At 62.1% G+C, this 136,509-nt stretch overlaps 3 protein-coding genes and 1 long non-coding RNA gene across 5 annotated transcripts; 1 reads left to right on the top strand and 3 right to left on the bottom strand.

The window, feature by feature from the left end:
* Positions 1–766: 766 nt before the first annotated feature.
* SH2D7 (SH2 domain containing 7) lies at positions 767–9,467 on the bottom strand. The gene is made up of 7 exons (XM_032836905.1): positions 9,384–9,467; positions 8,115–8,299; positions 6,835–6,924; positions 4,125–4,290; positions 3,703–3,912; positions 1,879–2,562; positions 767–817 (listed from the first exon to the last, which is right to left on the bottom strand). Exons 1-7 carry the CDS (start codon positions 9,465–9,467, stop codon positions 767–769), a joined length of 1,470 nt encoding a protein of 489 aa, XP_032692796.1.
* A 7,516-nt stretch (positions 9,468–16,983) lies between these two features.
* TBC1D2B (TBC1 domain family member 2B) lies at positions 16,984–73,326 on the top strand. 2 transcript variants are annotated; one of them, XM_032836851.1, is made up of 13 exons: positions 16,984–17,279; positions 31,226–31,379; positions 37,623–37,788; positions 52,366–52,529; positions 55,017–55,246; positions 55,742–56,131; positions 59,631–59,741; positions 60,600–60,793; positions 62,968–63,462; positions 63,991–64,108; positions 69,227–69,412; positions 69,594–69,715; positions 73,036–73,326. In XM_032836851.1, exons 1-13 carry the CDS (start codon positions 16,989–16,991, stop codon positions 73,226–73,228), a joined length of 2,814 nt encoding a protein of 937 aa, XP_032692742.1. In that variant the 5' UTR covers positions 16,984–16,988; the 3' UTR covers positions 73,229–73,326. The 2 variants fall into 2 exon arrangements, with proteins under 2 accessions (XP_032692742.1, XP_032692741.1); XM_032836850.1 differs by having other exon boundaries at positions 16,984–17,312.
* A 3,961-nt stretch (positions 73,327–77,287) lies between these two features.
* On the bottom strand, positions 77,288–117,496 carry ADAMTS7 (ADAM metallopeptidase with thrombospondin type 1 motif 7). Its single transcript, XM_032836875.1, has 24 exons — positions 117,181–117,496; positions 110,042–110,397; positions 108,342–108,507; positions 107,188–107,387; positions 103,206–103,289; positions 102,802–102,926; positions 102,011–102,160; positions 100,669–100,812; positions 91,240–91,384; positions 90,373–90,465; positions 90,021–90,166; positions 88,728–88,897; positions 88,413–88,546; positions 87,414–87,534; positions 86,190–86,434; positions 85,848–85,989; positions 84,144–84,270; positions 83,669–83,882; positions 81,989–83,347; positions 81,008–81,160; positions 80,540–80,713; positions 80,303–80,449; positions 79,635–79,797; positions 77,288–77,628 (listed from the first exon to the last, which is right to left on the bottom strand). The coding sequence occupies exons 1-24, from the start codon at positions 117,305–117,307 to the stop codon at positions 77,471–77,473; spliced, it is 5,043 nt and encodes a 1,680-aa protein (XP_032692766.1). The 5' UTR covers positions 117,308–117,496; the 3' UTR covers positions 77,288–77,470.
* A 7,842-nt stretch (positions 117,497–125,338) lies between these two features.
* LOC116854738 lies at positions 125,339–126,885 on the bottom strand. Its single transcript, XR_004380213.1, has 2 exons — positions 126,845–126,885; positions 125,339–125,447 (listed from the first exon to the last, which is right to left on the bottom strand). It is a non-coding gene; the product is annotated as an uncharacterized LOC116854738 (long non-coding RNA).
* Between the last annotated feature and the right edge of the window lie 9,624 nt (positions 126,886–136,509).

Raw genomic sequence — 136,509 nt, 5'->3', positions numbered from 1 at the left:
TGTGGGCTGTGGGCGGGGAGCAGAAGACAAGCTACTCACCCTTACACAGGTGGGGATGTGGGGGACAAGGGGAAGTGGGACAAAGCAGGAAGGACCCTGGGGGATGGGGAGCCAGGAGTTCCTGTATCCAGAGCTGTTGTGTGGGCCTCCTGGTATGAGAGCCACCCCTTGGGGCCAGGACTGGTGAGAGCCAGAGGGCAGGGGAGGGTGACCTTGTCGAACAGATGGGCAGTCCACACCCGACTGGCTCCAGAAATGCACAGGACCGTGTCTCAGGTGGACCCTGGGCAGGCAGGCTTGGGGTGTGTGCTGAGGGGCTAACCAGAACCTCGGGCAGCTTACTCCCCCTCTGCAGGCCTTGGTTTCTCCCTCTGCAGCACAGAGGGGTTCGTGAGGGCCTGGGGGGACCGTGTGGCAGGGCTACAATAAGGCAGGGGGCAGAGAAGGGCCAAGGGAGCCGCTGCTGGGAGCCCAGCGCCTTCGGGCCAGAACTCTTGCCTCAGTGGCCTCTGAACCCTGCTGCTGGGAGGACCCCCAGCACGGGAGCTGGCTTGGGTCTCAGAACGGCCACCCCAGCCCAGGGCCGGCCTGGGCTCAGTAAGTGGTCAGGGAGCCCAGGCCTCAGTTCATCTTGGAGATGGGGCTGCTGCCCCTGCCTGTGGTCAGCGCCCCTGCCTCTCTGGCCCTAACCACCCCCCACTCCTCTCGGGGGAGAGTGAGGGGCCGGGGAAGCCCACTGGTGAGCTGCTAGAAGGAAGCTCGGTGCTCAGGACTTATGCTTCTTGTCGGTGAAGAAGAGCCTCCAGAGCTTGTCGGGCTGCAAAGATGGAGGAGACACTGGGGCCTGGAGGCCCTGGGCGGAGAGAGGCGTGGCACCGGTCAGTCGCTGGGGCCCAAGCCCAAGAAAGGCCTGCTGGGAGGATTGCCAGAAATTGCACAGCCAGCCCCAGCCCCCTCCCCCCGCCCCGTTCTGGGTGAAGGACCTATGTCTTCTGAGAAGGCTAGGGGAGGAGGGGGTGTGGGCTTTGCAGTGACGGGGCGGTGGGCGGGGGGAGACTGCCATGGGATGTGGCTTCAGGGTTCCTTGAGCGCCTGCCTGCAGGCAGGGCCTGTGGTCCCAGCAGAGTCAGGACCTCCGTGGTGCCCCGCCCCGCACTGGGTGAACATGCCGCCCAGGGGTGTGTGGGAAGGCCTTTCAGCAAGGACCTTGGGTTTCACTGCCCAGACCTCGAGGATCTGCGTGAGACGAGGTCCAGAGCCGTCCCCGTGAGGAGTGGACCCTCCCTGCCCACTGGCTCGGGGTGCAGGTAGAATGTGCTGGGGCCCGAGGGTGCCCGGGCCCCGTGGGAGCCCCTGCCCTCTACTTCCCCCGCCGGCCCTCAGATCAGAAACCCTCCATTTGACAGCTCTGCCCGACTGTCTCTGGGCTGTGTCCTGAGCAGGCGAGTATGTCTAGCCTTACCCTGGGGCAGACAGTTGTACACAGGAAGAGAGGGAGGTCCTGGGTCGGGTTGCTGAAGGAAAGCGAGCAGTAATCGCAGTGTTTGGGACACAGTCTTAGGAAGGTCCGCCTGGGAAGTTGCCTTGCCCGGAGCCACGTGGCTGGGGGCGGCTGAGCCACAGTGAGGGCACAAGTGGCTTGGAGGGCGCCGGGAAACTTGGGCTGCAGAGAAAGCCCTCTGAAGGGCCTTTAGAAGACCACACCTTGCATTCAAGCTGAGCAACAGCCCCTCCCACCACCTCCGAGCATATGTTACTTCTAGAAACTCCTGGGCCCCTCGGAGCAGTAGCAGTGACCCGACCTGCTCGTGCATGAAGGCCACGGATCCCTCTTACCAGCAGGGGCTGGCAGCCACCCCATCCCCCTGTGGAGCCCACCTTGTGTGTCTGTCCAGTGTCCTTGCTCCTGGCTGCTGGGATTTGTTCATAGGTGTTCCCGGGCTCAGGGAGCTCTGGGGCCCCTGAGAGCCTCTTGTAGCCATGGTCTGTGGATCCTGGTGGCCTGCTAGTTGGAGGACTGGTCCCGGGACACGGGGGCCTGGGTGAGCCCCCCCAGCGCACTGGGACCTGCGCATAGGCACTGCCTTCTTGGTCTGGCTTGTCCCCGGGCTCTGACAGGGGACCTTCTGTCTGCAGGAGCTGGTAAGTGTCTGCAGAAGTGCCCTGGGAGCCCGGCTGAGCCCTGTGGCTCAGCTTTGGAGATGCCTGGCTCCAGGGGGTGGCGGAGGATCCCAGGGCCTCAGAAGCGGGGGGCAGGTGGCCCCGGGCTGTGGGAGGCCCTGTGGGACCCTGCTCAGGGCTCACCCCAGAGAAGGCAGGCCCCAGGCCATCAGGCCTGTTCTGACCTCCAGCTGAGAGTCTCTTCAGGGACTCCTTGCCTGGGGAGCTGGGCTGGCTGCCCCCTGAAGCTGGCCTGGGTCTGCCGGATGCCTCTGGGCCCAGGCCTAGCTGTGCCTGGTTCATCTTCCTCAGGTCTGAGTAGATACTGTTGTTGGGGCTTCCAAAGGACTCATCCAGAAGGGAGGCACTCCTCTCAGGGAGGGGAGGCACCCTCCCGGGGACCTGGGGAGACAGAAACAGAACCCCTGGAACGCTCTCCCATGGCTAAGATGCCCTCAGGTGAACGTGAGCTCTCGGCCAGCCGCAGCCCCTGTCCTGGCTCAGTTTACCTCACTGTCCTGTCCCTGTCAGCCCCCACACTCCGAGTCTAGTCTTCCCTTGGCATTGGAAGCCAGCAGGCTCCACCCCAGCTCATCCTGCCCTGTCCTCCCTCCCAAGTGCTCCACTGGCCCCTCAGAGCCCCTGAGCCCCTCCACTCACTGCTTCCCCCCTCCTTCAGAATAGACTGTCACCCCCAAGGCTGTCATTTGTGTGTTTATTCCCTAAATGCCCGCTGGGCACCAGCTCTGTGCCAGACACAGTTCCAGGTGCCAAGGACTTGATGGGCAGCAAGGCCAGCTCTGAAGTCTGCCTTCTACGTTGGGAGAAAGACAGCAGACCAGTCTGTTACATGGTTTCATGTGCCTGACACATAGGATAGCCTGTCACAAGACAATCCGGTCGCAATTGGTCCCATGAATGGGATAGACAGAATGACAGGTGGGAAGGGGCCTTTCCTGCAGTCTTGGCCCTTCTGGAGAGATGACATGCAAGCAGAGAAAGGAGGGCAAGCAGCTATCTGGGAGGGAGAGCATTGCCGCAAAGGTACAGCAAGTGCAAAGGCCGTGGGGTGGGAGTAAGATTGGCGTGTTCTGGGAAGATGCCAGAGAGGTCGGAGAAGAGGGTGCAGAGGGGAGGTAGAAGGACCCCTGGTGAGGCCCCCCCGTGGACCCTGGGAAAGGCCTCATCTTGTTTCCAAACGTTAGGAGAGGCCTGGGGCATGCTGTGGTCTGCTGCACAGGAGGAAAAGCTCTCTGAGCCCCTCCCAGGGACGCTGTGGGGGAGAATGTCCTCTCATAGACACCACCTCCCACCTCGTTCCCCTATAGTTTAGAGGAATTTCAGGCCATTTCCTGCCCATTTTCTCATTCAAGCCTCAGAAGAACTGTAGGAATGGTAAGCTGAGGCAGCCCCAGCAGGCCAGAGACGGCCCAGGGGTGGGTGAGCCCACACCTCTGAGCCTGGAGCTCAAGCCCCAAAGCTCTAGGCCAGACCTGTGGGCCTGGTGCATGCCGGACCCGCTGGGCTCCCTATGCTGCTTACCGCCACGGCCCCCTGCTCCGAGAAGCTGCAGGAACTCGCATCCCGGCTCTTGGTTTGGAGGAAGGAGACCTGTGGCTTGGGGCAGGGGCAGGGGCTGGCAGCCTCGTCCAGGACCACTGCCGGCGAAGCTGTGACGGCTGGGTTGTCTGGGCCCCCATGGGTGTGGTGGAGCCCCAGGGTGATAGCATCATACAGATCATTGTCCTCCGGCTGGGCAGTGGGAGCACAGAGGGAGCGTGGTCACACACTCCCTGCCGACCTCCCACCGCCTGCCACAGAGGGACCGACACAGGCTCCCCAGGGCCCTGACCTCAGGGAAGGTGCTGCCTCAGCCCGCCCTCCTCAAACGCGACCACGACTCTGCACTGAGTGCCTGGGGGCACCCCACCCCACCCGTGCACACCCCGGGTAGGGGTGCCTACCCGCGGGCAGGCAGCAGACAGGGTCTCCCCAAAGGGCTCCAGCTGCACCTCCTGGTAATGGCGTACGAGGTCGGCCAGGGTGCCGTGGCTGTGCGTGTCCCCCGAGACCAGGTAGCGCCGGTCCCGCAGCTGGTTGATGACGAAGTGCCGACAGCGGTCGCTGCCCCTGTAAGGCAAGCAGGTGTGGCCAAGGGCGGTCCAACCTCGGCGCGCCAGCACCCGCCGGCCGCGCAGCCCTCCGTGTGTCCCTCCGTAGCGGGGCCTGGAGTCCCGGAGCCCAGCCTCGCGGGTGGCCCTGCGGGGTGGGGAGCCCGGGAGTGGCTTCCAAACCACGGGCCCCAGGTGGCAGGGAAGCCCCCAGGCCCGCCCGGTGGGGCGAGGGCGGCACCCAGCGGGGCGCCACAGTGCCCGGCAAGGCGATGTTTTAGCGAATCAAAGTCCATGATGAACAAAACACCGAAATCTTCGACCTGCGCTTCCTGGGCGTGCCCCAAACCCCTGGACTGCCGGCCCCGCCCCCAGGTGCGGGTCCACGGCCGCCCTCCCCGGGGCACGTCCTCCCGGCGGGACCGACCGCGGCTGCAGCGAGGCGCCCGCGTCCGCAGTGCGCACAGCGACGGTTCCCGCACCGGAGCGCCCCGCCCGCCCCTCCTGAAGTCCCGGGACCTCGCTCTCCCGCCCGGCTCCTTGCCCCAACCCTCCGTCTCAGACCGACCGGGTCCGCGCCCAGTGAGCGCCCCGCCCCGATGCCGCGAGGTCCCCTGCGGGCAAACACGCGCGTCCGCTCGTTTGCAGACTCGGCGGGGCTAGGAGCGCAGCCGCCGCGGGCATCCTCGTGCGCGCCTCTGGACGCGCAGGGGCGGCTCCCGAGCAGACTGCAGCGCGGGCTGGCTGGGCGCTGCTGTGCCGCTCGGCGGCTTGGGGCGGACGTTCTCCGAAGCCCCTGCGAGCCCTGCGGGAGCCGAGCGGCGGAGCGCACCCTGGCCAGACCCTCGCGGCTCCTCCTCCCGCCGTGCGCTCGCTTGGGCTGCGTTTGTATTTCCGGGAGAGGACCGCTGCCGGTCGCCAGGCCCGTTGCCCTCCGGACAGCCCCGTCTGCGAAGCGCCATGCCAGCCTTTCCCCCTTGTGTACCGCGTCGTCTCTGTCCCAGTGCTTCTCCGCCGCTCCTTGCGTGTTCTGCCCTCGATAGACACGCGCACTACGATACGTAACGTCTCCCAAGACTTTGGTTTGTCCTTTTACTCACTTGGCATCTTCTGAAGAGCAGAAAGTTTTAATTTTAAAGAAACCCCCGTGTCCACCTTCTCTTTCATGGTTAGTGGGTGTGGTCTTAAGGAATCTTTGTCTTTCTCGAAGTCTTGAAAAATTTTCCTGTCTTCTTTTAGAAATGTCTTGCTCTGGGGCGCCTGGGTGGCTCAGTGGGTTAAAGCCTCTGCCTTTGGTTCACGTCATGATCCAGGGTCCTGGGATCCAGCCCCGCATCGGGCTCTCTGCTCAGCGGGGAGCCTGCTTCCCTCCTCTCTCTCTCTGCCTGCCTCTCTGCCTACTTGTGATCTCTGTCTGTCAAATAAATTTTTAAAAAATCTTAAAAAAAACCTGTTAGTTTAAAAAAAAAAAAAGTCCTGCTTTGTTTTTCTCACTCAGGGCTGTGATCCTGCTAGAATTAGTTGACTTCTGTGTATGGCGTGAGGTGGGGGTCATTGTTTTCCATCTGGATATCTGACTGCTCCCGAGCTCCTTGCTGGAAAGACCTGCCTTTCCCCACAGAACTGCTGGGAAGCAGGTGACCACAAGCGCTGGACTGTTTCTGGACCCCAGGGTGCCCACGGGTCCATCTACCCATCATGGACCTCTGAGCAATTGTATAAGTTGGCATCCCACCCGAGCCATGTTCAGGAAAAGGAGCCCTGATGCTGGAAAGACATTAGGAAGCGGCCGAGCTCACGTATTTCAAAGTGCTTAGCTTGGTACCTGGCACACAGAATAACAATTACCATTTGGGTAGTGACTGACGTTTGTTTGGTCATTACGACGTTCAGCCCCTGTGCCAAGCGTGTTTCAATGTGTAAACCCGTCCTACCCATTCAGCTATCCTGCGACGTCCCTACTACAATGTTCCTACCCTACAGATGGAGAGACAGAGGCACAGGGATGCCCGCGCGCAAGGTCAGGATTGGGGCGGTCTGAGCAGGAGGTAACTTTGAATCTGATCTGAGGCCTTTGAGGTGCACGGGAACCCTGGCCTCGCTTCCTCATGGGGAGGAGGATTCTTCCTTCCTCCAGCTCTGCCTTCCCATACCCAAACTCCTCTCCAACCCAGGCCTGATGTCACCACCTCCCTCAGCTTCGTGCTGGTCATCCTGCCCTCTGTTCTGTACCGTAGCCTCATCCTTTCAAGGGTTCCCACGGGCCTCACCCATCCAGGCTCTGTCTTTAGGTCCTCCATCCACAGCAGGACCCTGACCAAACGGCCCTGCCCTCCTGTGCAAGCCCTCCTCCCCAGGAACCCGCTGCCCCCAGCCCCTTGTGGCTCCCCTAATGCCCCCTGCCCACTTCCTCCGAAGGCTGCTGCCTCCCATCCCATGGCCAGTGCTGCTCAGTGACGGAGGCAGTGGGGGGTGGGGGAGCCAGGGCCCAGGGAAAGCCAGGCAGTGCAGGCTGTGGGGGCAAGGCGGGCTCAGGGGCCTCGCCGACAGCTCCCTCTCCTACCTGTAGGACAAGATGTAGCCAGTGGCCCGGTCGCTGAGGCGGATGAGGAAGGAGCCGAGAGCTTTGTCCCCAAGCAGCTGCTCCGTCTGCCTGGGCAGAGGATGGGCAATTAACAGGGGCCCGTGCCCGTGTGGCAGCAGGAGCGGTCGGACTCAGCCTGCCCCAGAGTCCCTGCTGGCTGCTCCCTTGGGTACAGATCTCCAGCTCTCCACAGGGGACTCTCAGACCGGCAGCTGCTACTGTGGTCTGTGCGTGCTTGAGCGTCCGGCGAACTCAAGACTCAGGGTTGGGCTGGGCCGGAGTGCTGAGGCCCCCGTGCGACACCCTCCCCTGCAGCCTCACCAGCAGGTACAACAGCCACTGACCCTGGCTGCCCACTCTCCACCTGAATGTCTCTGTAGTAAGAATGAATCTCTATCACCAGAGATTTTTAGGTCTGGGGGCCTCCCTGCCTCAGGACCACTGTACGGTTGTGCAGGCTGTGCACAGCACGTTTCCACCAGGAGAAGGGGCTGTTATGCCCAGAGCTTGATCGCAAGGGCAGTTACTAGACTCTCATCTCCCTACATGTCCCTTCCAGCCCGAGGCAGCCACAGCCATTTCTGAATGGCGCCAAGTATTCTGGAGAGGTGGTGGAAAGTTCCAGCTCTCTTCTGGTTTGGCAGTCCACGGACCACCTGCTCACTCAGTGCTTACCAAGTGGCTGGCTCCATGCAGGGCCCACACCAGAGTTTGCAGGCCCAGCACTAAATGAAAGTGCCGAGCCCCTCACTTGAACATCGAGCCTCTCGAGACGGGGACAGCAGAGCCACACACCAAGCATGGCCAGCTCTGGTTGACGGCCCGCGCTGAGCCGGGAGCGCCGGAGGGAACCTGCCACTCCTCTGTCTCGTGCTCAGGCCGCTGGCAGGGGCCGCGCAACCCGAACGCCGGCCCCACGTTGCCTCCTCCACAGTGGGGCAGTGCACGTCCAGGCTGGCCCAGGTCGGCCCCCACTCAAGACAGCGCTCATCCTCCCTGACGAGTGTCCAGCTTGCATGACAGAGGAGATGACAGCCCTCCAGTCCTTGGTTCTCCGGGGCTAGTCCCAACGCACCCTGCCCCTGCCCCCGTCCCTCTGCCAGACCAGCACTCAGAGTGGCCCAGCACTCGCCTGCCCTGCCCACATGGCGCCCCTCGTCTGCTCCCTGCCTGGCCCAGGGAGGCAGCAGAGGCCCGTCTTCTCCCGGGGTGGGGGGGCCCAACCAGCTCTCTCACGGCGGAGGACAGGGCAGCCTTACTTGCGGGTGATGAATCCGTGAAACCAGGGGGGCAGGGCTCCGTCCTGCAGGATGAGGGGTGCCTGTGTCTCCGTGAACCATGTCAGGGCCAGTTCCTGCAGCTTGGCGAGGGCCTGGCTGTCCCCCACCTCCCGGGGCCCCCTCGGCAGGCACGGCTGCTTCGGGCTGCCCTCCATTCTGGCCAGCTAAGTGGAAGCAGCGGGCAGACCACCCACAGGCCTCTATATCTGTGGGTGCCCCGCTCATTTGCCTGAGTCCTTGCCCGCCCCAACGCCCAGCCACCCCCACACACAGGAGCCCTATTGTCACTGCTCCTTCCTGACTCTGGGGCGGACACCTTGTGTGGCTGGAGACACTGGGGGGAGCATCCTATGAGCAGTGAGGTTGGGGGGTCTGGATCGCAGGGGAGACCTCGGACTTCTTGACCCCTCGCCCCCCAGCCCCCAGCCTCTGCCTCTGCTGAAGCCAGGCCTTGGCTAAGGTCCTCAGCCTAGCAGCTCTTAGTAAAGCAGGGGCTTCAATTCCCTCTGTCCTCGTGGATGCCACTTGTATTTTGGTGAAGTTCTGTGCTGAAGACTCTCTTTCCTCTCAAGATGCATCGAGTGCCTGCCGTGCGCCGCGTGCCCCGGGCCGTGGGAATTGGGTCATACAGCGGAGAGCATCTCTCCCTCGTGGCGTGAACATAGACCGTTGATAAGTCCACGTACAGAACACGGTGTCCAGTGTGATGGACACCCCAACAGAAAGGGGGGGAAGAGGGCGTGGCTCCCGACCCTAAGGGGTTGGGTCAGGGGTCAGGGGTCAAGTGGGGGTCTGGCCAGGAGCAGGCAGGTGCCTGGGGAGGGGGGAAGAGAGGCTGCTCACCTGCGGGGGATGGGAGGGCCTTTGCTGGAGGTCTGGGAGAACAGCCCAGACCTGGTGGAGCTGACGGAGACAGACCTCGCGTCACGAGCATTTTGAGAGAGCCCTGTTCCAGTGTGGCTGATTTCCGCCGGGACGCCGTGTGTTCTGTTATGTGCATTTAAAAACGCAATTCTGAGAAGTCCAGGGGCGTCGCCAGACCCCGAAGGGGAAGCTGGGGGAGCTGGGGTCTGACGCAGAGGCGGTCTGCTGCTAAACTGAGGTCTGGCACGCATTCAAATGCAAAGAAATGCGCTTTTATGATTTTCCATAAAGCACTCTCTCCCCACCTCCCTTTCAGGAGCTGCTGTCCTGGGCAGAACCTGGTCATTTGCATAGGAAGACAAAGGCGTTTTGTGCCCTACTGACCAGGGTGAGGATCCCCAGTGGGGCCAACAGGCCAAAGTCTGTATCTGTGCTCAGATGACAGGCGAGGCCCAGGTCTGGGGCCATCGGGGCCTCTGTGAAGGACTGTGGGAGTGTGGTCTCTGACAGCGGTGCAGACCCTGCTGCTCAGTCCCCACCATGGTCACCTGGGGGGACACGGGTGTGGCCGTGCCCCTTTAATTCTACTCCCTGGGGTGCCAGGAGGGGCTTGGCCTGGGACCCTGGTCCCCGCTGGCTGGCTCTGCAGCTCTGAGGTCAGTCCTAAACCTCACCACCTCTCAGTATATATAAATGGAGGGGAGAAAACGCCCTGGTAGGGTTTGGGGCATCAGAAGCCTGTGCATGCAGGCTGGTGGCTGGAAGGGACACATGTGGACCAGAAACGTCAGCCCCTGCTCCAGGTGTCTGTCGGATTGACACCTCCTGGTGCTGGGTTCTCCTCCCAAGGTCACGCTCCTCCTGGGGGACCCATACCGGGCAGCAGTCCACCCCAAAGGGGATCCTGCCTGAAGGCGCCCAGTCTGGCCTGCCCTCCTAGAGGCCACCCCCGAGGTTTGTCCAGCTGTCCTGACTGGACTCCCAGCTCCAGCCCCGCACACCTCCTTTCCTGAGCCTGTGCGGTGGTGGTGGGAGCCCAGCATGGCCTCCTGAGTGAGTTCCAGCGTTCGTTGTTTGTGGACATAACGTCTTTATGCCCTTAGTTATTCCGTTAGTGGGCGTGGATTTGCTCCCCGACACGAGGGCGTGGAGCACGAGCGAGCGATTCTCTTCTCTCCATCGTCTGCTCCATTCTCTAGTTGGTTCTGTGCCTGGGACAGGGCTTAGCACAGTTGCATACCCAACAGGCACATTTCATTTAACTTAAATTCTTCACTTAGGTTTCACTTAAATTCTAGTTAGTCAAGATACAGCTGTGGGGGTAGAATTTAGTGACATCACTCGCGTGTAACACCCAACGCTCATCCAATAGGCATGTTTTAAATGATTCTCCAGGCACAGGGTACACCCACATGGCATTTAAAAATAAAAAAATATAAGAAGGTATCTGTACCGGCGCTTTCCACCCAAGCATTAAAATCCATGCCCCCAGGTCCTTCTCCCTCCCACGGGGACCCAGGGCCGCTCCCCGCCAACGTCGTTCCTGGGTTTCCCTGTGCACAGCCGCCTCCATCCGCACATTCTTATTCGAAGGGCAGATGCCAGGCGGTGTTCGGTGCGCGCATGGTGTTTCGCTTTATGAAATAATCTGGGCCCCGTCCTGGAGCCCTGCCCGTAGGGGGATGCCCGGGTGCCATGCGGGCTGCGGCCGTGGGACATTCCTGCTGCGGCTGCACCATACGCTTCTCGCTTGATCGCTTCTAACCTTCCTCTATTTCCAACGTCGCGGCAGTGGAAGGCCTCATGCACACTCGACGTGCACAAGCGTGAGAACACCCACAGAACACAGTCTCCCGGGGGGCCCCTCCACTCAAAGGGGGCTTGCTCTGTGGTTTTGACAGATGTTGCCAAATTGCCTTCTTTCGGGGTTGTATCCACCTGTGCTCAGTAGAAGTTGGAGGAGCGGGCAGATGCGTGGATAATATTTTCAAGCTCTGTCATTTTGGGCCTCCCGCTTGCAAGGAACACCAGGGGAGGGGCTGATGCTGGTCGGAGAGGTCCCCAGTTTCACTAGGACTGTTTGGCCCCTTGATGCCGCTGAGCAGCTTTGTTTCTGCACAGCCGCAGGTGTGGAGGGGCCCGAGCGATGACCTTGGGGCCCCCCCTCCCACCCAATGCACTTTGCAGCCATAGGAGGATGGCCAGGTCCTAGGAATGCAACAAGGGCCAGTAAAAATGTCTGGGACCCGAGCGAGGAAACACCCCCCAGCCCGCACCAGTGTTGGCTCCAAAATCCAGAAAGAGAAAACCTTAAAATCACAATGAGTAAGTGTGTATACAAATGTCTGTACAGTGCAGAATTGCATCAGCTTTATTCAGGGTTCATGAAGGAGTCATCCCACCCGAAACGGTTTGGAGGTCAGATGGTCCCCCCCAGAGCCCCCAAGTGTGCAGGAAAACTGACAAGAAGTGATCACCAGCACCAAATAAATGAATTCTCAAAGCCAAATCATTCCAGAACAAAATCATGAAAATAGTATTTTCCCAAAAGTTCAAAGCAAAAATACACACACACACACACACACACACACACACACACACATTTTTAAAATAATGTAAAATGGGACTGTCATTTCAGAATCATATGTCTATATCTGCTAGGAAGTGAAACAGAGTCTCCACAGACTGTCTTGGACCGAGCACCCCTGCTCTGGCCTTCAGGCGTGCCATGGAAGAAAGGGAGACCGTCCCCTTGCGCCAGTGGCCTCCCCATGCGCCACCTCTCGGTCTTAGTGTCAAGAACGAGTGAACTTCTTTCTCCGCAGATGATCTGTCTCAGCAGTGAGGTCTGAGTCCAGGCAAAGCTGAAACCCTGCAGACTGTGAGGCCTGGAGGAGGGGTAGCCACGTGGAGGTCCATCTCAGTGAACTGGGAAGATCGGGGTCAAAGACTGAATGTTAAGAACCCTGTTCTACAGCTTCTCAGAGGCCAGGTGGCAGCTACGGCCCTGGCGTCCCCCGCAGCCTGCCCCATGGCCCTGGGATCCCCCCCTCCGACAGCCTGCCCCGCGGCCCTGGGGTGCCCCCCACCCCTGACAGCTGGGAGCATGGAGCCCCACCATGGCAGGTCCACGATGATGTGCCAGGCACTTCAAATACACCCCGTTTCCTCCCCTCCCTGTCCCAGGCTCGGTGACCGCAGAGGTGTGAAACAGACCCAGGACCGGGAAGGCCTGGCCTGGTCCGGACTGAGCAGGACACAGTGCCAGGCCTCCTCTGCCCGCCCCTCTCCCCGCACCTGTCAGCAGAACTGCGGCTTTGCCTCTGCCCTTCCCCCGTGGGGGGCGCCTTTCCCTGCCTCGCCAGTTCTGTACCTTATCTTCCAAACGCACTCCAAAACAGACCCCAAGTGGGCCCTTGCTGGGTGTCCTTCTGTCCCTACCCCTCCCTCGGGAACCCCCCAGCCCTGCTCCCCTCATTGCTCGGCCTAAGTCAGGACCTCTTACCCCTTTTGGAGACCCCTTCGCCCAACCAGGAGGCCCTCTCCCCCCACCTCCCTTATGGGCCTCGAAGGGGGGCTGTGAAGGGGTAAGCCTGCAGACAGGGGGCCTGGGGTGGGGGGAGCCCTGAAGGCAGGTGGGCTGTTGTCCTGGGCACAGAGCCAGGCTGAGAAACAGGACAGGGAACAGAGAGGACCCGGGGCCTCTGGCCCTGCAGTCCCACTGCCCGCCCCAGGGCCCAGGCCTCAACTGCTCCTGGGCTGCGGGGCTCCCCTCACTCTGGTGCAGGCCTCCTCTGCCCACCCTGTGCCCTCCATCAGCTCCCTGGGGCAGCCAGGCCTCTGCCAGTCGGAGCCCTGGAGCCCTGGCCCCTGGGGCTAGGAAAGTGGCCAGCATCTCGGGGACCTCCCTCTAGGAAAGGCAATCACAAGGTGTAGAGATTTGCCTGCCCATTTGGTAGGGAAACTAGGCTTTCTGGAAGCCAGAGTCTCGCCTGGGCCGAGAGAGGGTCCGTGGGGCCGGGGTGGGGGAGGGGTTTTGGGTTCCTCTCCGCAGCCGCCCCCGCCTGCCGAGCACACTTCCTGCAGCAGGCGGCACAGCCAGAGTCACACAGCCCCTCTTCCTTCCCTCCCACCACCCTGCAGGGCAGGAGGCACGGTGCAGGGCTGTGTGGACGTGCACGTGGACGGCCGTCTCCCCAGAGCCCGTGGTGAGGCCTCCCCGTGGGGCTGCTCCCTGGGCCCTGCAGCCGGCCCTGCTCCCTCGGTTCCCTCTCCAGCACTGGGCCCTGAACTGCAATCCCCTCCCTCCCAGGCCAGCTTCCTCCGCACATGCTCTGGGGTCAGCAAGGTCCTCCTGAGATCCCCGAGATCCCCCTGTGCCTGACCTCAGGATCCCGTGCTCTCTGCTTCAGGCACAGGAGGGCTCCATCCCCGCCAACTCTCCGGGCGGTGGGGGGGGGGTGGCGGGGGGGAGCTGTGGTTAGGGCCCAGGGAACACGCAGACCTGTGACCCCCCGGGGTAATGCTTACACTGACCACAGTGCAGGATGGAAGAGATCCCAGAAGGGAGGGATCGGTTGGCTGTGATGCCTGAAACACTCAAGAAGCTGGAAAGAAGAGTGTCCACTGGTCCCAGGAGCTGCAGGACGAAGGCCCACGGGCCCACTGGGCTCAGCTGGCCACCCAGCCCCTGGCAGTACAGGTGGGAAACGGCAGCCCAGAGAGGGCACAGACAAGTCTGAGAACACACAGCACAGCAGGCAGTGAGGTCTCTCCTCTCTGGACTCCCCGCAGAACTGTGGGGCTCCTGCTGTGTCAAGAACAGTGACCTGGCAGGCTTGTCCCCCGGGGTCTGAGAGGCACAGGGGCTGCGCGTGGCCAGGCTTCTCACCCCATTCCTCTTGAGGGAAACTGGCCCGGGATGAGTCACTGGCTCTGTGTCCCTGGGGCTTGCCCAGAGGCTGGCCATGTGGGAGCACGCTCACTGCCTAAATTTCCCCTTTTGGGTAAACAGCAGCCACTTCCTCCTGGGTTGGCCACTTCCTTCTGGTCACTGGGCTCCAAGAGGCTAGAGGGGGCAGACCCTGCGGCCCCAAGCAGGCCTGTCCTAGACATGGGGAGGGGGGACTACACAGGCTGGACCCTGGCCACAGGACGCGGACGTTCAGCTAAGAGACTTGGGGACCTGAGCCACGGAGGAAGGGCCACGAGGGAGGACCCAGGAGCCGACAGAGTTCCCGTGTACGACAGCCTTGAGCAGGGGACCTGCCTGGAAAGGACGGGAACTGAAGTTGCGTTTGTTCAGCATTTTACATAAACTGACTGAACTTGCCCAAACAGAGGGTGGGGGAAGGGCAGCAGGCGCTGAGATAAGGGCTGTCCTATAGCCCCTTCGGGCATGGCGACCCCGGTGTGACACAATGCAGGGTTTGTTTCAGGAAAAAAGCGTCTTGGTTGAGGGAATGGACAGGGCTGGTGGCCTGGGAGAGGTCTGGGGGTCAGGAAGGGGTCAGGTGGGCCCTGAATTCTCGGCCACTTCTACTTGGCTGGGCTGCAGGGACAGGGACTTTGCTGAGAGGTTGTGGCCACTTTGTCCGGCTTGCTGGGGTCCCAGGAGGGCGGGGGCCACATTCCCGGCCGGGTCAGGATGGTCTGTTTTGTAGATTCTGTAGGCCTGGTGCCCTCGGCCAGCTCTCAAGGGGCCGACAAAATGTCTGTAGCCTAAAACAGATAAACTGGGGCTCCAAGAGAAAAGCAAAATCCATATTAATACTCATTGAATCAAATGTCTACAAAAGGTACCGTTATGTCAATGTCACAGTAATCCTAAAAACGTCAGTCCTGTTAGGGGTCAGCAGTGTGCGACTCCTGACCTTGGGGTCGTGAATTGGAGCCCCACGTGGGGCGTACAGGTCACTCAGAAATAAATAAACTTCAAAAAGAAACGTCACTCCCTTTGAAAACAATGCGTGGGCTGGATTTCTCTCACTCAGCCAGGGTGCCCACACAGACATGATGATTGCCAAGAAACTGTCAACCAGACATAAATTAAAATGAATTCCTCACAGTCAGAAAATACTGGCATCATGATTATACAAATGCCTTCAAATTTTTAGATCAATGTTTACCGTAGAATGTGGGACATTTTAATGCGTTGGATACGATTTGGGAAGTGGCCCGGCCCAAGGAAGCCGGGGGCAGAGGCAGCCTCCTCCCTTGCCAGGGGTGGCTGGAAGAGACAGAGGGCTCTGGTGCAGGATGGTCAGGCTGGGGGCCCAGCTTGTCCGCTGAGAAGCACAGACAGCAGCTGCTGAGGAACGGTAGTGGTCCCTTGTCCAGTCCCATCTGCCCAGGCTGGGGGCTCAGCTCTGTGTCTTCCTGACACTTAGCAGACCTCAGTCTCTGCAAGGTATATCCGGGCTCAGTTCTGTCCTCTGGGACCACAGGCCACGGCCACCCCCACTTTTGCACACCTGGCTCACAGAGCTGAGGACTGTGGCTGTCCCCCCTCCTCCCTGGCCTCCTGTGCACAGAGCTGCAGCTACACAGATCCAGTGCTCCCAGCCGGTCCCCTTTCCATGGGATTTCCCGGTCACATCCCACCCCGGTTGCCTCACCCTGCAAGCTAGTCAGTCACTGCCCCTCTCACCCACAGGGCACAGCGCAGATCCAGCTTGGTTTCCTCTCTCTGGAGGGCAGCCCGCCCCAATCCTGCAGGGTGCTCTCGGTCCTCCCCGTGTGGGGGCTGGGCCACTGCTGGATTCAGCCCCCCCCCACCAAAGCTACCTGCTGAGGACATCTGTGTTAACTGTACAGAACGTCGGAGAGACGAGCACTGCACCTGTAAACCTCACAGGAACAAAAGTATGAGCTGTATGATCTCATTCTACAGATGAAGAGGCTGAGACTCAGGGAGGTCAAATGACCTACCCAAGGTCACAGCTCTGGAGAGTGGCAGAGCTCCCAGATGAATCCTATTTGCCCGACTCCAGAGCCCACCCTCCACACCCTGTGTTTGGTGCTCAAAGAGCACCCGGGACATGAAGGTGGGGTAGCCGTGCTGTGGCCACCTGCGAGACTGCTGATGGCCCCAGGCAAGGGGTGTCCGAGGGTCAGCGGACCCCGCGCTCATGTGTGGCTGGCTGGGCCGGAGGGGGGGGGCTCACTCGGCCCGCGTGTCTGAGTGGGCGACTCGTTCGGTGTCCTGTCCGTCTCAGAAAACGAGGCCTTCCAGCTTCCCTGGTGTCCTGTCACGCGTCCGGTGAGGACACACAGAAGGAAGAGGGGTGTTTGCTTTGATCTGGCCCTTGAAGCGAAGCCAGAACCTTCACTCCGTCCTTCCGCGGAGCCGCAGTCCGCACTCGGCGTCCCATCAGGTCCAGGGGCCGGACGCAGGGGTCGGCGGGGCGGCTGCCCAGCAGGTCCCGCTCGGAGCTGCACCTGCTCCGCGGACCCCCGCGCCGCGCCCCTGCAGGCCCGGACCTTCCGCCGTCGGCCAGGGCGCGCCTCTTCCCCGCCCCGAAGCTCCGGCTTCCGCTGTGTTGCTGCGTCTGCCTTCCCGATCCCCCGCACCGGTGAAACCGTGCGCGGTCCGGGTCCCCCCGCGCGTTCCTCTCCGCGCCGCGGCCCTGGGCCCACGTGGTCGCGGCGGGCTCGGCCCGTCCTTTCTCGTGCTTCCTCTTTCAGACTACGGCCACTTTCGCGCGGTCGTGGCCGCTGCCGGGCCGTCCGCTGCGCGTCCCTCGCGTCCCTCCCGGAAGGGCGCGCGGCACAGGTGCTGCGGGCCTCGGGCGGCAGGTGCGCGGAGCCCGAGCGCCCCCAGGGTCGCGCCTTGACGGCGGGACTACAAGTCCCAGGCTGCCTTGCGCGGCCGCGGGCCGTGCGCAGCGGCGGGGCGGGGCGGGGCGGCGCGGGGCGGGGTGGGGAGCGCGGGGGCGGCGCGGGGGCGCGGGCGGCGCGGGGGCGCGCAGGGCAGGGGCGGCGGCGGCGATGCCGGGGCCCGGGGCGCGGGCCGACGAGGAGGAGCGGGAGGGCGCGGCGGGGGCGCGGGAGCCGGCGCGGCTGTGCGGGTACCTGCAGAAGCTGTCGGGCAAGGGCCCGCTGCGCGGCTACCGCAGCCGCTGGTTCGTGTTCGACGCGCGCCGCTGCTACCTCTACTACTTCAAGAGCCCGCAGGACGCGCTGCCGCTCGGCCACCTGGACATCGCGGACGCCTGCTTCAGCTACCAGGGCCCCGACGAGGCGGCGGAGCCCGGCGCCGAGCCGCCCGCGCACTTCCAGGTGCACAGCGCGGGCGCCGTCACGGTGCTCAAGGTGGGAGCGGAGCCCGCGCCCGGCGCCCCTCGCCCCGGCGCCCCCCTCCCCGCTTCTCCCCGGCGCGCTCCGGCCCCCGCGCCCGCCCCTCACCTGGGCTCCCCCACGCGCGACGCGGACGCCCCGCGCGGCCCCTCGCGCCCGGGGGCTTCTGGCCCTGCCGAGCGCCCGGCCCCTTGGTGCTTCCGCTGCCGCTTCGGGCCGGGGGAGGGGCGGGCTGACCCTGGACCGGTGGCGGGGTGAGCTTCAGGGCCCCCACCGGTGGTCGCCTGCAGTGCGCGCCCCGCGGGGCAGGGGCGTCGGTGACGGTCGCGCAGCCTGGAAGCGGCCGAGCCTGTTCTGCTCCTTGCTTTGCTGGGGGACGTGGGAGGGGGCTGCTCCCGCCAGGTCTGCCTGGCCCGTTCGAGGCGTCCTCCGCCCTGTCGCACAGAAACCCCGCGTGAGACATCCGGCGGAGGGGCCGGGACTAGAGTCACCAGTCGTGGTCCTGGTGCCCTGCGCCTCCCCTGGCCTTGGGGCCCCCCTGGCGCTGGAGCTCACACCTCTCTTCTGGCCTCACTCCCTGCCTGGCTGCTGGGCGCCCCCACCCGGGTCCTCAGGCTGGGCTCTCTCCCCAGCGGGGGGGCTAGGCTGGGCTGGGCTGCCACGCTCCAGGCCAAGTGCAGAGCACAGTGGGTGCGCCTACTTCCCTCAGTCCTCTGAGCCCTGCACGGTCTCTCGGACCTCCCCGAGCACGGTCACTCTTACAGCCTGGCCAGCTCAGCCGCTGCCACTCAGGCCCACTGTGATTCCCGGGTCCTTTCCCGCCCCTCCGTGCTCTCTCTGGGTGGGTGCAGACAGCCTGCTTCTGCAGGGTGCACTAGGACTCTGGCTGACTTGGAAACAGTTGGTGTAAACTTGGGAATGACTCCAGGGAGCGCACAGGGACTCCTGCCAGAGAAAGGCTTGTCCTCACTGTGCGTGCAGGCCCTGTGTGTCAGATGGATTTCCTGTGGAATTGTTTGTTAAAAGAGAAAATGGAGCGTCCTGTTTCAGGTTCTCTCAGCCGACTTTGGAGCCGTCTGTCCGTCGTCTCATGGGCAGAAATGTGAGTTGTGGAGGCATGACCCCACACGGGGCCTGGAGGATCGGGCGGGGACGGTGGCGGAGAGCCCCGTGGGCCTGAGCTCGCCTGGGTCTGCCAGCTCCCACCCCTGTGTGTCCCAGCGCCCTCTGGTCTAGGGGGACGCTCGCCTTCCTTGTTAGGGGGTTGTGAGCAGTCTGGAAGTGCGGGACTGTCTGGCACAGTGTAGGCCCTTGTGCGAAATGACCAGGAGCATCTGTGGCCCAGTACGTGGCACAGCCGAGTAATGGAGTGTTTATACAGCCGAGAGCCTGAAGGGATGACAGCTGGCGCTGTCCACACGCCAGACACGCATAACACGGGGCAAGGAGACGGGACAGGGGGATTGCCTGTGGACGGCACCAAGGACGGAAGTGTTGAGAGGGTCCCGCCATGGTCTGTGCCGTGTGGTGAGTGGGGAGTCGCGTGGAGTGATGAGCCCTGGATTTAGGATGGACGTGCCGCGTAGGAAGACGGGCAGCAGGAGTGGGTCCTGCGGGTGTCCGGTGTGTTTGAAGTGTTTATTTCTAGGACTGGGTGGTGGGTGCCCCAGGGCGCTTTCTAGCATTCCGTCCATCTACTTGTAGGTTCAGAATATTTTTTAAAAAGGAAATCCGTGTTCGTGTGGAGTCCTGAGTGACGAACACGGGAAGTTGAGTGTCACGCGGTAACACGGGATGCCCGAGGCTGAGGGTCTGCTTTGCAGAAACACTGGGAATGGGAGCGCCGGCAGAGCTTTTCGGAAGAAGGGAGCTGAGGAGACAGCGGGGTCCAGAGCAGGGGCACACTCTGAGAGGATGCATTTTGGTGTAGGGCGTCCCTTTTGAGCCGCGGGAGTAAGACCTGCGTGGTGGTAGAGGTGCGGGTCAGCCGTTTACCTTCCTTGTCACCTGTCAGGTCCTGTAAGCGTTAATGCTTGGCTCAAGGGCTCCTCGGCCAGGGGGGCCCCTGATTTGCAGCAGGGTCTTAGCGTAGCGAGGGACTAGGCCCAGCTCAGGCTTCAGCTGGTCGCACATCATTTTACAGATACCACATCCCTGGGCAGATGACTTATAAAGAAAAGAAAAACCAGCCGTTTCCTTCTTGCGTTATCATGTGTTTCTTGTTTTGAAGCGTCTCCCGGCCGCCTCTGGCACAGCTGTGGTTTCGCTGGGCTTTTTCGAAATGTTTTACGACTTGAGTCTTAATGAAAGCTGATATTGGAATTTCTTGCTAAGCTTCTCTGTTGCTGAGCTCGGGGATCTGGTCCAGCACCGTGTTTTGCAGACGAGGGGACGGAGGCCAGAGAGGGGCTGGGATGTGCCTGAGGTCTGGAAGCCAGAACAAGACCCCCTCTGAAGGTTGGGACTCCGGGCATAGCGAGTGCCCTAGGTGCGGGGTTGGTACCGGTGTGGGAACGTCCGTGGTTTGGGATGAGAGAAGGTTTGGTGCTTTTCCCTTCACTGCATTTGATTTCTGTCCTTTCCACGCAGTAAACAAGCATCAGAACACTCAGAAGCCACCAGGGTGGTCAGGCCGAGGCCAGCGCCGCCTGAACGGGGGTGGGGAGGCGGCCCACTGGGCGATCCAGGGGTGTGAGGAGCAGGGGACGGTTCTGGAGTGAGGCTGGCGCGTGACTGCTGGGGTTGGGGGGGGAGCGTGAGCGGGAACCCGCCTCCCCTGCTGGGCCTCTGCAGCCCCGGGACAGCCAGCTGATGAACTCCCCGCCCTCCACCCCTTCCCTGGGGCCGTTCGTTGCTCAGATGGACGTGGGGCGGCTTCTGAGCCGCGTAACTACCCAGTCACGCACCCTCAGTCTTGGCCCAGTTCTGTGGGAAGGGTGCACATTCTCTGCTGTTGAAACTGCTCCCAGCTTAATGACAAACATTTCTTAGCTTGGGTAATCGTCGCGTGTCCCCCACAGAAGAGGGCGGGGAGCTCTGCCTGCCAGCGCCGGGGTCCTGCCCAGCGCTTCCACCCGAAGGCTCCCACTTCGGTCCTCTGAGAAGTCCTCCCACCCGTTCTGACTCCGCTCCTCGTGGGTCTGTTGGGCGTTCCATCCCGAAAGTGTCCTTCATGCGCACTCCCAGCGGCTTGCCCGGTCCTGCTGCCTGGCCCGGAGCGCCTTTTGCCGAGGCCTGCACCCTACTTCCTGGAGTTCGATCCCCAGCTTCCAAGCAGTTTCTGCACAGTCTGGAGGGCGCAGACGGGGGCCGCCCGGTAAGCACGGGCTTTGACCCTCTGGGACGGTGAGCCAGACCCTCCAGTGTATCCGGGGACCCTTTCCCCTCGGGGCACGCGCGAGCGCCCACTGAGCCCAGCAGGCATCAGCTCTGCAGGGAGGGCGCGGCCCACCCGGAGCACAGAGGGTCCTGATCTTCCGGCTGTGCTGGGTCGTGCCCTGGCTGGACGCCGAGACCCTGGTGTAGCTGCGGTGAGGGTTGGACGTCAGCGCCCTGAGGGAGGTACTCCGGGTCTCGCCATCGCACCGCCTCCGACTGCTCTGCTGTCACAGTCCAGGAGCTGCCGCGCGGTGAGCGTAGCAGTGTTTCCGAAACTGGAATTTCACGTGATTTTCACATGGCGCAAAACACTGTTCTTTCCATTTTTTTCCAACCACTTAACAGCGTAAAAACCGTTCCTGGCGTGTGGGCACGTTGACAGGCAGTGACAGGCAGTGGGCTGGGTGTGGGTCAAGGACCCGCATGTTTCGGGGGGGCCTGCGGCCCTTCTCACTCTCAGCCTGAGCTGAGGCCCTGGGCCTACAGGCGGACCGACGTGAGCCAGTTCCTGCCTGGCGAGGCTCTCTGCCGCATGGGGAGACAGATGTGGGTCACAGCGATGGACGCCTTGCAGCGTGGGAGGAACGAGGTGCAAGCATGTGTGACGGGACCGGATCCTTCACAGGGAGGGTGGGAAGACTTGCTGAGGTGTGAGGGCTGGGCTGGTGTTGACCGCAGCGGGGAGGGGGAGGGGGCATGGCAGGACCAGAGGTGCGTGGGTAGGAGTGCTGATGGCGGGGCTCAGGGATTTGGGGGGCAGCCGGGGACAAGGGGGCACAGCCTTTAGAGGGGGAGGTGTTTGGGGCCAGAGCTGCAGGAATCAGCAAAGAGTTCTACGCGGGGGTTGAGAGTTTTTTCCCAAACCGAGGCAGGTCCCGCCCGGCACTCTCGTGTCCCCGCGGAGCACCGTCGGGTCTGGGTGGGAAGAGCTGCCGTGCAGATGACAGACTGGCAGAAAGGCCCCAGAGGACTTGGATGTGAGAGTGGAACTGCCGTGGCCCCTCGCTCCTTAGGCACTGCAGGGGGAGCGGGGTCTGGGGGGCCGCTCAGGGGGCTCGCGTGCCCTGGGCCTGCCCTGCAGGGTGGACTGCCCGCCCCAGAGCGGCCCTCGTGACCACCCTCAGCAAATGCCCGCCGCCCCCACCCGCGTCGGGCTCGTGCACGGCGCCAGCTTCCTTCCCGTGTGGGGGCAGCTGTTTCTTGAGAAACAGGGAGGGGCCCCGCACGTTCAGGCTTGAGGCCTAGACACCAGCTGCCACCGCCCTGAGGTTCCCGAGGGCTGGACAGGTGTCCTCGCCCGGGAGCTTTACCCACAGCCTTCCTGTGTGGTCAGCACGGCATTCAGACGTTAGCCTCCCCCCAAGGACAGGAAAGACCCCGTTAGTGTAGAGATGACTCTCTGGGTGGGGGTAGTCACGTCGCGGAGAGCTGTGTAGTCGGGTATGAACGACGGCGGAGAGGCCGTTTGCCTGCCTGCCGTCGGCCCGGGCTACCGTGGGGCTTGGCCGCCGGCCCGGAGTGAGCGCCGTGGGAGGTCATGAGTTTGGGGGCTGCGGGACTCCTGATGGCCCACCCGCCGCACACCTACCTACCTGCAGAACCCCGTGACTGGGACACTCTGGCAGCGCAGGAGGAGACGCCCCCGGGGAGCCTGTGGGCCCCACAGTTGCCCCATAAGATGCGGCTTATCAGGCTGCGCAGGAAACCCCAGGGGCACACGCTGCCCCGAGGTGGGTCCAGTCCTGTCCAGGTATCTGGGCACGATGCCGCCCCAGGACAGGGATTGACTGCGGCTCCGCACTGTGTCCCGGGTGTGTAGGGGGAGGTCAGGCAGGCCGTCAGCACTCAGGCCACTCCGGCCAGCTGAGCGGGTTCCCACGAACCTGGGAGGTTCGCAGGGTCTGTCCGTTGGCTCCTGCCACCGGGTAAGTGGAAAGCCTTTCTCTCTTCCCGCAGACAGGGCAGCCGTCTTCCCGTGCGCCACGGACACGATAGTGCGGGGACTTTGCACACACGCCGGCACCTGACGGCCTTGCGGGGAGGTGTATTTGTCGTCCTCGTTCGCGTGGGGCGTAACGGTCCGAGGCTCCCCGTGTCCTGACCCGGGGGGGCGTGTGGCGTCTTCCCAGAGGGATGAAGAGGAGGGAGTCCCGTATGTCAGGGACTGGCTTGGATATGGCCCAGGGCCAGACGGCTGTGGTCTCTGTGAGCATTTCTGTGGGCACTGCAGAGCTAGGGAGGCCTGGGCAGTGGCTGTCGGGAGTGCTCCCTGGAGAAGGGGGCTGGGAGCCGGGAGGTTTGGGTAGAACTCGAACACTTAGAGCCTCTCGCGCCCGCGGACGTGTCCCCAGCCCGGTGGGAGTCTGTGTCGTCATTCACTGGCCTTTCTCAGGTTGACCGCATGGGGAACTGGAGCCTGGTGGGGAGGGGTCCAGAGCTGCGTCCTTGGGACCATCCCCCGAGTCCTCGTGCCCCTCGGTGGAGAACTTGTCTGAGTGTCGGAGGGCAGGCCTGGCGGTGGACGGGGTGGGTGGGTCCTGCCCCCAGAGGTATCGATCTTGGATTAGAGGGATTATTTGTTTCCCTTCCAGCTCTGTGATGTCCAGCTCTGTGTGTGGCCGACAAGCTGGCCTGACTGTCCCGGGGCACTGTGGCCAGTCAGCGCGGCACCTGGCGGGGTCTGCGGTACGAGGCCCTGGCAGGAGTCAGCCGTGGCCTCTGGCCTCGGGGGGTATACCCGGCCTGCTCCGGGCTGTGACCAGGGTGGTGGTGTTAAGTGGCTCGGTGACTTGGAGGAAGTCCGTGCGCACTCTAGCTCTGGGGTCACTGTCCCCGAGTCAGAGCTGAAGGGGCCGTGACCCGAGGCGCCAGCACAAGGGAGCAAGCCCTCAGTGGGGTGGTGGCAGCTCTGACACTGGGGCCGTCCCAGGACGCGCGAACCCAGCAGCTCCGCGAACCTAGTCCACGTCATGTTTCCGCCCTTGGCTGTGATCGGCAGGCTCATGCAGGGCAGGGCCCCCAGACTGACCGTCCGCCCGTCTCCTCCTGCGGCGTGGCTTCAAGATGCAGAGTCCCGTGGGGGCCGGACGCCAGCGGTGCAGGCGGAGCGCTTCCGGGAGGCATCGACTTAGCGGGAAGTGCGGGTCACGTCGGGAGCCCTCCCTCGGGCGGCTCGTGTCGGCGGGGACAGGCCCCAGCGGCTGGGCTGTCCTGTGGCTGCCTGTGAGCTGTGCCCACCTGCCTGGCCACAGGGTTTGCACCGCGCCCCCCGCTTCCTGGCCCGCGGGCGGCGTGCTGGCGAGCGCTCTCGCGGCTGGCATCTGCAGGAAGCACGTTGCTCAGGACCGCGGTTCTCAAACAGGGAGAGGCCTGCGGAGAACGCACACGGCGGGCTTGCCCCAGAGACCCCGGTGCGGCTGTTGGGCCAGGGTGCGCCCCGGGAACCCACAGCTTAGGATGCCCGACCCTCCCGCCAGCCTGCGCGCCTGTCTCTGGGGACCGCTGCCGTCCTGGACCACGGGTGGCCACGCCCTCCCCCGCCAAGAACCGAGGGGCCCCGTGTGGTCACGGTTCCCCGTGCGGACTGGAGCTGGCAAGGCCGCGTGGGCGAGGCCGGTGAGGCGTGAGCCCGTACGCTCGGGTGAACGCTCTGTGGTTTCTGTCTGCACGTCTACTTTGCATTCCGAGTTTCTACCAGCAGCGGTTTGGGGCCCCCAATCCCCCGAGGCCCTGAGGTCTGGGTCCCCTGCGCCGGCCGCTAGGGGCCTGGGCTGCCCCGAGTGCGGGCGCTCCTCCGGGGGCGTTCGGAGAGTGTTACCCCGCGTAGCTGGTGAGGACTGCCAGAGCCCCCAGGCTTCACCCAGCAAAGGGAGAGAGACAGGATGACATCGCGGAGCCACCCAACCCTTTCCTGAGACACGGCTCAGCCCAAAAGACCGTTAGAGACCAGCGTGCCTCCCAGACACCCCGCAGACTAGCCTGAAGGGCTGTGGATCTCGGCTGCCACGCTCTCCTGCTCCCCAGGTCTCTGGCGGGTGGAGCTTGGCACCCCAGTTCCTAAATCTTCATGGTGCGTGGAAACCATCCCAGGCAGGGGTGCTGCAGGCGGTCCCGCAGGCTGCTGGCTTTTTTCATTCTCTGAGCTCGCAGAGCCCTGGCTGTCCCCAGCTGTGACAGCAGAGCTGTCGGGGCCATGGGGATGCAGCCCCGTGGTCTGGGGGGGGCCACATGCCCCTGTCCTGCTGCTGGGAGAGCGGAGCGGCTCGAGTCTGTCCCCTGGCCCAGCCCCCATCCCCGGCCCTTGTCTTTGGGGCCCCTTTCCTGCAAACGTGCTTCACCTTGTTCCGTGTCTGGGTCCCCTGCTCCCTGTCCCTGTCCTTGCCTCTGCTCGCTCATCTCTGTGAGGCCCCCGGACGCCGGGAAGGCGCCAGGACGGAGAGCTGGGTAGGCTGATTTGTTTGTCCAAAGAAGGGGCCGGAGTGGTAACGGGGAGCCCACTGACTTCCGCCTCCCAAGTGGGTGGCAGGGTGGGCACCACTCCAGGGGTCTGGCTTCTTGCTCAGCCTTTGAGACGGGTCTAGGTCCCAGTCGTGTAACTGCTTTGGTAGAGAATGTGAAAACGCCGACGAGAAGGTCATGTGACGAGGTAAGAGGTACGAGGGCGCAGCCGCCGGAGGAACAGAGGGCCGTGGGACGCAGGCGCAGCAGCCGCCGCTCTCCACTGTCCGGGGTAGAGGTCCCAGCTGGGTCCCCTTCCTGGCGTCCGCCACCGGCTCACGTGCAAGGCTTCACGTCCGTTTCGTTTGAAATCTTTCCAGGCCCGTGACTTTGAAACATTCAAAGGAAAGTTTAGAGCCTAAAGTTATTAACCAGACGTGGCTATAGTCTGTGTTTCATGTCATCGGGCTGCTGACGGTTTCTCATTGCTTACATGTGTCCTGGGGCGCAGGCGTCCGTCTTCGGGGTTAGGAAACAGAATTCCCTCCCTGTAAGCAGCCACCGTGTCCTCTCACGCGACACGCTGAGGTGGGCATGCGAGCCCACCCCGTGCGCACCCTCCTCTCCGTGGCTCTGCTGGGAGCCCAGAGTCTGCACCCCACGTGGATGACAGGGTGCTGTGTCCTCACACTCTGCAGGACTGGTTCTGGGGGTCGTTTGGGCCGGGTGTTGAGGAGCGAGTAGGAGTTCGCAGGCCGTCGCTGGAGCCTGGGCTGTGGGAGCTGAGCCAGCTTCTGGGGGGTGGGGGCAGGCCGCTGTGGGCGGAGAGGGGCGCGGGGTGGGGCGTGGCACATGGACACCGTCGGGGAGTCTGGAGGCACGGGGCCCACGTGACTTCGCCAGGTCTGGGCGGGATGCTGAGGACAGCTCGCTGCCGCGGGGCGAGGTGCACCCGTCAGGAGAGCGCAGGGAGCAGGCGTGGTGGGATGGACGGTCGTCACCCTGCAGGGCCTCTGGGCTGGAGCATGGCTTCTGCACGCGGTCCAGCGTGCTCCTGTCACCCCCTGCGGTCTGTGTGCGGGATCCTGGGACCGTGGGGACCCACAGCCGCATTCGCCTTGACCCCGTGCGGCCGTGCCGACCCCGGTCCGTGTCCGGGCAGAGCCAGCGTCCTTGCCCAGAGCCCAGCATGCTCGGCCCTCGAGGACAGCTGTGCAGCTGTGGGTCCTGCTGGGGTGCCGGGAAGATGGGTGCAGTCTTGGGCGTGCACTCCCTCTTCTTCCTCATGAGACCGCAAGGACCCCAGACCCCGGCTGGATGTTCACGGAGCCACCCACCCACCAGGAGGTTGTGGAGGACGGTGGAGATGGGAGAGCAGGTGCGGCTGGCGTGCTGTCGCCGGTCCTGGCTGGCCGCACATGGGCTGCATGGCCCTCGGAGCCGCAGGGGGGCGAGTACGTTCCTGCCCTCACTCGCGTCCGCCCCAGGGGGCATCTGGGCCCCGTCGCTCTTGGCACGCGGGCTGTGAGCCCAGATGTCAGGTGCCCGGCCCTGGTGCTGACACTGGGGTTCGTGGACCGTGCTGTCTGACGGCTGTACGCATCGCATGACCGTGTGTGCCGCGTTCAGTCCGACACGCGGCCCGTGGCGATGGTGTCCTTGATGGTGTCTGATGCTGTCGCCAGTGTGGGACGCACGTCACAGTCTGTCGTGCTCGGTTGTGTGAAGGAAACCGGGCTGGGGGACAGGAGGGCATCGGGAAGGAGTCACGGCAAAGGGCGGATGCCATCCCGTCTGGTGAAGGGCTGGCGTCCCGTGCTCTTTCTCCTGCGTCCTCAGAGTTGCACAGCAAACCTGGGTCGTTACTGTTGTTTGAAATAAAAGTCTACAATGTGCTGTGGGTTTTTTTTTTTTAAGGTTTTATTTATTTATTTGAGAGACAGAGAGCACAAGCAGAGGGAGTGGCAGAGGGAGAGGCAGGCTCCCCGCTGAGCGGGAGCCCAATGCGGGACTCGGTCCTAGGACTCCAGGATGATGACCTCAGCGGAAGGCAGACGCCCAACCGATTGAGCCCCCGGCCCTCTGTTGTGTTTGTTAACGAGAGTGAGCGGGAGCTCCCAGGCAGACAGGAATCCTGGCCGTGGGCTCCCTCAAGGGCGGCCGCGCCCACCTCCAGCTCCTGCAGGCTGTTGGCTCTCTGTCTCCATTTGTCGTTTCTCTTCTACTTCTGGATGTGTTGTTTGGGACAGACAGTTTTCTCTGTGCCTTCCTTTCTGGGAGTAGAAAGGTCTTTACATTCCAAGAGACTAAGACTGTTGCAGTAGTAACTCCCCTTTGTTTCTGGGGAAAATAATCAGCCCGGTGGGACTCGCGCCTCCTGCCTGGAGCCGACTCCTGGGCCAGGCCGCGTGCAGGAAGCAGCCCTCAAAGGCCTGTCCCTGGGCCTTCTGTCTGGGGCTTAGCCTCGGGGAGCGGTGGTCCTTCCCAGGTGCATGCGGTCCCTGTGGTGGCTGCCCACGGTGCTTGACTGAAGCCGCCCTCCGCTCTGCTGGGAGCTTTCGCATGGATTACGGTGGGCCAGAGTCAGACCCCCAGGCCCCCCTTCGAAATTCTGCGGAAATCTGCTTGGCTACTGTCGCTGGATGCAAAAAAGAGACAGAAACTTGATCATGTAGGCATTTTCTTTGTGTGATTTAATGACCTTTACTGTACACTCAAATCTGGAACCAAATTTGACTTCGTTTTCTTTCTTTGCAAATTTCTAACCAGCTGTCCTGATTGCCATCGTTGAATCGTGAGTCTTTCTCCTGATTTTGTTTGGAAGCCTGCGTTCCGTACCAGCTCAGCTCTGTGTCGGACTCGGGGCTCACCCGCTGGGCCCTGCTGTGCCTTCCTCACAGGCTTCCGTGCCTGGAAGGGCAGAGCCCCACGCCCCCCTGGTTTTGTCCAGGGTCACTTAGGGGTGAACTTCAGATGAGTTTGTGGTCTCCTTGCTGCGTCTTGACGAGCTCCTCTAGAACGCGGACCGGGATTTTGGGAAGTTTCCGTCCCATAGGAGGGTTTCTGTCTCCGAGGCCAGGCCTTTCGTGTTCCGGCTGTGGTGGGGAGTACGCTTCTAGCTGTTGATCGCTGTTGTGAAGGAAGCCGTGGCTCCCTGGGTGTGGCCGAGGCAGGAATCCGCCAGTCCCACCCAGGTCTGCGTCCCCGGCCGGGACCGGCACTCGGTCCAAGTCAGGCACTCGGTACATATTTGCTGAGCAGATGAACCGATGTTTTTGTGTACACGGCATATTTCCCTTTTCCTTCTTTTGGATTCCTTTCGATAGAGGCCCAGGAATGATGCGGGTCAAAGGGGATGAGCTTTGTGTGGCTGAGTTCTTTCCCACAGGGCTGGAGACCCCGGGGTGCAGAGCTCGGCCCAGGGGTGGTGTGCTGGCGGTGTGGGTGCAGGGCACCCTGCTCCCGTGACTGCAGGGTCGCTGCACCAGCCCCTCCTGTAGGAACACGCCTGCCAGGAGTGGTGGCCAGATGACCTTATGATAGGACTTCTCTGCGCCCTGGGGAGAGAGCCAGGCTTGGGGGGAGTGTCCAGGGGAAGGGACAGGGGGCTGGGGCCTGCTCCCCACATGTGGGCTTCTGGGTTTGCAGGCCTGGGGACTGAATCTGGGGGAGCAGCTGGAGCACCGTGTGGTTCTCGGCCACGTCAGGCTGGATGTGGGTGGCCTGGTTTTCATCCTCTTACCTGATGTGACACGGCCCCTCCATGCCGCAGGCGCCTCAGATCAGGGCTGCGCCTGCCCAGTCCAAGTCTGGCCCCTGGCCCCTGAGGCCCTCGCACGTACAGCTGTCCAAGGTGTCCTGTCCTGTGTTGTTCGTGCTGGGACTGGTGCCCTGTCTGGCTGGGATTAGCAGCCTTGGCGCGTTAGGAGCAGCCGGACATGAGAAAGTCGGATATCCGAGTGCGTCAGGCATCGTCGACCATGTTGAGAGCAACAGGTCTGACCTCCGGCTTCAGGGAACTCAGGCCGATGAGGGACACACGAGGAGTGCGCCTGTGTCTGTGGGAAGCTTACCTGGGTTACGTGGTGTGGTGAGATTCCATTGAGAGGATGGAGAGAACATGCAGGCTCAGCTCAGGAAAACGTCCTCTGGAGGTAACATTTGCATTGGGCTTTGCGGGATGTATAGGAGTTGGACAGACTGGTATTCTCAGAGACTTAGGATATGGCCCTGGTGAGTCTTCAGATGGCAGACGCTGGCACCTGGCCTCCTGCTGGACGCTGGTGTCCCACGGGCACCTGCTGTGTCTCAGCTGAGCTTTGGCTCTGCCCCTTCCAGCATGACTGGGAGTTCCATCTGGCTGTCCAGAATTTGGGATTGGAGCCCTGTAAATGGGGGGCCGGGGGCAGATCCCCTCTCCCAGTCCTGCTCCCCATCCCTGTGGCAGGTGGGTGCTGGGCAGATACAGTGTGGTGGTGATAGGCTTTAGCGCAGACTGGCTTGTGTCCCCAGCTGAGCTGGGCCTCACTGGGGGGCACTCCTGGTGATGGGCTCGTGGAGGTGTTTGTGACGTCAGATTGTTGAGGGTCCTACTTACCCCACTGGAGAAGGGCAGAGGAGGCACAGAAATGTGAGCCGTCAGCCGGACGAGCCAGACCCATTGTTGGTCCCTAAACAGTGTTGGCATCTTTGTGGTTAAAGATCGGAGACGACATCTGGAATTCTACAGCCCTATGCAGGGGCGCAGTGGGGTCGCTCCAGGAACCTGATGCCCTTGGCCTTCATTTCAGTCCCCAAGGCTGCGTCCCGCCCCCTGGCCTTCCAACCAGCCTCGCTCCCAGAGTGGACTGCATTTCCCATCACGGTCCCGCGCAGCTGGAGTGAGCAGCACGCAGTGGGAGCGTGACAGGCAGGCTTTCGGTTTTCAAGTACGGGTGACACAGTCTGAGGCCTCCAGAGGGTTCCGTCCTGTGGTACCCACCGCATTTCCCGTGCTCTGTGGCCGCATGTGTCCGGGGGCCGCTGCGCTGGGCGGGTCTGGAGATGAACTTCCGTGGTGAAGCCAGACTGAACCCGGGGTGACCGAGAGCTTGTTAGTGATCGTGATCTAATCAGGTCGGGGCAAGGTCGGCCCTCCACTCCGCCCTCCCTCCGTGCAGAGACGCCGAGTGGACACACGGTGCCGGCGGCTGGACTTCCGCGGACAGGCCGCCTGGTGCGGTGGGTGCCGCCCAGCCTTGCAGCCTCTGCCGGTCTGTCCAGAGCTCTGGGCGCCTGATGGCAGGGTCTCCCTGGCCTTCCCGCCTCCCCGCAGACCATGCCAGCCCCGGAGCCTTCCACCCTCTGCTCGGGATCGAGGTCGAGATGCCCTCGGAGCTTTCCAGATTTTAAAAAGGGAAGGAACCCCAGTTAATCATCGCCTCGAGGCGGTTTTCCCTGCCGTACTGATCAGACTTCTGTAACACGAACAATGGGTCAGACCTTGAAAGCATGTGACGTTCATGTTTGTTTCTGCCCTGGGGAATTTGGTGAGAGAGCATCACGAGGTCTCTAACTGTTCCCCAGCCTGGTTTTTCCCTTTCAACCGAGGATTCTCCTACAAGCACATCTGCCCTGGTGCCCGCTGTGCAGGGCCCGTGGGGGCGGTCGTGAACGGGCCCATGGCCCGGCACCCCTCCTGCCACTTGATCTCATCAATGGAAAAAGTCGTGGCCATCAGACTCGCCCAAGTCCAGCCTGCAGTGCCCGTGGACACCCTCCCAGAGGCTCACGGGTGGAAATAGGGTTATTTGACGTGGTGCGCCCAGGACAGCTCCCCAGACTACACGAGGTGTGAGCTCTTGATGGGCTTTATGCCTGTGCCACGTGCAAGGGCCGTGAGGCTGGCCAGCCGTCCTGAAACCGCCTGTGGACGGTGTTTCATGGTCCTAGACTTCCAGGTCCCGCACATGGGAGGATCTCTCCCCGGGCCTGAGCTCCCACTGTCCATACTGGGTGCTCCACCGGCTCCTCCCGACCACGGATTCTCTGACCCGTGCTTCCCACCACCACGGTCCACGGGCAGAGTGCGTCTGCCCGTCCCGCCGTAACGCTCTCCCCTTCCGTCTTTGCAGGCTCCTAACCGTCAGCTCATGACCTACTGGCTGCAGGAGCTCCAGCAGAAGCGGTGGGAGTACTGCAGCGGTCTGGACATGGTGAAGGGGGACAGCAGGGCCTCCCCGACCCCCGGGGATTTCTCTAAGGGTCTCGTAGCCAGAGATAACCCAGGTAAGTCACGGGAGGGGGATCTGTTGGCCGTGGCGGGACAGCCTGATGCAAGTTCCCACCCAAAGTAGCGACCATCCTTTCCCATGGCGGCGTTCCGTCGCTTCCGGGTGCTTCCCCGGACGGAGTCCTACTCCAGCCTGAGGACGGCCTTGGGGGACTCCCCATGCAGTCGAGAGGTGAGGGTGACCCGGTCCTGCCTGCGTGTGCCCACTAAGGTGAGGCGCCCCCACCACGTGTTCACAATCACTTGTACACGCTTCGTCCTCAAAGCCTGTGCTCCCGTCGTCCGCCCGAGGGAGATTTTAATCGATTCCATTTCAGTCTAGATTTGTGGCTTGTGCACGACTCTTGGTAACTTGCAGACGGTCTCAGTGTGGAGATGAGGAGCTTCTTACTGCAGGATCGACAGTGACACGCCCTGACGTCCTCGTGACTGTGGAGCAGCACGTGCCCGCTGACCGTCGGGCGGGGGCCGGGGCGGGCCGGCGTCTGGCTCCTGGCTTCCTCAGGGAGAGGGCAGGCCGCGGAGGCCTGAAGCCAGGCGTGGGGGGTGCACAAGCCAGAGTCCGGGGGAGGGGTGAGGTCTGCCCTTCCTGACGCCCGCGCGGCCCTCTGCTCCACGGAGCACAGTCTCCATCGAGTTCCCCGCAAGCCTGGGGACAGCTGCCTGCAGAGCCCCTCCCCTGCAGGCCCCCTCGCCCACGGGCCCCTGCTGCCCTGCCCCCCCAAGTGCTTGCCAGGTCCTGTGGCCTGACCCTGTGGTCAGTGACATGGTACTGAACACACGTCACGCCTGTCCCCATGCACAGTGATGTGGTGCTGGACGCGCGTCACGCCTGTCCCCACGTGGTCCCGTGAGGCCTTCAGCTCATTCTCGGGGGCGTCCACGCTGATGACACGGAGCCGAGGTGCTCCATCACGGTTCCACTGCGGGTTTGAAAGCCGCTGTCCTAGGGGTTCGGACCAGAAGCAGCCTGTGACTCGGTCTCGACCTTGAGACTGACTGAGCACATTCGTGACGCCCCTGGTCCCTCGGGGTTGGGGGCACCCGTCGGTCCTCTTCCTTTGTTCTTCAGTTGTAGGTATTTATAATCTCCATGCCCAGCGTGGGGCCTGGACTCACGACCTCGAGGGCCAGAGGTCCAGGCTGTAGCGACCGAGCCAGCGCGCCGCCCTGGCTCCTTTACTCGGAGGACGGGTGCGTCCGGCAGACCCAGGGCGCTAGAGCGAATGTGTTTAGAACTCTGATTTGCATTAAAAATAATCTTCCCGCCCTCCGTCCTCACCGCCCCTGTTGGGACATTCTCATTTTCCCCCCTGCGGTCCCACCCGTGCCCCCGGCCCCTGACGTCGCTGTGGGGGAGGCTCGCGGGAATGACAGCTCCGGGGGCAGGCGGCTGTGCATCTCGGGAGGCTGGGCCCACGAGCGGAACGTGCTTCATGCCACCAGGCCGCCGGGAGGGCTGCTGAGCCCCACCGCACCGCGCCCGGCGTTTCTGTCTGAGCCTGTTTGCTCATCGGCGGGGACGGTCCGGCCAGTGTGCTGCGCACCTGGGCTCTAAGGACCGAGAAGTCACAGTCTGTGTCCTTGAGGACTGTGTGGCCGGGTGAGGGGCCCGGGCCGGTCGGACCGCCGTGAGAGGCGGTGAGCCCGGGGCGGCCTCGGGATGCAGAAGGAGCAGCCGATTCTGGTGTCTGGCTCCGTGCGAGGCCAGCGAAGCTGGGTATGTGGTCCGGGCCCAGACCCAGAGGGGCATCACAGACAAGCGAGAGCAGGGTGAGCGACGGGTCGGACGTGCCGAGTGCGGGGGATGGGACCGGTGGGCAGAACGGGGCTGGGGTCCAGCTCGAAGCCATGGTGGCTTGCAGCCCTGGCAGGGGGCGGGGCCGGGGGTGCTGGAAGGGTTGGAGGGTTTGGAGGTGGGTCAGAAGGGAGGGAGGAGGCCCAGGGCAGGGGCTGGAATGGGAATGGGCTGCCTACCCCTCACGCTGGTGCCGTGATGGGCGGAGGGCAGACCCGTTACCTGTGGAAGTGTCATTCTGAGTCAGAGAGGGTTACCTTGGGGTCGTCTGTGGGGAGCCTCACTCACAGGGCTATGTCTGTCTTGGGAAGCGCTGTCCGTGGCTGGCCGAGCCGTTTCTGTTTGCGGGCCTCATGGGGCAGCTCTCTGTGCCTGCTGCGGTGCCGCGGGGGGGGCGGACAGCAGGCGGCTCTGCCGGGGTCCCTGGCCTCCTCCTCCTCACTGGCCAGTGCGGCATGGCTGTCCCCAGCCTGGAGGGAGCGGGAGAGCCAGGCTCTGAGCTGAGCCCATGGCCACGTCCCCATCAGCGTATGTGAGGAAGGAAGGGATGTGGGGAGCCCTGAGCAGCACGTCACCCACTGGCCTCCAGAACATTCCTTCTCCAGAGTTCAGTGTTCTGTGTCTCGTGCCTGCAGCTGATGTTCGCAAGGCTGCACAGGACTGGTGGCTTGGCTGTGTCCGTCTCCTCCACCTGCCGGCAGCCCGGCCCCCGCGGGATCGCCGCGCTGCACACATGGACTCCGCACGTCTGGGCACTGGGGTGGTGAAGACCTAGTTTCCACACAAAGGAGTACTTGGCAAGGACGAAAGGCAGCGTTCAAAGCCCTTCCCAGCTGCTGGGCACGAGGCAGCCAGACCCGTAGGAAGCCAGCGCAGGAGGCTGAGGGCCCGGTTCCAGGAGCCGCACAGAGCTCCTTCTGTCGCGCTCACTTCCCACGTGGACTGATGGCGAACTGCAGGGGTGACAACACCTTGTCACTTGAGGCTCCGGCAAGTCCGGGCCCACGGGGGCACACCAGCGCCCAGACACCTGGCTGAGCGCGGCGTGCTTCCTGAAGAAAACGACAGCACGGACGGTTTGAGGGGAGACCACACACTTCCTTCTCGGGGCCAGCGGGGCCAGGGGCAGTCTGTGCAGGGATTGTGGGGACAGAGGGAAGTCCCACGTGGGGCAGGATGCAGACCTGTCACCCCGTGAGCTGATCAGAGAGGCTGTCCTCTCTGTGACCTGCTTGGAAGTGTAAGTCACAGTGACTCTTGCGTGGTGCCCGAGAGGCTGCCAATCCCAGTGGGGAGGACTCACAGGATGTGGGCACGTAGCCCATCTGTGAACAGATGTCGTCTGGCCTCACATCAGGCCAGGAAAGGGAGTGCATGTGTAGGGGAATGGCTTCCAGTTGTACCTGGAAGGGGCCTCCTTGGAGCCTGGTGATGGATAGAGGGGGCGGGGGTGCGAGCGAGCTGGGTCGGGGGTGCCGTGGGCGGAGGGGTGCGGGCAAGCTGGGTCGGGGGTGCCGTGGGCGGAGGGGTGCGGACCAGCTGGGTTGGACTGGTGCCGAGGCTGGGGTCTGAGCACAAGGTGGGGAGTGGCACAGGCAGGAGAGGAAAGTTGTCTGCCAGATGTGGTCCCCACCTGGACTCTGGGGTCTCTCAAAGGGAGGTGACATGAGAGGCAGGTTAGAAGGGAGACACGTGGGCTTTCTGGGGAGGTACAGGGCCTCCCACCCTGGTCCCTCGTCACTCCATCTTGTATTCGTCTGTGGTCCAGGTCCCCAGTGCGTGGGAGCCCCTGTTTTCTGCTGGTCACAAGGCTTATGCCTGGGGTGGAACCAGCCAGGCCGGATGCATGAACCAGCCCGCTGGGGGCCCAGGGAGCCCCTCCTTTTTGGCGCTTGAGGACGCACACTGCCCTCACTTAGATATCTTTTCTGCCTCTGACCACAGCTCTGACCACTGCTTTGCGATCCGGGTTAAAACTCACTCTGATAAAGGGGAAAGAAGCATTTTCCTGTCCAGCCCGTGCTGTCCTCCAGCTCCCAGAGAGACCCCTCTTCTGCCGTGTTCTGTGCCACCTGTGGGAGTGGCCTTCTCCCGTGGCCTTCCCCCTTGTGTGGACGACCCAGCGTCCTGGCTGCGTCGAAGCAGTGGTGAGGAGGGGGAGCCCCGCGGTCAGGACGCGTCCGAGTTGCCAGGTTTGCAGATGTTGGAAAAGAGCAGAGAACAGAGGCCGGAAGCCTTCAGCGCGGCTCCCGCGACCAGAGCTGGGGGATCCGGTGGCTGCCAGCTGGACTCCGGGGAAACCCCGCCGTGACCTAGTTTACGTCCCCTCTTGGCGGCTCCTGAATGCTGGTGCGCGGACGCTGTGGGTGGAGGGCAAGCCTGCCGCTGTCCTTGATTAAGGAAATCTCACACACTCATGCAAAAACCGAAGATGAGGCAAATGACAGTCGTACCCAAACTGGGAAATTGCTTCTTTTTCACGTGGAATTACTCTCAGAGACGGTGTGTTCCGCCGGCATCGTCCCGGGCCTCCCGGCCCTTGTCTGCAGCTGGCCCCTGTGGCTCGTGCTCCTTCGGAAGCGTTTCCGGTGTGTGTGTGTGGGGGGAGAGGGTCCCAGGGCCTGGGGTTCTCTGGGCAGGAGGTGCTTTCCAGGAAGGTTGGGAGCCTGCGCCCACAGCAGGGCCGCTGCTCACTCGCCCCCGGCCACGCAGAAGGAGAGGCTGGCCCGGCTGCAGACGGGAGCCCGGGCGCCGCGTCCAGGTCCCGGCCCGGCCTGTGGGTCTTCGCTGCGAGCTCTGCGAAGACCAGCCCTCGGCCTCCTGAGCTCGGCTGAACGGGGGTGCCCCTTGTGGGCCTCCGCCAGTGCAGTCCCCTACCCTGGGCGGTACGGTCATGGCACCTGCCGTGCGGGGTTTGTCTCCTGAGGGCCAGGGGGCTGGACCTGGTTCCCAGTGTCTGACCTCGTCGTTTTGTGTGTACTGGAGCTCTTCGCAGGTGAGACCTCGGGGGCTGCTGCCTAAAGGAGTGAAGAGAAGCTGCTGTGGTTGGAGGCGCCGGCGGGGTCCCCCCTCCGCTCCCTCGAGGTCCCTGCGACGCCTTCCAGAACCCCAGGCTCCGGGTGCCAGGGGGTTCCTGCTCCTGCGTGACCTTCTGTTCTCTCGTGTGTCCTTCCCAGACGTGTTCTTGTTGGCCGTGCAGCGAGCACGCCGTGCTCACCGGCGGTGGTGACTCGAACTGAGAATCGGGAAACTGTGCTGAGGCGTGATTCAGGCCTCCGTCACTGAGTCTTACAACCCGCTGCCCATCCCCCGTTCTTCTGTCCCCAGCGCCCCTCCTGCTTGTCCCCCTCAGGAGCCTGCTCTGGGGCTGCAGCCGAGTCCTCCCGACGGAAACACGGCCCCCACGTCCTCCCGCCCTGTCCTTTCCTGCGGGTTCTCTGAGCCCTTCCCACGCTACCCAGTCGCTTAGTGTCGCACCTGTGCGGCGGGCGCCCATGGTTGGCGTCGGTCTCCCTGCCAGCACCCGGGGCCCTCCGCGGATGCCCTCCTGAGCCGCTCAGATCCGGCTCCTCCCGCGAGAAGCGGCGTCTAACTCGGTGTCTGTGCTCAGGCCGCTCCTGGTTTTGCCTCCGAGCGAGTGAGGGTCGCTGCTGCTGGAGTAGAGGCTCTTTGTGATGGGGAGGGGGACTGGACGGGGACAGGGAGTGCAGGCTGTCCTCTGTCTACAAACATCCGTGCCCTCGGGGAGAGGAGGGCACCACCGAGGAGAACGCAGAGTATTTGCAGTTGGGGACGTTTTTCAAAACATTGAAAGAAGTTCTACTCGGGGGAGTTTTATGCAAAGAGAACCTGTAACATTGCCCCACATTTCCTGGGTGACTCCCAGAATTCCTGCTTCATGGGCCCTTCTGGTTTCCCTGGACACCCCGACCCACTTTCTGGTATTTTGAAGCAAATCCTACACACCAGCCGTTTCAGTCTTCGGTATTTCAGAAGCTTACGTTTAAAGCCCTTCTGAGATTTGATCGCCCCTTAGAGCCCGTGTTCCTGTGACCTTTCTGAGCCATTGCTCTGGGACGTGCCAGATTGCTTCCTTGGGTCGCCACCGCCAGTATTAGCGAGTGTGTGCAGGACACTCCCCTCCGCCCGTTTTCTTAGAGGCACTTTGCGTTTCTGCGTCATGGCGGATCCCGGGAGTCGGCCCTCATCGGCTCAGGCGAGTGGACCTTGGTCACAGTTTCCTGCCGCTGTGCTTATCTGTGAGACAGCACAGGGGACCTGGTCCCTTCCAGCCGCGTCACAGACATGGAAGGGCCTTAGGTGACTGAAGCCACCACAGTTTCTGTCCCGTGGCCGATGGCGCACGGGTCCGTGTCTCACGAGGGACGTGGAGCTCCGCGAGGAAGGGTGGAGGACTGACCTCTGTTTGCCTGTCTTTCAGATGTCATTTGCACACATCCGGATGCTTCTGCAGAGAAAGCCAGAAACGTCCTCGCTGTGGAAGCCACCCCTGGAGAGCTGGTAGGAGAAGCAGCAGCTCACCAGCCGGCCCCCGGGCACCCAAATTCCATTAATTTCTCTTTCAAACAGTGGGGCACTGAGCTCAAGTGAGTCTTTGGAAAGCGGCGTCTGAAACTGAACGTGGGTTGTGTCTGATAACATGTCATGATTCTGCACGTAGATTGTGAAAGCGCCGTGCACCTTCCGCTGGCCCGGTCCCCTCGGGCACGGGGGCATTTCCTCCGCATGTGCAGAGGGTGTGCTGCCCGGCTCGTCCTGTGCCAGACGTGCTCACGCGGGGTTGGTTTTCACTCGCTCGGCCCTGTGAGCCGGGTCGCGCGGTCCACAGGCTGCAGACACAGAAACCGGCCCGGAAGAGCTTGTCAGAGGTCACGAGGCCCCCAGGCCGCTGAGTCGGCGCATCTTCCCCGGGGGCCAGCCCCCTTCCCCGGCCCCGGGGCTGCTCTGGCCGGCGCTGCAGACATCTGCCCTCAGGGGGTGTGCGAGCGGGGGTGGGGGGTGGCGCAAGGGCTGGTGTGTGTGTGAGTGTGAGCGTGTAAGACTTTGTTGAGATAAAATTCATGTACATGCCGTTCGCCCATTTAAAATGTGCGGTTCGGTGCTTTTTAGTACTCGTGGCAGAGTGGCCATCGCTGCCACCAATTTTAGGACACTTTCATCCCGACCTGACCCCAACAGAAACCCTCGTACCCGCTAGCAACCTCTTTCCACTTCCCAGCCGCCCTCGGTGACCGCCGATGGCCTCTGTCTCCGCGGGTCTGCCCGTCCTGTGCGTCCCCTCGCAGACAGGTGCCCGGCTCCGTCCCCCAACCCTGTGCTCGTGGGCCTGACCCTGCGCCAGCGGCTGCATGCGCCCCGGGGCCAGTACGGCGGAGTGAGACTCTGTTCTGTGTGCAGAGCACACTGTGTGTGTGTGTCCTGCCATGGATGGGTGTACTGTGGCTTCCATGTCGTGGCTGTCGGGAATGGTGCGGCTGCCAACACTGGGATGGGCTCTGTGGGGACGTGTTTCCGTTTCTCCTGGGTCCGTGCTCAGGGTGACCCTACCGGGCTGGGCGGTGAGTCTGCGTGACGTTCGGGGACCTGCCTGCCATTCTGGAGGCAGCGCATGAGGTGTCCCCACCAGCGTGGCTGGAGGTTAAGGGCCCCCCCCACACCCTCCCTGGGGCTGGCAGTCCCCTGTCTTCCCGGCCTTCGCCATCCGCACTGGGGAACGGGACTCTCGCGGTCGGGATTTGCGTTCCCTAGTGACTCACGATCCTGAGCGACTTCTTGTGTGCGGACAGCCATTTGTAGCTCCTTGGGGAGACCCTCCCTTAGATCCTTTGTCTGCTTCTTAATATCTTGAAGGTATTCACATGCTGACATGCGTGGAACTACTTTGTTCTTTAATTTTTTATTTTTATTCTTTGTGGGGGAGAGAGGGGCGCTGGCGGGGAGCAGCAGAGGGAGAGGGAGACTGTCAAGCAGACTCCATGCCCAGTGCAGAGTCTCACATGGGGCTCGATCCCACGACCCTGAGATCATGACTTGAGCCAAAGTCGAGTCGGATGCTTAACTGGCTGAGCCACCCAGGCGCCCCCCCAATTTTTTTTCCTAATACTCCCTTTTTTAGAGCAGTTTCGGGGTTACGCTGAGTTGAGGGGGTGATAGAGAGTTTTCACACATCCCTCTCCCCACACGTGTGTCCTCACGCCCGTGGTCACCAGAGTGCGTATGTTTTACCAAGGACGAGCCTGCGCTGACGCGTCGTACTGACCCAGAGTCCATCGCGCGCGTCAGGGTCACGCTTGCCGTCCTGCGCCCCGTGGATCCGGACACGGGTGTGCCGACGTGTGTCTGTCTATCACAGTATCACGCGGAGGATTTTCTCGGCCCCAGAACCCTTCTGCTCGCTCGTCTCTCTCCCACCCCGGCCCCGCCGCGGCCCGTTGCTCATCCGTTCGTTGTCTCCATAGGTTTGCTTTTTCCAGAAGGTCCGTTTTGTTGGAATGCTGGAACGCTGGCCTTTTCGCATCCGTTTCTTCCACTTGGCGACACGCACTTGAGGTTCCTCCCTGTCTTTCCGGCGTGAGAGCTCATCTGTCTTTCGTGCTGAATGGTCCATCGTCGAGATGTGGGGGCCCGTTAGTCTGGTCACCCTCCGAAGGGCGTCCTTGGTGCTCCCAAGTTTGGCAGTTACAGGGCCTCCGGGGACGTCCACGTGCGGGTTTTCATGTGGCAGAAGTCCTCGGCTCCTCGGGTAGATGCCAAGGCGCGTGGCCGCTGGGCGGCATGTGAGAGCGTGTGAGCTGCTGTCAGAAACCGCCCAGCTGTCTGGCAAAGTGCCCAGCGGGGTTGCGTTCCGCCGTCCGTGGGGGAGGGTCTCAGCGCCCTGTTTCCTTGCCCGCACGTGGTTCCTGGCGTTCCGGGTTCTGGCTGTTCTGCAAGGCGTGTGGCGGGGGTCCCTGATGTCTTCATCTGCGTTTCCTCGAGGGCCTGTGACACGAGCATCTTTCTCTTACTGACGTCCTGTGTCTTTTCTGGAGGGTGCCTGTTAAGGTCTTTGGACCACTTTTTTTTTCTTTTTAATTTCTTTCTTTAAATTCAATGAATTTACTTATAAATTAAGTTAATTTGCCTATATAGTCAAATAATTTACAGTTAGAGTTTCAGAGGGGGAGGTCCGTGACTCCTCTGTCCAGTGGAACACCAGTCTGTGGCCCGCGTGGTGACTGGGTTGGGTTCTCACTGAGTTGTAAGAGCTCTTCGTATATCTTGGATGATGGTCCTTTGTCAGGTGTGCCTTTTGCAAGTATTTGCTCCCAGTCTGTGGTTTGTCATCCAATTCTCTCGACACGGTCTTTCCAGAGCAGAACGTTTTAGTTGCCGTGAAGTCCCGTAGATCGTTATTTCTTCCATTAACTGTGTCTTCGGTGTCGGATCTAAAAAGGCATCACGACGCTCAAGACCGTCTAGGTCTTCTCCTGTATGAACTTCTGGAGTTTCAGTTTCACATTTTACATTTCGGTCTGTGACGCCTTTGAGGGGGTCGTTGTGAAGACTGGAAGGCCTGGTTCTCGACTCCGACGTGGCGTGTGCGCGTCTGGCTGTTCTAGTGACATCTGCGGAAGAGGCTGCCTCTGCCCCTTTGTCCAGGATCAGTGGACCGTGCTGACCGGGCTGTGTCTCTGAGCTCTCTCTTCCGTCCTGTGCGTGCATTAGCTGTTTCTCTGCCATCACGCTGTCTCGAGGACGGTAGGTTTACCCTCAGTCTTGAGGTCCGCAGCGTCGCCCTCCGGCTTTGCTCCTCTCCGTCGACATCGTGTTGGCTGTCCGGGGTCTCCTGCCTCCCCGTGTAGAGGAGGAATTGGTTTGTCGACATGCACAGGACACCCAGCTGGGATTCCGACTGTGATGCTGTGGAATCTGGGATCTGTTTTGGAAGAACTGGTATCTTGACGATGTTAAGTCTTCCCACGAACGTGGAGTGTCTGTCCATTACTTTGTTGTTCTTTGACTCCAGTCGTCAGTTCCGTGGCATTCCTCACGTGGATCTCACACATGCGTGCACACACGCGCACACGCACACACACACAGCCCGATACTCCTGAGTGTTCTGCTCAGGTTTGCTCAGGTAAGTCATACTGTTTTTAATTTCAAATTCCACCTGTTTGCTGTTGGTCTGTAGGAGAACGTAGGCTTTGTGTATGAACGTCGTATCCTACCACGTTGCTGTAATTGCTTATTAATTCAGGAGTTTTTGTTTATTCTTTCAGAGTTTTTATACAGATGACCATGTCATCTTAAACAAAGATAGTTGTGTCCTTCTTCCCTATTTGTATACCTTTAATTTCTTCTTCTGGTCTTGTTACGTGAGCACGGGTTTCCAGCACAGTGTTGGGCGGGAGCGGTAAGAGGGGACGTCCTGGCACTGGAGCTCATCTTTGTGGGACAGCATTGAGTTTCTCACCATGAACTAGGATGTTGGCTGTAGGGTTTTTGTAGATAGTCCTTATCACATGGACAAAGTTCCCGCTATTCCTGGTTTAACGGGAGTTTTTATCACGGGCGGGAGCTGCGTTTTGTCATGCTTTTTCTGCATCTATTGGTATGAACCTATTCTGTGATTTATTTTTAGTCCTTAGTTACATTAATGAGTTTTCAAATGTTGAGCGAGTCTTGCATGGCTGGGATGAGTCGGCCCGGGTGTGGGTGTCATTCTTTTTATATGTTGTTGGATTTGATTTGCTCGAGGATTTTTGCATCTGTGTTCATGACAGGCATTAGCCTGTGGTTTTCTTTTAATGTCTTTTTGTGATTTTGGTATCCAGGGAATCCTGGCCTCGCACAGTGAGTTAGGAGGTATCCTTTCTGCTTCCGTCCTCTGGCAGGGAGTGGACAGCATGGGTGTAATTTCTTCCTTAAATGGTGGGTAGAACTCACCCGCAGACCCATCTGGGCCTGGTGTCTCCTGTCAGAAGGTTATTATTGAGTCCGTATTTGTAACAGATACAGGACCACTCAGATCGTTTTTTCCTTGTGTGAATTTTGGCAGATTGTGTCTTTCAAGAAACTGGTCCATTTCATCTAAGTTATCACATTCGTGTTATAGAATTTCTGTTTTTATGTTTCTGTGGGATCTGTAACCAAGTTCCCCGTGTTATATCTGATCTTGGTACTTTGTGTTTTCTCTCTCTTTTCCCAGCCTGACGAGAGGCTTCTTGAACTGATGCATATTTTCAAAGGACCAGCTTTCGTTTCGTTGATTTTTTTTTTTCTATTTCGTGTTGACAATTTCATTGGTTTCTGCTCTAATTATTATTTCTTTTCCTTCTTATTTTTGGATTTGATTTGTCCCCTAAAAAAAAAGTTTCTTGAGGTGGAAACATAGATTATTGACTTTAGGGGCACCAGGGTGGCTCAGTCATTAAATGTCTGCCTTCAGCTCAGGTCGTGATCACAGGGTCCCGGGATCGAGCCCTGCATCAGGCTCTCTGCTCAGCGGGGAGCCTGCTTCCTCCTCTCCAGCTCCCCCTGCTTGTGTTCCCTCTTTCGCTGTCTCTCTCTGTCAAAAATAAACAAAATCTTTAAAAAAATATATTGCTTTCAGATCTTTCTTCCTTTCTACTGTGTGTACTCAGGGCTATACACATCCCTCTGAGCACTGCTTTGGCTGTGTCCCACCACCTCTGATAAATTGTATTCTCGGTTTCATTTAGTTTAAAACATTTTAAAATGTATCTTGAGATTTCTTCTTTGACCTGTGTGTTTTTTTTTTTTTTAGAAGTGTGTTGTTTATTCATGTATTTTGGGATTTTCATTAATGTTTCTGTTACTGATTTCTAGTTCAGTCCCACTGTGGTCTGAAGACAGGCATAGGGTTTCTGTTCTGTGAAATTTGTTGGGCTGTGTTTTGTGGCCCAGAACGTGGTCTGTCGTGGTGAGCGTTCCCCATGAGCTCAAGAGGAGTGTGCATTCCGTCATCTCACAAAGTTGGCTGCATGTCAGTGATATCCAGCCGGTGGATGGCTGTTGGCGTCCGCGAGGGCCGTACTGATTTTCTGCCTGCTGGGTCCTTTCCTTTCTGACTGAGGGTGTTGAAGGCTCAAACTACGGTTCTCTTGGTCCTGCGGTTTTACCAGCACTGTGCTGGTAGGGTGTGTGCACTGAGAGGCGCGGTGTCCTTGGAGGGTTGACCTTTGCTCATTGTGAAATGCCTTCTTCATCCCTCCCGACTTCCCTCACTTTGAAGTCTGCCCTAGGACGCGTACAGCTGCTCCTGCCTTCGTTTGATCCGTGTCATTAGGACGCCGTGTTTCTCTCCCTTTGCGTCTCATCCGTCCGTGCGCGTATGTGAAGTGGTTCCTGGAGACGGCACACCCCCTGGTCCCGACCACCTCTGTCTTAACTGGTGCACGTGGGCCTCTGACGTGCGGGTGATTCTTGGAGTGGTTAGATTAACGTGTCACTGTTTTCTGTTTGTTGCCCTTTTCTTTGTTCCTGGTTTATGTCTCCCACTCGTCCTGCCTCTTGTGGTTTTATTTTATTTTTAAGTAACCTCCATGCGCAGCACGGGGCTCGAAGCTAGACCCTGTGATTGAGAGTCACGTGCTGAGCGTCAGAGCCGCGGGGCGTCCTTGCCTCTTGAGGTTTTCATCGGGCATTTTATATGGTTTCGTTTTCTCTCCTTCCTTAGCATGTCCCTTATACTTCCTTTTTAGCTGTTTCATTTTTGGTTTTTGTTTTTTTTTAAGCGGTTGCTCTGGAGTTTGCAACACGCATTTCCTGCTAATCCAATTCACTTTAAAATCACCCTGTGCTGCTCCACAGGTGGGTGCCTCGTAATAGCACGGCGGTCCCAGCCGCTGCCACCATCCCGGGGTCGCTGCCGTGGTGTGTGTCGTGGGCGCGGGGGGGCGCGGGGGCGCACGCACACACAGAAGCCAGCGCATCGATGGCGTTATTATCTAGAACAAGCTGTTGCTGGTTAGAGCAGTTGGAACGGAATAGAGGTCTGTGTTTTACTCTCTCCGTCCCATCTTCCCGGCTCCTCCTCTCCTCTTTCTTGCTCCGTCCGAGTCTCTCGTCTGTATGGCGTCTTTCTCTCTGCGGAGGGCAGCGGGTGTTGGCAGGTCTGCTAGCCACAAGCTCCCTCCCTGTTTGTCCGAGGAAGCCCATTTCTCCTGGACTCTCGGAGTCCGGTTTCACGGAGTAAGGAGTTCTAGCACGGTGGAACACGGCGGTTTTTCTCTCCCTCCGCTCACATCTTCCTCGCCTGCCGGCTGAGAGGGGGATGATGGTCTTACCTTTGCTGGTCATGTGTTTTCTTGGCCTTCTCGCTGGATTTCTTCTAAATCTGTGATCTTCTCTCATTTGGGCAGGGCGTGCCGGGGTGAGGGGGTTTTGACAAACTCTGTTTCTCTTGGTGCTCCCCGAGCTTCGTGGAGCTGTGGTTGATGCCTGACAGTCATTTGGGGAAGTAACCCCCAGATTCAAGTATTTATCGTGCTGCCTCTGGAGGACTGTCAGGTCTGTGCTCTCCAGAGTCTTTGCTCAGCCTGTCCAATCACCGATGGGCCCAGCAGACGCTTCTCATTTGTCTTAGGTGTTTTTTTTTTTTAATCTGTCATTTTTTTTTCGGTTCTTTCTTGGGGTCTCCGTCTCTGTTTATGTCGCGCATCTGACCTTGCGAGCTGACGCTTGACCCCTTAGGGCCCGGAGCACGCGAGTCGGGATTGTTTGACGTTCCTGTCCTGAGGTTCCCGCATCCCCGCCTCGTCTGGTTCTGCCGCCGCTCGTGCTCTCTCCACGTCATGTTGGTTTGCGTCGTCTCTTTCCTCGAGGGCTGGACAGGATGCACTGGGAGAAGGAAAGGCCGCAGACGGGCCTCCGGAGCAGGGGTGGGGAGGTGGGGAGGGAGGGGTGATTTGTTCTGTGACGGGGTTGTCTGTGCCCCCGCAAGGGTTTCTCTGTCTTTTCCCTCCCTCGTAGGCCGCCAGGATGGAAGAGGGGCCAGAGCTGGGGGCTCCTGGGCCCAGGTCAGTGAGGCTCTGACTAACAGGGTCTCCCGAGGGCAGGCCTTGTTAAGAGCAGGGGGCGCTGGAGAATTTACAGCTACTTCCTTCCCGTCTCCTTGCCGGAATCCCGAGGGGACTTTTCCCCACATTCTCGGGGAGAACCTGGTTGAGCTCCTGGAGGTTAACCTCACAGCACCTTGGGGGCCTCTGGGATCTGGTGATCCGGGGCTGCTGCCCTCGGGGGGGCTCTGCCCGAGCCTCTGGTGACCGCCCATTACAGCTTGGGATCCCAACCCGCGCTGGCATGCTTCTGAGTCCCCTGCAGGAAGCCGGGCCCCCGCACTGTCCCGCCTGGCTCTCCCGTCCTGGGGACAGCAGTTTGCCCCATGTCCCTGTCCGCTGTGGATCCGAGGGGAGGTGTTGGCTTTGCAGTTCAGCTTGCTGCTTGCCGCTGGGCTGTAGCAGCCACTCCCACCCCCCTCACGCAGGACGGGAACCGGAGCGCCCCGCTGGCTTCTCACGGCTGAGCTGGGGAGTTTTCCGAATCGCCGTGTTTCTGCTCGAGACAACCATGGTGGTGGCTGCGGAGCCCCGGGCACTCGGCTCGGCGTGGTGGGTGCTGTGGGGGCGCGGCTGAGGCTCCCTGCTTCGCCGCGGGCCGCCAGCTGGGTACAGTGGGCCAGCCGCTCCCACGGGGTTTTGGGGTGGGGGCGGCCACGGGAACTGCGCGCGTGCGGGGACACATTCTTTCCCACGGCAGCCCCGTTCTCCCTTTACCTTATGGTCGGGTTCAGTAAACAAAGAAACTCATTCTTGTGGGTGACAAAAACACGGCCGCTGTGTGCAGGGAAGCCGAGTGGGGTGTGGGGGGCACCCCGCCCACTGCAGACTCGCCCCTGCTCGTCCGGCCGTCCACTCTCCACGTCCTGTTCTTCTCTGCCGGTGCCCCCCCCCCAACGTCGGAAGCATCACTGGTCCCCTCCGCCTGCAGGCGTCTCCTTGTCTGACGACAGTCTGTCCCCATATTCTGACCCCGGAGGCCCTGTGTGCAGCCACGGGACCCTTGCTCCCCAGGGCCCCTGGCCACTGGCACGTCCTGCTCATACCGCTTATGGGCAGGTGCGGAGCGCGGACTCTGAAGATTGTAGGGAGCCGCTGGGACACTGTCTCTCCCTGTGACAGACTATGTAGCGGAGGCTTAGAGTGGGTAGGCGATGTGCTCGGGGCCCTGGCAGGCATGTGGCAGAGCGACAAGACACCTGGGGTCCCTTGGCTGGAGCCCAGCACCCCCTGTGCCGTCCATCGTAAGAACATAATTGGGAAACTATTGATTTGCCAGACTTTTATGTCATTCTGTCAGCAAAACGGGAAGCCCGTATGGATGATGTGGAGTTACCTTTCCCGTGAAAAATTAGTTGAACACTTGGGGGAAATTTGGTAAAAGGGGGTGACTCAAAAAAATTGCCCCCGGGATGTGGGCAACATGTGCAGGGAGAAGTTGTGAGCGACCTACAGACTCTGTACGGGGATTATTTCCCAACCCTAAGTCCAGGGTCCACTTTTAAAAGAAGCCAAACAGGTTTGGACAAATGAGGTGATGTCCTGCGGGTATGGCTGGCCCGGGAGGGGTCAGCAGCCAGACTCGGGGATGGGGCTGTGGCCCGCTTGGGTAACTGCAGAGGCGCCCATGCTCGTGAGCAGTGTGTGGTTTCCTGCTTTTACCAGCCTTTCCGCTAACCTACCGGCGTCCGGGCCCCCTCAGGTGAGAGAGACCGGTGCTCCCGGGAAGCTCAGCCTGGTCTGCCTGTGGGGGCGGGCTCGGGGCTGGAGGAGGGTGTGCGTGGGCAAGGCGGGGGAAGCATGTGCCCCAGAGCTCGTGAAGGGCATGGGCGGGACGGGTGTGCACGGGAGGAGTGTGGCGGCCCCCATGAGCTATGCCCTGTGACTCTGTGGGCCTGGAGTCTGGGCCCGCTGATGGGTGCCAAGCTTGGCCTGCTGCGTGACCACAGGGCCCGGCTATCCCTCCGTGCAGGGTTGGTCCCGCCCCGGCCGCTGCTCGTGCAGCCAGCCCTGCTGGTCAGGAGCTGTGTGGTGCTGAGCCAGTGACTGAACCTCTCTGAGCTTTATGTTCTCCGTTAGTGAACCAGACTGTGTGCACACGTGTGTAAATGACTCACGCGCTGGGTGTGAGGGCTGAGGTCGTGACCAGGAGCTGCCCAGCTCGGTGCCGGCTCCTTGTGACGTAGCTGCCGCGATTGTGACCATGTCTGCGGAGACCGTGGGCGCAGCGGAGCTTCCTGTCGGGGAGCTGGCGGCAGCGGAGACCAAGCTGGCCAGGAGTGCCTGCCCGTCCTGCCGGCCTGCCTCTGACAGGTGTCCCCCCACCCCCCTGTGGGCCCTTCGGTCTCTTGCCCCGCAGGCCGTGGGCATAGTGAGTTGTGTGCGCGGCTGGCCATCCTGGGCACCGTCGCAGTCTCCCTGGCTGGGACCACGCCCCCAGATGTTGGTGAATGTGGGGAGGCCGCGCCAGAGCTGTGACGTGTGTATCTGGGGTCTTCCTTGCAGGCACAGCTTGGTCTGTGCAGGAAAGACGTGCCACAGCCTCAGCACAGGACTTGGAAAAATAACCTACAAACCCTTCGTGTGCGATGAGCGTGGTGTGGGGTGTGGTGTTTGTAGGGTGGGGGGCCGGCAGCCCCGGGGCGTGTGAGGGCCTGCTCAGCACACCCATCTCCCGACCTCGGCTGGCCCCACGCTGCAAGGGCGGGAACCCCGGGAGGCCGTGCTGCCCCCGGAGGTCCCGCCACCCCATGAGGCCGCACCGCGGAGACCACCGTGGCCCCGAGAGGAGCCGCGGACCGTTAGACCTGACCGGAGAGTGTGCTCAGTCACCCAGCGCACGTGGGACACGACCTGAGGACACCACGGCCTTGTCCGTACCGCCAAGGGCATGACGGGCCATGCCTCCTGTTGTGTCTGGAGTTGGGGGCTGGCAGGGGACCCCGCGTGCACCGTGTGCCTGTCGCGGACCCTCCTGTTTCAGGATCCATCCTTCCCACTGCCACAGGCCTTTCAGAGGCTCCTCCTTGCCGTTGGCAGAAGGCCGTGCTCTGGACCTGGCCGTCGAGGTCCCGTGGGCTCAGCCGTGTCACCGGCCTGCTTGACTCCCTTAGTTGTTCAAACATTGTCTCCCCCGGGCCCTGCCTTGCCCTCCCTCCTGGGGAGTCCTGGCCATGCTCTGCCTCCTACCCTGTGTGTCAGCCCACGCGTTCCCCCGCAGCTGTCTTGCCACTGGTGGTTGCCACATCTCTCTGCATTCTGGCCCGTAGCCCACATCCCGCGTGAGCCCGTGTGTCCCCAGCACATCATGCAGCACCGGGCGCGTGCTGGGAAGGACTGACGAGGCGAGGGCCCGGCTCCTGCCGTGCCCCAGGGTAGCGGCCCTCAGCGCCCATCTATCTGCATCTGTGCCATGCGGTCCTGCCGGGCTGGCCAGTGCTTGTGGGGCCACCATCCCACTCGGCCGCCTGGGACGACATTTGCTTCCCATGCAGCGTCCCGTCCCCTCTTTGCCCAGAAGAGTCACCTCTCGTGTGTAACGTGTGCTGCTGGGAAGCGCGTGAAACCCGGACAGAATGTCACGGAGTGTCGGTGTTAATCAAATGGTGTTTTCGGCACATGCCCGGCACGACCCTTGGAGCTGACCTCGTGACTCCTTGATCCAGCTGCGTGGCCTGCGGGGGCCACCGCTCACACCTGAGAAGCAGGCTCTGAAGGCCCGCCCTGGCTAGGCAGCCTGCCGTCGTCCTAATCCCCTTCGTCCCCTGTGATCTCCCATGATCTCTGCACAGGGTGGGGCTGAGGGTGTCCACGGGTCCGAGCTGGCCGCTTGCTGCCATCAGGGAGGGTGGCGGTGGGTGGGGCCTCACGCACGAGGCCGTGGGGAGCCGTTGAGGGCTGACCCCGCGGTCACTGCCCCCTGACCTGTGTACTTGGAGGTGTTGGGGGGGGTCACTCTGCAGGACATGGGTTTTGACTTAGGTCTTGGAGCACACGGGGGACCTGCACGAGGGAGTTTGTGTGCGAGGCAGTGGCCATGAGAGCAGGTTTCCTGAGTCTCCAGGTCCGCGTGTCGGGAGTTCAGGTGCTGAGTGGAGGTGGTGCAGGGCAGGGGCCCAGACTGGAGCTGGATGCCAGGTCTGTGCGTCGGGCGGGGGGACCCAACCCACTGCCCCTGCCTGGGGGCTTGCCGGTGTGATGACTCCTGCTCTGGTGGGGTTTTGGGGCAGGACACACTATTGTAGACGGGATGTGCCCCAAAGTGAAGGACTGCGTGCTTGATTGTGCACGTGTGGTAGACGGGCACTGGCAGGGGCCCCTGTGACCACGTTCCCATGTCACTCTGGTGGCAGAGCAGCTGCTTGAACCGTACACATGTGGTTCCAGACTTGCGAGCCGGCCAGGGTTCACGCGGGGACGAGGAAGGGTGTGTGGCTGCTGGAGCAGATCGCCCCAGACGAGAGCCTGGAAGCAGCAGCGGCCCTTTCTCCCACACCGGGAGCCCCAAGTCCGAAATCAGTCCCCGGGGCGGCCGTCCTGGTATGGCTGTGGCACGGCGCCCATGCCACCCTCTCGGGAGGACGCCGGGGGCCATGTTTCTGGGCCTCCGTCTCCTCCGCAGGCCCCTTCTGGCTGTTTCTGACTTTCATCACTTCAGACAGTGTTTTCTGACGGGCTCGTGCGTGTCTGTGTCTCTGTGAGAACCTGTCTGAAGAAGGGACCTGTTCCTGGGGGAGGTCTCTGTGTCGGCGTCCCTGACGTAGCCTGTGTTTGCAGGACGGGGAGAAATTGATCTGAAACGCGTCCGTTTGGGAACAGCCACTGCTGGGGATCCCGGCGCTGCCACCACTGGCGGGCCTCACTGTGCGTTTCCGCCGATTATCGCACCAGAGACGCACCCGGCGTGGTCCCGGGGGACACAGGGAGCAGCTCTGAGGTCTCGTGAAGAGCGGGCTCTCTCCGACAAGGGCCCCAAGTCTCCGACGGGAGAGCCCCGTCTCCGCGGCCGTGAGCCCTGTGGGGTGGCGCACGCGGGGGGTTGTCTGCCGCTGGAGCAGGGGGATGTGGTTTGAGGACAGTGTGCTCTGCGGCCCCCAGGCACAGGCACGGAAGGTCCAAGCGGGGGACGGGCTCTTTGGTGCTTCGGGTCAGGGACTTGGAGCTTTGAGTTTCCTCTTCCCCCAGGGCTTGGTGCGGGGGCCTCCCCGCAGGGCAGGGGCACGCGTGGCTGTGCGGGGACGGGGACGGCCTAAGTTGGGTAAAGAGCTGTTCTTTCCTGGCAGCGTCCACGTCCGTCCCTCCTGCCCCGGGCTCCTTCCTGCGCTTACCCCAGGAAGGACCTGTGCCGAGAGCTGGTAACCGCTCTGGTCCATGGTGATGCGGGTGACTGACGGCCGCCGAAGCCGCCGTGGGAGCTGTGGGCCCATGCACAGCGGCCTCTGGCCTGTCGCGGAAAGGAGTAGAGTGTGCCGGGCGTGCGTGGGTGTAGGCTTTCCGTCCTGAGCTGCTCTTCTCCGCGGCATCCCGCAGCACCGTGGGATCTTGTGCGCATCCTTGTGGGCGGTCGCGGGCATCGGCGCGGACGCGCCTCGGCCGCCAGAGGGAGAGCCTAGGGGACAAGCAGCACGTGGGCAGCGGCTCCCTCGAGGCCCGGAGGAAACGCTGAGACCACACGCGGCGGGTGTCGGCTGGGCACTCGTGCTGGAGCAGAAGGCCGTGCGTGCCTGTCGGGAGGCGGCAGCGGGAACGTCGCCGTCCCTGGTCCCCTGGGGTCTTACATCTAGAGCAGCTCAATGCGGTGGAATCAGCCAAAACCAGTCTTGATCACAAACAGCACGCTGACAAACGGCCGTGGTCCGTGTGGGTGCGGTCAGATTGCTCCCTGCGGGCTCACAGCCCCGCTCCGGCCCCCGCGTCCCCCTCACGGCGCACGTTCCTCCCTGCTCTGCGCTTCAGCCGCGGCCCCGAGGTGTGACTGACCTGCGGGAAACTCCGCCTGATCCGTGTCCAGGCCGGTGAATGTCCAAAACCATGCGTGGCCGTGTAGATGCCGCTGTAACCGACGCTGGGCACTTGGTCCCCGCAGCGCCGCTCCGCCCTCTGTTGCTGTTGCCTCGTGAACGTGGCCGGGCTGTGCGTGGTCCTTCGTGGTTGTCCTTTGTGGACTGCTCTGCGCTGACCAGTGTTTCATGGTTCCCCTTCTCTGCTGCACCGTGTGTGGTGTGTGTGGACGTGTCCCACGGGGCCACCCGCCTGCGGGGACACGTTTGTGTGAGGAATCAGGCAGCTGTGGCTGTCCACGTGCGGACCCTGTATACGCACATGTGTTCTCATTCTGTGGGTAAGCCTCTCACCGGGGATCCTCGGGGTGCCCCTGGCCGGCCGGGTCCCACTGTGCGGGCCGCCCTGCTGTCTGCGTGTCCCGTGCTCTGGCCGCAGTCCGCAACCTGCCCTTCACGGAGGCAGCGGGGCCCTGCGTCCCGGCATTCGTGGTCTTGCCACACATATAGGCACAGTGTCTGTGACCCCTGTTCCCACGAGGATCGGAAACACCGTCACCGTTACTACACACGTCACCGTCCCATTTCCTTCTGTTTGGCATCTAAAGACCCTTCTCTCCCAACAAGGGCCTGTGGCTGACGTGTTTACCAGGGCAGGACCGTGTCCCGGGCTCAGTGGCTCCCGAGCTGGAGTTGTGGCTGGCACACGGCGGGCACTAGTGACGTAGAAATGGACAGAATCTCTTCCATGGTGCCTTGGCACTCGGCCCACCGCATCTGTTCTCCCGTGGACAGGTGTTTGACTGCCACATTCACCTGGGTCCACGTGATGGCACAGTAGTCCTCCGTGTCTCAGGACCGCGCCCAGGAATCTGGGACACGCGGGGTCTCGGGGTGGATCCCTTCCCCTTAACTGGGTCTTGCCAACGGCACCCCCGTGTGACTCCCGTGACTCAGACCCCCGCCCGCAGCACCCACCAGGTGTCCCTCTCTGCACTCCCTCCCGACACATGACGTCATAGCTGCTGGTGATTGCCGTCCCTGTAGGCGTGAAGTTAGTTTTCTCTGCAGCGTCTCACGTACCTCACCTTGTTTCTCCCAACAGAAACTCCATGTCATCTCTCCGTCCTGGCAGAGGACATGGCGACAGTCGGAAGAGTGTGTTTTATACCAACGAAGAGTGGGAGCTCTTAGACCCGAACCCCAAGGAGCTAGAGGAGTCCATGGCACAGGAAGAGAGGAAGAAGCCGGCTCCGGAAGGAAACAAAGGTACGGACGTGGTTCCGGTCGCCCACCCTCTCTGCGGGGGAGCCTCTGCGGTCCCAGCCTTTCTGGAAGCAGGAGCCGCGTCTGTGGGGGGATGAGCCCTGCGGCCCTGCAGGGTGAGGTGTCACAGGGAAGAACCCCCAGCCCGTGACTTGTGAGGTTTCTTGGGAGGTAGGGCGTCCAGAACTCACAGTGCTCTTCACGGATACACCGTTTTTGTTTTTTTTTAAACCCTTTTTTACAGAACACGTGTCTACACGAAGGTAGAACATACGGGGTCATGGATTCCACTGTAGCCCTGTGTGGCCCCCACGGTTTTGAACTTAGGGCCACTCTCTCCAAGCCCCCACCTGTCCCACATTCACCCTGGGCGGGGCGGGTTTAACGTAAAATCTAGACATTAATCTACTGTGTCTAAATTTAAAACTTATGATGCCTCATTATTGTACCGAGAAACAGCAGCCCGTAAATCCAGTCGTCACGCCTGCCCTGGTTCCATGGCTGCATGCTCATGTCCCCAATCACATGAGGCACTGACAAGGCCTGCAGGCAGGTTTCCTCGCTGATGTGCGATGGCCTTATTGCGTCTGAGCAGCTCCCCATCCCCATCCTCCGTTGGCCTCAGCATCCATGTGGCCGAGACAGTCTTTGTGCCGAGGACGTCCCACACTCCGGAGGGCAGGTCCCTCCTTGCTCCTCGTGTGCCCTGTATGAGGTCACGGGGCTGACCTCTTTGGATGAGGACACGCTGTGGTGGGTCTCTGGGGCCACGTGTCCTCCGGCACCGCAGTGGGAACCACGTCACGCATGGCCCCGCTGGTTTTGGGGAGGTCAGGGTTCGGGTGTCATCAGCCCGACCCTGTCTCTGCGGCCACTTCTGTGCCCGTCCAGGGATCCACGAGGGAATGTTGATGTTTCCATGTAGAACAACAGTAATTTGGAAATTCTATCTCGTGCTCGATTGTAGCGGGGGCTGGAGGAGGAGGAGGATCTTACGAAATCTTTACCGGGAGCTCAAGTATTTCAAGGAAGTACGTCTCCTGTCCCCCAGAGGGTGGTCCTGGCCCGCTGTGCCAGGGGGCTTACCTGTGTTCGCAGGGTCGTGGCGTGGGGCCCAGTCCCGTGGGACACGGTGTGAAGGTGGCGGGCCGGGCGTGCTGTGCTTCCTGCCGAGGGCCCACGTCAGCACCTCCCGAGCTGGGGGCTGGGGTTCTGGAATGACCTGCGAGCACGGTCAGGAAGGAAGGCCTGCGAGGCTGAGTGGCTCGCGTGGGCTGGAAACTCCCCGGACCAGACATGCAGCCACACAGGGTCTGTGACTCTGATCGCACGGGCTTGTGGACCCTTCCTGTACCAGACACGAGCATCAGTCCCGCGGCATGTCTGTGTTGCATGGTGTGGGGCACGAACTGCTCTCCCTTGTATCTGTTCCTCTGCATTCAAGTGCGCAAAGTCCCTCTTGTCGGAAATGTGATGTCCGTGGGTTTTCACAGTGAGTGCACCCACGTGGGCAGCACATTCTGAAACAGGATGGGGCCAGCCCTGTACACCAGCCCTAGCCCCTCACGCTGTCCTCCATGCCCCTGCCCCTCGCCGGTCCCCCATCCGCAGCCCTCATCCCCCAGCCTCTGTCCCCTCTCCACCGGCCCTGCCAGTCACCTACTCCTCCCAGGGCAGCCACTGTCCAGACTTAGGAGCCGGGAGTCGTCTGTTTTCCAGCTTCACAGAATCCCAACACGCGTTCCCGGTGCGTGTTTCCTCCCGTGGCTGGAACATGAATGTGATTTCGTTCGTGCTGGTATTTATTTGGATCTGTCAGTATTTTAAAGGCCCCTTTCTAAGGAAGAGAACGTAGTCAGCCTTTAAAACACATGTTCACGATGAAGAACATGTGTTGGGGGTTTTGTTTTGCTTTCTTCCTGAGAACAGGTGAGCAAAGGGAGCCCAGAGGCCCCGTGTCTGGGAGTCCTGCCGTGGAGCCTGCCGTCTGACGGCGGGGGCGGCGGGGGCTGGACTCCGTGTTTCCGGGACGCTGTGGGAACTCGGAGCCTCCATGCTCCTCCCCAGCCTGTGTCTCTGTCCCCTTTGGGAGACTGTTGATGAGACCCGAGCATCTGGAGGAGAGCGGGTGTCACAGACGAGTCTTGAGCGAGGTGTCCCGCGGCCTCGTCCTAAATCCCTTGTCGGGGCCAGGGCCCTGTGCCCGTTTGCATGCGTGCTCAGGCAGGTGGGCAGTCACAGCCAGGACACGCTCCTGGGAAAGGACCCCAAGGCGAACCTCCTGAGGAAGGACCCAGGGTGGGCGACCGTCTCAGGGCCTGGGCTCGGTTGTCCAGAGCGAGTCGGGGCCCAGAGGCGGCCCCACCTGTGCTCGCTGCACGCGGACGTGGAAGTTCCCGGAGGATGGCAGGCGGGAGGTCGATGGTTTTCCTGGGTTTGCAGAAGGACGGCTTGTCCTGCATGTAGAAAACAAGTTTTGTTTTCCTGTAGGAGTCGCTGGCTCAGGATTTCCCTTTGATTTTGGACGTATTCCCTACAAAGGGAAGCGCCCTTTGAAAGACATGATCGGATCGCACAGGAACCGGCACGTCAGCGGCGAGCCTTCGGCAGATGGGACGCAGGGCGCGGCCGCGATCAGGCCGCTGGCCGGGGTGCAGCTGCAGGTCCAGAGCCAGCAGGAGGAGCTGGAGCGGCTGCGGAAGGACCTGTCCAGCCAGAAGGTAGCCGTCCTCCCTCCCCGCGTGTGCCTCCTGCCGCCGGCTGTGCCGCGGGGCTGCAGCCCGGGCCCCCAAGGATCTCCGTCCCCAGATGGGCCTTCTCCCCCGGAAGTTTGAGGTCGGCGTCAGAGACACGTGGGTTTCCGGGGGCGTGGGGGGGTGTGTGTCTCATGCTGCCAGGGCCTCTCCCACCCCAGCGCAGCACTGGCTGCTCCGGTAACAGGAGGGAGAAGCATTCCCACGTGGTGTCCGTGGCCCTCTGAGACCGAGGACGCCTCTTTGTTGGGCAGCTCGGAGCTGCTGGTCAAGCTCCGGGATGCGTGTGTGCTGGGGGCCGTGGGGGGATGGCGCGCGCGCCCACATCTCCCATTTCCTAGTATTGTTCTCTGCCCAGGGGCCAGCATTTCTGAGCGCCCCCGAGAGGAAGGTCGCCATGCGCAGCCTCCTCGGTGCCGGGTCACGTGGTCACCGCGTCTGCTCCCTCTCCTCTGGCTCCAGGAGCTCGTGCGGCTGCTGCAGCAGACAGTCCGGTCCTCCCAGTATGACAAGTACTTTGCCAGCACCCGGCTCTCTGAGGGGGTCCCGAAGGACGCGCTTGAGCTTCTGCACCGCAAGGACGACCAGATCCTGGGCCTGAGCAGCCAGCTGGAGCGGCTCTCCCTGGAGAAGGAGAGCCTGCAGCAGGAGGCCCGCACGCTCAAGGGCAAGGTGGGCGAGCTCAGCGAGCAGCTGGGCATGCTGCTGGAGACCATCCAGGCCAAGGACGAGGTCATCATGAAGCTCTCACGGCGGCTCAGCGAGGGCGCGGATGGCCCGGCCCCCACTGCAGGGGCGCCCGGCTCCCCGGCCCCCGCCAGCAGGGAGCAGCTGGAGCTGGACAGGCTGAAAGTGAGTGGGGCGCGGGCTCGGCTGTGGGGCGGGTCAGACGGCGTCCAGGGCTGCGGGCCTCCGCGGAGCGGCGGCGCCTCTCGGGGGTGGATGGAGCACCTGCCAGCAGATGATGGGTGTTCTCTGAGAAGCGTCCGTAGAAAGTCCCAAGTCTGACCGTGCCGTTGCCCGGGGTGCTTCTGGATCTTTTCCTCCTTTGCTGTCGCAGCCGACACTCCCCCTTTCTGCTCTGTACCCCTAGAGTTTCATTACCCCATGTAGCCCCGGGGGCCTGTCACCCGCTGCGCATGAGTGCCCAGGCCAGCACCGCACATGGCCTGCCTCAGCCCCGGGGGTGCGGGAGCTGAGGGGCCGTTGTTCCCAAAAGCTGGTGCGGGGTTGGCTCCCAGGCAGGCCTGCTCAAGTCGGGGTCCCTGCACCTAGGCTGGGAGGGTCCTGGCGCTAAGGGCCGGGGGCTGGCCTGGGTGGGGAGGCTGCTTCTTGAACTGTGACTGTCCAGGTCGGAGCTGAGGTGGGGAAGGGCTGTGCCCCCAGCCATCAGGCCACAGAGAGGCACTGAGTGTGGCCCGGCTCAGCCCAAGTAGGTCTGTAGCCCCAGTCCCCACCCAGCCATAACGTGCTGCTCACCTGGGTACCCTCTTTCTGTAAATACCGTGCACCAGGGGTATTTGGCCCCCTAAGGGCAGGTTCTCCTTGAAGGCGAAGATGTGCACGTCAAGGTTATCAGTGGGCACCTACCACGTGCCTAGCAGTAGCTCGCTGGCTCATCGGCACAGAGCTGGGTGGTAGACGCGCAGGGGTCTCTCCGAGAATTCTAGAAGAGAAGTGAACCCTGGGCTGATGGGAGTGTCGTGGGGACAAGCACGTGGTCTCCCAGAGTGACCACTGCTCAGTGACACATGTGAGGCTGGAAGGTCAGCCGCCGAGCTCCAGCCCCTTCCTCTGTGACTGGACCACACACACCGCCGTGGTCAGTGTGGCCAGAACAACGCGGCTCTGCCGAGTTCCGAGAGCCAACACGCCCACCCCGGACGGCACCGCGTCGGGGCGCGTAGGCACACTGGGCAGGGACGCGCGGGAGCGAGCGGCTTGTGTCTGGTCCACGCAGCGCCCTGTGGACACGGCAGACAGACTTGATCGGGAGCAGGCGTCCCCCTTATTCACGCTGTAGCTTCTGTGGCGTGCCGGGCGGGGTGGTTTTGATGCATTTGGTGATTTTATGACTTTTTCCTCCAATGTTTCTCCACGGTTTTTAAGTCTCCACCGTGATGAGGTGACTTGGGACAGAGGCCACGGGGTGGGAGGGTGCGGCTGGCTGTTCAGGGGCGGGTGCGAGGCCTTGGGCTCTGAGTGGGCTGGCGGCTGCCCCGAGCTTTTGCCGCCGCCTGCTCCCTCCGCTGGCCCCCGCGGCGTCTCTGATAACCACTGATAACCTCGACAGGTCTGGGGGGGGTCTGCGGACGCAAGTGGGGTTCTGCCATGTATTCCTGCTGTCCCCGCTTCTCACGGCGGCACGGTTTCCAGACTGACTTCCTGCCTCGACTCTGAACTCAGAACGCCTCCGCGGGGAGGCACGGCCTGTGTTTCTCGGGGAGCACTCGTCCGTCACGGTCACAACCCACTTTCTCCGACTCTGCCTGTTCGGAATCTGCTGACGCTTCTCGTTGGCTCTGGGACGCGGTCACCTTCTGTTTCTGGGTATTTTGAGGAAGGAACGCACGTGGGTCATAGGATTTTACCAGCCTAAGTACTTGACTGTTTCTGGACTTCCTGCCAGGCTTTTCTGTGTTTCTTCTCACTTGCTGTGGGGACCCCATGGCTTCGTCGGGCACAGTCGGGGCTGCCGTCTGCATCACCACCCCCTGCCTGTGTGGCCAGTCTTCCTGTGACCTGTGTTTGGCCGGCCACTTTTCCTCGTCGGGACTCTCATGGGCGTTGGTTCAGCCGCACACCAGGGGCTGTGCTGGGAGTGCGTGGCCTGTCCTGGGGCACCCACAACAGTCAGAAAGTACAGAACAGACACGCCATGGTTGTAGAGAGCACGGGAGGAGCTCAGAGCTGCTCAGCTTTGCTGCACCCTGCCTGGGTGCCGGGTCCCCTCCTGCCCCAGCATGTTCACCTGTGAACCAGGCTTCCCCTGACGGGGTCTCTTGGGGTCCTACGGGGTCCTGTGGGTCTGGTGGAGGTCCTGCCAGGTACGGAGGGGTCCTGCGGGGTCTGGCGGGGACTCGGGGCCTGGTAGTCATAGGTAGGGGCTTCACGTGTATGGTCATTGGCGTTGCTGTAGGGAGAGTCCTCACGATGAAGTCACACGGGATGTGACCGGAAGGCCTGCGTACTCGGCCTTCCCGCCGTCCTCACCTGCCTGCGTCCCTCTTCCTCCTTCGCTGGCCTGCTTTGCTTTCTGTGTGTGTCGGCTGTGGCTGGAGAGCTGTCAGTCGCAGGAGAGGGGAGGACGGGCCCTGGGGCATCCAGGCCTTGTGTGGGGCTGGCCTTCAGCATCTCGGAGGCCTGTCAGGACGTGCGGTCCTGCCGACGCAGGAGCTGTGAGCCTTTCAGGTGCGGCCTGGAGCCCTGTGGCCTGGCTCTCAGCGGAGACACGGAGACAGTGGCCCAAGGGCTTTCACTCACGAAGCTGCCAGGAGTCTCATGCGGACCCACAAGCGTTAGGGATCAAGGGGACCGTCAAGACGTTACTGCTCCTCTGTACGTTGTAGGGTGGTTATGGCCCCACTCCCACGGTGGCGTCCAGCCCGGAGATGGGACACGACTCAAGGAGCAGGCATGGCCTCCGTCCCGTGAGGGGCGGACACTCCCGGCCGGTCCAGGAATAGCCCGGCGCCCCCGGGGCCAGCACAGCCCTGGGAGCCCCGCAGAGTTGGGGGGTGGGCGCGCGGGCAGAGGACTGAGCTGGGCGGAGCTCATTCCTCCCAGACACTTCCCCTCCTCGAGCGAGCACGTTGCCGCACTTGGCAGAACCCGTCACCACCTGCGAGGCTCAGCCAACAGCTGGCGCAGCAGACGGTAACAGCTGGGGACTTCTAGGCGAAGGTGTGTCCGGTTCCTCACGCTTCACCGTTGGCGTCTCCAGAGCTGGAAATGTTTGCACATACACGCGGGAGGAACGTGCTTCCCGAGCGCGTCATCCGCTGCGGGGGGCGGGCGTGATTCCGTAGTCGAGCGTGCCGGGTGTCCGCGTGGCCTTTTCTCTGTCCCCTGAATGACAGCGAGAGCCACAGAAAACGTGTTGTTCCTCGAGTTACAGAGGAAATGGTCATGAGGATTGGCCTTGTGACAGTCAGTGCGTGGAGGAGGTGGCGTTCACAGCCTGCGGACATGGTCCTACTCCTTCCTCTGTTGCCCCAAGGGTGGCTGCAGAGGCCATGAGGATGTGCCCTGCGGTCGTCTCCCGCTGACTCGGTGGGGCCCTCGGGGGACACAGCGGTACGTTAACCGTATGGGAGAGTGGGCTGGACTGACGGCGGTTTTCTGCCCACAGGATAACCTGCAGGGGTACAAAACCCAGAACAAGTTCCTCAACAAGGAAATCCTGGAGCTCTCGGCGCTGCGGAGAAATGCGGAGAGGAGGGAGCGGGATCTGATGGCCAAGGTGGGTTGGGTCGCGGCTGTTTCCTGGTGGCTGGGGACACGGAAGCCTCTAGAAGCGGGCACACCCTGAACCAGTCCTACTCCTGTGCTGGGGCACAAGAACCCAAAATACAGGCTATAGAGCATTGCGTTCCGAGAGGCACCCTGACGTGTCCTCGTCTGCCTGCGTCATGGGGTTGACAAAACCATTGACTCCGACTCCCAGGTTCCCCGAACGGAGGGGCTTGGATTGTGACTTTGTCTGTTGAGTCGTGTGGCCTGGTTTCCCATCTGTAAACGGGGACGGTGGGAACCCGTCGGTGTGCGTGTCTGTCGGCGCTGTGGCTGGAAGGGTAGCGCCTGCACAGCAGCCGGCACGCAGTGGCTTTCAGTGGCCCTCGTAGCCCCTGCTTTGCACTCCGTGGGTCGCATCTCCCCAGACCTACGTCCGCGTGGTCCTAGGGTGTGTCTGATGACACAGCAGACAAACTGGTTGGGGACACAGTGTCCCGGGACCTGTCAGTGCCGCATGGGCCCCTTCTCACAGCCCACGTGCCACGTGACACTCAGCATGACCATAGGGACCGCCATGTGGTTGGTTCCTGCCACTCCCTTTGCCGTGCAGGACAGACGCCAGTGTCGGCATCTGGGGTCTCGCTGGCAGTGCATCCTCTGGGCAGCGCCCTGGGAGGAGGGGGCCGGGGTGGCCCATGCAGACGTGACAGGTGGCCTGAGGCGACAGGACTCTCCTGTCCTCCACGTGGTCCCAGCTCACCGCCCTGTGGCTGGGGCTCGCTGCCCACTGGCAGCTTGCGGCCCCAGGTGGCCCCTCCTGCATCCTGGTCGTGGTCGGGGCGGCGGTGACCCCCATTCTCTGCAGTATTCCAGCCTGGAAGCCAAGCTGTGTCAGATGGAGAGCAAGTACCTGATCCTGCTGCAGGAGGTCAAGACGCCCGTGTGCTCTGAGGAACCAGGCCCGGCACGCGGCGTCATCGCGCAGCTGCTGGAGGACGCCCTGCAGGCCGACGGCCCGGAGCAGCCGGGGCAGGCACTTGTGAAGCCTCGTCTCGTCAGGTGGGGGCAGGGGCGGCTGCGGGGGCGGGGGCTGGGGTGGGGTGGGAGCACCGTCCTGGGGATGGATGCGTGTGTGTGTCCCGCTGCTTCTTCGCGACCCGCACCGTCCGCCCCCAGAGCGTGTGATCTCAGCGTTCTTGCTGCAGCCGGTGCGCGGTGGGGCCGGGCTCAGGCCCTCTCTCCTGAGCACATCGGTGTCTGCGGCTCCCGCGGGCTCCCGCATGGCTCCAGTCCCGCTGCGCGGCCGTCCCCGCAGGAGTGGAGGCCCCGTCCTGAGACACAGCTGCTCCCATACATGGCTAGAGAGCCGAGGGGACCCCACGTGGGGAGAGGGCTCGGCCAGCCCGGCATGGTGGCTCAGTGCCCACTGAGGATCCCGCCCAGGGGAAGCCTCGCTCCAGCAAGACCTGCTGCGACAGATATGGCTCGCAGCCTGGGGCCTCACCCCCGCTGCACAGCACTCCCTGTGCCCACGTGCCCTGAGCTGCCCCTGCGGGGAGGAGCGGAAGGAGGGGGAGGGTCCCCCCACCATGTGCGCGCTCACAGGGTGAGGTGGTGTTTTCATCCTCGCATCTTCGCAGCCACTGCCTCCGAGTGGCCGTGGTGGGAACAGGACGCCAGCCTGGGCAGCTGGCTTCCACGTTCCTCCTCGCCGGGTCCGCGGGGCTCAGGGCGCCTGTGTCCCCCTCGTGCACTTGTGGGCTCCTACTGTTTGTCGTGTTGATGTATGTCTGGCTCATCATTACAGAAGCTTCCAGACCCACAGAGTCGAGTCCCGGGACCCCAGCCCCCCGCCCCCCGCACCCCCTCTGGAATTCCCGTCCGTCTGGTTGGGCCCCCCGCCCCAGGGTTGTTCCTAGGGTACCGTCGGCCCATCCAGGCATTCTCCCCTGATGAGCTTCTGCGTGTATCTCTAGCTCCTCGCTGACCACGTCCTGATACACGAATCCCACCGTACCCGGTGCTCCAGGGGGACGCACGCGGCCTCCGAGCCGTGTTTCACGGGTCTCGTGCCCTTTCACTGTGGGAGATGCAGGTGGAGCCCAAACCCCGGTGTCGCTCCTGCTTCCCTCGTGGCAGACACATGGGGTCCTTCCACGTTCCCTCGTGACAGATGAGAGGCGACCAGCGTCGGGGTTTGTGTTTCCAGCGCCCGTGTGCGGCTCCTCTAGTGCGGACGCGCAGCGGGGTCGCGACACGCAGGGAACACGTCTCTTCAGCTCTGCCAGGTTCGCACAGGCCACGCCAGCGGCGGCAGGCGCAAGAGGCCCTGTGTCCGTCTTCTGCGGCTCCTCGCGGATCGTCCCCGACGTGGCGGCTTGCACACCGCCCATGTGCCGGCTCAGCTAGTGTGGGCCGTCCGTCTGGACATCCCTGGGTGTTCGCGGCATCACAGCCGCTGTTCCTTCCCAGGGGCTGCGGGGCTCAGTGGGTGTCCTCACGTGCTCGCACCCTCCCTGGGGTCGCAGACCGAGGGCTCTGTTCCCACGGTGGCTACTGGGCACAGCCTCTCCCGCTTCTGGAGGCCACAGGCATCGGTGGGCTCCAGCCCCCTTCTCCCCTCCTCTGGCGGCAGCAGTGGCCTGCACGCCCCGGTCCTGCCCTGCTCGCCCGCCATGAAGGGCTCCTGCACATATGCTGGCCCAGGGTAGCCCAGGGGGACCGCCCTGCCCTCGGCCCTGTCCAGGGACGCCATGCACCTCAGCCATATGGCGTGGCCGGCCGCAGGTGAGGGGCCGTGGTTCTGCTTCTGATGCCTACGCCGTCTTCATCCCTGATATCTACGCAGGTGCTTTCTGCCTCGTCTTTCCCCTTCTGAAACGGTGTTTTCCAAGCACAGGAGTCATACATTGACGTGCGTGACATGGAAAACCATGTCCACGTGGCCAGGCTACTGGGCACATTTTTTTCTTCTGTGCTTTTCACACGAAGGGCTTTAAACCACCTGGAATGGATCTTTATTGTAGCACGAAGAGATCTAATTTCACGTCTTCCCACAGAGCCAGCCGCGCGTCCTGCCCTTGCTGCAAGAAGCTGCTGCTTTGCTTGCCAATTTCCGGTGGCTGGTCCCAGGCCCAAGGGCCACGTGCGCGGGGGGGCCGATCCTCTTTCTCTTCAGTTGGGGTCTTCGTCAGAATCCCATCACTCAGTTTCCCTTCTGTATCTCTCGACAGTGAGTACGACATCTACGGGTTTAGGACCGTCCCAGAGGACGACGAGGAGGAGAAGCTGGTGGCCAAGGTCCGAGCGCTGGACCTGAAGACCTTGCACCTCACGGAGAACCAGGAGGTGTCCACCGGGGTCAAGTGGGAGAACTACTTTGCGAGCACGATGAACAGGGAGATGGCGTGCTCCCCGGAGCTGAAGAACCTGATCCGGGCCGGCATCCCACACGAGCACCGTTCCAAGGTGTGGAAGTGGTGTGTGGACCTGCACGCCAGGAAGTTCAAGGACAGCACCGAGCCCGGGTACTTCCAGACGCTGTTGCAGAAGGCGCTGGAGAAACAGAACCCGGCCTCCAAGCAGATTGAGCTGGACCTGCTGCGGACCCTGCCCAACAACAGGCACTACTCCGGCCCCACGTCGGAGGGCGTCCAGAAGCTGCGCAATGTGCTGCTCGCCTTCTCCTGGCGGAACCCTGATATCGGCTACTGCCAGGGTCTGAACAGGTGCGCTCGGCCCGGCGGCCCGGCCATCCCCTCCCCTCTCCTGCAGGGTCTGAGCAGGTGGGCGCTCGGCCCGGCCTTCCCCTCCCCTCCTGGGTCTGAGCAGGGGGGCGCTCCCCTCCCTTCCTTCCTGGCTAGCTGAGGAAGGTTCGCCTCATAAAGCAGGTTTGCCGTCAGCTAGGCTTAATGATTGGCGTCCCCAGTTCTGCAGTAATCGAGAGAAGCAAGCGTACTTTCCGGAAAGTATCAGGAACATCAGACATGGGGCTCCTGGCTGGCTATCGGTGGAGCCTGTGACTCTTGACCCTGGGGTCATGAGTTCGAGCCGCATGTTGGGTGCAGAGACTACTACAAGAAGGAGGAGAGAAAGAGAGAAGGAAAACGGCTCACCAGCCTAGGAGCGCTGACTCGATGTTGTTTCCTGGGGCTGGAGGAGCTGTGGCCACGAGAACCCAGGGGCACCGGGGTCCGAAGGGCCTCACGGCCTGGGCTGCAGGGGCTGGCGCTCACCGCACTGTCGTTTGCTTACAGGTTGGTGGCAGTGGCCCTTCTGTATCTGGAGCAGGAAGACGCTTTCTGGTGTCTCGTCACCATAGTGGAGGTGTTCATGCCGCGAGACTATTACACGAAGACACTGCTGGGGTCCCAGGTACGTGCCCTTGTCCTGCACCTCGGTCAGCAGCGTGGAGCGCAGGCTGAGATGGGGCCGACCTGATCCCTGGTGAGGGGTTCCTGCTCGCGGCTTCAACCCCACCCCCCGTGCCAGGCGCACAAGGCAGGGCACACCACAGACCGTGGGCCGGGCTGGCGTCAGCTGGTGGGGTGGGCTGGCCATTACACGCCATGAGAAGTGGACCAGCCCTGCTGTCCCTCAAGCTCCACTATCCCCGTGGGCTCCACTGTCCCCACGGCTCCACTGCCCCCACGGCTCTGCTGTCCTTTTTTTTTTTTTTTAATTTTTTTAAATTTTTTATTTATTTATTTGACAGAGATCACAAGTAGGCAGAGACACAGGCAGAGAGAGGAGGGGAGGCAGGCTCCCTGCTGAGCTGAGAGCCTGATGTGGGGCTTGATCCCAGCACCCTGGGATCATGACCTGAGCCGAAGGCAGGGGCTTGACCCACTGAGCCACCCAGGCGCCCTTCTGCTGTCCTCTGGAGCTCAGCTGCCTCCTGGGCTCCATTGTCCCCATGGCTCTGCTATCCCCCGGGCTCCTCTGTCTCCTGGCTCTGCTGCCCCCTGGGCTCCACCATCCCCGGACACTGCTGTCTGTCTGGGCAGCTAAGCTGCCGTCCAGGAGTACTTGGAAACCTGATGTGTCTCTTCAGGTTCTCCCGAGAAGCTGAGGCCAAGGCAGGAGTGGACAAGCCCGAAATTTCTGAGGGGAGGCACCTGCGAAGAACTGGGGGTGGGAGTGGGGAGGCTGGGGAACCCCCAGACCAGGAAAAGGAAGGAGGCACGTGTGGGACGGACCTCAGAGAGAGGAAGTTTGGCCAGGCCGGTGGGGAGTGCACACGCTGGGGCCGCCTGTTCTGGGCGTGTGTCTCGTGGGAACAGGCTGCACTGGGGCCTGCCGGGGTCGCTCCCTGGCTGCGAGCAGCAGAGGCAGTGCTGGACCCAGAGGGGCGGCCTGTGGGCTGCTGTCCCCTTCCTGGCAGGAGATATGAGGGCACAGCTCACGCCTGCCACGCCTGGAGCCTGAAGCCAGGGCAGGCAGGGTGATGTGGGCGGCGAGAGCCCAGGGCCATCCCCACTTGGGCAGTTCTGGCTTGGGAGCAGCCCCTGGGGCCCAGGCCAGAGCTCCCCTGGGCCAGTCTGGGGCCGCTGTGCAGCTGACAGCCCTGCTCATGGGCCTGACCTTCCCGGCTCTGCAGTGGCCAGAGGAGGCCCAGGCAGGGGACCAGCGGGGGCTGGAGGGGAGGGCAAGCCATTCTCGCCCCACCATCGTGGACGCCGGCTTCCCGAGGCCTGGACATCTCCGTGGTGCCCGCTCCTGTCCAGCAGGCCCCTAGGCCCCTGGCATCTCCGTGCTCCAGCCACAGGCGGCTTCCTGCCCTTGCCTCTGGGCCACTCCATCAACCGCGTGGCTTCTCGGCTTTTCTCTCACCTGTGGCCGTGTCCCCGCGTAAGATCCCTCTGTCGTAGACAGTGAGGGTGGCGTCCGTTTGCCTGGCTGGGCCCTGAGTTCTATATGTGCCTCTCGTCATGGCCTCCGTGACCACCTGCCCCGGCCCCTGCCTCCCAGCCTGGATCCAGCCTCATTCCTGTCGCTTTGCGGCCCTGTTGTTAGGCTTCTTGTCGCTGCCACCTGCCTGGCGGCTCGTGCCTGCTCCCCTCTGACCCCTGACCCCCGCCCGGGACCCCCGTTCCTGCATCTCTGCGTCGCCTCCCCATTCCCCACCCCGTGTCACAGGGTGCCCTGCTGGAACCACATGGTGCCCTACAATGGAACCCTTGCTCCCAGAAACGCCCTGTTTTCCATGTGCAGCTGACACCTCCCCCCCCCCAGGTCACTGTCCCCTGCTTGCCTCCCCACACACCTCCCGTTCAGCCTGGGCTCTGGGCGCATCTGTGTTGCCCACTGACCGGAGGCCACTGCTCTTCCCACAGCTCTGGTGCGCGCCTCGGGGACCGTGGCCGTCTGACGGGAACCTCCCTGTGGGCCTGCTTGTCCTGCAGCCGGCCACGGCCCTGATGCTCATTCCAGAATCGCCAGCTCCCCGACATGGCCAGTGGCTGAGTGTGCATGCACGCCCCGACTCGGGACAGGGAGCTGGCACTCGGCACCAAAACCATCCTGGTGGAGGCATTGTTGTCCCCACTGTACTTGGGAGAAAACTGGAGGTCAGAGACACAAAGCAGCTCTCCTGAGTGGCCCCGGTGCCACAGGGGCCAACCGATCCGGGGAGAGGCTCAGCTAGTCTCCTCGTGAGCATGTCACTTTGCTAAATCACCTGGAGGGTCTTTTTGCCAGAATATTTTATAAACTAGGAAATGAGCCGTGGAAAGAGGCAGGCATCACTGTCTGATGGGAGTGAAGAGATCAGTAAATTAAATTCCGTGCGTCATGTACGCCTGGGTGCTAATAGCTCCGGAGATGTCAGTTGACTGTTTCAAAATAAGAAGGGTGAGGCCTTCGTCTGTCTTAAATCCTCTGAGCCAGGCCCTCCCGCCTGTGTGCCATGGAGCCTGGCCACCTCCGTCCACGCCCGGGCGCCTCAGCTGCCCGGCTGGGATGTGAGCAGTGCCCCCGCCCGCGCAGACCGCTCCAGGCTGAACTCAGATGGTGTGTTACGAGCTTGTGCTAACACTTGGAGCATAAAAACTCGTAGATTATCCTTATAGGCAGGAAACGAAAACCTGTTTTAATTATGTGGATAAGATAAAACATGTATCGTGTTGTCACGTAAACGCAATTGTCAAGTCCAAAGAGCCTGTTTCCTCCCCGACGGTGAAAGTCGTGGGTGCCCTCAAAGAAGCGGTGGCTGGGGATCCAGATGTTCAGAAGGAAACGAAAACCCTGTGTTATCCGACCCGCTAGAGGCCACAGTTGGCCCTCTCATGTATTTCCTTTTGGCTTTTTCTCCTCCAAATGTGCTTCAGGTACTCGTGCTGGGGCAGGACACATCCCAGCCAGCTCACACGATGGCATGAGGGCTCTCCCTCCAGGTCGTTCTGTGCTTTGTCACAGCCGTATTTGGTGGCGGTTGCCCTCCACCAGGCAAATCCACATAACCCATGTACTCTGCAATGGCAGGCTCCAGGTCAGGCCGTGCCGCGGGGCAGCGAGTGTGGCTAGCCCCGGTGCCGAGATTCACAAGTCCCCATCAGACCGCCTCCATGGGCCAGAGTTTGCAGCCTCTGTCCATCCTGTCAGCTGAGTGCACACTGGGCGCCAGGACCTTGGTGGGCACTGAGGACAGTGTCCTCCCACATCCTCCTGAGCGCAGGGTGCTGGAGTCGACCCAGTGGGCGGCTCCGCACGCGGCCTCCCGAGCCAGGCACCACCTGCCACCTGCCTGGGAGGGCTGGGGCGTGGCCTCACTCCCACTCTGGGGACCGCCTGCTTGCCCTTCCTCTGAAGAAGGAGTCTCACGGCTGTCCCTTGCCCTGCAGCCACCTGTCCGTCTCTCTTGCCTGTGTGTGGTTCCAGGGCCATTGTTGGAATGTCCAGGCACTGCGTCTTGTGGGTGACACTGACCCTACGGGGTGACAGGAGCGGGCTCCCCGGGGACGGTCCCCAGGGGTGTATCACCCAGCGGGACGGCCGTCCAGCTTGCCCTGTGAGACTCTGGGCTGCTTTCCTGGGGGGCACAGTGCGGGGGGCCGGCAGCCGTTTTGCACGCCGCGGGATGTTCCAACAGCAGCTTACGCGCTCTGTGCAGGCTTTAAGGAGGGTCCGTTATAGCTCACCCCCCCGTTCTCATCTCTGAGACTTAGTCTCTTGCTCTAGTCAGAAGGCAGATTGTCCAAAATGTTTGTTTCCAGCAGGATTCCTGTATTGTGTTGTCTTTTACATACTGAGGGGGATTTACAACGCTTTGGAATCATTTTTGTAACAGTAACATAATCATTTTGTAACAGTGTTTTTAGCATTTTAAGTTAGTTGCCTTTTAAATTTTACAATATCAACCAGTAATGCTTACTTGACTCTAACCACGCCCTTAAAAAAAAAAGTCTTTTTGATAGTTAAAGCCTCTATGTTAAAGAAAAAGCAAAACTTCTAAAAAGGAGGAAATATGGGCCTGTTTAAAGTTTCAGATTCTCCTAAAAAAGAGCCTTTTTTTAAAAAAATATCTACTATATGCTACTTTTTAAAAAGATTTATTTGACAGAGACACAGCGAGAGAGAGAACACAAGCAGGGGGAGTGGGAGAGGGAGAAGCAGACTCCCTCCTGAGCACAGAGCCCAATGTGGGGTCCGATCCCAGAACTCTGGGATCATGACCTGAGCCAAAGTCAGCTGCTTAACCCACTGACCACCCAGTTGCCCCAACTGTGTGACTCTTGATCTCATCTGTTCACGATGTCAGGTTCGTGAGTTCGAGCCCCCCACTGGGCCCCTGCTGGGGGTTGCTGTGACTTCAGCCTGTCTGTGTAGGTCCCCGCTGGAGGCCAGGAGAGCCCGTGGGGGACACCTGCCCCCTGCGTGGATCCTTGGCTTCCAGCCTGGGCCACCCATGCTTCTCCAGCGACCCTGGATGGCACCTGCACGGCTCTGGGAGCACTGCCAGCACCCCTCACCGGGGCCCGGCCAACGCTGACCCAGCAGGCCCGGCCTTTGGCGCCCCGCGCTGCGTCTCGCTCCTCGGGGGCCGGGGTGGGGGTGGATCCCTATGCCCAGCAGAGTGCTGTGCCCAACATTGGGGGAGGACGAGAGCTCCGAGTCCCATGGTGGTTTGCACATGGCCTATGGTACCCTTCGCAGCCCTGTGAGAGTGGGTGAGATGCGCCCCAGGCCACCCCATGGACCCTGGAAGCCACACCCCCATGCCCCATGCCACCCCCACATCCGGGGGGCGTCTGTGGGACAGACGGGCTGCTGTCACTGCTCCTCTTGGGCCCAGGACTCGGCCTCCAGCCCCGGAGCCCCAGATCACGGGCAGGCAGCGAGGCTAACCCCCAGTGCCCTGTAGCAGCCTGTCTGGGTGGCTTCTGGGCCACGGCGCCCTGGTGACAGTTGGGGACGGTGGGCGGGCACAAGGCTGGGCGTGTGAGACAGCGGCGGCCCAGGCGGAGTGCACTGAGCGCCAGCCCCTCCCCGCAGGTGGACCAGCGCGTGTTCCGGGACCTCATGAGCGAGAAGCTGCCGCGGGTGCATGCGCACCTAGAACAGCACGGTGTCGACTACACCCTCATCACGTTCAACTGGTTCCTGGTGGTGTTCGTGGACAGCGTCGTCAGCGACGTCCTCTTCAAGATCTGGGACTCTTTCCTTTACGAGGGCCCGAAGGTGGGTGTGCTCGCCGGGCGACCGGGCAATGCCGGCGGAGTGGCCGGCTCGCCGGGGATGCGGAAGGGTCCCCGAGACGGAGGGACCCTTTGCTGGGCCGCGGGCGGGCGTGGGTGCGGGAGGCGGCCGCCCGGGCGGGGGAAGGACATTCTGCCGACGGACGTCCCCGTGCTCCCCGCAGGTCATTTTCCGGTTTGCGCTGGCGCTTTTCAAGTACAAGGAGGAGGAGATCCTGAAGCTGCAGGACCCAATGTCCATGTTCAAATACCTGCGCTACTTCACGCGCACCATCCTGGATGCCCGGTGAGCGCTGGTGGGGGCCCCGGGAGCAGCAGGCGGTGGCGGCCCTGCCCCGCGGAGAGCAGCCTTGCCGGCCTGCTGTGTGCGAGCGGGGAGCGGGAGCAGCTGCGGACACCGCTGCCCCCACCAACCGGGGATCGAGGAGGAAGGACGGCTCGTCCTGGATGCAGCCAACACGTGTCCCGTGGGCACAGCAAGCACTTGCTGAGTCTTCACAGCAGGACAGGCCGCCGGGCGCTGAGGGTGACGGGGGCGGGGGACAGCCCCCGATAAAGAACCTGAGGGGAGACGTGCTGAGGGGCTGGGGGCTGCTGCGGGGAAGCCCAGGCCCGGGACAGAGCTGGGCGGGGGGCAAGGCGGGGTGAGCAGGGCTGGGCAGGGGCACCCAGGACAGGGTGTCCTGGGTCCGGGGAGTGGGAGCAGCAGCAGGGACGTGAGAGGCAGCGTGTCTGGGGCCGTGGGAGTGGGTCGGTCTGGGCAGGCCAGGGTGGCCAGGTGGGAGCAGAGCGGGACCAGGCTTTGTCCCTGGGGTGTTGGAAAGACGAGAAGAGAACTGGCAGCAGGGGGAGGGGAGGCTGGGGCGTCCGGGTGGCCTGGGGTGAAGCTGGAGGTGCCCCCAGAGATGGACGAGGCGCGAACTGGAAGGTGGGAGAGGACGTGGACCTGTAAGGACCCTGGGACTTCTGGTTGGGCACCCGTGTCAGGGGAGCATCTCCCCATCCCTCCCCCGTCCCCCTTGCCACACGGCATCACCTGTTTGGGGCGATTGTCCTGCATGTGCCCCAACCACGGCTGGGGCTGCTCTGGCCACACTCCCCAGGGCTCCCACGGGGGCTCCCACCGCTGGTCAGGCCAGGGAGGACAGTGTGGCTCTGGGCCACCGCGGGTCACAGTCCTCTGCTGGACAGTGCCCAGCGTGAGCCACCGTCCCCACCCACATGTGCACTCCTGTGCCAGGCTCATGCAGCCCTGTGAGAGCCACAGGTCCTAATGCTGAGAAGTATCTGCGGGCTTGTGATTTCAAACTTTTTTTAGGATTTTATTTGAGAAAAAAGCATAAGAGAGAGAGCACAAGCAGGGGGAGTGGCAGGCAGAGGGAGAAGCAGGCTTCACACTGAACAGGAAGCCCGATGCGAGACTCGATCCCAGGACTCTGGGGTCATGACCTGAGCCAAAGGCAGGCGCCCTGCCGACAGAGCCCCCCGGGTGCCCCCCTTTCAGTCTCTTGGGACTGTAGCTCCCAAGATGGGTGCTTTGTCTGAGGACCTGGGATGCCCATTCTAGAGTGTGTAGAAACGAAACAGTTTGTTGAAATGTTTGGTTCTTGCTAAAGGTCTGTGGCGGATACTGAGGGGATTTTATTCCGTTACAAAATGTGGGTCACGATTCCCCACATGGCCTCCTCTGTCCACTGATGTGTCACAACGGGCTTCAGACCCCCCCAGAGCCCCCGGGAAACCGGCAGGCACCCCCTCCTTGGCCAGCCCATGAGACACAGTGGGACAGCCTCCAGGCCCCAGTGCCACTGGGCGCCAGTGTGGGGAAAGGACACTGAGAGTGGAAAGGGGCTGGCGGAGGCCGCGTCTGACTCCGGAAGCCATTGCTGTTTGTAGAGCCTCCCGCTCGGGAAGCAGGTTCTGAGGGTATCGTCAGGCGCGCCGACGTGTGTGCGGCAGTGACCTCAGCTTTGCCGTGTGCTGCTGGAGGGTGGCGGCCGGTGACACCGAGTCCAGGGTGAACCTCTGGGAGGCGCAGGGACATCAGGGTTGAGACTGGCCTGAGTGCAGGCTGTAGGGCCACCAGCGCCCGCAGCCTCGGTGGCCGTGCCTCCTTGTCAGTGGAAGCCGCTGGCTTCGGGAAGTCAGGGTCCACGGGACTCAGGTTCGCAGACGCCGTGACGGCCAGACCCAGACCCGCAGTTCCGCAAACCTGAGCGGTTCCCTGAGGAACGAGGGACGGGCTTCTGGGCTGCGCGTGTTTGGGGCTGTCGGGCTAATGGGGTTAGACCAGTCTCAGATCGGGGCTTCTGGGGGATTCAGCCTCGACTGACCACGGGACACCTGCGGTCTCCTGGCCAGGCCTGCAGGACTGTGTCCTGCTGTGTCCGCGGGGCTGACAGCCGCAGCAGCACAGGCCGACCAACGACTTCGGTGCCTTCTGGGTCTGCCTTCTGTGGCAAAGCGGGGGCTGGACGCCCTGTCTCAGGGGAGAGGCTGGACGCCCGGTTGGAGTCAGCTGGACGCCCGGTCTCAGAGGCGGGGAGTGTCAGGCTAACTGGGAAGCGGCTCTGATCGCTTGGGCCCTGGGTCCCCGGTCTTGGCTGGCACGTCTGTTGCCGGAGACGCCTCCTACAGCCCCACTCCCCTCAGGCTGGCTCCGTTGTCCCGCACGCCTGTGTTCTCGAACACTGTGGGAACTTGGCCTTCGAAGCTGGGCTCCCTGACCTGGGACCTCCTGCCGGAGCTGTTTGGAGCCAGGCTCTCTGAGGTGTGGGCGTCTGAGAGCTCGCCGGCTGCCGTCACGCCTCAGCACCCGAGGCTGGGGCTGGAGCGAGGCCCCCTCGGTGCCGGAGGGACTGGCTTTTGTCTTCACCTGCGGGCGGCCGCAGCCAACCCAGTCAGTGCTGGAGCCCCTAGCCGGGGGCTCTGTTCTGCTTTTGTTAAACCTCAGGCCGGCGGCCAGGGGCACATTAGCGGGATTGGTGCCTGGACCTGCGGATGGCGTGAAGCCCATCGACAGCCCGCCTGTGTGCAGACTGTGTCCGAGCCCTGGTGGGCGCTGGCGCAGTCCAAGTATTCCCAGGCAGTCCCAGGAAAGCCCAAACCAGTCTCCTGCTGGCCCCGCTCAGGCACGCCGGCCCTCAGCCGCCCAGCACGTGCCGGACACGGTCCCATGCCGCCGGTGGCCGCACTGATAACCCCACACCCCAGGAGGTGGCATTACGGTGCTCCCAGCAGACAGGGAGTTAGAAGGCAGAAAGGGAAGGACCCTTACCCGCCCTGTGACACAGCCAGCGTGGGCCTCCACCCAGGCGGGGGCTCAGGGCCAGCCCCGTAACCTCTGTGCACGAAGGGCTGGCCTCTAGGTGACACACCTGCCCCAGGGCCTGTCCCGTGTCCTGCCCTGCTGGCCTCTGTCTCTGTCCCGTGCTCTGCCCTGCTGACCTCTCTCCCCATTCCGTGTTCTGCCCGGATGACCTCTGTCCCTGTCCCGTGTTCTGCCCTGATGACCTCTGTCCCTGTCCCGTGTCCTGCCCTGATGACCTCTGTTCCTGACCCATGTCCCGCCCTGCTGACCTCTGTCCCCGTCCTGTGTTCCGCCAGGAAACTGATCAGTATCTCCTTCGGGGACCTGAACCCGTTCCCCCTGCGCCAGATCCGGAACCGGCGCTCCTACCACTTGGAGAAGGTGCGGCTCGAGCTCACGGAGCTGGAGGCCATCCGTGAGGACTTCCTGCGTGAGCGGGACGCCAGCCCTGACAAGGGCGAGCTGGTCAGTGACGAGGAGGACACCTGAGCGCCCCCCACCCCAGGACGCTGCTCTTGCCTTCACAACCAAAGTGTGCCAGAGGGTCCCAGCAGGGGTCTCTGCTCTCGGGAAGCCGGAAGGCAGTGCCCGTGGCCTCTGGAAGTCTGCTGGGCGGATGTCCGCGGCCACGCAGCCCTTTCTTACTCGCGAGCGGGTCTGTTTTGCGTCCAGCCTTCCCATGCGGGGCGGGCGCTGCCCGGTGCACCCCGGGGGAACTGCGGGCCGCTTTCCAGAGCCCGTTGACAGCACCATCTGGGCTTTGTGCATGGCTCGCACCCCAGGAACCTGCCGCGGGCCGTCTCCCGGGTCGCCCCTGTGCGCGGGCCCACTGCACTGCGCGTCGCCCCCCACTCCACCGCTGCGCTGCACGTCCCCCCCACCCCACCCCACCCCAGGCCGGAGCGCGGCTTCTTCGGGGGCCGTGAGGTGAGCGGAGCGAGCGCATCCACGTTCAGAAGCGGTCTGTGGAAACCTGCCGCCTTCCATGCTGGGCGAGCCACCCGCGGTGCCCCATGGCCCTCCGGACACCCCACGCTGCCCCCGGCCCCGTCAGCTCTCGGCGGGTGGCTGAGCTATCCCACCCCGCGCTCTGCCCAGCTCGGCTCCGGGAGGTTCTGGGGAAGACCTTCCATCTGCGGAGTGACTTGTGGAGTCACTGTGTGGGGACGACAGTCCACTCTGCACAGCAGGCCCACTGCTGGGGCATGCCCTGCCGGAGGGGACACAGGAAGCTTCTGGGGATGCCCTACAGGGCAGCGGTGTGGCGGGGGGTGACTCTGTCCACCGGTGCTGGGGGTCTCCACCTGCTGGGCCAGTGCCATCGCTTGGGGCGCAGCTTGGGTGAGCGGTCCCCCCACCTTGCTGCCCAGAGGCATGCACGTCCTTGCAGGCAACCTCGCCCCTCCCTGGAGCCTGCGTGGTCCTGGCTGCGGGGTCCCCACTGCCTCCAGCAGGTAGGGCTGCCTACGCCATTCTGCAGACTGGGGGCGCCGTCTTTCTGAGGCTCCGCAAAGAGGCCTTACCCAGGAAGGCGGTTCTTGCTTTATCGGTCGGAGGACTGTCCCCGATCCCGCTGTACCAGTGCTCCGGGGCAGGGGACAGGGTGGCTGCTGGAGGTCGGCTCGGGCCGTGGCCTCACTGCCATCCGCAGACTGCCTGTCGCAGCCCCAGGCAGCTGACTGGCAGGGGCACAGCAGTGAGGAGGCCTTGCAGGGTTGGGCTCTGGTTTCCAAGCTGACTTCCCTGAACGGCCATATCCTGGGGGAAGATGCTGCCTTTCGGACTGGGCTGCTTGTGTCTGTTCTGCCCCAGAAGGGCCCCTCTTCGAAGCACCGGAGGTGGGTGCAGGTGCCTGTGTGCGGCTGGAGCTGTGGTTTCGGGCGCGGCTGGCAGGGCCATCCTAGTGTCACCAGGGAGCTGTCCGTGGCCGGGCGGTGGCCATGAGAGCGGTGCGGTCGTGGGGGGAGCAGATGGGGGACACTTTGCTGGGGCCGCCCCATCCCTGGGTGTCCGGCGGGCGGGGGCGCTCGGCCTGGCCCAGACGGGGGGCGGGGTGGAGAACGGCAGGCCGTGTGCCCGTGTGCCCGCGGCTCCACTGCCACAGCGCAGGACAGCTGCTGGCGTGCACGGGGACTGCTTGTGTGTTTCACAGGCTGAACATCTGTTTATACTTTTATATATTTTTCACTACAGTTTATATTTTTATAGACTATTTTTATCAAGGTTTTTCTAGATTACATATACCTATTTTATATAATGTGTTCTCCCTTGTGAATAGCTCCATGTGCACGTGTGCGTGCGCGTGCGTGTGTGTGTGTGAGAGAGAGGAACAGAGCAGCCGGGGTTGCGCCCCCCGTGGCCGGCACGACCCTTCGCTGCTGTGTGGCGGCTTCTCCAGGTAGCGCGTCCCTGCACACCCCGCCCTCCACGGCCCCCAGGGCGCCCAGGGCTGCCCGTCGTGTCCATATAGGAAGTGTTCAAGGCAAATCGCCAGCGCAGCGTTCGTACTCGTGCACAGACCCCCCGCCACCGGCTTTGTGCGGGGCCGTCTTCCGGCACGTGCCCCGGGCAGCTGGGCCCGCCTGGGGCAGCCCTGAGGGGGGCGGGGGAGGCAGGGGCAGGTGACCTCCCTCGCTGTCACTGGCTTCTCGGAGTTAGATTTTGGAACAGTCATACTAAAAAGCCAAATAAACTACTAATTTGTACAACGTTCTGGTTTGAGATGCAGTTGCAGTCCCTCGTGATGGGGCTCAGAGGGGACAGGACCTGGCTGGGAGGGGCGGACTCTGACCTGCCAGCTGGCTGTTTCTAGGTCCACGCTCTCGGTCTGCCCTGGGGTGCGTGGGTCGGGGCTCTGGGTCGGCTGTGCAGCCCTGGGAGCCACGGTCAAGCCGCAGGGGAACTGGGGGCACCAAGGGGAGCGCTTCGGGGTCCCGGGCTTCAGTCAGGAGCCAGAGCAGCCCCCCAGGCCCCCGCCACAGCTGCGTCGTGCCCGCCTGAGTCACAGGCTGTTTGCCTCCTGTCTGGGCTGACCGCTCTGGCCCAGCTGCTGCGGGGGACGCCATCGCCCTCGCCCCCACCGTCGGGAACACAAGCAAGCATGATTGAGGCCAAATGTGTTTCCACGGTGTGGGGGAGGGGCGCCGGGGGGTTTCCAGAGCGAGCAGATAAGGATGGGCTGAGCTGTCTCCTCCTGGGACAGACTCAGCGAGGCCTGGGGCACCTGAGGTCACAGCACTGGGACAGGGACCCCCATGCTTGGCATGGGGCAGGAGCCCAGAGGCAGAGGCCCCGTCCTCGGAAGGGTTGCCGCCATGCACCGCACTGGCCCCGGGAAGCCGTTACAGAGTGTGGGTCCCCAGGGCCTCCTGGGGCTGCAGGGCTGTCACAAACACAGGAAGGAAGTCTGGTACCCCTTCCTCCCGAACTGAGCGGCGATGCTGGGACTCACAGGCCCGGGACACTTGCTTTCCGGAGTGACTTCAGCCCATCTGTCCCTGCATGCAGCCACCCTGGGGCCTGCAGGGACAGCGGCTAGCGGGAGGGGGGCTCCAGGAGGGCCTGGCCGGACCCACACCGAGCTGGGGGCTTCTTGGGCCCCGTGGGGCGTGTTCCTGGAAGGGCTCTGGTGTGAGAGTGGAGAGTGGGAAGCCAGAGAGTAGCTCTGCCCTCCGTCCCTTCCTCGGAGGGACTGGCTGGCACTTGCGACTGGCTTTAGCGGCTGCTGGGTCTCTGGCTCTCGGTCCCTGGGGAGTGATTTTCCACGGCCCCCTCCTACCCCCAGCCAGCCATAAGGGGCCACGTGGCCCTCACCCCAACACACACAGCTCAGAAACCAGCATGCACATCACAGGACGTGTCCCCTGCAGGCATCTGCGGGCCTGGACCTCCCTGAACTTCATGTCCCCCATTTGGAGAAGGGGCATTCCAGGCCCCAGGAGCAGGACTGGGGAGCAGGCTCCAAACGACACGGCCACTTCCAGAGGAGGCGCTGGGGCTGGCAGGGCCGGGCTGAAGCCCAGAAGCCCCTTGCAGCACCTCCGCCCCCTGCTGCCGCATTCAAGGGCCCGGATCTGTGGGTGGAGGTCTGGCGGGGGGACAGAACCAGCTATGACCCGCCCAGCCATCTCTGAACACGGGGCCCATGGCAGAACGGGACAAATGGGGGCCGCCCACCTGCTCCTGCTGGCAGCCCCATCACCCCTGGGAGGTCACCGGGCTCCACAGAGCTGCCGCCTCCTCCCTTTGGTGCAGGAGAGTTAACGTGGGGGTCCCAGAGCCCTCAAGGCCATCCCCAGGGGGCAGTCCCTACTGCCCGAGGTGGGCCGTGAGACCGTGGTCTCTGAGGCCCTGGGGTGGGGATGCAGGGGAAGGGCCAGGGCCTGAGCTGGGGGCACAGAACGAGCGTGGCCAGGACCACTGCTCCCCACAACCCCTGGAGGCCACCATACACCTCGGGGTCACATGAGGAGGACGGAGGGCAGGAGACGGGCCCTGAAACTCCCGGTGTGAGAGGACGCCACGCGGCAGGTTAGAACTGGGTGCTTGTTTATGTATAATAATAATAAGGGTTATGCAAACCGTTAAAAAAATACTTTTTCTTGGGGGAGGGGTCCCCAGCCCGCCACCAGCAGGCCAGGTTAGCACCTTGGGGGTGCAGCCCCTGGTGGGCGTGAGGTCCGTGCGTCTGGGTGAGGGGTCGGCGGATCCGTGCGTCCCGGACGGGGGTGGTCAGCGGCGGGCAACGCGCTGATGGCCGCGGGAGGGGGCTCCGTGGCCCGGAGTGGGGCAGGAGCGGCAGCACTGGGTGCGGACAGCGGGCAGCTGGCATCGGCCCAGCAGGCGCAGGGTCTCGCAGAAGCCGAATGACAGACGGTCCCGCTCGCAGCCTGCGGGGACAGGGGGAGGCAGGGCAGGGAGGCCCCTCAGACTGGAGCCTGGACGCCGCGGCGGGCTGCCTGCCACTCCCAGGGTCTCTGGGCTCCAACTGTGGCTGGTCTTGTCCCACCTGTACCCCCAGGTCTCTGGGGAACTGGCCCGGCTACACCCTGCTTTCCAGAGGAAAGGCCCTGGGACCCCCCCCACCCCCGACCAACTCAAGTGCTCCTGAGAAGCCAGCCAGCCTGCCGCTGCCCCTCTCCATCCCTCCCGACCCCCTTCAGCCCCCCAGGTCGGCCTCAGCCTCGGCTTCTGGGCCGGAGGCCTGGGGAGAGGGGGTGGGCGAGAGGGGGTGGGCCCGGGCTCTCCCCGTATAACCCGGGCCTCCGGAGCAGGGACGGAGGAAGGCTGCAGCTGGCTGGCCCTCCCGCCCTGTGCTTACTTATCAGAGCTATTTTGGGAAGCACTTCGCTTCCAGCCTCCTGGCCTTGCTCCGGCTGCCTCGGACAGCCCCCAGCTGCCCAGCTCACACCCGCAGACGTCCCGGGGGAGGAGGGAAGGAACGGCCATGCACAGCCGTGGGCCTGGCAGAGGGCAGGAGGTAGCAGCTGTTGGCCGCAGACCTGCATCCTGTTCTCACTGTGACCTCACACAAGCTGCTTAACCTCGGGGGGGTGGGGGGACAGTTCCCTCCTCTGCCAGTGACCCTCCTCCCCACAAACGGATGTGGGTCACGCTAGGTCAGCTGCTAACCGTGGTGACCACACACCCTGGAGTTTCCAGGCTTTCTAAATGTCTTGTCACACATCCCCCAAACCATCAAAACATCCTGGGGCTCCAGGATCCTGGCGTCCCAGTGCCCTCCCGGCACCAGCCTCCGCCCTGAATGCCTCATGGGGGACACCTGGCGGTTCAGCCACGTAACCAGCCCCCCAGCCCCCTGCCTGCAGCCCTCCAGGCCCCTGGCCTCAGTTCCCAGCAGACAGCCCGACCACCCAAGCTCCCCTGGCCCGGAGCCCAGTGTGAAGGGCGGCAAGGAGCTGTGGGCGGCCCCATGTGGAGACAGGTGCTGTAGCCGCTGCTGGGAAGTCCCATGGGGACCGGCGTCGGGGCAGGGCAAGCGGCACCCCTGCGGGGGTCTGGGGCCCCGGGATTGGAGGAGGCCTGGGCAGCGTGGCAAGGCCACTTCTCCTCTGGGCCTGGACCAGGGCCACCAGGAGCCCGTGGCATCGAGACGGCAGGTGGGGGCCAGTCCCTGAGGCACTGACGGCCGCAGACTGTCCTCGGGGCGGGGGGCAGCGGCGGAGAGGCACAGAAGCCACCAGGGTCCCCCCACTGACAGAGGAGCCCTGAGCTCTCTTCCTGACCTCATGGCGGCTACCCGCACAGACAGTGACCGCCTTCCCCGAGCACCTCCTGGGCCCTCCCCCCAGCACCTGATTTCTGCTCAGGTGCTCACCCTGCCCAGGCCTGGGGGCTGCCCAGGAAGTGGAGCCCAAGGCTCCAGAGCTGGGAGGGGGCCCAGGTGTGAGTCCAGGGCCAGCTTCCTGCGCTCAGCAGTGCCGGGGAGACTGGGCTGCCGGAAGGCACGTGCGCCAGGTCCCTGGCCACCTCTGGCTCAGGCCCTTCTTCCAGGAGGACACAGCTGGCCGGGGAGGAGCCAGCCGCCCGCGGCCAGCCAGACCCTGGCAGGAGACCACCTTCTGCGGCCACAGTGCATGCTCTGGGCACCCCTCCCCCAGCCAGTGTGGGGGCCGGCGGCTCACCCACGCCTGGCCTCCCTCAGTGGGCCACGGACACCACGGGGAAAGGGAGCTTGATGGAGGTCACACAGCGACTTGGGGGCTGTGTCTGCTGCCACCCCCCTTCCTGCCCTAGAGCGGGGTGCCCGCGGGGCGCCCATGAGGCTGGGCCCCCTTAGCTCTGGCCCGCAGCCTCACAGTCCTCCGTGGGCCACCGAGGATCCCGTCTCCTGGTCCTCCCCACCCCGACCCCGTGCACGGCGCCACTGACTCACGGGGTGCCTCGGCGAGCTCGCAGTCCTGGGTGCCGCACGGCCGGGAGCTCTCGGGCCAGGCCTCGTGGCCGCACTGCTCACTGTCTTCCTCGGGCAGCCCCGTCTGGGTATTGACACACCGGACCAGACGCCGCTGCACGCCACCGCCACAGGGTGCTGAGCACTGCGCAAAGTGGGGGAGGTGAGGGTCCCCCTGGGCCAGGCTGGGACCTGGGGGGCAGGGCACCCCTGGGGCACTGCCAGTACCTTCCCCAGGCGAGTCCCTGCGCCCGCCGCCTCCCACCCCGACGCCCGGCCCCGCCCCGCCCCCTCAGAGCCCTGCAGGGCCAGGGAGGGGCCCAGGAGCCCCCGGAGGGTGGGGGGCAAACCCTGACACAGGTCGGCAGGGCCGACCACAGCCATGGGCAGCCAAGAGGAAGTGGTGGCAAGTGCCTCCACCAGGGCCCTCATCCCGTCAGGCTTCTAACCACTAAGCCCCGCAGGCCTCACCCTGGCACCCCCATCCTAGCACCTGCCCGTTTCCTTTCGTCGGCGCGGTGGGGCCCTCGCCTGGCTGCCACCACCGTGTGTGGTGACCAGAGCGCCTGGTGCACAGCACGGGGCGATTCCTTCCTGAGACAAGGAGGCCTGGGTTGCGGGACCCTAACCTCGCCCGTGGGCTGGCTCACCTGGCCCCAGGGCCCCACCACCCACTGTGTGCAGGGGTGCGTGTTGCAGGCCCGCGTGCTGTTGGGCCTCAGCATCTCCTCACAGAGGCCCGGCTCCGGGCAGGTCACCAGACGCTGCTGCTCGCCACCGCCACAGGCCTCCGAGCACTGGAAGGGTGGGACAGGCAGGGAGAGGGCTGGGGTGCAGCCAGAGTCTGAGGACACCCCCCGCCCCGCCCCAGGCTCTCCCAGCCTCACCTCCCTCCAGGAAGAGGTGTACCAGCTGAGGCAAGGCTGCAGCCCGCAGGCACGGCGCGCAGGCGGCATGGCCGGCCCCGGCTGGCAGTGGAAGGGCCGCAGCGGCCGCAGGTCCCGCGTGTCCATGCACTGCACGTCCCGCACGGAGGAACCCCCGCCACAGCTGCGGGAGCACTGCAGGCCGGGGTGTGGGGTGAGCGGACCCCGTGCCCCCACAACACCGAGAGATCTGGCCAGGAGCCAGGGCAGCCGCCCAGGGGCCAGGTGGATGGGAACGAACAAGGGAGCGGTGGGGACAAAAGAAACCCCGAGGGGGAGGGCAGCCGGCAGGCTCACAGCAGGTCCAAGCAACCCGGGGAAAGGGGAGGAGGCAGCCAGACGAGCCCAAGGACGGAGGCGCAGAGCCCCCCTGCCCCAGCCTGCACAGGGGGCCGGGCAGAACTGGCATGCACCCCGAGGCCCACACACCTTACTCCAGTTCCCCGTGTGCCAGGCGGCACAGGGCCTCAGGTGGCAGCGGCGGGCGGGCTGGGGCCGGCCAGCGGGAGGGCAGTCGTCCTCGCGGCCAGAGCTACAGCGCACGGACCTCCAGATGGCACCCAGGCCACAGGTGGTGGAGCACTAGGGACCGGGGCCAAGGCACAGGCGTGAGGGCGGGCACCACCCCGTGCCACCCCAGCCGGGGCCGCCCATCGGGGGGCGGGGGAGCCAGCGCCTCGCCTTCCCCAACTGCAAAATGAGCTCTTCCACCCGCCTCCAAGGAGACACAACTGTCCCCACTCACAGGGAACACAGGAGGGGGCCTCGTGGTCACGACCAGGTTCACTGCTCCCCAAAATCCCCTAGGAAGGGAGTCTGGATCCTTCGTGGAGTCCCTGCCTGTCCCTCCCCACCCCAAAATGAGGCGTCTGGACACAACTTCCACAGGGATGATGTGCGGGTGCCCTTCAGCCTCTGTCCGTCAAGTTCAGACCTCGAGGCCCCTGACCGAGCAGGGTGGGGCCCCGAGGGCGTTCCAGACGGTGAGGGCCTGAGCAGCCCCTGGAGAAGCAGGGCTGAGCCCCACTGACCCCGGGGGAAGCCCACTGGGCCTGGGAGCCCCAGAAGGGCTTCCACACCAGCACAGCTGTCCCGGGCAGTGCCGGGAGCAAGCAAGCTAGAGTCTGAGGGTCAGGGCTCCTGGCTGCCGCACTCCGTGTGCAACTCCGCCTTCCCTGCACTGTGGCCCCCTGTGCTGCTCCGGCACGGACCTCGGGAGACCCCGAGACTGGAAGATGGGCCCCTCGCCCCCCTTACGGCTCACATGGAAACCTGAGGCTGACAGGACAGACTGCCCCCGGGGGCACACAGAGGGGAACAGGATGATCTGGGGTCACGGGCTGCCGGTCCCCGGATCCCGGCATCCCCACACATCTGGGAGGCAGGGCCTACTCGTCCCCAGCGCCTTACCTCGCTCCAGCTTCCCACCTCCCAGCTGGCATTCCCGGCCGGTGGCCAGTCCTTAGCCGGGCCGGGGTCCAGGGGCTCGGCCTCAGGGACTCTGCTGCTGTTGGCCGAACTGTCCTGAGCTGGTGCAGGCAGCAGCACGGGGCTCCAGGGCGCCTCAGAGCCAGGGCCTTCAGGCTGGCCTACAGGTCCTGGGGCCAGCCCCCAAAATGTGTGCTCAAGGCCAGGGGTGGGCATCGGAAGGAAGGTTCCTGGCACAGCCTCAGTCTGCAGGTCCCATGGGGCTGAAGGGGTGGGAGCGCCCGGTTCCAGGGGGCTGGCCCCGCCCCAGGTGGCTGGCGGAGTGGCTGGGGGAGGAGGGGAAGGAGCTCCCCTGATGGGGGGCCACAGCTTGGTGTCCACAGGGCCTTGGCCACCATCCAGAACTGGTTCCCAGGCCACGGTCCCCACCGTCCATGGATCTGTGTCAGGACTGGGGGAAGCACGGCTGGTGCTAAAGGAGGGCGAAGGGGGAGACGTGGGGTGGGGTCCTTGGGGCAGGCTTGTTGTTCGGGGGTCTAAGTCTTCCTCCTCATCCTCAGAGAGCTCGTTGGCCCCCTGCCAGCGTGGGGGGTTCAGCTGGCTCCGGCTGTCCTCCCCTCCTGGGAGCCTGATTTGGCCCCCAGGGGCAGCAGGTGTCTCCATGCCACCGACCGAAGCGGGGGGCCAGGGCCAGCTAGGGAGCCCCAAGTCTGGGGCCCCGGTGGGGGTGTCCTCCTCAGGTAAGAAATTGACCAGGGGCTTCCCAGGGGCCTGCTCCGAGGGTGGGGCCAGAGAGCGGCCAGCCTGGCTGGGCCAAGGGGCAGGGGTCCCGTCTCCCAGTGCCCCCTCCTTTTCGGTCCCAGGAGGCTCTGAGGCCGGCAGGAGGGTGCCTGTGGGGGACTCGGCAGGACTGCTCAGGGGTGGGGGTGTCCAGTCCCCTGCCCCTGCCAGGTCTGGGTCTGGCTCGTTGAAGGGCCCATAGGACAGGTCCTCGTGGAAGTTAATGAAGTTGTAGTCATAGTAGAAATCGTCAACAAACACGGGCCCCGGCGGGCCCAGCTCCGGGTCCTCCTCGATGGCATTGCCCATGCCAGCTGGCTCAAAGGATGAGGGGAGCAGAGGGCGTGGGGACAGGCGGGGGGGCATGAAGTCGATCTCATTGAAGAGCTCGCGGCTAGAAGAGCCGCTGCCTGAGCCTTCGAGGTCCAGGCCCCGAGGACAGGGCGGCAGGGAGCAGGGGGCCCCAGTGGCTGGCCGCTGGGCCTCATCGCAGGGGACGCCGGTGTTGTTGGTACAGAGGACAATTCGGTGCCGAGTGGCCTCCCCACACGTCGCCGAGCACTACAGAGGAAACCAGGCTGAGGGGCACAGACCAGGGGAAGCTGGGGTCCAGGGGGTACCTGCCCCTGCTCGAGGTCAGACGAGAGGTGCAGGCCCGCTCTCTCCGGCCCTGTCCAACTCGAGACCATGCCCGGTGGTGGCAGCGGCTTGCTGGGGCACCCTCGTCCCCGGGGCTGTGGGGACACGGGCCAGCCGGGGAATGCCCCCCCTCCCTCCCTCCCGCCGTGGGGCAGTCAGGGACCCCTGAAGACGGCCTCCACCTGCCCAGAGCCCAAGCCCGACGGCGGAGCTGGGGCCGGGCCTTCCCATGCTGATGCTCACCTGAGACCAGTCCCCCACGGCCCAGGTGGCCGGACAGGGCACGTGGCGGTTGCAAGGGGTCTCGGCAGGGGGCTGGGGGAGGTGGCCGCAAGCGGGCGGCTCCAGGGCGCTCTGCTCCTCCAGCCCCACACTCCGGATGCAGAGCACGGCGCGGCGGGAGAGGCCCCCGGGGCCGCAGGAGCTGGAGCACTGCTGCCACTCCCCCGCCCACCACCTGCCGGGCACCCGGGTTGTCAGCGTCGGGGTCCCCACGGCTCAGGGCGCAGCCCCCCGTGTCCCTCCCCCCTCACCCGTGGGGAAGCCGGGCAAGTCCCGAGCCCATCTGAGCCCCTGAACACACAACACCTGGGATGTCCCGGGCAGGCCAGGTGGGGCGGGGGCAGCCAGCCCCCGGGGCTTGGGAGGAGAGGCCTTGCCCTGCTCCCTCTGCTCCACTGGGGTCCCCGGGAGAGGGGGCAGTGGGGGACCGGCTCACCGGGCTGGGCAGGGCTCCTCGCTGCACTTCCGCTGCCTGTCGTCGGGCCGGCTCAGAGGGTCACAGTGTCTCTCGTCCACGGGCCCCGCCTGTCGCTCGCTGCAGCGCGTGTTTTGCCTCTGCACCCCTGGGGGCCGCGGGGGCTCAGCCTCAGCCTGGCACCGAGGGTGCCCCCATCTGAGCTGCCCTGCACCCCAACACAAGCCCACACCCACTCTGCTAGTCGCTCCCAGAGCAAGTCCTCCCTCCTCCTCCTCACTGTCCTCCCGGCCTACACCTCTGGCCCTGGAGGGGAGCAGAGTGTGCAGGCTCGGGGGACGGTGGCCAGCCCTCTGGCTTCCTAGCTGGGAGGCCTTGGGCAGCTCACTGGGCCTCTCTGAACCTCAGCGTCTTTGTCTGTAGCAGTAATACCTGCCTCGAAGCTGCCAGCGAGTGAGGACATCATGGAGTCCTGCAAACCCAACCCCGGCCTGAGCGCCTCCCTCCCAGCAGGGTCCGTGCTCAGAAAAGGGGGAGCAGTGAGGAAACTCATCGGACCTCTCCCCCCCACCAGCAGACAGATATTTCTCTCCAGCCCCACAGTCCCTGCCACCTTTGTCCATGTTCCTGTCCTGCCACCACCTGCCTCTGGGTCTTCGCACGGCTGTGCCGCTCACCTTCACCACGCAACCCCACCCCGTCTCCAGCAGCAGGACCCCCCCCTAGCAGGCTCTGCCTTCGTCCCTGCTTCCCTCACAGCCCAAGAGAGTGGATCTCCTCAGCCTGAGCCTCCCACCTCCTACCCACTCCCTCCCTCCCTAACAGAATTCTGCTGTGCAAGGTAACCGTGGGCCCCTGCTGTAGTGCCTGTGCACTGAGGGAGGTCTGGGGCACAGTCCTTCCAGGGAGAAGAGGGCACAAGTCCCCCGTGGGGGTCAGCCCCAGGCCCCTCCTTCCTGCCTGGACCGCAAGAGGCCAGGAGAGAGCCATCTCACAGGTGTGAGGGGGACTCATTGACACCCAGGCCATCCTGCCAGCTTGGACCACGCCCCAGGGCCTGAGACGCTCCAGCCAGCCGGGGCCAGGGACCGCACCCACAGCTCCGCACGCACCCCCAACGGCCGCCACCACTCCACCGAACAAGGCCCCGGCGTCTAGTCTGTCCAGTGGATTTGCTTTCATGGTTGTAAGTTTAGGGATGCTTACAGGGCACGAGAGCCTTCTAACGGCTTGTGAAGATTTGTGCCAAGATACGGGGGCCAGTGTTCATCTTATCATCAAACGAGCACTTTTGGGAACGCTCAGATGTCTGTCCCGGATTCCCGATGCCAAGCTCCCCGGACACTGAGGGGCAGTGGGGGTGCCTGGGGGCAGCAGCCTGTCTGCAGCAGGAGCTGGGGGAGGCACGGGGCCCACACTCACAGGGGCCTTGGGTCAGGTCTCCTGCACGGGGCAGAGACACAGGCGGGAGGCCAGTCGGGGTGAGCCGTGCGAGCAAAGGGTGGGACGGCCGCGGCCTCTGTGGGGGCCGCATGCAGCATGGTGCCGGCCTTGCCCCATCCCAGCAGACCCGTACGACGCGGCTCTCAGCAGCCCCACTCCAGACGCAGGGCTGCGGGGGTCCAGGGGCCAGCGCTCCAGTCCATGGGCGCTCGCCAACCAGCACTGAGCTGGAGGCGGAAGCCGGCCCCGCTGCCCAGAGACCCCGGGCCGAACCGTCCTCACCTGTGCCGCAGGTGACCGTGCACTTGGTCCAGGGCCCGTAGCTCCAGGAGAACTCGGGCGGCTCGACCTGGCCAGGGCCGTCCACCTCCCTGTGGATGGTGTACTCGTAGCGCACCCCGGGGTTGCTCTCCTGGAACAGCAGCTGGGGGCGGCGGGCGAGGGCCGTGAGCACCAGGTGTCCCCTCCACCCACCCACACAGCCACCCCCAAGGAGCCAAGCCCGACCACTCTGGGCCCCAGGGTGGCCGCAGGACAGGCGGGGAGAGGAGGGCGGGGCGCGGGCTGGGTCCCTCGGGCCCCGCCCTGCTCCCCCATCCGAGTCCTGGGGGCGGGGGCAGGCACCTGGATCCAGACGGGCTCGTGGGTGGGGCCGGGGGACGTGAGGCTCTCCCGGCCGCCGGTGCGTGCGTATGTGAAGGTGGTGCCCGCTGCCCGATAGTCGCCGCTCCACTGGATGGTCCAGCCCCCGTTCAGGAAGTACTTCTCGGGGTCCTCGCTGCGCAGGGCCAGGAAGTTGGCGGCCTCCGCCACCTCCTCGATGCGGATCTCACGGGCACCGGCCGGGATCAGCCCCACATCCACGTAGCCTGTGGGCCAGGAGCCGTGTGAAGGGTGAGGGGCGTGGTCGTCCCCTCTCTTCCCGGTCCCCCTGGAGGCTGATCCCACCAAGAGCTCAAGATTCTGAGCTCCGCAAAAGACAGAGGCATCCCTCTGTCCTAGGTCACCGAGCAAACCTCCGTAGGCCCCTGAAGTCCTGCAACCGGGACCCACTGTCTTCACCCCCTCCTGGACACTGGGCTGCAGTCCGTGCCACCAGCCTGGCCCTTCCCCTGGACACTGTCCTCACTGCCAGCCTCACTGTCCTTTCACCGACTCCATGTGCTTCCCCCTAGGGCACGGGTACCGCCGTCACCCCCGTCTGACAGATGGGGAAACTGAGGCCCAAGGAACGAAGTAACATGCCTTGGGCTCTGTGGGCTGCAGCTGGGTGTCCTGGCCCGGCACTCAGTCCTGGACAGAGATGCGCCTCCGGCTCTTTCTTCCCAGTGCAACACCTCTCCCACCTCCCCTGAGCCTTCTGTGATTCAGCTAACCTGCCACCTCCTCCGGGAAGTCCCCGTGGACGCCCCCGGGACCTCCTTCCACAGCGCTCTCAGCCTAAACTAGACACTGCACACTAAACGTTTCGGCCACTCCTCAGACCGTGAGCTCCTCGCCCCTGTGCCCTCCTCACCTAGCACACAGTAGGCGCTCAAGCAATGTCTGTGAAACAGACCTGGGGGTGTGGGACTGGTGCTGGGGGTCTCTGAAGCCTCCCCAGAAGGGAGGAGCCCTCTGAAAGGTCTGGGGCCACCCGTAATCACTCCGATCAGCCAACCCGGGGTCCCCAGGCAGGAGGGTGCCCTCTGAAGACAGTTCTGCATCTGGGCCAAGGCGCCCCAACAACAGCCAGGACCAGTCTGGCCGGCTTCCCTGCTTCCCGTCTCTAGGCTGGGTGGGAACCCCGGGGGCCAAGGAGGGGACACCGACCTAGGAGGTCCCCCCACCAGGGGCGCCAGCCCATACCCAGGCCCTCCGACTCCTCGAAGGTCCCGCTCACGGTGTGGCAGGTGGAGCCATTGCCGTGACACACACCACAGCGGTCCTCGACGGCCCCGGAGTCGATCTTGAAGTCACAGCCCACATTCTGGAATACACAGGAGGGAGGCCCTCGTGCCGGCCGCCAGCCCCCAGCCCCGGCCCGGCTCCGGCCCCAGCTGCCGGGTCTGCCAGAGCAGGGAGGAGGGACTCCTCGATCAAGGTCTGCCCACCAGTCGTGCCCTCTGGCCTCAGGTGGGACCCTCTGCCTCCCTGAGCGCGCTTCCCCAGTGAGAAACGGGGAGGTCCGTCGGGGCCATAAAACCACGCTGAGGGGCATGAGGCACGAGAGGGCACGTTTTGTGAATAGAGCAGGCGGGGCACGGGCACCCCAGGGACGCCCACCCAGGGTGGACGCGAGTCTCCCAGAAGCAGGGATCAATGTCAAAGGCCCTGGGCGAGCACCTCCCTGTTGCTCCCCAACCCCAGGGGCTGCAAGGCGGGGACAGCAGGGGGGGAGGGACACAGGCGAGGAGGACAGGCCACCGCTGGAAAGAAGAGGATGTGTCGCCAGCAAACACTGACACACTCGGCCAGCCCGAGCCCCGCGGGTCCCTGTGGAGGCCTCACTGAACCCCTTGATACGGAGGCAGCAATGGGCTGCATTTCTAGGACAGAGAGACCCGCTGCCTGGGGTCATGGGTGCAGAAGGGTGCGGGGCCATGGCTGGTGACCAGCTTCCTGGTGGGGGCTGCGCAGAGCAGGCCGTGGACGGTGCGCACGGAGGGGGTGAGAAGGTCCGTGGTGCAGAGTCTGGGGCCCCGGCGCCGGCAGGGGTGGGGGGTCTCTGCTGATGGGATGGCAGAGCTGGGAAGCCCACAGCACAGTCTGGGGAGGGGCGGGGCCAGCAGGGAACCCGGCGCGGGGGAGGTTGTGGGGGAACCCACTGGGGGGTAGCGGGTAAACGCTCTTCCGGCTCAGGCACACCTTGCAGATGCCATTGATGCAGAGGTCGTGGCCGGGCTGGCCCGGGTAGCAGGGGGTGCCGTCGACCACGGCGTCCCGCAGCTTCTCAGCAAAGTACTCGTTGGACGGGCGGCAGTGCAGCTCACAGGGGTTCACTGGGGCCCCAAGCAGAGGACACATGAGGGACAACCAAGGCAGGAGTCAGGGAGGCCCCGGGGTGGCTGGCTCTCAGCCAGGCTGATCGCAGGGGAGTGGGGCCCCGCGCTGCGGCGGGTGACCTCGGGCCCCCAGGACCCGGCCCCGGGGCTGCCGTGGCCTGTGGGCGGCGGGACTCACCGTCATTGACCACGGGCACCCACGTGTGCAGCCGGCCCTTGTAGAGCACGGCGTCAAAGCGGCTGCACTGCACGTGGCGGAAGGAGGGGCGGCCGGGCGGGCAGGCCTGCAGGCTGCACAGGCGGGAGCGCTTCCGCTCGCCCACGCAGTACTTGCCCTTGTATTTGGGCCTGTGGGGAGAGCCGGGTGGGGCCGAGGGAGCACACAGTGAGCGCCAACGGTGTACCTGGGTCCGGGAGCAAGCCCTCGGGCTGACTCTGGGACTCTGGGGACTCCAACGCCCGCCGCCCCCGGCTCTGGCCCACCCTGTGTATGAGGACCTACGGGATTGCCGGGGGAACCCGGGCTGCCGGAAGCTGGCTCTGCCCCCACCCCGCAGTGCGCCCCGGGCACGTCTTCGGCCCTGTCTGGGCTCCAGTCTGCTCGCCTGCCTGTCAAACGGGGACGGTGCTGCCCATGCAGAGCACTGTCGGGAGCCTGGGACGAGCTGGGGAAGGGGCCAGCACCCCGTCTCCGGCCCAGGAGACCCAGGGCCCCAAGGATACCCCGTGTCTGCAGACTCATTCCTGGTGGCACCCGCAAGCACAGCACCTGAACCCCACCCTTATCTGGGCCAGGGTGGCTGCCCCCAACCCAGCCCAGGCCGGGATGCCGAGCACCCGGCCCTACACTGGGCCGGCTCTGAGTCCCGCACAGAGAAGGGCAGCTTTGCCAAGAGGGCTCGTCCGAAGGAGCCAGGGAGCTCCTCAGTCCGCACTACCGCTGGCTCAGCCTCTCCTGATTGTTCAGATCACCCTTTATAGGTGGGGAAACCGAGGCCCAGAGAGATGAAGTCACTTGTCCCAGGGCACACAGCTGTCCCCTCTGGTCTCAGACCCACAGGCACTTCCGATGTGAGTCCTTACTATGCCCTTCCCACTGACCAGTTGGGGTTTTCATGCTTTAGCTCTGCTGGGGGCTGCCCGCTGCAGTCACCCCAGAGTACGGTTTCCCTGGAAACTGAGACCAGAGGAGGGGTAGACAGGGGATTTGAACCCTGATCCCTCTAAGGTCCAGGGTCTAACCTCCCTCCAGTCAGTTCCTGAGCTGCTGGGACTTGCCATTCCCCTCTCTGCACTGCGTCCAGCACCGGGACTCTGCTGCCTCCGGGATGCCCTCTGACTGACCCAAGGTGGCTCTGGATACTCTAGACGTGGTCTCTATGGGGACACTCCGGAGCACAAGAGGCTGGGGCTGACTCTGCTCAGGGCGCCCCATCCTACCCGCCCCTGGTGTCCCCAGCTCCGCACTCACACGGGCTGCGTGCACTGCCGCTCAGCACTCTGCACACCCACGCCGCAGCTCCGCGAGCAGACTGACCAGGCGCTCCAGCCAGACCAGCCGCCATCCACAGCCTCGGGCCGGAAGCTGATGGGCACGCACTCCCCGTTCAGACACCACTGAGACAGATGGGGGTGGAAACACCACCAGGGCCGCCAGTCATCCCCGCCCCGGCGGGATGGAGGAGTCAGGGGCCCCCTCCCAGTCCCCCAGCACCCAGGCCCTCCCTGGAGCAAAGCAGGAGTAAAACGGGATGGAGCAACTCACAGGAGCCAGGCCTCTCCCCATGCACCCACCCCCACAGCGGGGGCTGCAGCACCCCTACCTTGTTCTCCCCACACCTGGTACCATCCACGGCCGCGTCCAGCTTGGAGTGACAGGTGGTCCCCACAGAGCACCACAAAGTGTGGCACACATTCTGCAAGGAGGACAACACAGGCCATACTCTCACCCCTGCCTGGGGCCTCTTGGGATGGCAAGGGGGTGGGGCTGCAGATGGGACTCCCAGTGGGCCCCTCCCATCTTCCCCCAACTATGGGGTGCTGGGGTGCCCAGCCCTGGGGTTTGCTGCTCAGAGCATCTCCAGCCCCGCCCACTCATACCAGTTCCACCCATACACCTCCCAGCCCCACCCACTTATGACTCCACCCACAGCCCTTCCAGCCCCGCCCACTCACAACTAACCCCACCCACTCACCCCAGAGTTTTACCTCCCAGCCCCGCCCACTCACACCAGCTCCACCCACACCATCCCAGCCACGCCCACTCATACAAACTCCACCCATGCCTCTCCCGGCCCCGCCCACTCATAACCAGCCCCACCCACTCATACCAGCTCCACCCGCACCTCTTCCAGCCCCGCCCACTCACCAGAAAGACACCCCCCCCCCACAAGCCTGGGTACTCTTTTACAGGGTGATGGCCTTCACTTCAGGCGATCTTCCCTGGGGCCACGCAGCAGAGCTTTTGTTTTGCCCTTTATAACACAGCCCTGGGAGGTGAGGGGCTTGCACGAATCCACAGTCCGCAAAGGGTCCACCCAGAAATCGCACCTGGGTCTGTGCCTCGCAAGCTGCAGTGGATCCCACAGCCGGTGGTGTCTCCCAGGCACCCCATAAGGGGACGAACCCAAACCAGCGCACACTGCAGGCTGGGGAGGCAGCCCCCCACCCTGTGCGCACCCCACACTCACATCCATGTCGTCACAGAAAGTGGAGTAAGCCCCGTACTGGAGGCGGCACTGGTGGCCCACATCGTAGAGGACCCCGGGTGGCACGGAAGGGAAGTCGATGACATCCTTGCTGGGGGAGTCGTCCAAGCACAGGCCCCACCCTCGGCTGCAGAGAGGGCACAGGACAGGGCAAGGGGGGCAAGCCTGAGAGACCCACGGGGGAGGCCTCTGAGGGGAGGGGAGGGCACAGAGCACCAACCCTCCTTGCTCACTGCAGCCCACCCTCTGATCCCCAAGCTAGCATTCAGATGCTCCCATTCCCTCCCCTTGACCTCCAGGCCCTCTGGCCGCTGAACAACGAGCCCCACTCCCCAGGGTCACACATTTGCACAAGCTGCTACCCTTGCCTGCTCTGCACGCCCTCCTGCAGAAACTCTCCAGCCCAGGCGGCCCCTGGCCCTGCCCGGAGCTCCCGTAGCCGCCACCCCGCAGCCTGGGGCCGGGGCCCCCTCACTCTGGGATCTGGAGAGCATCAGCTGGCAGCTGATACAGCAGCCGCCCCTGTCTGCCCCACCCCGGGCTGAGGTCTCGGGTCTCTGTGGGGGATGACAGCCCACGGGGCCAGGGAAAGCCCTGTCTGCCCTCTTCCAGCCCTCCCCGGCAGGGGACCCACACCAGCAGGCAGGGCGCATGGAGGCAGAAGGGCCCTGCAGAGGGCATCCCAGGCCGGCTCGGACCCACCTCTGCCAGCATGTCTCTCCCTGGGCCCCTTGGGCAAAGCTGTTGGCTCTGGGGGCCAGTGTCCATCCCGCTGCCCTAGCCATGCCCCTAAGGTTGAGCACCCAGCCCAGGGCTCACTGCTGTCCTGCAGGAGTCAGAGAAGTGACCCGGACCTCCCTCGGGGCAGCAGCGGCTGGTGAGAGCTGAGGTTGGGGGCGATGGGTAGCTAGCTGGCCCAGGCAGCAAGGACACCCCAGCCAGGCAGGGGAGGGTCAGCAGAAACCCTCCAGTTTTCCAGTCTGGGGTGCTTAGGGTGCCTGGTAGCAGGTGGGGGACCAGATAAGCAGAGGATCCTGGTTAGGGTCAGAAGGGCAGAGGTGACAGGTGGGGTCTGACAGGCACAGAGGAGACACCACAGGACAGCAGGGCCGGTGAAAGATACGGGGAAGCCGGGGCAGGGAACCTCTGGGATCCCGGAGTTCCTCCAAGTTTCAGAGGGGAGCTGTGGGGGCTAGGGCAGTGTGGGTGTCTGTGGAGTTTCCTGAGGCCCGAGCTCCACCTGGAGCCGCCAAGAACCCAGCCTCTGAGATTAGACCCTGCGGAGGACCCTGGCGACCCCTCCCCAGACCCCCTGGACCACCCATGCTGGTAGAAACCAGACTGAGTGTTGGCAAATGAGTAGCAAGGGGCCCCAGGCCTCTGCCCCCCAGTGATCACCGGCCAGCTTCTTGGTCGCTCCTCAAACACCTGTTCCCTCTCCACACACACGCAGGGCCCGAAGCACAGCGTCCTGTGTCACCCCCAGGCCCTAGAGGTCAGGCTCCGATGCTGGCCCAAGCTGCCAGTGGCCACACACACCCACTCGCCAGGCGGCCCCAGGGCAGGCCTCCTCCCCTCCACCCACACGCCTGACCTCAAATGCTTCACCCCAGTGTAAGTTCGAAACCATGGCAGCGGCGCCCCAGCTGAGAAAGGCCAGTTCTGACCACTGGCCTGGCCTTTGGGGCAAAGTGTCAGCTGGCGGTGTGGGGAGCAGGGTCAGCCTGGCCCTGGGGCTCCTTCTTTCCTGCAATTCAAGACACTCGGCTAGGAGGGCCGGCCCACCCCTCTGACTCAGAGCCAGGCTGGGGGCTCCTCCAGCTCGGGGTCCGACAGACCTCCGCAGCAGCCCCAGTCTGGCCTTTGTCTCCTGGCTGGAACTTGCCATGTGTCATGTCCTGTGGGCCGGGCGGCTGGAGTAGCCATCCTACGTGTGTGAGGGGTCGGGAGCCCTGGGGACCCACGCGGGACCCGCCACCAAAATCAGGGCCATATTCAGGCCCAAGTGCGGATGGGGAGTCGGCACCCCCCGTTCCACGCCCCGCCGTGCAGCCTTGGGCCACCCGTCCCGCTCCCTGGGGGACCTCATCTCCGGAGGCCAAGGCTGCCCGAGGGAGCCCGAGCTACAGAGGTATAAATAGCCCCATCTACCCGGGAAAGTCACAGGGGCAGCGGCCGCCAGCCCTTCCTTCCTCCGGCCGGCTCCCGGCCAGGGCCCTCACGCGAACACATGCCCAGAGCTGTCTGCAGGGGGGCCGGGGAGCTCCGGTCAGCTAGGGAAAGCCAGGCGGCCTGCAAGGGCCTCTGAGCCTCCCCCAGGCTCAGGGAACGCTGCCTGGCCCCAGAGTGCATGTGGCTCTCACCCGTCCAGACCCTACTGGGTGAAGCCGGTCCAGCCCCAGCAGCGAGATGGAAGATGGGCTGGCACCACGCCTCCCTCCTGGGACCCCCTTTCCTTGGCCTTTTCCTGGCCCTCCAGGGTGGAGGGGCGGGAAAGCAACCTCCACACAGGCCTGCCTCTCTCCCGCCTTTGCCCTCACATGGCCCCTCTTAGTGCCCCTCCTCTCGGTGCCCCCCCCCACCACCACCAACCTCCCAAAGGCCCCAGCAGGCTCGGGCTCCGGCCTGATCTTCCCGCCCTCGCCCCAGGCCCCAAGCCAAGGCCCTCACACATTCCAGCAAAGAGCACAGAGACCCCGTGTGTGCCTGTGTGTGTGTGTGTGTGTGTGTCCTGCAGGCAGGGTGCTGGGCGGCTCCCTGGGTGGGGACAGCTGGGAAAAGGCCCTGGGGGTGTTGTGGGGGAGACTCCCCTCGCACGGGGAGGTGGGACAGGAGACACGCCCTTGGGACTTTTTCCAGGCCTGCTCTCCTTGCCGGGGCTAACCACGCTGGTTCAGACCTGTCTTATCGGGCTGCTTAGAAGTCGTGGTGATAGGCACCAGCACGGAACAGGAACCATGGGGTTGGCGACAGGCTGGATACTAGCAGCCGCCGTGAGGCAGGCCGGTCAGGAGCCCCATGGGACATGTCTGCCAACACGGGCAAGAGCCAAGGCCAGAGTCCAGGCCCTAACCATCACCCCAGCCGCCCTGCAGCCATCCCTCCGCCACAGAGGCCAGAGTCCCTGCTCACACCCACAGGGAACACGCTCTTGTCCCCACGTAAACCCACAGTGAGGGACTTCTAGAAAAACATGGCAGATGGAGCTCCACGCCCCGCCCCCCCCCCCAGGATGACAGCAAAAGAATAAACAAGGACACAAGGCAAGGGGGTGGTGACAAGGACGCAGGACAAATGTCAGCGAAATTCTGGACGCCGGAAAGCCGAAGTGAGTGAGGGTAGAGCTGGGGGTGGTTGAGAGTCGGAGGCCGAGGCCTGCTGGAAAGACCAGCCAGGAGCAGAACCCGACACGGGCTCAGGCTTAGGGCCCAGGGAGCCATGGAGGCCTGGGCTGGGGACAGGAGACATCAGACCCCACCTTCGCTCCCGCACCCCTGTGGCCAGGTGATGGCCACCTCCCTGCCTGCAGAGCGCCGGGGTCACTCTCTGAAGAGGCTGACCCGGGGATCTGGCCCTGGGACACCTACAGACGGACCTACAGAGAAGGGGACATGTGTGAGTCCACACAGGAAGGACAGAAAACTGCCAAGGCCCTTCCCCACCTGGTGCCAGAATGCTACGGCCAGACTCACAGCTCCCAGGACAAGAGGAGAGTATCTCTGGGGAAACAGAACCACCCCAGAAAGGGCCCTGGGTGCTCCTCCCGAAGACACAGCCCCACCCCGGCCGCTCCCTCCGCACTGACTCCAGAAGCCTGCTGGTCCTGGAGGCCTCCCAGCTGGTATCCCAGGGCCGCCTCCTGGGCACGAGAGGAAGTTGAACTGGCTTAAACCCTTTAGCATGAAATGGTTTTTAAAATTAAGGAAAGGGGGTGCCTGGGTGGCTCAGTCATTCGGCATCTGCCTTCGGCTCAGGTCATGATCCCAGCGTCCTGGGATCGAGCCCCGCATCAGGCCCCCTGCTTGGCGGGGAGCCTGCTTCTCCCTCCCCCGCTCCCCCTGCGTGCTCCCTCTCTCGCTGTGTCCTCTCTCACTCAAATAAATAAATAAAACAAAACAAGATTTATTAAATAAATCAATAAAACTAAATTAAGGAAAGAAAGATATTGCGGGCCACGGAAGAGAAGAGTTTAACCCACGTAAGGAATGACCTCAGAGAGAAGCGAGGCAGCCGCGACTGCGGACGCTTGGCCGAGAACGATATGATTTAGCGAATAAGGAAGTACAAGTTCAAAGTATAGTGGAGAAAACTTAACAGAGGGTGAACATAGGATGTCCTCCAGAAAACAGAGAGGAAAACCAGTAGAAAAAATGTAAAGAATGTGAGAACAGCTGAACGTTGACGGTTCCAAAAGGGGAAAATACAAATGATCAAATAACACAGGAACATTTTCAGAAAAGACAGGAGTTTTAGGGAAAAAGCATCCACCAGGTCTAAAGAAGCAAGAAAAGTCTCACGGAGATGACCCAACCACCTTACCTGTGAGGGAGCCAGGAAAAGAAGAACAAACAAGACCCCAAACCAGCAGGAAGGAAGGAAGAAAGAAAGAACAGTGATCGGAGCGGAAATAAATGAGATAGAAACTAACAACAGAACAGATCAATGGAACCAGGAGCTGGTTCTCTGAAAAGATCAACAAAATTGGTAAATATTTAGCTGGACTCATCAAAACAAAGAGAAAGAGACAGAGAGAGGAGACAGGAGAGAAAGGAGAGAGAGGACTCAAAACCAGAGACGAAAGATGAGAAGTAGCGACAGGCAGCACAGAAATACAAAGGGCTGTAATTCAGAAAAACTATGATTCGACACACTGAACAACATGGAAGAGACAGATAAATTCCTGGAAATGTAAAACTTCCCAAAAAGAAATGAGAAAGAAACAGAAAATTTAAACAGACCAATCCCAGCAATGAAAGTGAATAAGTCATCAAAAACTCCCGACAGGGGCGCCTGGTGGCTCAGTTGGTTGGGCGGCTGCCTTCGGCTCAGGTCATGATCCCAGCATCCTGGGATCAAGTCCCGCATCGGGCTCCTTGCTCGGCGGGGAGCCTGCTTCGCCCTCTGCCTCTGCCTGCCACTCTGTCTGCCTGTGCTCGCTCGCTCTCTCTCTCTGACTAATAAGTAAATAAAATCTTTAAAAAACAAAAAACAAAAAACTCCCGACAAACCACGGTCCAGGACCAGATGGCTTCCCAGATGAATTCTGCCAACGCTTAAAGAAGAGTTAATACCTGTTCTTCTCAAATGATTCTAAAAAACAGAAAAGAAAGGAAACTTCCAAATTCATTTTGAGGCCAGCATTACCTGTCCAAAACCAGACAAAGACCCCACTAAAATAGAGAATTACAGGCCAAGATCCCTGATGAACATAGATGCAAAAATTCTCAATAAAATACCAGCAATCCCAGGGCGCCTGGGGGGCTCAGTGGGTTAAGCCTCTGCCTTCAGCTCAGGTCATGATCTCAGGGTGCTGGGATGGAGCCTTGCATCGGGCTCTCTGCTCATCAGGGAGTCTGCTTCTCCCGCTCTCTGCCTGCCTCTCTGCCTGCTTGTGATCTCTGTCCAATAAATAAAATAAAAATCTTAAAATAAATAAAATAAAATAAAGTAAATAAAACACCAGCAATCTGGATCCAATAATACACTTAAAAAATCACTCACCCTGATCAAGTGGGATTTATTCCGGGGTTGCAAGGTTCACACATCGATCAATGTGATGCATGAGTAACAGAAAGGATAAAAACCATGTGGTCCTTTCAAAAGACACAGAAAACCCATCTGACAAAGTACAACATCCATTCATGATAAAAACCCTCAAACGTAGATTCAGATGCGAGGGAATGAACCTCAACATGATAAAGGCCACATATGAGAAATCCATAGCCAACATCACACTCAACGATAAAACACTGAGAGCTTTTCCTCTAAGATCAGGAAGAAGACAAAAATGTCCACGCTCACCACGTTTACAAAACATAGTACTGGAAGTCCTAGCCACAGCAGTCATTCTAAATAAATAAACAAATAAACGCCATCCAAATTGGTAAGGAAGTAGAATATGATACTATGTACAGAAAACCCTCAAGACTCAACCAAAAAACTAAATCCAAAGATACAAACTCAACATACAGAAATTGATTGCGTCTCTCCACACTAACAGTGAAGCAGCAAAAGAGAAACTAAGAAAAAAAATCCCATTCATAATTGCACCAAAAATAATAAAGTACCTAGGAATGAACTTAACTGAAGAGGAAAAAGATCTGTGCTGCGAGAACTACAAAATATTGAAGACGACACAAAGAAATGGAAAAACATTCCATGCTCATGGGTTAGAAGAACAAAAATTATTGCAATGTCCACACTTCCCAAAGCAATCTACAGATCTAATGCAACCCTGATCAAAACACCCAACAGCATTTTCCACAGCATTAGAACAAACAATTTGGTTGGAACCAAAAAAGACCTCAAATAGCCAAAGCAAGCTTAAAAAAGAAAAGCCAAGCTGGAGGTATCCCAATTCCGGGCTTCAAGATATACTACAAAGCTGTAGGAATCAAAACACTATGATCCTGGCATAAAAAAAGAGACACGTAGATCAATAGAACAGGACAGAAAGCCTAGAAACAAACCCACAGTCAAATGGTGTTAATCTTTGACAAAGCAGGAAAGAATATCCAATGAAAAAAAGACAGTCTCTTCAACAAATGGTGCTGGGAACACGGCACAGCCACATGCAGAACAATGAAACGAGACCACTTTCTTACACCATACATGAAAATAAACTGAAAATGGATTAAGGACCTAAACATGAGACATGAAATGATAAAAATCCTAGAAGAGAGCACAGGCAGTAATTTCTCTGACGTTGGCCGCAGCAACTTTTTTCTAGCTATGTCTCCAGCAAGGGAAACAAAAGCAAAAGTAAACTTTTCGGACTACATCAAGATAAAAAGTTTCTGCACAGTGAAGGAAACAATCAACAAAACTAAAAGGCAACCTATGGAACAGGAGAAGGTATTTACAAACAACATATCTAATAAAGGATTAGTATCCAAGATATATAAAGAACTGATACAACCCAACACGCAAAACAAATAATCCAACTAAAAATGGGCCGGAGACAAACAGATATTTCTCCAAAGAAGACACACAGATGGCCAACAGACACATGAAAAGATGCTCAGCCTCACTCATCCTCAGGGAAATGCAATTTACAGCCACAGTGAGGTCCCACCTCACACCAGTCAGAATGGCTAAAATGAACATGCCGGGAAACAACAGGAGTTGGCAAGGATGCAGAGAAAGGGGAGCCCTCCTACACTGTTGGTGGGAATGCAAGCTGGGGCAGCCACTCTGGAAAACAGATGGAGGTTCCTCAAAAAGTTAAATATAGAGCTACCCTACGACCCAGCAATTGCACTGAAGTATTTAACCAAAGATACAAAAATACTAATTTGAAGGGATATGTGCATCCCTGTTTATTGTAGCGTTATCTTACAATGGCCAAGATATGGGAGCAGCCCCAGAGCTGCTCGACAGATGAATGGGTAAAGAAGATGTGGTGCATACACACACACACACACACACACGCACGCACACGCACAATGGAATATTACACAGCCATCAACAAGAACAAAATCTTGCCATTTGCAATGACGTGGATGGGACTGGAGGATATTATGCTAAGCAGAATGAAAGAAAGACAAAACAACATGTGATTTCACTCACATGTGGAATTTAAGAAACAAAACAGATGAACAAAAAGGGTAAAGAAAGAGAAGGAGGCAAACCAAGAAACAGACTCAACTCTAGAGGAAACGCTGCTGGTCACCAGAGGGGAGATGGGGGTCACGGGGGGAGACAGGTAATGGGGATTAAGGAGGGCACTTGTCGTGATGAGCACCCGGTGGTGGATGCAAGTGTCGAATCACTGAATTGTACACCTGAAATTAGTATTACGCTGCGCATCAACCACACTGGAATTAAAACAAACAAACAAAAAAAAGCATCTAGCAAGAACCCTCCAAAAAAAAAAAAAAACAGATCAAGGCACAACTGCAAAACTTCCAATCATCGTAAGAGAGACAAAAAGAGAAAGAAAAGCTTCCAGATGTTTTAGGAGGTCACAACAGAGGCCTGAGAATAAGACTGGAAAGAGCCTTCTCAGCAGCAACGTTAGGAGCCAGAGGATGATGGGAAAAAGTCTTTGAAAGGCTGAGGGCGGATGACTTCCTGCTCGAGGCTGATATCAAATCCAACTACCAATCAGGGGTGAGGAGAGAAGGAACTCCTTCAAACAAGCAAACCCCTCACCTCCGTGCGCCTTTTCTCAGAAAGCTACTTGGCGATGTGCTCCAGCAGAACAAAGAAGCATCCCCTCTAAAGTCGGTAGCAGGATGACCCCACAGGACAATGTTAGGACAGGCCCAGAAAGCACCCGGTCTACACTGGAACAGGGGACAGAGGCCACACTGTCCCCGGGAACCAGAACTTGCTCCAAATGCAGAAAGAAGGCAGTGATGTGTCAAGAAACATGGACCACCAGAAGCTGTGCTGTCCTTTGTTACTGGTCCTACTTCCCCGTCTCAGCCAAGTGCGCACTGGAAGCGAGGAGGCAGAAGGGAACAGGGGCAGCCCCTAGACCCTTCTCCCTTCAGACTTTGCTTACTGGCTAGCAAGCCGAAGGCAGGGAGTGTGGGCAGAACGCACACATATTAGGAAGCAGAACAATACTGCCGGGTTACGCACACTGTGGCATTTCGGTGACTCACATAGGAGGTCGAGGCTCTTACGCTTGCACTTACAGCTAGTGCTACACAAAATAAAGGTCAACAGTAAGATGTGTGCTAATAATTTAAATTTTTAAGTTTTTCTTTGTTTAGAACATTAAATAGCAAATAAACAAAATTTAGAGGACATGAAAGAAAGGAAAAACTTTAAGTTTCGGCACTTTAAACAGCACTTTTCCCTGGACGCCATTGGTCACGTGGCCAGGCCTATACCCTGTCTGGTTTCCTTCCCATCCCAAACCCAAGGATCACATCCCCATCCTGGACCCATGGTCCCCAAGTCCGTACTCGCCCCCTGCCTTCCCGACAGCCCTCAGGTCCCTTGTATCTCAGCCCCCCCTACCCCATGCAAACACCACTGCTCTCCCTTCTACATGTGTGTCAGCTGTTCCTGTCAGACCCAGTTCAGATGGCCTCTCCTTCCAGCCCAGGGGGAGGGGGAGACCTGCCCCCAGCTCCACCTGCTGGCCCCCAGCTCCACTGGCTGCCTTTCCGTGCCACCCTCCATCTGGCACCGGAACCCCGCCCGGGCCGCCCCCCTCCCACCCCTAGCGGGGCTTACTCCAGGAATCTGGTGATGTACTCGCGGCTGCAGTGGGACCAGGTGAGGGGGACGGTGTCGTACAGGAGCTGTGGAGACATGATGAAAGGCCGTTTCCCAACAGGCTCGCAGTCATTGCCGTTTCCATCATGCTGAATGCCAAAGCTGTGTGAGAGCAGAGGCCGCGGGACAGGTGAGCCATGGAAGAGCACCTGCCCGACCCTTCCCGATGCCTCCTGCCCCTTCCCGCCCGCCTGCACGGGGCGAACCCATCAGACTGCTGTGCGGCCTCTGGAAGGTCAACCCCTCTGGGAGCCTCCGCCTCCCTGACCTACGATGGGGGTGCGACAGCTAAGCTCCCTGAGCCTTCCTCCAGGGCTACCTGCCTAAGCCTGACAGCACCTGCGGGGACCGGCCGGTGGAGGGCACGGCCGGGAGGGCAGCCCCTGCTCCCTGGCGCCCAGCACCCCCGGACCTCGTCCTTGGCCTGCGGCTGTGCGCCGAAGGAGGGGCGTCTGAGCTGCCCTACCACAGAAGGGTTCTCAGGACGCCATCCTTGAGACAGAGCCAAGAAAGATTATGTTGGCTTGGCACTTAGGACGTGCCGGGTGCCGTGCTATGCCCTGGCAGAGACCCCATCTTGCTCAGCCCTCAGAGCGGCCTGGGGGGGCTCAAAGAGGCTTGGGGCCCGGCCAAGGGAACGCAGCCAGGGAACGGCAGGTCCAGGGCACCGTGCTCTTTCTAGCACCAAGGGCATCTTCGAGACCCTGCACGCTGCCCCTCGAGGAGCCTGAGCAGGTAAACCATGAAGCCCCAAACCTCTGAGTGGCAGACCTGGCTGTGGGCCACCGTCATCGGAGCAGCGGCCTGAGGCGCGGCCCCATGGAACAGCCGGACCCCCTCGCACGGCCGGCTGAGCGCGTGGACCACCCTTAACCCTAGAGCCGCATGTGGACAGGCCAGCTGGCCGGAACCGTGAGCATCGCCGGATCCGACCCGCTCAACCTGCAGGGCGCGCACAAAGGCCCAGAGAGGGCCGAGCACTTGCCCGGGGTCACAGGGCAACCAGGAATACACATGTAGTGGGACCGAGAGTCAGAATGTGAGCACGGGGGCACGGCGGAGGGACCCCCCAGACCCGGGCTGACGTCCTGGCCAGGTCAACCCCACCTCACACAGGACTCTTCCTGAGCTGGTCCCCGGGGTACCTGGGTGGGCCTCTCCCCACCGGACAGGAAAGCAGCCTGGCTGTGGGGACGGGGCAGGGACGGTGCATGGCCAGGCCAGGGCAGGGCCCCCTAGCTGGGACCCGGTGCCCCAGGGGCAGGGAGGGGAAGCTGGGTGGGCCAAGCAGGCGGAGTACCTGTGTCCGAGCTCATGGGCCACGGTGAAGGCCAGCGGCAGCCCCGTGTCCTCACTGATGCTACAGCTGCGGTGCGGCTGGCACATGCCCGCCACGTGGGACAGGCCCAGCGTCTCACAGGGCTGGTTCATGGCTGCACACAGGTCCTTCCTGCGGGTGCAGAGAGAAGCCGCCCTCAGGCTGACCTGGCCCTGCACCAGGCCCACCTGAGCCTAGAGCGAGTGAGCGAGCAAGGAGGGCGGCTGTCCCCTCCCGCCCAGACAGCCCACTAGCACCGCAGCCACGCCCGGGGCACGGCCCTCAGGCACACGGGACACCTGTTGGCGCCTGGGGAGCAGCCCAGCAGGATTTGGGTTCCTATCCCTGGGAGGGTGCCAAGGCACTGCTGGGACCCAGCAGAGGGAGACCCCGGACGAGCACCTCCGACCCCTTTGCATTTGTCCAAGGTGGGGCAGGGGGCTCCTTCCAACAGAACCACCCTGTCTGCAGACCGCAGGGATGGACACAGGAACTCACACGTGTGATCAAAGTGCGTAAAGCACACGTGCACGTGATGACTGGCTGGGGACATGTGAACGGGTCTGTGGACAGAACTAGGGTCCATGCCCTGGTCGTGGGCTTGCGCTGGGAGCACCGGGGAAGGGGCAGGGGCGCAGACGCGAGCCCCAGGGAAGGGGTGCCGGTGTAGGGTGTCCCACATCTTCTCAGTATAGAAAGATCTCGCCGAACAGTGACGGAATCCTTCTCCAGCCGCCCTCCGAGGCTCCGGAGCAGCCCCCGCCCCCTGGCACCTGGTCAGCAGGATGGCCGTGTCGTGGTGCAGTGGGTGCGCGTCCCCCTTCATGTTGATGCTCTTCTGCCACCGGCAGAAGCTCCTCAGGGTGTTGTCTGCGTGGTGTGTGACCTTCAGGTCTTCCTAGGGGCACAGAGAGCGGCCACTGGTGCCTCCCCGAGCCTGGAGGGCCAGGCCCCATGCTCCCCGGTGGGGACGCAGGATAGAGGGTGGGGGGACACAACAGCCCGGCCTGTGGACTGTCCCAGCTCCAGTCTGACCACCCCTCCCGCAAGCACATCCCGGGGGCCGGCCAGGGACTGGGGGGTGAAGGGGGCCCTGCCCAGGCTAAGCTGGCTCCCGGTGCCCTTCCGCATAGGGCGGCTCAGGGGACGGGACAGCCCACGGCCCGCGACCTCTCACCTCCTCATCCTCCAGCAGGACCAGGCGCACGAGGGTGATGTGGATGGGGTTCCCGATGCTGGGGTCACGGAACAGGCCGGCCACCTGCCCAAGAGATGGGGTTGGGCTGGCACCCTGGATGGAAGGTGTAGACAGCAACCACCGACCCACCCCGAGCTGTGCACAGCCCCACCCACACACAAGCCGCACACGCAGCACACCGTGTCTCCGCATGTCCCCAACTGAGAACCAGCAGAGTCCACGTGTAACCCCCTCCCAGGCCCAGGCCGGCCCTGAGCACCGTCATGGGATCGGCTTCCCTGCCTCACAGCTCAAATATGGGCTTCTCGGCGCATCCCAGGGTCCTGGCTTGCCTGCTCTCTTGGGCTGGGACAGCTCGGCTGCCTCCTCCTGCCCTGGGGGACACCAGACCAGCATCCCAGGACTGAGCCCTCCCATGAGACAGGAGACCTGGGCAGAGCTGACATTAGGGGTGGGGCGGGCACAGCCCCCGGAGTCTCCCCACTGGCCTGCCATCCCGCGGGGCAGGTGTGCACATGTGTCTGAGGCCCCGTGGCTACACGGAGTTCCCCACTCGGTCCTGGGAGAGAAGGCCACCCCAAAGACGGCAGGTGCAGGGAAAGGGCCAGGGAAAGCTTGCTTCTCTGTGAGGCTCCCTCAGCACAAGGAAGGGGCTGGGCCAGGACCGGGCGGGTGTCAGGTTCCTGGTGGCGGAGGTGGCAGGACAGGTGGTTATGGGGGGCTTCTAGTAAGTCCATCCGGAGACATAACATTCAGACAGGAATGGACAAAACACACGCTTCAGAAGGGTGCTGTAGGCCCTGATAACGGGGACAAGTTGCACTTTGAGAGCCCAAGGTTAGGGACGGGTTGGACAAGCAGCACCACATGTGCACCTTGGCACGCGGTCTGCAAGCCTGGGAGCCCTATGTACCACGCCCCCCAAAGGCAACCCCTTCTGCCCCCTCTAGCTGCCCTGCATCCACCCTCAAGGCCACTGCCCAGGCCGAGGGGCCAGCACCTCCTGCCTGGCTGGCTGTGGAGGCCTCTCAGCAGTGTCCCCACGCACCCTGCCTACCTACAGCCTCGCAGCCCCCTGCCACCAAAACTCAAGCCCAACCACATCGTGCCCTTGCTTAAAGCAGTAAGCGGGGCTTCCCGTCCACTGGGCGAGGACCAAGTCCCAGTCCTGACCTACTCGCTCACCACCTCTCTTGTCCCCACTGCCTGGTTCCGACCAATCTGGCTCACTCTCAGAATCCCGTGAGTGTCCCGACCACAGGGCATTTACACATGCTGTGCCCTCACCTGGAACACCCGTCCTCTCATCTCCTCTCCAGCTCTCACCCTCCAGCACATCTGCCAGGAGCCTTCCTTCCACCTGATGCTCCCAAAGCCTCGTGAACTCATCCTTCCTAGCAGCCCCTCTGCTGACCTGCATGTTCCTCAGGATGACAGTTTCACTAACATCACGCTCCCCAGCCAGACCCGAGCCCCACGCAGGCCATGTCTGCGTGGGCCCCCTCTGACATCCCAGCGACCCATCCAGGGCCTGACCCACGATGAGCACTCAAGAAATATCTGCTGAATGTTGGGGCGCCTGGGTGGCTCAGTGGGTTAAAGCCTCTGCCTTCGGCTTGGCTCATGGTCCCAGAGTCCTGGGATTGAGTCCTGGGATCGAGCCCTGCATCGGGCTCTCTGCTCAGCAGGAAGCCTGCTTCCCCCCCCCACCCCTGCCTCTCTGCCTGCTTGTGATCTCTTTTTGTCAAATAAATAAATAAAATCTTAAAAAAAATCTGGGATCACAACCAGGTTTGATCCAGAGCCCCTGCTCTTACTTCTTAGCTTTGGGAAATGCCATCTGTCTGGTTTTAGAGATTCTCAGTGCACTTTAGCTCTGAAGGCTCTGAGAAGTTCTGCAGCAAACGAGTCTGTGTTCGTTTTTGTTAACCTCTATTGCCAAACTTCTCCATCTGTGCCACCTTTTTTCACAAAATACTTATTATCATCTCTTGGAGTAAGTCCTCCCTGGAACATTCTTTGAGAAACGTTACAATGAAGCAGTTTCCCAAGCGTGGGATCCTGCATTCAATGAATGAGCGTGTCCTCCAGAGGGACAAAAAGGGTGAGCTCTCCCCATCTCGACCACTTTGTTCCCCCATCCTTCTAGCAAGCTCTGGCCACCACAGCCTCACAGCTGCCTGTCCCTGGGCAGAGGACAGAGTGGGGCTTTGGAGGCAGACAGATCTGAGCTCCAGCCCTGGCTCGGCCAGTAATCAGATATGACAGTGAACACGTCCCTAGACCTCTCTGAACCTTTGTTCCCTCCCCCATAAAGTGGGAGTGAGCCTGAGGCAAGGCAGTGACCGTGGGACACTGGACGAGCAGGTACTCACGAGGCCGCGGCCCTTCTCAGAGGCTGTCCTCACCCCCCCACGTCCCAGGTATGTAGCACTGTGAGGCTCCTAGGCAGCCCCACTCTATCCTGACCCATGCCAGACTTGCCGGCTCAGGAAAGCCTGATATGGTCCAAAGTACGTGAATGAGAGCCTCCTCCAGGACGGGGTTCCTAAAGTGAAGGCATGGGTCCTGTGCCCCTGGACAGGGAGGCAGGAAGGGACCAGGTCCCAGGCCGAATGGCCGACCCATCCCCCAAGGGACACCACGGGGGAGCCTGGGGGGCCCAGCACCTGGCCTATGGGGAACACCCAGGAGGGATGAGGGGAAATGAACAGCCGGGGGCTCCAGCCCAGCTCCTGGGCCTCTGTTGGGCTGAGCCCCAAGACGGGATGAAGACCCTGTGGCCTTAGAACCTGGCCTTGCTTGTCCTCCCCCTGGGGCTCAGTCCCCCCAAACCCTGGCCTGTAGGGCATCCCCGTGCTGGGCAGACGAGGCCGCACGGAGGCTTGGCTGGGCTCTGAGGTCTCCTGGGCCAGGCGGAAGGCAGCGGCTCTCACCGCGTGAGGAGCAGGGAGCCTGAGGACGGCCACGTCAGGCCGGAACTGGCCCAGAGCTGAGCTTGCTGGTGAGGCTGGAGCCGTGGGGGCGCAGAGACCATGGCCAGAGGCCCCTCTTGTCCTGGAACCCCCGCCTCACCTCTAGAAGGTGGCGGCCAGACACTGGATGTCTCGGGGCTGCGGAAGGTAAGGGGCTGGTGTAGAGGACGCAGCTGACTGTGGCCCCGGCACGCGGAGCGCACACTGTGCTCACCGGGGAGAGGGGGCCACGTGGCGCCTGCCCCCTGGGTGGCCTGCTAGGGCTGGGGCACGATCTTTCCTGTCACAGGGAGGCCGCAGGGAGGGGGTGGCTGGCACCCTGCAGTTCCAGGAATCACGGGCTCCAGCCACCGGGCACCGGGCGGGGCGGGGACAGGACGCCTCCGCTCCCATCCAGGTCTGCCCTGCCTCGTGTGCAGCGCGACCTGAGCAGGTCACTCACCCTCCCACGGCCTACTTTCCCCAACCGGCCTGCGGAGCCCAGATCAGCAGGGACAGCCCCAGCTCCCATCATCATGCCCAGGCCACAGATGAGCAAACTGAGGCTCAGGCAGGCCGGGTGTCGCCTGAGGTCAGCAGCTGGCAGACTCTAACACTGGACAGACCCTTCAGTCGCTCACAGATGCTGGTGTCACAGGCAGGGGCCGCCCTGACTAGGTGCTTCCATGTCCCCAGAGCCCAGGGATCACGGCACAAAGGGGGAAGGTCTGCTGAGACCAGCCTGAATGAACCAACACGACTACGGGCTCCCCAGGTCGTCGTGGACAGCGGCTGTAACCACCGCCGTCGCCACTCCCCTGCTCTGCGCAGCCGCCCCTCGCAACGGCCCCGCGTGGGCCCCGCTCTCTCCCGGTGACGCCCCGCACCCAGCCCGGCCCGCCTGCACGCCAGAGCCTGAGCGCCGCTCCTGCCGCCCAGACCCGGGGTGCAGCCTGCCGGCCGTGCTGTAGCTCCGGCACCGCGCACCGCGCACCGCGCAGGCTCACCATGTTCATGATGGTCAGCACGTAGCTCTCGACTTGCGGCTGCCCGTGGTACTCCACCATTTTGGCGTCGGCCACCACCAAGGTCTCCACCCACTTCTCTCTGCTGACCGAGCGCTGATGGAGCCGCCTCAGCCCCGGCCGCCGCCGGCCCTGCTGCCGCTGCTCCCAGCGCTCCCGCCGCGCCTCCAGCTCCACCGACGCTGTGGGCCCCGGGGGCTGGGGGTCAGCGGCTGGCCCAGGGTGTGCGTCCCAAGGGCCTCCGCTCCGCAGCTCACCCCAGGGCCGCAGGAACGGCGCTGGGCCCAAAGCTAGCGGCCTGGACTCCCACTGTGGCTCTGCACGGGCCTGTGCCGTGTGACCCTGTGCCGGTCACTTCCCACCCCTGACCCCGAGCTCCCCGGAGGAGTAAAGAGGAATCAGCCGCAGACCCTCAGAAGGTGCCCTCGGGGCACGATGGTAGGATAGATATGGGTCCCCATCTCCCCTCCGGCCCCCAGGCGCTCCCTGTCCGTGGGGCCGGGTGGATCCCAGCACAGGGTCCCCTGGGCCCAACACCCACCGGGAGGCCATCCCCACTAGAGACCTGCTCGCCTGTCCCAGGCTGCCCCAGAGAGGAGGATGCACATCGGTGAAGCCGGGAAGACGGTGAGTCTGGGTACCCGTTCCGCTGAGCAGAGGCCCTGAGCTGAGGTAGCCTCTGGGGCCAGCATGCCAGCCGAGCAGTCCCCACAGCCCAGCAGCGCTTGCTGGGCTGCTCCGTACCTGGACTGGCCAGTGATGTGGCCGCTGGGCAAAAGAGGAGCTGCCCAGGAACCGAGGTTGGCTATGGTGGGCTGGGTGGAGTGGGGACAGGAGGGAGGCTGGTGGCTGCACTGCTGGGCTGGGCTCAGGGAGGAACCAACAGCGCTTCCGTGAGCGAGGAGGGGAGGCACCGGAGAGGGAGGAGCCCAGGGCAAGGGCAGGCCTGGCAGCAGAGGCCCCAGGCCCGTGGGCCTTTCGGAAGGCGGAGGCTACGGTGATGTCCACCGGCCTGTCTGCATCCTTTTGGTTCAGGGGAGCTGAGCATGGACGTGTGGACAAGGGAGCCTTCCAGAAAAGCGCTCCAGGCCTCCAGGCCCGTGGCCTTCCCCAGAGCTGGCAGCAGAGGCGCATACCTTGTACCCCACAGGTGCCTGCAGCTGCGGGGTCGCCCGGCGCGGTTTCCCTCTCCGGCGCCTGGCGCTTGTAGACCACGTGGGGCTGGGCGTGGCCGGGCTGGGCCGGGACGCCGTCGAGGGGCTCAATGAAGTAGTCCTCGTTGGAGAGCTGGAACACACCTTTCTGGGAAAGAAGGGCCAGGGTCACAGGAGAGGGCTGGCACTGGGCACTCTGCCCACCCGTCCCCGAGGCCCGTCCTGCCAGCTGAGGCCACACTGCTCCCAACACTCCTGACTGACCCCAAATGCACACACTTTCCTCCCTCTGGGCCTTGAACCCTTAGTCCAAGGCAGAGCTCGGAAGCCGCAAGTCTCAGGAGGATGCTCCCCCCTCACCCGTCAGGGGCAGGAAACAGGGCGATGGTACATCTAAGATGGCATCTTCCACACAGGCCCAGAGGGCCCTCTTGAGTCAGCGGCCAGGCCCCCAGACCACTCTCCCTCTTGTCGGCTGCCAGCCATTGTGTCCTCGCCCAGCTGCCTGCATCCCCGTCTCCCCAAGGCAGTGAATCACTCACACGGCAGCTCTGCCCACGCCCCTGCCGCGGGGATGCCCACTGTCACCAGGACATCCTGGCCCCCGGTCCCAGGGCCTGCCAGAGCAGGGAGGCAGGCGGGGGTGTCTCCGGGTGCCCATCTGCCAGCATTCAGAGAGGCCGGGGAAGGGGGTGTTGGGAGGTGTCTGGGCAGCCCACCACCTCCAGAGGAAGCCCAGGCCTCCAGCAGGGAGAAGGATTTTCTCACCTCTACAGCTCCCTCCTTGGCCCCAAATCTGCCCCCCTCAGGCTGGGCAGGGCTGAGAGCCCCGAAGGCCAGAAAGCGCACCCCGGAGACTGGGTTTGAGTGAGTAACCGGGCGGCTGTGGGCAGTGCCCTCCAAGCCGGTCTCCTCGCCCGCCAGCGGAAACAGCACCGCAGGCTCAGCTGGGGCAGTTTCTACGAGATTAACGAGAAGAAGGAAGACCGGCCCAGGCTCCCCGAGGTCCCCGAGACCTGCAGCTGTGCTGCGGGCTATCCATCATTAGGCCCTGTCCTCCAGCCCACGGCTTCCCTGAGCCCTCGGAGCTGAGGGAACGGTGGATGGCTGACAGTGCACACACGTCCCCCCCCACACACACACCCCCACCTCCCTCAGAGGGCAGGCCCGGTCACCCAGCCAGGAGCAGAAGGGGTCCCTGTGCTGCCCAGAGTGGCAGCGCGAGGCAACAGCGGCCCCCAGCCCTAGCCAACAGCGGCCCCCAGCCCTAGCCAGGAGCACCTCCATGGGGAGGGGCCGGCTGGGGCCCCGTCTCCCCAGAGGAAAGGCAGCCGGGGGCTGTCTGACCCGGACAACACCCTAAAGGGATCCGAGGGGGAAAAGAGTCATAACAGAGGCTCCGGGGGAAGGAGGGCTGCGCTGTTTGAAGTTTGAAGAGTTCCCCGGTCTACACAGTGAGTGATTCTCAAAGGGGGCTCTCTGCCCCTGCAGCTTCCACACTGGGGAAGGGTCGGAAACGCGGGCTTGGGAGACCCACCCCGACCCACCGCAGCAGGCGGTGTTAAGGAGGCCAGCGGGTGCTTCCGGCTCGCAGTCAGGCTGGAGGAGGGAGGACCGCCAAGCTGGGGGACAACACCCGCCAAGGTCCAGGCCCGACCTGGGGGTTGGGGGTGCGCACTCACCAGCCCGTCGCAGGCGCTGATGGCCGCCAGGCCGCCCTCCAGCTCGGGGTCCTGCACCTCGCCGAGCAGGTGGCAGGCGGGCGCGCGGGCGCGGATGTGCGTGCGCCCCAGGCCGCCGCGCCGCCGAGTCTCGCTCACGAAGCTGGGCGCCAGCAGGTGCGGGTTCGTGGTCAGGTTGAAGCGCAGCTCGCGCCCCCGATACTGCAGCTCGTAGAAGGCGGGCGCGGCGCGGCGCGCGGACACGTCCCGCTTGCGCAGCGCGCGCGGCCACAGCTCGTAGGACAGGAAGGAGCCCCCTGCGTCCACGCGCACCGGGTGTACGATGTCCAGCGCCGCGCGGCGGTCCGCGCCATGCCCTGCGGGGAGAAAGCCGGCGGCGACCCGGCGTGAAGGGGCCGCGGACGAGGCAGAGGCCGGGGTGCCACCGCCGCGGGCGGAACCTTGCCTCCCCAGCCCAATTCTCTGCCCAGGTTACCCGCTAACCCCCAACGGGCCCCCGCCCCTCCCCAGGCGGCCAAACCGATGGATCGAGCCCCCCGCCCTGCCGTGGCCCCCACCCTGACCTGGCCTCAGGTCAGGAAAAGGCAAAGCTCTGGCAGCGGCCGAGGCGGCCCCGGGCAAGACTGTTGCTCCATCCCACCTCCCTGCACCTGCTCGAGTGCCTGCCACTCAGCCCACCGGCCTCACACCTGCTGCCCTGCCGGTGGGGCTCCGCGGGCCAGAACCTTCACCCCGTCACGTCCTGCTCCGGGTGCTCACTGAGCCCTCCCCTGAGCACTTTATCTTCACACCGTGGCTCCCTGTCCCCCTTTCCAGCTGTATTTTTCCCCAGAGCACTTCGGACACACCATGTGGCTTCACATTTCAACTATGTTTCTGTTTGTCAATTTTCTCCTGGGGTAAACCCCAGGAGGGCGAGAATCCTTAGTCTTTGCTGGAACTTGACTGGCCAGAAGAGTGTCTTATTGCTTGGGGTCGTTAAAAAGAAGTAGTTACTCAGTAAACGCTGAGTGACTGTGTGCAATGGGGGGTAATCACCGCTTGTACTCTGGGGGCTCTTGTGGGAATCAATGAACTGACCCCCCCCAAACCTCGGGGGCCTGGCGGGCTGACTGCGCCTGCCAGCGATCAGGATTGCCAGCGATCAGGATTACTACGTTGACTGTATAGCCTGGGGGATTTAAAAATGCACTCTCGGGGGCCAGAGGGTTCTGCATGTGCCTCCAGTCCCCCTGGCATGGGGAGACAGAGGAGGACCACCCAGATGCATGCCCGCCCCCGCACACCAGCAGAGCGGCTCTGCTGTATTTCTGTTACACACAAGAGTTCATTTGGAGAGAAGGTTCCAGGACTGGAAAAAAATTTGCAGACCTGCACTCAGGCCCCTGCAGTTGGCGGAATCCCTGTCACCGTCCTCATGGAGTTCTCTGTCACACCTTCTCTTAACCTTTTTTGCCATGGACCCCTTGTCAGAATAACGCTCTCGAATGCATAGGATACAATGCAAGTGAGTGCCAAGGAAGCAGATTATACTGAAATACAGCCATCAGCATAATTTTGGGAGTGGGCTACCGACATCGGCACTGCTTCATGAACGCACAAAGCAGGACCTAAGGGCAAATTCAACAGCTACGGTAACCGTGCAGTAGTGATGAGCTACAACCGTATTTGAGACAGAAAAACACGTTTTCTGGGTTGGAAACAAAGTCACAGGGGCTGCTAATGCTACTGTAGTTGGGTGCGACCACGCATAACTGAAGAAAACGCTTAGAGGTAAAAAACTTAGAGACGTTCTATCTTCCCATCAGAGTTCATGGTCCTTTACATCTTGCCCGTGTCCCTGGGGCTGCGGATTCCAGGCGAGGACCCCCGCGGTGAAGGCTGCAGGCTGCTCTGGAGAAAGCGCAGGGGCTTTGGGGATGTCCACACTGGCCCAGAGCCACAGAGCAAGAGGGACAGAGCCGAGACCGCACTCCAGGCCCCCCACATGGCTTCAGTCTCTGCAGGAACACGGCTGTGCGCTCACAGCAGTCCGTGCCTCTCTGGGCCTGTCTCCCGGTCGCTAACATAAAGGACGTGCCCTAGAGCAATTTTGCAAACTTGTGTAGCTACCAGACCTGGTCTTCAAAAGGAATCTCGTGTAGACACACAGACACATCAGAGCAGTGCCGCTGTGGGGGTCAGGGGTCCTGGTGCTGAAGCTCGTGTCCCTAGGCTCTGAGGAGCAGTTAGGAAACTGGCCCGTCCAATGTTTCTCTCAGCCCGAGGTCCTGCCCTGCCCAACTGGGTGTATGCCCAGCTCTCCGGAATCCTGGCCGCCCAGGACAATGACCCCTCGAGCCGTAGGAATGCCTGGGCGCCCGGCAAAGTCCCGCCAGGGACCTCTCTGTAGCCGCCTGCTGGGGCCACGAGGGCAGCCAAGCCCAGCCAAAGCTCCATCGGGGCCAGGCTGCAGAAACCACCTCACTGGGCTCCTGCCGAACCATGTGCAGACGGCCCTGCACAGGCCAGTGCTGTGCCTCCGCTGAGGCCGCACCCCAGCATCCACAGCCGCCTGGGGGGCAGCCCACGGGGTGCTATCCAAGAGCAAGTTCAGTCCGGACGGGTGGGGTCACTCTGTGAGGCTCCGGGCAAAGCTTCCGTTTCTGAGTCTCTGGAGGACACGAATGCAAGGGTTTCCCAGACTTCTCGGGTAAGAATTTGTGAAAACCAAATTAAACCAAGTTCCCAGGCCCTGTCCCAGACCCGCTGAATCAATGTCTCCAGGAAATGGGACTGGGAAGCTGCGTTTTTTTACTAAGAGCCTCAGGGGACTGTGATCATCAGGGAAGTCCGGAAATCCTCGGTGGGGAGTGACCTTGGCCGGACATCAGCAGTACCTGCCAAGCTCTAAAAGCTGTGGGGGCTCCAGACCCAGCCCAGAGATGGATTCCATAGACCCAGGACTCTGGGGCCCCAGAGTCTGTATGTCCCTTGGCCGTGCAGGGCCTGTGACGTGACAGTCCCCAAGGCTGAGCTCTGGAAGCCGGTGGGCCGGCTTGTTGGAGGAGACTCCGTACTCCGTCACCCTCGCCGGGGCACTCGGGGTCCAGGGCTGCTCGCGGGCTCCGTCTTCTCCCTGAGTTGATCTTGTTTCCTCATTTTGGCTTGCACCAATATTGAAAAAATATTTAATCCGTTGCCTATGCTTTATTAAAAAGGACACGATCTTGTCCAAAAATCTCCACTTTCAGCTTTCTTGAGAAGTCTTAGCCATCCACGTCAGGCCTCCATTCCCACCTCGCAGAAGTGGCTGGCGTGGAGCAGGGAGCCCCGCTGGAGAGGACCCGTACCCCCGGCCAACCCCACTACCCCCTAGTGTGTTCCCCTCAAATGCAGGCTGCCCTTTGGCCTCCTGGCTGCGCAGTCTTTCAAGGACTAAAGCACAGCACTTCTCACAGAAGCGGGGTAACAAGAGACAGGCCGCCCGCCGGGTTTGTTCCCACGTCAGGCCGCCCTGGTGCGTGGCCTTTGCGGCGTCACCCCTGGCTACTAACTGCGAGAGATGGTTAGGTGAGCCAAAGTCCGGGAAAAACGTGGGAGACGCTGTCCCTCCCCTCAACGTCGAGAAAGAGGTGTAAGGCCCAGTGCTGAGTGGCCCGGCGAGGGGAGGGGACACAGCCCCGACGGACAGAAGTGAGGAGAAGCCTCACGGGACAGGGTGGCATGAGGTCCTCTGACCCTGGAGCGTCCCGGAGCGGGCCCGGGAAATGCCACAGGTGCGGGCAAGAGAGGCGGCCAGCTTGGGCCCCCCCATAATTGTCTTGTAAAATGAGACGGTGGGCTGACAAGATACGGCACTGTCGGGCACGTGGGCTTGGAACACAGGAAGGTTCCTCCGGCTCGGCCACTCCACAGCTGTGTGGCCCGGGGACGTCACTCCGTCATCGGGCTGAGTCTCCGCCACCCTGCCTGCCCAGAGAACCCAGGGCTGTGAGCGGAAGGACAAAGGTATTGGGATGACACAGCGGCTGTGTCCCAAAACTCCATTTTCAGTATCATTCCCAGCGGTGCCCCGGGCATGGGCCACCCCTGCCCAGGCCGCGAAAGCCAGCTAAGGGGGCGTGGGGGCCGGCCCGAAGCGCTCGGGTCCCCGAGGAATGGCTGCCGTGTGGCTCACTCCTGGCAAGAGCAGCGTATTGGGGCATCAGGCAGGGGGTCATGGGTGCGAATGACAGGGGGGATTCTGAACGACGGCGGAGAAGTGACCCCAAGAACTCCAAGCAAGTGTCCCTGGGGAGGGAACCCTGCCCGTCCCCGACATGCGGCCCTGCTGGGAATCCCTGCTCTCCACCTTGGGCAAACCGCAGAAGACAGAAATTCGAGGTGACTTATAAAGAAGCAGCCTATTCGGTTCAGAAATGTGACCGAAAGGTAGGTCAAAGGCATGAGGCTCACGCGCCCTCCAGACAGCGGGTCTGAATCTCAGCTCGGCCACTGCAGCAGTGAGCCCCCCGTTGAGTAACTCAACCGCCCCACCTGCTTCTCCACCTGTCGGATGGGGGCCACCACCACCGCACCTGCTCCCCTGGGCTGTGAGTGGAACAAGCTCCCACGCAGGTGCTGGGAACCGGAGACGGCACTGAGCCATCGGGAGCGAAGCTATAACCCAGACTTAGCAAGCGAGCTTCTAAAGGGTTCTCCGCAATTTCATAAAAGCCTGTTTTCTCTCTTTGCCTAATGGCTTAAGAAAGAGCTTTTTAATCAAAAAAAGAAAAAGAAAGACTTACAGGAAGTTATCACTCCACAATAACTTTTATTTTCTGGTTTTGCTCTGCTCTCATCTTTTTTGTAACTTATGTTGTTTTGCCATTAAAATGGTTTATAAAGGGGGCAGGCGAGTTACGAAGCAGACAGCCTGTCCGCTGTCTACAGCCGACCCCCAGCAGAGACTGGCTGACACTCTCAGCCCCCCAGGGCTGGCAGGGCCTAACTGTGGCTCCAGGCTCCGTGGGTGCGCAGGGCTGAGCGAGAGCAGGGCTGCAGGCACCGGGCAGCGAGCCTGCTGGGTCAGGAGCCCTGCGCCCAACGGACGGAGCCCCTGCCATGGCGGGCGTTAAGTACTTGGAGTATCATCCCTCGGTGACAGAACTGTCACTTTGCAGCTTCTACCAGAGAATGCCAACGTGTTTACCCTCCCCTCTCTATCAAAAACCTGAGTCACAGTCCAGCCCTTCAAACGACCTGACCCCATGCTCATGTCAAAGAGGAAAAAATAACCAGGGTGCGCGCGCTTGCGTCCTCCAGCGAGCTTGCGTGTGCCCAGTATGCACACTGGGCTCATGTGTGCCATTCAGCAATGAGGATGGGGACATTACCGGGCCCCAGTCCCATCAACCCCCACAAGCTCCTTGATTTGTCACAGAAGAAAAAGTCAGGATACACCTCCTACAAGTGAGTCCAAGATAGGCCCTATTGGTCTCAAAAAAGATAGTGCTGAGAGGGTAGGGCCCCTGGTCTAGGACTCTTGGGTCAGCTCCAAAGAAAATGACACACAGCTCAGGCATCCTGAGTGAGGGCAGCTGGGGGTCCCCATGTTGTATACCTAGGGGTTAGCGGAACAGACATTGTCCCAGGAGTGCGGGGGGGCCGATCAGACAAGAGAAGGTACCTGCTCTGTCAGGTAAGCTCAAACAGCAGGCCACAACCACAAGACTCCGCAGGGTCTCCCTGGTCTCGGTGGGTCTCAGTGGCGGTCCCTCTACCCTGGGCTAAGAACTGATACCCAGCATCTGGATCCTCCCAAGAACCCTGCTGGGGAAAACACCGTTCTCCCCACTTAACTATGGCCCTGGAGCGGCAGGAGCTCGGCCAAGCTCATACACCGGCTGGCCTGCAGTGGAAGTGGAGAGGGTCCTGACCGCCCCCCCCCACTCCTCCCACCACTGCGGGGGACCTGGACCCCAGTAAGGGCTCAGGGACTGTTCCTTGGAGCAACCACTTCCTGCTGCCTCATCCCCATCACCTGGTCGGTCCTGACGACCCGGCTCTGGGCAGAGGGAAAACAGGATTCACATGGTAGCTAAGGAGCCCAGCCTGGTAGGGCACAGTCTCGGAGCCTCTCCCCTGGATCCTGAAAGAACTTTCTATCACCTGCCTTGCAGGCCTGTTGTAGAGAGGGTGAGAAATAAGAGTGCATTAAATATTTGCTCCCTCTCCACCCCCTATACCCTGCTGCTAGAGGAAACCTCCCTAAAACCCCCGCACCCATGAGCTACTCCCCTCAAGGGCTCCCCAAAACCTCTAAGATCTGGTTTAAATGCCTCCTTAGACTCCGGCCCCAGACGCTTTTCCCTTGAGTCTCTGTGCTGAAGAGGCACGAGTCCCCCATCCCCAGCACGCAGGCCTAATGCGGCCCACGCCCCGCGGCAGGGACGTCCCCACTCCCTCCAGCCCACCCCGAGTTCATCCATCTCCCGTCCCTCCTGGCTCTGGCCTCTCCTCCCCTACAAAGCCTTCCCGACCGCTTGGCCAGCATGGCTCTCGAAGCTATCCGATCAACCCCCATCAGACCAGGAGCTCCTGGGCGCGGGGCCGGGGGTCTCCTAGACCCTTGGCTCCTAAAATCCCAGGCCGGCTGCCTCGGACGCGCTTGGAGCTCCGCGGCCGAGGAAGGCCTGGACGCCGGCCAGAGGCTCGTCGGAGGCCGGCCGGGCGGGGCAGCGAGAGCCGAGCCCAGGGCCGGGAGAAGCTCCCCTCCGCTCCCCTCCGCTGCGCTCGGGCGTCTGCACACTCTGGAGAGGGGAGGCAGGAAGTGCTGGGGGCGCGCGAGCCGGGCCCCCGCGCCGCCGACCGCCCGCCGCAGCCCGGAGCTGTGACCCCGCGCCCCGGCCCGCGGCGTCCCGGCGGGCTGCTCTCGGACCGGGCGCCGACGAGGCTCGACACGGAGCCCTCCGCGCGCAGACCGCGCTCCGTGCAGCCCCGCGGACCATCCCCGGAGGGGCCCCGCGCGGTACGCCCGAGGACGGAGGGGCTGCCTCCAGGCACGGGCAGGGGGCCGCCGGGTGCGCGGCTTTGTCCCCCGGCCCCGCCCGGTCTAGAGCCCCCGGGGTGCGCGGGGGGCGCGCGGGGCCGGCCGGTGGGGAAAGGCGGCCACCCACCTGGTGCGGGTCCGGGGTCGCCGGGCGCCAGGGCGCAGAGCAGCAGGAGCAGGGGGCGCAGCCGCGGCGCGGGGCTGCGGGGGCTGCGAGCGCTGCGGGCGCTGCGGGCGCTCAGGCGGCCGGGCATGGCCGGGGCGGGCGGCGCCGGGGGCTACCCCGCGCGCGCGCTCTCGTCCGTCCCGTCCGCTCGCTGCCCGGTCCGGGTCTGGCTCAGGACATGCCCGGCCCGCGCGCAGCTCCCGCGTCGGGACCCGGCCTGCGGCAACAAAGGCTGCAGGGCCCGCCCCCTCGGCGGCGCAGGAGGCTCCAGGGACCGAGAGCCCGACGGCGAGAAAGAAAGAAAGAGAGAGAGGACAAGAGAGGAGCGAGGGAGGGCGGGAGGGGGCCGCGCGGCCGGGCCGCCCCGCCCCCCACCTCCCCCACCCCGGCCCCGCCCCTCCCGCCGCCCCGCCCCCCACCCCGGCCCCGCCCCACCCCGCCCCGCGGGCCCCACCGGCTGCGGTTTGGGGGCGGGTCCCGGCTGGGCGCCCGTGGCGCCCCCCGACGGCCGTGACCGCCCTCCCGGCCGCAGGCGCCCTCTGGCGGCAGAGCCGAGCCGGGACTCCGGGCCGCGACCCTCCAAGCCCCGCTATGAGCCAGAATTTCCGGAATGTCGCTCTTCCCCGAACAGGCTGGACCCCCTGGGAAAAGGGGTCCGGAGGTCCCCCGGGGGACTCCCTAGTGGACCCTACTCCAAAGCCGGCTCAGGAGAGTGGCCTGGACGGTGGGCGACGGCTCCCACGTGAGGCCAGTCCCGCAGCCACAGTGTCCATTCTGCTGCGCGGCCGGTGGGTTAGTGCTGGCCAAAGCGGGGTCCCGTGGGCGCAGGCCCCGCCCTCTGTCCTCAGTGGCCGCAGCCCTTCCTCCTGTGCTCCCCGGAACCTGGTCCTAGGACACTCCAGCCTTCACTTACCCTGTCCCCTGCACAGGGACCTCCTGGAGTTCCCCGTGCTTGGGGGGGGTAGCCTCCCGCCCCTGGCCTCCGAGACCCACACTCCTCGCTGTCGTCTCCCCTGCACGTTCCCTCGTCTCTGGAAGCTCACTCCCAGCTCCTGCACCCTTAGCCCTACTGTCCTCCCAGGACACAGGGAGTTCGTGGCCGCTCAGTTCCTTGAAGCCCTCATTTCCCAGGGACCTTTCGTCCACCTCTGCCACCAGCCCCCAGGCCCACAGCCTAGGCTGTCGTCCCCAACTGTCCCACATTGGAAACCTGAGGGCCGGGGCCGGACCTTCACACCTGACCCTGCCACTTTCCCACCCTCCCCAGACCACCCTCTTCATCACGTTCTATGGGTTCTTCCTCTGGTCCCGAGTCACCTTCTTCCTCTCCCCCCATCACCCCCTCCTGGCTTCACCCACTTGCCTTCCTAGCTACATCCACTGCTTGACCTCTGGCTCCCACCCAACCCCCTTCTCTCCCCCTCACTCCCGTGACGGGGACAATTCAGGCCGCCGCATCCAGCCTCACACACGTCTCACCCCGCGCACCAAGCCTGCGCCGGGCACCCATGAGCTAGCTTCCCCTCATCTGGACCCTCCAGCGGTTGGAGGCAAATGCTTCTGCCGTTCCCTCCTTCTTCCCCAGGGACGGTGCTCCGGGGCCCCCTCCTTCCTTGGTCCCCACGGCTGCCGATCCTCCATCTGAAAGCATCCTGGCCTCCCTCCTTTGAAAGACACTGATACTGCTCCCCCGCGGACGGGACACCCTCCAGGACCTGCTCTGCTTCTCTCCTCAGTCCCACTTCCCCAGGGGGTATGTGAACCTCTCCCGTCCCGTCAGTTCCCCAGGCTCACGCTTCCTCCAGCCTCCGTTTGGTCCACGAGCCCCTAGACCCTGCTCAGTCCCCATCTTGGCCTGCCCTGAGCATTCTAGAGATGCCCCCCACCCCTCTCCTCCATCCACACTCATCGGCCAGGCCCGTCTCCTCCTCACCCTGCAGATGTGGGGAAGTCAGTGAACACCACAGACACGGTATCTGTTGTCAAGAGCCTTGCTCCAAAAGAGGCGCCCAGACCACGGGCATAGCAGACAGACATGGAAACAAGGCCCCCCGCCGAGAGGGGCTGCGGGCGGTGGGGGTTGGGGGGCAAAGCTGGGAGACGGGAGGACGGTCAGGGAGGGCACCTGAGGACGGGCCGGTTGAGCGGAGCCACCGGAGTGATGCCGGAGTGATGCGAGCCAGCCACGTGCGGTGAAAGGAAACGGTGGGCATAGACCTGGTACACCCGAGATTCGTCCTTGCAGACGCTGACCGCGTCAGCGCTCACGGGCAGTCTCCCCTTCCCACTTCTCCGCGCTCCGAGAGCCCCCACTGCCCCACCAGTCATGGCACCCATCACACAGAATGCCTGCGGTCTGTTCGTGGGTCTGCGAACCCCACCACCATGAGATGCAACGTCGGGTCGTACTCGCCTGCGGGACGCAGGCCCCAGCACAGGACACCCAAGAAACCAAGACGACCCTGTGAGGGGACACACAGCCCTCCCTGGCCAGCCCCGCAACTTGCCACCCTGCCTCCTGCGGCCAGCCATCGAGACTGACCGGAGGCCTCTCTGACGGCTGACAACAGTGCCACCTGCTCCCACTCCAGTCCCAGGTCCTGACCTTTATCCCGCGCGCCCCTCCCCACAAACCAGGCTGGACAGGACGGGATGCAAAGGCACAGCGAGCTCAGTGCTGCCCTCGGGACTTGGGGCATAACCCAGCCAGAAAGACAAGGCCAACTCCAAATTCGGGGAGCAAAGAGTATGTTTTGAACCAAACAAGAGAGATGATATTTCAGCATGTTGGATGTAATTGTCCAGAAGGTCCAATTACAGACTCCCCCACCCCAACCTTGGTAGTTTAAGTTTCGGTGATCACTATGCGAGGCAGCCCAACACCCCCAGGGAGATTTAATTTCGCTAAAAGGTGACCAGAAACTCACCCAATTGAAGGAGAAGCTGGCAGTGTTCTGCTTCTGTGTTTCCATGTATATATTGACAGGTTGCTTAAAAGGTAGCGAGCAGAGCAGAGCCTGGTCTGTTTATGGTTATAAACGAATAGGTAACAATGGTAAAATGAGGCACACAATTTTTTTTAATTTAATGAAAACTGTGGGCCTCGACTGTCATATCCGGCTAATGGAGACGCGGGTCCCCACTCCCCATTTCACGGGTTTTCTCGGGCGGACGTTCTCAGCCAGTGGTGATTTCACTTCCGTGGAATTTTGCAATGTCTGGAGACATTTTTGGTCGTCACAGCCAAGGGGGAGGTGCCACGGGCACCCTGTGGGTAGAGGCTGGGGATGCCGCCGACCCTCCCACGGTGCCTGGGGCAGCCCCCACCGCAAGGGGTTGTCCAGTGCGAACGTCACTAGTGTCCAGGTTGCAAGTCTCTGGCGAGAGGACGAAGTCGTTTGAAGGCCTGTGTGGCAAACCAAAGAGCTTATGTTCTAGTGTCTTCGTTGTGCTTTGTGTTCTGGGGGTCAGGCAAGCACAGGGTAAACGTTCAACCTTTACACACAGTGAAAAGTACCCCTCCTCCCAAAGTGGGTCATCCCCGGCCCCTCGGTGCTCCTTCCCGGGGGCCATTTCTGCCTCAGTTTCCCACGAATCCTCCCAAGAAACGAGTGTGGACGCTTGGGGCAGCACGCTCCGCTCTAACGGCCCCTGGCTTTTTCTCAGTGAGTGGCCTAGCCGGGAGATGCTTCTCAGCCCTGGTTAGCGTGGGGCCGAGCACATACCAGACTGTGAACTGCATCGGCAGGAAATCTGTGTTCTACCCACTGATGCATTCTAAGCGGCAGTCTCTGGCGGGGACCCTCCCCTGTGCACGAGGGAGAGCTCATCTGTGGGTTAGGCCCGGCTCTGGGCTTACTGTCCCGGGCCTGCATGTTTGTGACCTTGACAGGGAGGTAGGTCTCCCCAGATTAAAGGAACTTTTTTGGAGGGTCCCTTCCACTCCAGTACACCACCAGAGTTGCAAAAATCATTCTAAATTCTGGTGTAGGGGCCAGACTGCTGAGCAAGGTTGCCCCACCCCCCATCCCCCGTGGGACAGGACTAAGTGCCCTCTGGGAGACGCAAGGGACGCCTGCCTTGGAAGGGTTGCTGAGCCGCCGGCCCAGGCCTGACTGGCGTTGTTGCGGAAGCCCGGAGACTCGGGCCAGTTTGTCCCCATCTCTGATGCACAGCACCAGCTGCCCGAGCTTGGGAGGGTGGTCCGCCCCACGGAAAGGGACAGCAGTGTGGGGGTCCCAGCAGCCGTCCCCCTGGGGAGTCCTGAGCCATCACTGTCCACTGCCTCGCCAGCAGCCCATTGGGCAGTGAGAACAGTAAACAGACGGAGGCCCAAGTGGAACACCGAACCCGAGTTCCCTGTGCAGGCCCCATGCCCTACATGTGATGTCTCGAGACGTCTTGCTCCCAAGGTGAAGTAGAGGTCACCACTCTCCTGGGCGTGCAGGTGGAGAAGTGCAGAGCACACAGCCCATGTCCTCTGCCGAGGGCCCCACACATGCAGGTGTCAGGGCCTGGCCAGGCCTGCCTGTGGCACTCGGGTCCCTGGCCGCTGCACGCTCTGACTCCCCAGATAGCCAGTGTGGGCTGTGGTCATCATGGGGGCCGCTGTGTTGCAGCGCCTCCTCCCCGGGAGCTGTTTCCTCAGGCAGCCAGGTGCTCTGGAAACAGGCCCCTTCCCCTTCATGAGGATTCACAAAGGCTTCTGTTCCCAGCGCCTCTCCAGTGCCAGGAGCCAGGAGCCAGTCTAAGTCCAGGGGGACCCTGGTGATGGCATCGCTGTTCCCTGCAGTCAGCTCTGGCCTCCACCCAGAGCCCAGCAGCCCCCAGGGGCCAGGCCTGGTCTCCCGGGCCAGCGCCCACCAGGACCCCGGGAGGAAACTGTTGCCCGTGAATCCAAGCAGCTCTCCCCGTGAGCCGCGCCCCCAGCCCCAGCCCAGCACAGTCGGGTCCCGCTCCCCCCACTCCGACCCGCAGGCTCCAGGGCTCATCACCTCCGCTGCCCTCCTTTTCCTACCTGCCACCCCTTCAGCAACAGGGTCCCACATCCCTGTGTCTGGAAATGAACTGAAAACTTCTTTGGCTTTTCTGTTGCATTTACTGAGGGCCTGGGAGCCCTTTCTGCTTGCTTATCCTTTAACATTTTTTCTTATGGGTTTTATTAACTTTTGAAAAGAAAATACTTGTTTCGACATTTAAAAACCAGAATCTCGGAGCTCCTGGCCAGCTTGGCTGAAGGAGCAGGGGACTCTGGATCTTGGGGTCATGAGTTCGAGTCCCACCCTGGGTGTAAAGATTATGTAACAATAAAGTCTTTAAAAAAGAAAGAAAGAAAGAAAGGAAGGAAGGAAGGAAGGAAGAAAAACAATCTTGTTGGTAATAAAATTCTGGATGAAATAGATTATGTGGGTTGTTTTTCTTCTTTTTGTAACCAATACATTGTTTCTCTCCTTGATTCACCCGACGAAAACTCACGTGTGCTGCCCGCAGTGGAGCGGAGTCAGTTGAAGGAAAACACCACGAGCCTTATTACAAAGTTGCTCTCGCCAACATTAAAAATGGAGCTGGTTATATAATTTGGGGGTTGGGAAGAATACTTTAAAGATGAAATCAACAGCAAAATCTGTAGGGGAAAGAAAGCTAATAGATGTGCCTACATCAAAGGGAAAACTTCTCCCTATTCTAAAGCTCCGAAAATCCAACATCCAAACACCAGGAGACCCGGAGAGCTCAGAGGGACCAGAGAGGAGACCTTCAAGCAAAGAGGGTGCCTCTCCGACAGAGGGACCGAAACGTCCAGACTGGAAGGGTTTGCTGGCATCCAGCACGATGGAGAAAAAGCAGAATGATCCACCCCGGAACACAGCCTCTCGGCCTCCTCACGAGCCAGCTCTCGGGGACTCGAGAAAAGTCCCATCCGGAGTTTCCAGAGCGGGGAAAATGGTCTCGAAGACCGTGGTCGGAAATGCACGGGAATTCTCTCCAGTAACTCCACGAGCAAGAGGCCAGCGGAGGCCTGCCAGTCCCCAGGATCATGGTTTCTGACCTAGAGCTCAGGTCTCGCACTCTCGCTCCTGTGACTCGGGCGTGAAACCCCATGAAAGAGATAAGCCCAAGTCCGAGTGCAAGGCCGGGGGTGGTGGTGTCGCCTCTCTGAACAGTGGGCAAATGTTCTGGGGAGGCCGTGGGGAGCTGTTTGGGACTGGAGTGGGTGACACGGGAGGATCCAGGACGGCGGACACCCAGGCTTTGGCCGCGGGGTGCCCTGGCCACTGGGCCTACGGACAGCAGGTCCCATGTACCCAGTGTGGGCCCTGCGCCGCCCCCCGACCCACCACCCGCTTACAGCCACTTGCTCCTGGCAGAGTCCGAGCCTCTGACCTGAGCTAACACTGGCTCTTGTACACGGCGGACACTTTACCAGAATCTTCTAGTTGACCCTCCAGCAGCCCTGCGAGGTGAGCATCACTGTCCCGTTCGCAGGCAAGAGAAACGGAGCTTACGTCACTGCCATGATATCACACAGTAACTGACAGTGCAGGACCCAGAGCAGGTATGCATGCGCCCGGCCCCAGGCTCACGCCGTTCCACCTCCCCGGCCACTCGGGCTGAGCTCCGAGAACACAGCCCTGGTGATGCTCGTCCTCAGGGGCGAGGAAGGCAGTGTCGGACCAGGCACCCGTGAAGCGCTTGGCACCCGTCAAATTTGCAAAAGTATCTGTCTTTTGGTGTTTAGTTTGCATATGTATCCAAGTAACATGCGTTCAAGACTTAAAGAGGCAAACGGTTCTCCACGGAAGCTGGACGGCCGCCAACCCTGCTCCGACCTCTCTGAGACACACACACACACACACACACACACACACACACACACACACGATCTGTGGCAGGGAGGGGGTGGAGCTCTAAAGGGGCTCCTGAGCCAGGCCTATCCCCACCGCCACCCGCTGTCCCCTGCTTCCCAGCCCTGCGTGTCCTGGAGACAGTCCAGGACCGCTGGGCACATGGTCTCGGAGAATTCCCCACGCGCACAGCCTGGCGCTCCGGGAGGCCGAGGGGGGCCTTGGCAGGGACCGAGTGGCAGGAGCCCAGGAGCAGCGTGCCCAGTGACTCAGCCACCTGTAATCTCTCTGCAGGGGAATTCATCCAAAGGGAAAAACACTGACCACATCACTGGTGAAACATGATCTGTGGAAGTGCTCTGTTTCCACTGTTGTAACAATAGCCAAGAGACTGCTTTTACAAAAGAAAACGAAATGTCCCCAACCTGCGACCCTCTCCCTGCCGTGACTGCTTCGTCTTGGGGGATCCCGAGTGCGGGTCCTTGGAGATGCCATCAGAGCATCACAGGGCAGAGCCGAGGCACCCCAGTTCCCTCCGGTGGGAATGGGGCCCCGTCCCCCACCTCACAGGGCGCCGTAAGGGCTGGAGGAGCTGATTCTTGTGACGATCCTGGCCCTGGGCCTGGACACAGGAGGTGGTGCCCAGTGTCCCCTCCCCCCACCTCAGCCTCAGCATTGCCCCCTCCCCTGGCTCCATCCACCCTCCGGCCCTCTCTGGGACACTCCCCTGACCATCCTGGTGGAGGCACTTTCCAACCCATGTCCTCCACGGTCCCTCCAGCTCTGCCGGCCCAGGGCCCAGAGGGGGTCTCCTCACAGGGCCCACCACACAAGGTGTGCTCACATGTGCTCAGGAACAAGTCCTGCAGGCCCCAGTCAGATCTCAGCCCTCCCTCTCTGGCCTACATCCTCTGCCCCCAGCACGGTGTGCCCCCACTCAGCTCCTCCCTCTCTGTGCTCCCCGATGCCCCCAGTGCTCCTGGGGTAAGCGTGGATGCTGGTCCAGCTCTGTCTCCATCAGAGACAAACGGAGTCCCTGAATGCTGGGCCCAGAATGGCTGATGTCCCACAGGCTTTTACATGATAGTCCTTCACCGACCGCCCCCCCCCGACCATGCGTCATGCTCTGCTTCTTGATGTGGGTGCTGGTTATATGGGTGTGTTTGGTTTGTGAAAATCCATCATCCGTACTCTTATGACACATAGGCATGTGTGTGGTCTGTGGATATTACATTTTACTTAAAAGTTTACTTTAAAAAAAGTTACCTAAAAGTCTCTTTTTTTTTTATTCTAGGGTGATGACAGGGAGACTTGAAGTGGAGTGGGGTTGGGGATTATAGGTAGTCAGGGAGGACTTCTTGGAGGAGGCAACATTTGATCTGAGACCTGTTGGGTAAGAAGAAGCCAGTCTTGGAGGAAACTGGGAAAAGCGCCAAGCAGAGGTTCTAGCAAGTGCAAAGGCCCCCGAGGTGAGCAGAGGTTTGGGCTCTGGTGGGAGGCCATGACAGATGTAGGTGGATCCCAGCACAGAGTGTGGTGTTAGAGGACTCTAACAGGTCAGAGTGCAGGCACCAGATCAGGCAGGGCCTATACCCAGGTGAGGAGTGAGGACCTTACTCTAAATGGGACAGGAGGTCATGGAGGGTTTTGGCTGGGGCCATGCTGTGGTGTGACTTTCCCTCTGACTGCAGAGGAGAAAAAAGGACCTGGGCTCAAACACCCCACAAGTCCTACGTGAATGAACGAAGACAACAGGTACCCAGAGAGCGCTTAGGGTATGAGAACACAAGGGGACTTACAGACCATTTTACAGAGGAGGAAGCAGGGACCAAAGAAGGCAAGTCACTTGCCCCAAATCACACAGCACGTTAATGGCTAGAGCACAGAGACTAAAACCCCAGCCACCTGATACACAGTGACATCTCCCACCAGAAGAAGAAATACCCCTCATTTTGCAAACTTTCTATCAGATTACTAGTTCATTCAGCGTCCGGCCCAGACTGGAGCTGGGTAATCAGGTTAATTTCCCCCTTTCTGATAACTGGACTGCGAATCCCACTTCTTGCTGATTCTCCTCCTGGGCAAGGGAGGCAGAGGCCTGGGAGCAGGTCTGGTTGTGGGGACTGATGGCGGACAGAAGACATAGGGAAGATCTGGCCTCTGGGGACCACCTCCCAGCTCCTGGTGGCATGCCTTGCCATTGTTCCTGATGAGGGCAAGAAAGAAGGAAAGAGCTAAGGCCAGTGGGGGACTGTCTTCCAGATAGGAACCTGGGAAGGATGGGAAGGAGGGGGAGGGGGGAGAGAATGAGGAGGGAGAAGAGGAGGAGGAGGGGGAAGAGGACAGAGAGGGAGGGAAGGAGGAGGAGGAAGGGAAGAAGGAGCAAGGGTCCACAGCGGCCGGGGCTCAGACCTTTCCCCCATTCGCTGGGCTAATTCTCCCATGACCCTGGCCAGGGGTTATCTCTCTCCTCCTTTACAGATAGGCAAGGGTAATGGGTCAGCCCCAAGACACATGGCTGGTTAGTGACATAAAGGGGACTATGGTCTCCTCCTCTCCCCTGGGGGCCCTCCCGTCCTTCAGCCCAGCCACCCCACGTTCCTGGAACTTCCTGCTCAGTTACTAACCATCTGTCTTATTTCCCTGTTCTATTTGCTGCTCGTTCCCTGTAGCAGCTCATCTCCTGTCTGTCTGCACCCCTCAGCAGGACCCCAACCCTAAGTCCCAGCACAAGACCGGCTCCCCAGGGCGGCTGCACCCCTAGTGTTCAGCAGAGTGCCCACCACGCACACGGTGTGCACTGTCTGGGGACCTGAGGAAGGGGGTCGTGGAGGGAAGGCGTTTCTGAGGGGCGGCATTGGGGTCGAGGCCAGGCCACGGGAAGATCTGCGACAGGCGCGGCCTGCAGGAGAGCCACTCAGGCTCCCCGAGGTCAGAGGCCAGGTCCACGGGGGCAGGTCAGAGAGGAGGGCGGCGCACACTGGCTCTGCCTGGGCGTCTTCACAAATACCAGGCCTTGGATTCCAGCCCAGACCTCCATGTCTGGGGTTCTCCGGATTCGCTTTGAAGCCCCCGCTGAGGGTCTGTCTCTGCCACGAGGCCTCGTAGGCCAAAGCAGGAAATGTAACTTCGTTCCAGCTTGGAGAGGAAGCCACTGGAATGCGTCAAGCCATGAGAGTCTTGTGAGCAGCTCAAAGCCTCCTCCGGGAAGACTTCCCGTCTTTCCCTGGTCTGGGGCCCCTACTCTGAGTACGCTCAGGGCGCGGCCCCCCGTCGGCTTCTGCTCCCCGGGCTGCCCTAGTCACCTCTCAGTGTCCAGGCCCCGTGCGGCAGCCCTGCCGGCCTTGGGAACGAATGAGCGCCCGGACACGCGAACAGACCAAAAGGGGGTTGGGACGAGCGGGGCCCACGGCTGCCGCGCGGGGGAAGCACCTTCTTCAGGCGAGGGGGGTCCGAGGGCGCGGGGCGGGGGGCGGAGGGTCCGGCTTGCGCGGCTGGACGCGGAGCAACCTCGTGACGGCTCCCCTGCCCCGGGGCTTCGGTCACGAGGAATCGCAGAACGGCGGCCCTAGAGACACTGCCCGGAGGCCGTGGGGGAGGGCAGTCCCTCTCTGACGTGCCCCCGCGCGGCGCCGCAGGCCCGCCTCTCCAGGCCCCAGAGCTGCCGGAGGGGGCGCGGACCCCAGAATGGGGGCGGGGCGAAGCCCGGAGGGGGCGGGGCGGAGCGCGGAGGGGGCGGAGTGGACGGAGCGGGCGGGGCGGAGCGCGGAGGGGGCGGAGCGTACGGAGAGGGCGGGGCGGAGCGCGGAGGGAGTGGAGTGGACAGAGCGGAAGGAGCGAGTTCCGAGCGCGGTGTGGGGCGGACCCTGGAGCGGACCCTGGAGCGGACCCTGGAGCGGGCGGGGCCGACCCTGGAGCGGGCGGGGCCGACCCTGGAGCGGGCGGGGCCGACCCTGGAGCGGGCGGGGCCGACCCTGGAGCGGGCGGGGCGGGTGCGGCCGGCTGGGGTCCGCGCTGTCGAGGCTGGCTCCCGCACGACCGCCGCGCGCGGACAGCTCCGGGACTGAGGGCTGCAGAGCGCTCGCACGGGCGGCTTGCGGGTGGCGAGGCTGGCGCGACGCGGGTGCCGCGTGCCGTGCCCGGGCGCCCCCTCTACCGTCCGGGCCGAGCGCACCGCGGGGCGTGTTCCGGCGCCGCTCCAGCCGCGCGCTACCCGACGGCGTGCCCCGAAGCCTCGCGGCCGTCGCCCGTCCACACCGGGAGCGTGGTGCGCGACCGCAGCTGAGCCTGCAGGGTGCGGCGCGGGGGGTCGCGGACGCTCACACACCCTCCACGCCCGACGGCCGCCCCGACAGCATGGGGAGGGGGGAGCGGTGGCGGACGCCTGTGCCCGCTGCGCTTCACCCCCGCCGGGCCTGCCCGCCCGCCCTCCGCCGTCCGCGGGTGTTCGTCGCGGGCCACGCTGGGCACCTGCTGCTGCCGCCCCTGCCCAGCCTGTGTGCTGCCGGAGCTCAGCCCTGCTGACGGCCTGGCGGAGCCCCCGCGTTCTGGGGATGCTGAGCTAGCCGACCGCGGAGCCAGCTCCGTCTGCCTCGCCCACTCCAACAGCCGCCCCAGCTCGCTCCTTGCCGCGTGCGGTGCCTGGAATTCGGCCAGGGCGGGGAGCCGAGCGGCCCCAGCAGCTGCATGGCCAGCCAGGCTGAACCCAGAAGCGGGGTTCTCAGTAAGGACAGCTCCCTCCATGTCAGTACTGGGAGCCACCGGGCAGAGTGGGTCTCTTGCAGGGGTCCGGGTGGGGGTTGATGACGTCAAGAAGCAGTGTCTGGGCGGTGGAGGTTACTTAAGCTGAGAGCGCCCCACCAGCCTTCTGGGCCACCCAGGGTGATGAATTCCTTCCGGCCCAGCCTCGGTTTCTTGTCCTACCTGAATGCTGGGGACCCTACCAGGTCCAGGGTTTGGATGTCCTGCGGCAGCCTCTGCCCACCCCAGCCTGCCAACCCCATGTGGTCCACACCTCACCCGCTAAGGACTCACTCCGACTCCCACTAGGTCTCACTTTGTGCTTGTAAGGAAGCTGTAAGCATCTGTGAAGTCCTCTGGGGAGAAGCAGAAGGCAGGAAGGTAGCCCTCTGTTGCTGGGGACTTCTGAGCTCTCATCCAGGAGGCCTGCCTGCCTCCGGGCTTCTCCAGATTCTGGGGCTTCTCTGACTAATCGGGCTGCAGGGAGCAACCCGAAGGCCTGAGATGTGCATGATGGAGTGGGGGTGCTGGAGGGGTGCAGCACTGGCCTGGGTGGCCACAGAGGGTGCACCTGCCACCCAGGGGAGAGAAGTCATGGGGAGCAGATTTTGATCCCTGATTATGACAGACCTTTCCCATTTTTGAGCACCTTAGTATCATGAGGTAGTAAGCTCCCTGTCCTTGGAGGTATTCCAGTAGATGCCGGTTGGTCACAAAGAATGAGGGAGAAAGATGTGTGGAGGTGCTAGGTGATTTCTGCACTCCCGTGAGCCTGGACTGGGGGGTCATATCTTCAGTATGCATGTCATGTGGCTGGAAGCACCTTCTCCCTTTGCTCCCACGTGCGCCCCAAAAGCTAAATCAAAAGGCACGTGATTGAAATGCCTTCCCTGGTCGATGGCAGTCGATGCTTGTGCTGACACCGAGCCATGGTAAAGCATGGCCAACAGCAGGGCTGTGGAGGAGGGGTCAGAGTCAGAGCCAGACTCTATCCACACAACCATCTGCACCTAAATTTCATGGCTGACGGTTCTCTGGAGGAAGACTTGAGCTTGAATGTAAAGGAAGAGCACATTTACCCCACGTGGTGTCCAGGCCAGGAGTCCAGGCGGGACCTTGGGTTGACCTGAATGTCGGCACGTGTGTTATCCCAGGGCCAGCGCTGCGCCCGAGGGAAGGAAGGCCCCAGCGGCTCCTGGTGTGAGCACCCCAACAACTCTTCTTTGAAGCAGGGCCATCGGGAAGAATCTTAGTGTCTTGGAGGGCGTGTCCGCTTACAAAGAAGATACTTGTTTGGAAAGTAGAGAACCACAGTGCCTTCATCGGTAGCACCAAATCGTGATTATTTTTCTACCCCTGCTGTAGTTCCTACCTGTCTTCCTGCCACCCAGGCCCCAGCCGTCCAAAGGGCTGGCCCTAGGAACCAGCAGTGCGACACAAGGTGCTCTCCTGAGAGACCATGAGACTGTCCGGGAGCCGTGAGCACTCTGACTCAGACATAATAGCTTCTTACATGGTCATTTTTTAAAAGACTTTATTTATTTTACAGAAACAGAGCCAGAGAGCATAAATGGGGGGAATGACAGAGGGAGCGAGAAGCAGATGCCCCCATGAGCAGGGAGCTCAACGTGAGACTCGATCCCAGGACCCTGAGATGACCTGAGACAAAGGCAGATGCTAAAATGACTGAGCCATCCAGGCAGCCTGTTCTAAAATTATCGTATCAGGGTGCCTGGGTGGTTCAATGGGTTAAACCTCTGCCTTCAGCTCAGATCATGATCTCAGGGTTTTGGGATCGAGTCCCGCATCGGGCTCTCTGCTCAGCAGGGGGCCTGCTTCCCACCCCTCCCATCTACTTGTGATCTCTCTGTCAAATAAATAAAATATTAAAAATCATCCTGTCTATTTCTTTTTCCTTGAAGATTTTATTTATTCATTTGAGAAAGAGTCAGAGAGAAAGCATGAGCAGGGGAGCGGGGCAGAGGGAGAGGGAGGAGCAGACTCCCGGCTGAGCAGGGAGCCCGACATGGGGCTCCATTCCAGGACCCCAGGATCACGACCTGAGCAGAAGGCAGACAGACACTCAACCGACTGAGCCACCCAGGTCCCCCTAATATCATCCTGTTTAAAGACTATTGTAGAAAGTTACACTAATCAGTCCGTATGTACCGCATCATGGACACCAGCCAAGGGGTGGGAGGCGAAGACATTCAGCCTGGAGTCTGCTTGGTCAGAAGTCCCTGGTCTGTCTTGCTGTGTGACCCTGAGCAAGTCGTGTTGCCTATCTGAGCTCCGGTTTCTTCCCCCATAAAATGAGGGAGTCCGTGATTCAGGGATTCATTTTTACACCTCTGTGTTCTTTTCTCAGTGCTCTTCCCAAGCAAACTGTTTTCAGGGTCGCTTCTTGCCACAAAGCGGAGATCCTATAAGCATCATAGTTCCTTTGACTCTTCGTTCTTGTGAATTGTTTCCTTGATGGAGGTCAGGGCGCTTCTCACTGGCTCTTGCCATCAAAGTGTGCTCACCCAGAGGAGGACTGCGGATCTCAAGGAGGTGTTGGCGGTCACAGCCGGAGCCCAGCTTGGAGCCGGCCCTCGTGAGGCTTCTCTGGGGACTGCCCTGAGTGTGGGAACAGGACCCAGGTGTGGCCTCGAGGGACAGCCCGGTCCTGCCCCCGGAGCGGAGGGGACGGTGAGGAGGGAGGCGTGGGTCCCCGGCTCCCCCGCACCCTGAGAAGTGAACTGTCGGCAGCTGTGGACGAAAGGGACACGAGCAGGTCCACCCACGGAAGTGCGGCATAGATGAGATTTCTGAGCGGAACATCGAAGCCCGGAGTGTGCAGAGCGGGGAGAGCGGCCAGCTGGTGTTGACCGACCTTTGGCAAAGAGGCAGACAGGGTGCTTTGCGTGCCGTTGAGCCTACCTCCTACCTCCCCATCCCGCTTCCCAGGGGAGGAAAACAAGGCACGGCGTGGCTGACAAAGCCGCACGGTTCCAGGGCGGCGGAAGGGCAGAGGCGGGAACCAGAGCCAGCCTGGAGGTTGAGTTTAGAGCTACGTGTCCAAACCCACAGGAGCAGCTGACGTGCTCTCAGCTTCAACTCTTGGAAGGAAGTGGCTCGTGGCCGGTCCTTCACGTGGGACGGGCGAGCAGGTGGCAGGTGCCCCGTCAGGCACCTCGTTCCGACTCAGGGGCCTCACTCTACCCTTCCCTGCAGCTTCTGAGTCGGACCTTGGTCTGGACGTCCTGCCGCACACTAGGCCCTGCCTGGCCTTTTCCACCTCTCCTCCCTCGCTCCCTCGGGGCCTCCTGACCCCCTTCCCAGCCCCAGCCTTCCCTGCTGAAACCCCAGCCCACATCAAGACCCAACTCAAAGGGCCCTTTCTGGAGCCCTCCCACCCACGTGGGGTGCCCGGGGGCCATGAACTGCAGAGCTGACCTTGCTGTCCCTCTGGGTCCATGTGCCTGGCCCTGAAGGGCTCTGCATTCAGCTGGAAGTGAAACCTCCCTACAGCCTTGAGTTTTATCTTCAAAATTCATCCAGTTTGCAGTTGGCTCCATGTTGATTTTATAAAAATCCTCACGTGGCAGACTTAGAAAATGCTCTGAGCAGCCTCCGTGCAGCGCGGCGGCGAAGCGGGCACTCGCGCAGGCTCCCCGGCCAGGCTCCTCTGGACCCGGACCTCGCACTGACCCGCTGCTGCCGTTCCCTCTGCCTGGGGGGCCGGCCCCGCGAGATGGGGTCTGCCTGTGCGCCCACAGCCCTTGCCTGTTCTGGGCCGTGGCGCTCGTCGTCCTGGCTCTCCGGCCCCTGGACTCTCAGCCTCCTGGTCTGAACCCCCTTTCCCTTGCTGCCCCCCACCTGTCAGCGCATCGTCAGGGACCACGGGCAGTGGGCTGGGCCTGACTGTCAAATGGCACGCACGTCCCCGCTTTGTGCACTGATAAGTCACGCACTCCAGCCACCCCTTGTTTTGGCATCCCCCACTTCCTGGGGGCGTGCAGGGCACCTGCCACAGGGTGCCCATAGTTTGGTCCTTTCTGGCCTGACCCCCTCCTTGGGCCGAGCAGGAGCCTCCTCCCGCAGCAGCGGGGACAGGCCTCCCTGATCTGCTTGTCGCGCCTGGAGGGGTGTGGACACTCTGGCTGAACAGCCCATGAGCATGGCCCGGGCCCTGACCTTTCCACCAGATGCGTCTCGGCTCTCAAGTCACGGTTAAAATGCCAAGTAGACAGGGATCTGTGAAGCCACTTTCAGTGGCCTGGGAGTGGATGGGCTCCGTTGCTGCATTGTGCCGAGAATGAATAACCCCCAGCCGCCACGCTGGGCAGATGTGGGGCAGGGGGCGCTGCCCCTGCGGGGGTCCAGCTGCCTCCATGGGTAATTCCAGCGGTTGCTCCAACACACCCCAGGGAGATGGCCAGCTGGAAACCAAGATAGGGCAGTAGTTCGGTCAGCAAGACCCAGGTTCATAACTCAAGGAACGGGGGAGAGGCAGCCTCCCAGGTTCTAGCCAAGCCGCTGCCTTAGAGATGGGGAGACTGGTCCCACAGGACCTTTCCCAGGACGGAAACCCACGGCACGGCCTCTCTCCCTCAGTCTGACGAGGTTCCAGGAGGAAGGCAAGCCGGCCCATTCGGTTTGCCTGGGGCTGGTTTTCTGGCACCTGGGACCCGCCGTGCTACATGTGTGCCAACCCAGGTGGGGGTCACCCTGCCCCCCCCGGGTCACGGTTTCTCTCTCTTCCCTGTTCTCCCAGGCAAGTTCTAGGGGGGCAATGAAACAGGCAGACATAGCTGAGGCCCAGACTGTCCCCTCTGGCGGGCGGGGGATGGGGGGGCCCGGAGCTGCTCAGGGCTCTGACATTGCCCAGGCCCTGCCCTGTGGGGCACACGAGCCCCGGATCTCTGGCGCGGCTGGTCTCCCACTGACTCACTCTCTTGTCTGAAAGACAATGTAAAAGCGCTCTCGGAACGGCTGAACCTCAGTCTCCATCAACATTTCTTCTGATAAATGCCGGGATCCACAAGGTGGGTGTTTGGGGACAGTTTAGCCACAGGGTGGCTTGTCTTTCTGTTACTCTGCAATTTAGGGAGACCCACACAGCTCTCCCTCCACACCCTCTCCGCGTCACCTCGAGCAAATCTGCACACCTTTTTCAAAAAAAAAGTTATTTTAAAAATGTTAAGTGCCGTGGAGTTCCTGTACAGTGTTGTGTTCACTTCACGAGGGCGATACAGTGACACGACACGTCCAAGTGTGACTCCGCGCTCACCAGGCCCGCACCTCGCTGAGCCTTGAGCTCCCCGAATGCAACCGGAAGATGGAGACACGCTCACCTCTACCACACTGAGCTGCTCTGTGAAGTAAGGGAGAGATACCCACCCTGCACACAGAAGGCCCTCAGCTGGAGGTCCCCACTCTTATCTCTGACCCCTGATGGCTCAGAGGCCAGGTGACGCTTTCCTCCAGGGTTTGGGGAAGTCAGCCAGGATTTAGTGCAGACACAGGGACTCCCCAGGGAAGGAAACTTGAGATTTCTGCTTCCTGGGCCCCAGCAGCCCACAGCTCAGCTCTGCTGTTAAATATTTGTGTTTCTTTTCCAAGATTGCTTTGGCTCCTTGGGGAGAAGAGGGAACCCCAGTGCATTGGTACTGGGAATGCAAAGTGGCGCAGCCACTGGAGGAAGGTTCCTTGAAAAGTGAAAACTAGAGCTACCCTACAATCGGGCAAATCCCCAGGCCCAGGGGCCGGGTTTGTTCAGCGGGCTTGGTGTTGGCATTAAAAACACTTGGCGCTCCCGGGAGCCTGGGGGGCTCAGTGGGTTGAGGGCTGGACTCTTAATTTCCGTTCAGGTCCACATCCCGGTCCTGGGGTCCGGTTGGGTGAGCAGAGGGGAGTCCGAGGGCCTCCGCCTCCCACTGCCCCTCCCCCTTGCACATGCGCACGGGCGCTCCCTTTCTAAAATAAATCTTTTTTTAAAAAGAACAACAACTTAGTTGCCAACATTTAAAAATCAGGAGTTTTTAGTTAAAACCAGATTTCTGATTCCTTTCTAAACACCGTCGGAAGAGCAGCTGGGGCTGGCCGGCGGGTCCTCGGATCGGTCTCCCCGCGTCCATGCCCCGCCTCGTGCGTCCGCCGCGCAGACCCGGTTCGACTCCCCGGAAAACGCGGCCCGGGCTCGGGGAGGGGCTTGGTCCCGGCGAGGGACTCGCGAGCGGGGCCGCGTCCTGCGGAGGGGAGGTGCCGGCCGAGCGCCGTCGTCCATCAGTGCCCGTGAGCGGCGCCTCGGCCACTCTGCGCCCCAGGCCCCTCCGGGCACAACGTCGTCCTTCCCGACGCCCGCGCGGCCTCGGGGGTTCGCGCACCCACACAGCGCGGTGGCCAGCGCCGGGTCGTGGGCACGGAGGAGGGGCGCGAGAGCAAGGGCCGAGGGCGGCGTCCCGGGGTCGCGACGGCGCGGAGCCAGCACCGGTGCGCGGAGGCCCAACCCCGCCGCTGTGAGCCGGCGGCCGCGGCCAGGCCCGCATCCCGGCAGAATGACCGCGCTTCCGGCCCCGGGGACACCTGGCGGCCGGACACCCCGCGGCCGTCCCGCCGACCGCTCCCCAGCCCTGCGGCCCGCCCGTTGCAGAGCCGGCGGGCGCGCGCGGCTCCGGGGCTGGGCGGCGGCCGGGGGATGGCGCGGAAGAGAACAAAGAGGCTGTGCCGGGCTCACAATGGCACCATTGTGAGCCCTCGGGGCTCCCAGTTCCCCTTCTGTCCTCAACCTGCGCCGGCGTCCGGAGGGCCGGGGTGGGGGGGGGCGGGGAGGACGTGGGAGCCCTCCCGGAGCTCTGCCAGCTCTCCCCAGAAGGTCAGACGGGAGGCACCGCCATCAGGACCCTGACGTGGGGGGCGGGTTCTCCCCCGGGTGGAGATGAAGAATCCGGCGCCCGGGGTGGGAGAGACACTTCCTGACGTCACAGACCAAACTGGGGGGTGGTTTGGGAAGCGGGAGGCCCCTGGCTCCAGGCCCTACCTCCCCCGGGCTTTAGAGACTCAGACTTTAGACATTTGACCTTTTGTCAGCATGAGGTTGTATGTTGTCACTAACCACACTGACGAGATATAAAAAAGTAAACATTTATCTTGCAACTTAAATATTTAGAATATATCTAAACTCCTATCCTGTTTTGGCATCCCCCCCTTCTTTTTAAAACAATAGCTTATTGAGATATAATTTACATACTATAAAATTCATGGTTTTTTTTCCTTAGAGGGACAGAGAGAGGGGAGGGTCAAAGGGAAAGAGAGAGAGAGAACCCCCCAGCGGCCCCAGACCCAGGGCATAGCAGACCCCGGGCTCCATCTCGTCACCCTGAGACCCTGATCTGAGCCGAAATCAAGAGTCAGATGCCCCACGGGCTGAGCCACCCTGGAGCTGCTATAAGATTCAGTTTTTAAACCGCACAGTTCAGTGAGTTTTTCATGTATGGATGTAGAATTATGACCATGCAATTTAGAACATTTTGTCGTTTACCCCCCCCCCCCCCCCAGCCATTAACCTGCCTCCGCTCTGTCTCATCTCCTTGGATCTGCCTCTTCTGGACAATTCTCATGAATGGAATCCTACAATACCCGGTCTTTTCGGTTCGCTTCTATCCCCGAGCATAATGTCCTCAGGAACATCTCCACTGCCGCCTGAGCCGTCCTGCACTTCTGG

The sequence above is a fragment of the Lontra canadensis genome, unplaced genomic scaffold (genome assembly GCF_010015895.1).
Source record: "Lontra canadensis isolate GAN:19392208 unplaced genomic scaffold, GSC_riverotter_1.0 scaffold94, whole genome shotgun sequence".
In the NCBI taxonomy this organism is placed as follows: domain Eukaryota; kingdom Metazoa; phylum Chordata; class Mammalia; order Carnivora; family Mustelidae; genus Lontra; species Lontra canadensis.
This window is presented reverse-complemented; position numbering and strand designations above follow the sequence as displayed.

Bases quoted from the DNA above. Each gene is read 5' to 3' on its own strand.
- SH2D7 (XM_032836905.1), bottom strand. From the start codon at position 9,467: ATGGCCCCAGACCTGGGCCTCGCCTGTCATCTGAGCACAGATACAGAC. The intron at 2,563-3,702 runs GTAAGCAGCATA...CTGTCTCCCCAG, and splicing joins CGGAGCAGGGGGCCGTGGCG to GTCCCCGGGAGGGTGCCTCC. The intron at 818-1,878 runs GTGGGCTCCACA...CCATCTTTGCAG, and splicing joins ACACTGGACAGACACACAAG to CCCGACAAGCTCTGGAGGCT.
- TBC1D2B (XM_032836850.1), top strand. From the start codon at position 16,989: ATGCCGGGGCCCGGGGCGCGGGCCGACGAGGAGGAGCGGGAGGGCGCG. The intron at 55,247-55,741 runs GTAGCCGTCCTC...CTCTGGCTCCAG, and splicing joins AGGACCTGTCCAGCCAGAAG to GAGCTCGTGCGGCTGCTGCA. The intron at 56,132-59,630 runs GTGAGTGGGGCG...TTCTGCCCACAG, and splicing joins TGGAGCTGGACAGGCTGAAA to GATAACCTGCAGGGGTACAA.
- ADAMTS7 (XM_032836875.1), bottom strand. From the start codon at position 117,307: ATGCCCGGCCGCCTGAGCGCCCGCAGCGCCCGCAGCGCTCGCAGCCCC. The intron at 84,271-85,847 runs GTGAGGACGGTT...CGCGGCCCCCAG, and splicing joins CACGGTCACCTGCGGCACAG to GGGTGCAGAGGCAAAACACG. The intron at 83,348-83,668 runs GTGAGCATCAGC...TTTCCTCTGTAG, and splicing joins CCGTGGGGGACTGGTCTCAG to TGCTCGGCGACGTGTGGGGA.